The sequence below is a fragment of the Emys orbicularis genome, chromosome 11, assembly GCF_028017835.1.
Source record: "Emys orbicularis isolate rEmyOrb1 chromosome 11, rEmyOrb1.hap1, whole genome shotgun sequence".
Lineage (NCBI taxonomy): Eukaryota > Metazoa > Chordata > Testudines > Emydidae > Emys > Emys orbicularis.
The window spans coordinates 74,562,769-74,686,756 of record NC_088693.1 but is presented as its reverse complement, the minus strand read 5'-3'; the positions used below and the strand labels follow the sequence as shown (position 1 = coordinate 74,686,756).

Below are 123,988 nucleotides of genomic sequence, written 5' to 3'. Positions count from 1 at the left end.
TTTTATGTTGTGTAGGAACTTTTTTAAATGATGACTTCTGAAATTGACCATGAATCATGTAAATATGTATTTAAAACAAAGCACATTGTGAATCTCTCCTTTCCATTCCCTCAACCCCCCGCCCCCCCCACCACCACCACCCCTTACGAGGTTTTCTATAGTGTGAGACTCTGGAATCACTGTTTTATATTCACCATTGCAGTAACTCTGAACCTCCTACAGCCCTGAGAAGATGTTACAAAGAAAAGCAGTTGTACTTTTTTCCCAGTAGCTCTCCATGATCTGGTTTTTTTATATATATACTTTTTCTAATGTCTAGATCTGGAAATACACAATACCTAGTTTTCAAATGTACCACTTAAGTTCTTAACTTGAAGAGTCAGTGCTGCCTTTAGCACTCAGGCATCCCTCCTGCCTGCTGCTACAATGAGCATTCTGGAAGGAGCTGAAAAGATTTCTGGTTCAGTGGCGTTCCCTCCCCTTCTTCCACCTTTTGCTTTTTTAGGGACATTAACTACAAAGGTGCCAGTCTCCTTGAAGGTAACTTTTCTCTCTACTGACTGCTCTGTACTGCAATAAGAGCATCTTGGTGATCTCTGCTGGGGACCTGCATGCTCCAGAAGCGGTCAGGAGAGAAGAGCTGTATTAGACATCATTTAAAAAAATGTCTTTACTAAGTTAGGATCTGATCCAAAGCTCATTGGAGTCTGGGAGTTATTATGTTGACTTAGGTGCCATTTCAGTCAGCCCCTTAAAGTTTAGGGTCTGATCCAAAGCCCATTCAAGTTGGTGGTGAGACTGCCAGTGACTTCCCTGAGCTTTGGATCAGGCCCCTCAAGGCTACTGAGCTCCAGTCTGCCATGTAAATAATCCTCGGTCAGAGAAATGGTTCCACTGAGCTGAAATCTTACCCCTTCTGTGGTTCCTTCACTTGCGACATCAACTACCTTTTTTAACAGCCTTTTGAATGATCCTCTCTCCCTCCACCTTTGAAATACTTCACACAGGGGAAAACATATTTTTGCACAGAAGGAAGATGTTTATTTTGAGTGTGAAATCACATAACACAATAACAATGCCCCGTGCAATGGAAAACTGATGAAAACGTTCCCTATTAAAGCTGTTTCTGCTGGGTTGATCACTGAGATTGGAAGTCTATTTTTATTCCTTGAGCTTTATATCGACGAGCAAGAGGTTGGTGTGACCTTGCTAGAAGCATCATGGTCTTGTATCGACTGATCCATGATCACAGGTTGTCAGGAGATAATGGCACAATTCTTTTTTTTTCTCCATTGTCAAGTTCCTACCAGGCATAGGAGGCAACAGCTGGCGTCAGTCATCCATCCGTCCAGTGGGTTTGCTCTGAACCGTTTGGCTGGCTTGCATCACAGGACCATCTCATCCAGTGTCTAAAATAAAAACTGCTTGATGCAGTCTGCCTGCACCCTGCGACAGGCAGACCTTAGAAGTACTCTTGTGACTTGTATATCTGGGCAGGCACTGCCAGAATCTCCTGAGAGTAGAGCGACAAGTGAGACACGTATGGCTTCTGGGAACTCCGCTCCTCCAAAGAACGGAGACACACTGTAATGGAGATTGTGCCTCTAATTTCCCCTCCAAATGTCACTCTGAAAGAATTTCCCTTAGAAACAAGTCTCCCACTAATGCAGAATAGCACCTTAATATCATGGATATTCTCCTCAGGGGCTTTAAGGTATTTCTTATGCAACTTATAGCACAGGGTTAAAACCTGACAGACAGTAATGCTCACAGGCCGGGTCCTTTTTTTTTTTAAAGGAACAGACCACCTTAAATATTGGGTTTTATTCATGCACCAACCTGAACCCTACGTGGAAATGCTGGAATACCTTATGTAATGGAAGCCGAAGTTCAGTGCATTCCAAAAGCAGAGAGCAGACCTGCCTAAAGGGTTCACTCTGCCAAATGACGCCATGTGCATCAGCAGAGGGCTTGTAAGTATCTGTTCAAAGCACAGACTTGTTGCTTTCCTCACTAAGCTGTTGGCTTTAGCTGTTTAAAAGGCCCTGATCCTGCCAGTGGGTCTGCAGAGGCCTGGGCAGAACTTGCTGAATCGCTTCAATGGGAGCTTTGCACAGGGATCTAGTTGGAGAATTAGGGTCTAACCTACTGCAGATGAAGACAGTGGGGAGGCAGGGTGGCCGTATTGCTCTTACAGCAGCGTTTAATCTACCAGACAGATGCTTTAGCATCCAGGGATTCTTACAAGATGGGAAATTACTGGCTAGTTTTGTTTTCCCAGATTTTCTGACTACCTCAGGTCCTGTACGCCCAGCTGGACATTTCAACGGAAGCCGAAACCCACCATTCTACCCTGGCCTCATCTGTTCTTTCCCCTCCCTGAGAATCATTTGAGCCCAAACAACTGCAATGGTTCGGAATGAGTCAGCGTAATCACTACGTGATTTTTTTCCCCCCTCCTCCTTTAATTTAAAAATCCGCCTCCTTTCACACGTTAAAATCCACGTGCCATTCAAATGCCTTTCACCCACCACTATCAGGCCCTGCTGTGGAGCCTTGGTCTGGATGTTGCATTACTTCGGTATGTACAGCAGTTGCTTATTGTACTTAACAGCTAATGTTTTTTAAAAATCTTCGGGGGGAAATATTACAATTAAAGCCGTTATTTGAACACTCCTGAGAGGTCTTGATATGTTCTGTTTCCTGGGAGGTTGCCTCAGTCATAGGACTGTATTGGTGCATGGAAACTTCTCTCTAGGTTTCCACTGGATGATCTCTTCCTCCAGCAACTGGTTGACCCATCAGCCCCGCTCCCATCCCTGGCATACCTTACAAAAACAAAATCAATATCAAGGAATCTGTCCTTGAAGCTTTGTGCCTTCATCAAGTTCTCAGCCAAGTTCTACTTCCCTCCTCAAAAGCAACTCATCAAAAACAGAGCGGGGCTGCAACTTCACAGTCAAATATCTGCATAGGTTTAATTATTTTCCAAGCTGTAAAATCATTTGCATTCCCCCCTCCCCAGGTTGGTATTTGCATTTAAATACTAGACAAGCCTAAAATATTTTACTTTAAAAAATGAAAGGCAGTTTGGCTGAGAAATGATATATGCTGCAATATTTTGTGGCAGACATTTTTATTACTCAACTGCTTCTCTTGCATTTTTCTGGCTGGAGAAAATGATCAGATAATTCATCACTGGTTGGAAGGTTCCTAAAAAGCCCCTGAGTAAGAGGAATGTGTGTGTAAAAATTCAAACAACGATAGAGCAATTCCCCAAGGTTCACCTTCTTTAGTATTACTGGTCCAGTAGCATTGGGTGTGACATCAACGGTAGAACAGCTTCTGTTTTTTTACCTGAACAGTCAAACACCCCCTGTTTCCCAACTGTGTGTTGTAAGATGGTTAACAACAATATAAGCAAGCTCATGAGCTAAACGTGGCCAAATTTGGGCCTGGTGCAAACATTTGCAGCACCTTTTGGAGGTATGAATTGAGCTTGCACCATGTTCTGAAACTGGCCTGTGTGTTGGATTCAGCCTGCTGACCTAGACTGCATGTGAGTGCCCTGGGTCTGGTGATTTCATTTTACTCCTGGTTCATGCACCTGGGAAAGCCCACCTCGCCCTTTGGCACAACTCTGCATGATGGGCAGTTGTTGCTTAAGAGTCTCAGCACTGCCTAGGCCGCAGCGATATTCAGGAATGCTTTGTGTAGCGCCAGCCCGTTAGACCTACTTCAAGACAGTGTTGCCCAGTCTTGTGACTTTCAGTGTGACCCGAGTGATATTTGATGTTCTGAAAGCCCCAGCTCCTGGAGTCAGAAGATCATCTGAGAATCTCAGTTTACCGCTACTGAAATGAAAATGTCTAGCACTGAGCATTTCAGCTTCTCAGCACAAGGGGGAAGTCTTGAAAATGTGACCACTACAGGCGCAAAAGCCAGCTGGCAAATGAAAAGAACCCACAACTTTTTGTCAATCTCGCAATTTTTAAGCCAATCGTATGATTTTTTTGGGGAGGCAGGGGGTGTACTGGATTCATGAGCTGGAATAGTTGGTATTGGCTTGTGGGTGTTGGCAAGGTAGAGGCAGGTATATTAATCCATCCCCTTCATGAGCATTACATTAATTCCCCAAATCCAAATGCTGCAAATGGAAGGTTTGCAAAGCTGCAGCTCAGGGAAATGTTTGTAAGAAGATCCTGGGTGTTGTGCCCAGCGCTGTTTGGCTGACCCTTCCTTGGCCTTGGCTTTCAGAGGGAACGTGCCTTCGGAGAGCGAGCGGGACCTCAGCAAAACTGAACAGCCCTGGACCACAGGAAAACTCACCCAGGCCATTCAAAAGAGCCGTGGGCTCAGAGTCTGCACAATGCACTAGTACGTTATAAAGCCCAGATTTCCAGTGGTAATCGTGTTCGTACATCTGTCCCACGATCACGGATAGCTGGACTGGGAGGAGGGGTGTGCATTGGGTATATTCACTGTGGCTTGGAAGTCTGGCCCTACAGCACTGGATGACTTAACATGTTGCTTCTTTGGCAGCCCTGCTCCCTGTGAGGGTCACTCGGGAGGTTTTACTGATGTTCCCCCTGCAGAGCCCAGGCAGCTCAGGGAGAGAGTCTGATCCTCTGTGTGTCTCACCAGCTGTTCGCTAAGCTCCACTCCCTCCCTCCGGTGGAGCACTGCAATGCCCGGGGCTTGCACAGATGCAATAGGCATAATCATTATTCCTCCTTTTTTAGGAGGCTCTCTCCTAAGTGGATGTGTCTCGGCACAGGAGAGCATTGTGACAATAGGTATTATCATTATTACTGGGGAGTAGAATGACCATATGTCCCATTTTGGCCAGGACAGTCCGTTTTTTAGGCTCTGTCCCAGCCGTCCCAACTTTTTTGACAAAACTGGGCATTTGTCCCATTTGCTGTTTCCAACTGATGTGGGGTGGGACCCCTAGCGGGGCCCAGAGGGCTGGGGGGCATGGTGAGTGGCAACACTAGCCCTGCGCTGGAGGGAGAGCAGCTTGGGCAAGACAGCCCGCCCAGTGTGCAGCGAGGAAGGGGGGGACTCAGCTGCCCTGTGGGCAGGTGGCAAGGGGGCTCGGACTACCAGCCCCGCTGGCAGGATGAAAGGGGACCGCAGGGACAGGAGGGGGCTCGGAGGACCAGCCCCCCATGTGGTGTGGGGGCTCAGGCCAGCCCCATGTGCCAGTTACGAGGGGGATCTCAGGCTGGCCCTGGGTGGGCTGGAGGGCTCGGGCAGTCTGGGGGCTGAGGCTGGCCCAGGGGGAGGGGGACTTCAACCCAGTCCTGCGTGGGTAGGAGATAGGGAGGGCTTGGGCCAGCCCTGTGCAGGGCGGGGAGGAGCTCAGGCCAGCCCAGGGGTATCCCGTTTTCCCTTTGGGAAAATATGATCACCCTACCAGGGAGGTAAGAGGGAAAGCGGCTAACTAGAGGCTATAGGAGGTCAGATTACATGACAGTGGTCCCTTCTGGCCTTGGAATCTAGGAATAAACGAAAACTTGAGAAAATTGGTACCGTGCCCCGCCTCCAAAATACAAAGCCCCCGCCCCAGAATCATCTCTTCTGTTCTGGCTGTTTTACACCAACAACCGGCCAGCTGAGAATTCCCCTGGGGTAGGAGAGCCCTGAGTTGGCATGAAGTGATGCAGCTGGCTCCTGCACTGAGTGCCCTCCCACACCGTGGCATTGGGGCGTGCTGGGGGGAGGCAATGGCTCGCTACACCCCTTCCCAATGGGAGTCCAGTCCCTGCATACGCAGCCCTGTGTCTGCCCTAACTTGTGCCAGTGAGTGGAAGCTGGCACAGATGCACTGTGGGAATCAGGGAGGCTCTCTCCTAAGTGGCTGTGTCTTGGCACAGGAGAGCATTGTGACATGTTTGATATCAAAGCCAGCCCCATGCTTCAGTCATCTTGCTTATATCGTTGGGCTTTTCCTTCTGTTGTGCCACCATCTGTGAACGCTTTGTGACTGTCTCACCCTGTATTGTTCCACCTCTCCTGAAATTCCTCTCATTATGGAGGAGGCTTGGAAACATTAATGTGGGTTCCTGTTCTGTAGCCTTACATAAAGTTCTCTGTTCCATTTGAGCTGCTTTCCGTTACGAGTTTCTCTGATTGTCTCTTATCGCTTAACTTGAAAGGAATTATTTGCTATTTTTTCCTACCTCTGGACCAATCGTAGGAGCTACACGCTACGGTTAAGGTCATCTTGGAAATGGAGTCTCACAATTTTCTCCTATGCTTTAAGCCGTCAAAATCAAATGATCATCTTGCATCATTATTTTTCAGCATCTTTTCTAAATGACTAAAGAATCCATGTTGGGCCGGGGGAGAGAGAGAGAATTGGTCCCCATTAGGTTATCAGTGTCCCTAGAAAAGCCTACATCTCTGAAAATCTTGCTTTGTCCTCCACAGCTCCTGGCCTCTGAAAGTCCAGATCGCCATGAACATTTGAAATGAAACCCTGGAATTACGGGCGAGGGTCAGAGGTCCCTTTGTGGGCTTCCACCCCGTCAGTAGCTATGGCCATTTGATCTGCAGGTTATCTCATTCTGCTTGTGTAACATCAACAGACCCCGATTGTCAGCGGGTGAGAATGAACCTGGGGCCTCTGGAGCTTAGTGCATGAGACTCTACCACATAAGCTAAAAGCCAACTGGCTCTTAGCTCAGGCTGTAGAGCAGACTCAGTTTGTCTCTCTCTTAAGTGGTCTCGGTGCCACTAGATGGGACAGAACACCACACCCAGAAAGTGTGTGGGTTACACTTGCTCCGGTCCCCTTGATTCAGCTGGCTTTTGTTGTTCACTGTTTGTGATTGAAATGCCCACTAGCCCAGTTAGCGAGATGGAATAGCTAATCTTGCCTTCCCTGTTTGTGCTGGTGGGGAGGGGTCTCTTAGCCTGCACTTGAAGAGAAAATCAGTTCTTGACCTTTTTATTTTTTATTTTTTTAACTCAAATGCTTGAGAAACACGTGGGTGAAAGCTGTCCTTGCGAAGAAGCAGCAGCGTGTCAATCAGGATAACCCTATTGACTTCGGGGGGCTGCTTTACAGCCGCTGGGGTCTGGCCCAGCAGGAAGCACTTGCTCCGGGGGCACAGGAGAGCCGGCTGTCGCAGGTGTCTTGAAAGAACTTATTTCTCCCCTTTGATTATAGTAATGCTGGGGAGTAAGCGTGAAGAGGACGTGAGCAAATTAGAAGGTAGCAAAGGTTAGTTTGCTGGGTGCTGTTTTAATACAAATGTTTGTTTTAACCCGCGCTCCCGTCCTGGTTGAGCGGAAAGGCCCAGTGGCTGCAGCTCCAAGCTGAAGCAGCCTTTGGTCCCACGTGAGTCGTGTCAGTAACGTACTGGAGCTCAGACTGGAAAGGGGCGAGGGGGGTGGAGAATGTTTGGCTGGTGATGATATAAGCGTTTTCCCCAGCCAGCTGGCTTGGCCCTACTTCCAGTTTGCGGTTGGTTCTTGGCTCCAGGGGGGAGCTATAAATAAGTCCAAGCATTGTTCCACAAGGAAGTGGATGGGATTCGCAAACCTGTGTGTGGAGAGGCTTCAGCTGAACTAACCTTGTGCCTAGATAAAGACAATGGAGGTCAAGACTGGTCTTGTGGATTGAGTACAAGTCTTAGTTCAGCTCAGAGAGGTAATGGGGGGGTCTAGGCATTGCGCTTGGAATATCTGCTTGTCCCTGGAACCCCCGGTGAATCAGCCGTTCATCCATCCAGCATAAATACAAGGCAGACTATGCAGCAGCATCTGGGGAGGGGAGGGGAGTGGATTTCACATCCTGGTCCTGCCTACTCTTGAGAAATATTAAAGATCTCCAGGAATCAACTTTTTTGGCTTTTGTATCCTAGTGAGGGGAAGGGAAATGTTTGGCTTTGTGCTGCAATCTGCTTGGATGCCCCCTGTTCTGCCCAGAGGTGGCTGCATTTCACTGGTGCTGTACTTCAGTCTCCCTCAGGCTGAAAAGCAATCCATGAATGTAAGGCACTGCAGGAGAAGCTGCGTCGGTCGGGCTGATTTTCTTTCAAGCGGCTTCTCTCGTGCTACGTTTTTATCCCTCCCTCATCACCGGGGTCTCTTCCGCCACTCCACATTGCTGCTCACTGTAGATGAGAAGTTGCATGAAAACATGAAGCCGGAGAATGCAGTGAATTGCTGTTGGGCCCAATAAAAGAGAACATCCAATTCCTGAGCCATAATGATCCATTTGTCAGGACTAGATGACCTCCTGATGGGTCTCTTCCAACCGTAATTTTCCATGATTCTATGAACTCACTTTTCTGCATTAAAGATGCTGTTTGGCCTAACTACCACAAGGGGCGCTGTCTCCTAGCCGGGAGGACAGCTGATTACCCTGAGTGCTGGTGCTGTCTTCTGGAGCTGAAGACGGGTGGGAGTGGATCCCTCCAGCTCTCCTGGGGGATGGAGGAGGAGGAATAGAGGATTTGTGAGAGGAGGGAGTGCTAAGAGCACAGTCCATATTATGCACTCACATGCTATCATGACTGCATAGAATGCCCCTTGCAAAGCTCTAATTGTTTTTCGTTCCTGATTGCAGCAAGGCACAGATGGCCGATAATAAATAGACCATCCAGCCCCCTGCTTCTTAAACAATCCTGGCATGTCTGGGCCAGGGGCTCCCTTTTTTTTTCCCCCTCATGGGCCCGAATGACCTAAATCAACATAATCGGCCCTGATCCTTCGTAAGATGTGGGTTTTGCTACTGAAAATTAACAGAGCCAGTCCTCCTCTTTTGCACTGCGGCTCCCACTGCAGATTAGTGGCTACCTCCCAGCCACATCTCTGATCATCAGATTCCTCGCTTTGATAACAGGCTTTCCGTAGAGTTCTTTAGGGATGGCATTTTTGCAATGTCTGCCGCCTTGCCTCCTGTGTAATTTGGCTACAAAAATCGTTGCTTTCCGAGCTGTAAATGACCACCTGTTTTTATTGGAAATGTTGCTTGAGTCACAGAAAACCAAACGCCGGAGAAAGTTGCAAAACACAAGGGACAAATGAGCCACAAGTGGTGAACAATACAATAATTACAAGCATTATTCTATAACCATAATAGAGTGTTAAGTGTGTAATGTTATTCATGAAAGCAATGGAGGAAAGGACAAAAAATATTACCTACTTGCATATTAGAATCAGCATGTCTAATGAAAGGAAGGCAAAGAGCGTGATATGGGGAAACATTTTCCCAATGTTTCATATGAGTAAGATTTTCCATAAGGCTATTCACACTTTGCCAAAACAAGGAGTTTGGTTGAATTCAGCAGCAGTAAGTGAATTATCTGTTTTGAGTCTCCAACAAGTCTTTTTTTTTTTTTTTACGCTGCTTTCCCTTATCTAATCTCAGATGTATTTCTAAAGCATCCATGGCAAGGAACCAAGACACTCTCACTTTGACCTCCTCCCCCCCAAGAGTAAGGAAAACTGACCCTTTATGACAAAAGCTGGATATAGTGCAAGAGTAGCTCTGGAGTGTAATTAACTGTGGGTTTGTGCCCCACTTTGGATTCCCCCCTGCTGAACATTAATTAAAGCTTTCAGCAATTGCTTTGTGAAGTCATGTCTGGTACAGACTAAGTCACCCGGACACATTCTGGTCCCCAGCTGAGAGAAATAAATGAACCATAGAAGGTTGCTTAGCAACGGATGCTGCTTGCTTTACCAGTGCCTGTCACTGGGCTTTCCTTAGTTCAGCTCCTCAGCTTAGCGTCTGAGCACTGAAGGGACTAGGATGGATTCAGAGCCCTCGTTTTTGCCAGGGTCATTTCAGTGGCAAAAATGTTATGTAAAATAGCCATCAGTTTCATGGGTCAGTAGTTATTTACCCCCGCTGATTTTGTCTGATAGTTAGAAGTGTGTTTTATACTGGCATCTATAAGGGGGTATTTTGTTGCCCGTTTCCACTCCTTAGTCTGTGTTTTATCTAGTTAAGAGAAGTCTGGAGGTTGAGTTCAGACCAGGCATGTTGCAGACTGGCCAGGTGAGAGTTTCAGGCCCTGCTCTGCTAAGGCCCCTCAGCCCTGACCTCCAGCCATACCATCGCTTTCACAAACACGAGCACTGCTTGTGCCTATTTTGCCACATTGAGGGAGTGATGCATTACCCACGGCCACTAGGACAAACCTACTGCACTTTATTTTCACTGGTGGTTTAAAGCAGGATTTTAATCTGGACTTCCGGAGTTGAAAGGCTTACTCAACTCCTTCATTTCTGGTACAGATTGACCTAGGCAAAGAACTGGGGGGGCGGGGCTTTGCCAGATCCCCTGGATGTGACACAGAGGGGTTGGCTGGCAGGATGTTCTCTGCGAGGATTCCGGAGCTCTGGAATGCCGCCTTGTCCCTGATCCAACAGCCCAGAGAGTTAGTGTGATTGAGGTGCTGGCTGATGGGTGGTGGGATAGGATTTGAACAGGACCTGCCGCCTGGCAGAAGGTGGGAGCTGACCCAGAATTGTGTACCTGGTTCTGGAATTTTAAACCATCAGATCCTGGGTATGCGGCCTTATTATTCTGAGTGGAAAGAAAAGCAATAAAATAACACTTGTTACTGCCAATAAATGAAGGGACAAATGTCTCAGCACCCTTTGCTGGTTATTTCTTGGAGATCTGCCTTTGGCATGCTGTTCTGGATAGCGCAGTGATGAGGGCAATGGAGATATTCCTAGTGAGGTCAGGAGAAGGGGAGGAAAGGGGTTGTAGTTTGCTTTTATTTGTAAAGCACGCTTTCTGTTCCTTCCACAAAACAAACGCTACTGCTGCTAACTGGCACCACGCTGCCGCTAACCCCTAGCTTATATATCACGCTCCTCACCCAGAGATCTCCGAGCATTTACACAGCAGGTCAGTTTCACTATTCCCATTTCACAGGTGCACAGAGAGGTAAAGTGACTCACCCACAGTCACCTGGCAGGCCAGAGGCAAAACCCAGATCTCCTGAGTCCCAGTCCAGTGCTCTAGGCACGACAACCCGAGTCTGCTTTTAGCTGAACAAACCACAGCAGTGCCCACCTCCTTCCCACACTGCCCTGCCAGCACACCTTAGACCTGCCCTACAGAGGTGACCTCTACAGGTAAGAAGTTTCCATATCGAGTCAGCTCTTGGTCTCTCTGAGGTGACTAAGTGTGTGTGTGTGTGTGACAGAGAGAGAGATGAGGCTATATGGGAAGCTACTACAGTAACTCCTCATTTAAAGTTGTCCTGGTTAACGTTGTTTCGTTGTTACGTCACTGATCTAGTAGAGAACATGCTCGTTTAAAGTTGTGCAATGCTCCCTTCTAACGTTGTTTGGGAGCCGCCTGCTTTGTCCACTGCTTGCAGGAAGAGCAGCCCGTTGCAGCTAGCTGGGTGGGGGCTTGGAACCAGGATGGACCGGCAGCCCCCCTATCAGCTCCCCCATCAGCTCCCCGCTCCCCTAAGTTCCCTGTGCGGCAGCCGCCCAGCAGGCTATCAATTGCTGGGCAGTTCAGCTGTCCCTCCTCCCACTGCCATGTGCTGCTCCTGCCCTCTGCCTTGGAGCTGCTCCCGGGCGCCTCCTGCTTGCTGTGCGGGGGGGGGAGGGGCGCGCTAATGTCGGTGTCCCCCTTCCCCCTGCTCCTGCACCCCACTTACCCCATTTCCATAGAGCAGGGGGAGGGGGGGGACACGACAGGCCTCAGAACAGGGGGAGCTTCCTGGCAACAGCTTCTGTCTCAACTTGCTGATCTACTTAAAAAGGCAATATACTTACAGTGGGGTCAGCCTACTTAAAGGGGCAATGCGCATCTCTCTCTCTCACACAGGGTATGTGTCTCTGGCTCTGTCTCCAAGCTGTCTCCCCTCCCTCCATTCATGCTGCCTTGTAGAGTGTGAGGCTACATTAACAACAATGGGTTAACCCTTAAGGGCTCAGCTGATTGCTAGTTCATCATTTAGCTGTAAGGCATTCCCTGGGAAATAGCCCACCCTCTGACTTCACCACCTCAACCAAGCTTCACAACCATCATTGCTGTGTACAGTATTAAATTGTTTGTTTAAAACTTATACTGTGTGTGTGTGTGCATGCGTATGTCTTTTGTCTGGTAAAAAAAAATTCCCTGGAACCTAACCCCCCCCCTATTTACATTAATTCTTATGGGGAAATTGGATTCGCTTAACATCATTTTGCTTAAAGTCGCATTTCTCAGGAACATAACTACAACGTTAAGTGAGAAGTTACTGTACACTAAAAATGATTGGGGTTGGCAGAATTTTTTATTTTATTTTAATTTTGACAGCTAATAGCAATGTTTATTTTTAAGCATTTTCCCCCAGTTTTCATTGGTTTAAATGTTTACAGCTGTGGGAAATTGAAGAGTAAGACAATTGGTGGTCAGACAGTAATTGTTTAATGACATGAGATGTTGAGATTCAAAAAGTTAAAGCTTTATAACTGTTAAATCACACATAGTCAGCATCACATGTCAAAATCTACAAAGTGAATAGCCTTAAATCAAACCCTAATAAGTTCTCCAGCAGCCTGTTTCTTTCTTTGCCTCTCTGTAAATGTTGATTATTATCAATTGAAATACTTTTTTGCTGGTCTGTGCACGGTGAAATCGACACCAACGTTTACTGATAAAAAATTGAATCCTTCCAAGCCTCACAACGACCTCCCTGTTTCCCAGCAATTGTGTGGCTGCAGGAGTGCCAGCGATGATGCAAAGTCTGGCTCAGCCAGTGTTGCCACAGGGTTATAAAACCCTGTTCTGTTGAGCAAAGCAGGGCTTCATGAGCCAGTTGGAAAACCCCCTGAGAATGGTCTACACTTGCTCTTGTCAGAGGGTTTCAAAGTCCATGGAGGTTGGACATCTAACTCCGTAGGTACTTTTGAAAATTGCTCCCAATGCTCTAGCTGGTGCTTGGGCAGCTGGAAAAGGGACACTGGTTTCTAGTGTAGACAAAGCCTTGTGCCCTAGGAACTGCGCTGAGAACTCAGTTCCATTAGGGTAGCAAACAGTTGTGTGATAACTTATCATTGCAGACCTGGGTCACAACCACTCCAGCAGCTTGCCGGCTCCTGCCAGTCCCTGAGCCGGGTCGCCCTTTCCTGCTCCCCATGCTTACTCTGCAGGTTCTCTTGGGATGGTTCTTTTCCTTGGCAGAACTTGACTTTGTGACTGGCCCACTTCAGCCTGTTGCTCTCTCCAGGTCTCCTCCCTTAACTGGAAATAACACTCATATTTATAAATGCATCTGCAGGTGATAATTAATCCCGGCCCTGAGTTCTGCAGCAGACAGTCTGGTTAAGAATACCTCACTCGTTACTGTCAGGCGCACCCTCCCAGACAGTGAGTCATCCAGGCGAACTCGAAGAGCTGTTCTGTTATACAACCAGTGAAGAGACTTGATGCTGCACCTACAGTCCCGGGAACTTTATTTCTGGCTTTGCACTTGCGATAATCCTTTGGGTACCAGGACACGTGCAGGCTTTGCAGGTGGAATGCAAGATCCCGTGTGGAAAGGTGAAATTCTTACCAATGGAAATAGACGTGGCCAACTCTTTCATAGCACTAGCTGGGCCTTCTCACTAGAGTATTGCAGATGTTGGGGCAAGTAGCTGCGAGGTTTTGTTTGTTTTGAGGGGTTAGAAAAAATGCAGCTAATATGATGTTGAGTTGTCTCAAACCAGACTTGGGGCACTGGTTAGGAAAAGGCATTTGTCACAGGTGAGATCAACGGTACACACATTCCCCCTCTGCGATCCACCAAGGGCATCCACCCTGTGATCCCAGCTTCTCAGCCAGCATCTCTCTCCCTCCTGGTAGGGAATCTTCCTGGCTGCACAGCTCCCTGCCTAAACAGGCCAGTATCTGTCCTTGGGTGGCTCTTCGGAGGCTCGGAACAGCTGGAATTCCTGCGGTTAAGTTACCACAGGCAGCTGGAAAAGGGACACAGCTATCTATAAGCAAGTACCTTTATTCTTCAGGTGAAAATATTCCAGAGAAAACATTAAACCCAACAAAAAAAACCTACCAGCGTGATAAAAAGCTTATGAGAGGTCACCCCAACTCCAGCCTCGGGCTCTGGTAGGTGTCAGTCCTTCAAACCACACCTGGGGTTTCCCCTGTGATTCAAGTCGATAACTGTCTCAGATCCCCCCCGCCAGGTTACACACAGTCACGGCCCACAACCATACCAAATTCATTTAATACAACGGACCCCAAAGATTCTCACGCTTCATTCAATGAAGTCTCGCCAGGCCAGGCCAGGCCAGATTAACGCAGGGGCTTTAGGGGCTGCAGTCCAAGGCCCTGGCGCAGCTGGGCTCAGCAGGCTGCCTGCATGCCATGGCTCCACACTGCTCCCAGAAGCAGCCAGCTGCTGGCACCTCGCTGTGGTTCCTCGTGGGGGGGAGGGGAGGCAGCTCCGCACGCTGCCACCAGCACCGTCCCCGCAGCTCCCATTGGCTGGGAACTGGCCAATGGCAGCTGCAGGGGCTGCGCTTGCGGGCGAGGGCAGCGCACATTGACACGCTGTCCCCCTCCCCCAAGGGGTGCCCAGAGACATGCCAGCAGCCAGTCGCTTTCGGGAGTGGTGTGGGACCACGGCATGCAGGCAGCCTGCCTGAACACCCTGCTGCGCTGCTAGCCGGGAGCTGCCTGTGGTAAGCGACTCCCGGCTGGAGCTTACACCTCGCACCCCCTCCTGCACTCCAACCCCCTGTCCCAGGTCAGAATCCCTTCCTGCACCAAACTCCCTCCCTGAGTCCGCCCCCCTCACCCTCTCCTGCACCCCAACACTCTGCCCCAGCCTGGAGCCCCTCCTGCACCCAAACTCCCTCCCAGAAAGAAACTAATATAGCAGCTGTTCTGACGTAAGAAGTAGGCTATTTTGAATTAACTATATTCTACATGTTTTAAGACTGAAATGTAACCACAGAACGACTTTATGTTAATTAAAAGGCAAGTTTAGTATAGAGTTAGTAGCCTAAACTCAATTGTGATCATTTTGTTTTAAATTAGGAGGAAGACTTGCATACAGAGGCCCCACAAAATCTAATAGCCCCGGCCCACAGGAGAGTTAATCTGGCCCTGCTCCAGGCTATGGCAGGAAGTTGCCATCTCTGTCACAGCAACATCTGGAGGGATGAGCACAGGAGCCATGAGGTCTTAAATCCTTATCCTAGCTCTGCCACTGAGTCACTCCATTGACCTGGGCAAGTTGCTTCATCTTTCTGACCATTTCCCAATCAGTAAACCGGGGAGGATAAAGTTTAACCACCAATTTATCTGGCATGTTTTACAGATCAATAATTTAACATCTCAGTGCTCTGTACATATAAAGTGCTATCAAAATGCCAGGTGTTATAGAAGTATTTAAAACCCCAAACAAAGGGGAGCCTTCCACTGTAAATAGCCCTCTTACTGTTAGAATGGTGCAACATAGGCCAGTTTCTTTAGTAGAGAAGAGGCTGTGCCTCCCGGCTGATTTCAGCGGGGCTACTGGCAGTGCGTGAAACTAGCGCGTGTCTAGGTCTGAGTAGGATCAGGCTCTGATTGTAGAGGACCAGTTCACTAGCAGCAATGTGGGTGGACACCATGAAGATAAATTTCACCATTCTAAATCGGAGAGTTGGGAAACCGATGAGAGCCCAACCTTAGCACAGCTGCCTGTGACGTGTGTGTGTGTGTGTGTAGAGTCAAAGCAAACAAACGTCTCTCCACGTTCAAATATTAACTAGTCCAACAGAAACAAACCACCACCTGAGAACAATAGGCAGACCCAGAGTTCATCCCTCGAGTTGCCTGGTGCCTAATTTTGAATAATGAATAAAGCTGACTGAAACTGGAGCTTGTTCATAGGCAACTCTCAAATCAAAAAGGCAAAATTCACTGATTTGCCCAGAGCTAATTATTATGCAGACCTGGCTGTCACATGGGCTCAGATTTTGCGATTGCATAGCCAGAGCCTCAAGCTAGCATCCTTGCATTTTTAAACATTAAATGAATGGTTTTTATTGTGTTTGTGTAGCATGTGGCTGTAGGGATTCTTACAATATATGCAAACACATCGCATTTTAACCTCAGTGATGCTGTCACAGTTGTGGCTTTGATGGGAGAGGGAAATGACATGAGTTTGGAGGAGTTTTTCCCCATAAAAGCCCTTGTATCACCAGAAGGAGCCAGGGTCTGAGCTGTCTTCCGGCCCTGAGGCGCAGTGAAGGATTCCCATCCATTTGGCTCTCTAAAGAAGTTGTGTTCTGAGTACAGTGAAACTGATGCTGGCATGGTCACATGTAAAGGGGCTGCATCACATGCCAGTCATGGGATCTTACTCTTCGTGACGCATCTGCGGCTTTTTCCTCCCCCCAAACGTTTCCCCATGATCTAATCACTGCTCTGCTTTACTCGTTGGCCATGGGCCATTTTTCTGTGCATTCTGGATCTCTACACCCCCTGCAATTACACAGACAACCCATTTCGTGTTTGGTTTTAATCTTTCAGGGCCCGATCCTGCACTGATCTCTTCCCTGGCCCCTGTACAGAGCCCTTTCGACTTCAATTGAAGGATCGGGGCCTTATTTACTTCCAGGGGGAGGGATAGCTCAGTGGTTTGAGCATTGGCCTGCTAAACCCAGGGTTGTGAGTTCAATCCTTGAGGGGGCCATTTAGGGATCTGGGGCAAAAATCTGTCTGGGGATTGGTCCTGCATTGAGGGGGTTGGACTAGATGTCCTCCTGAGGTCCCTTCCAACCCTGATATTCTATGATAATGTCAAAAAAACCCCATGGTTTTTAAGTATTATTTAAAGAACCAAAAGTAGAAATGGGAGGATCCCAATGCCTGAACTAAGCGCTGTTTAAATTGCAGTGGTTTCTAGACTGCATGGCTTTGTGTGGGTGGCTCGGGGTGGGGGGTTTCCTATATAGGGAAAAGGGGAGAGCAGTTTCTCACTTGCCCTCCCCTTACCTTCCCCATCAGATGTTTCTGGGTTTTTGTTGTTGCGAGTTCAGAAATGTGCTAGATCCGTACCATTCTCTCCCCTCCCCCAGAAAGGAGCCACTCCCAAGATACGGAGCTGCACTCAGCCCTCTGCCCTGCTTTCTCCAAGTGGAGGGGATGACATGAGCGTGGGGGGGATCCAGAGCAGCATCACTCCCTCCCCTCTGCCCCCAGCCTGTGGAATGTCCTCCATGCCAGCCAGGAGCTGGGGCTGTGTGGGTTTGTCTGGGGTGTACCAAGGCAGTGTTACTGGGAGCTGGGGACTGGCTTCTGCTTAGACCCATAGGGTTAGAAGGACCTCCAAGGATCATCTTTCTAGTCCAATCCCCTGTCAGGATGCACAATTTGTTGTGTCTAAACCATCCAAGACAGATGGCTCCAGCCTCCTCTTGAAAACCTCCAGTGAAGGAGCTTCCACAACCTCTCTAGGCAGTCTGTTCCATTGTCCTACTGTTCTCACAGGTAGGAAGTTTTTCTGAGATTTAATCTAAATCTGCTCTGCTGTAGTTTGAACCCATCGCCTCTTGTCCTGCCCCGTGTCAAAAGAGAACAACTTTTCTCCATCTTTTTTATGGCAGCCTTTCAAATATCTGAACACTGCTATCCTGTCCCCCCCTTAATCTCCTCCTTTCCAAACTAAACATACTGTGGCAAATTGCTGGCACTATTATGATGGGTTCTGCACTTTCTCCTCTTGTGGGGGGTTTCAGGGCACTGTTTATCACCCCTGATCTGGGGTATCAACTGTCCCACTAGTGTCCCAGAGAAGGGGAGTGGAGAGAGAGGGACCCGGGCCCTCCCTCTACTCCGGGTCACAGCCCAGGGGGCCCTAGGGATAGCAGCAGACCACTTGAACTAGCGATTCCTTCCCCTGGGGCTTACATATCTCCCATCTATCACTCTCCTGCTGCCCTCTGGCCATGCTGTATCACAATACCCAGTTCCTTCAGCCTTTGCTCATATGGCTTGTGTTCCATCCCTTTGATCTTTGTCACTCACCTCTGGATCCTTTCCAGTTTCTCTACATCCTTTCTATGCAGCAGTGATCAAAACTGAACACAGTTCTCCAGGTGAGGCCTAACCAGCGCCAAGTAGAGTGGTACTATCACCTCCCGTGACTTGCATGCTGTGCCTCTCTGTTAATGCACCTAAAAGTGCATTTGTGTGTGTTTGTTTTGGGTTTGTTTGGGGAATTTTTTGGCAACAGCATTGCATTGTTGAATCATGTGGAGGTTGTGATCCACCACAACTCCCAGAGCCTTCTCAGCAGTGCTGCTGCCCAGACAGTTATTCCCCATTCTGTATCTGTGCATTTGGTTTTTCTTCCCTAAGTGTAGCACCTCACATTTGTCTTTGTTGAATTTCATTTTGTTGTCTAGCCCAGTTCTCCAAAGTATCAAGACCCCTCTGAATTTTAGCTCAATCCTCCCCCCGCAAACACCCCCTCCCCCCGCAAGCTTTGTGTCATCTGCAGATTTGATCACTATGCTCTCTACTCCTACATCCAGATCATTTAATAAAGATGTTAAATGACACTGGACCCAGAACAGATCCCTGTGGAACCCCACTTGAGACATGTACATGGAACATGGATCCACACCACCCCCCCACACATTCCAGTGGGATTGAGTGAATGGAGTAGTAGCAACGTGACCTTCCATGCGGGTTGGTGGAAACGGGGGGAGGGGCGTGGACAGGGCACAGGCCCAAGCAAGGGACCTGATCCAAAACCCATTGACCTTGATGGAAAGACTTCCATTGATTTCAATCGGCTTTGGGTCAGGCCACTGGCGAGGAGCACAGGAGATCCCCTGACCACTACACACATGCACTGAGCTCCACCCAGAAGCCAGGGCATCCGCTCATCGAGAGGCTTCCTGTATGCCGGACAGGAAAACCCCTCCATGTGGCAAAGCCGGTATCTCGGGGATTGTGGAAGCGTTGCGGGGGATGGGTTGACCTGGGCCTATGTGAGGAGTTCAAGGTCCAGTCCCCATTTTGGCGGCAGTCGGAACGCTGGGAAGATGACCCAGGGTTTTTTGCAATGGAAGTGTCGGGTCCCGACTTCCTCCTTTTGGCAGGTAAACTCCTGCCAGCGTTTGGCAGAACTGGGCGATATTATCATACTCTGAGCTGCACCCCCCAGAGTAGGGGGAGAGAGATCTCCACACTTATGTCTTATTTTAGATACTGCGCTGTAGTTAAAATATGCTTTAACATGGGCTTTGATTTTAGTTTTGCTCACTACAAAAGCTCCTCCGCTAAAGCCAACCATCTCAGTGGGATTTCTCCCTACGGATTCTCTTCCACCAATCCTGGCCTTTCCTTCATCCTCTCTGATGCGCAGCCGGAAGGATTGATTGGCCACTGGCAGTTCTTTCCTCTGCACTTCAGGCATGAGCATCAGGAAAGGGGGGTTTGATGAGTTGGATCCAAGGCAAATTGTTTCCTTTGGTAAAAGATTCCCCCCCCCAAATGACAGAAGGTGTTTTGTTTCTCCTTCCCCCCCCCCCCCCCCCCCGCAATGTTTTTTTAAGCATCCTGGGACACTTCGGAGACCGCTTTTTTTTCCTGCCAAAGCTGGATGATGGAAAACATTCCATAGCGACCTGTTACAGTACAAGGGTAATGAAATACATGACACGAGTTGCCTACAAAGATGCGTGATGAGTGGAGGACAGAGGGAAGCTTGTCCAAGTGTTTCCACTGTGAAGAGCCTTTTCCTAGCTGCTTATAGCTTTGTCCAGCTTTGGGGCTGAAATTTTCCATGTTTCTTTACAGCTCAGCAGTACATGTTTGGGGAGCATTTCAACAGAAAGGATTCAGCCATTCTGAAGTACAGAATAGGAGGGAAAAACTGTTTTTTGATTACCTCTAGCACCTCAGGCATTTGGGGTAGAAAGTGATCTAGCAATGAGAACCCAGATCCTGCCCTGATCTTCTGCATGGTTGAAATGAGTCATGTGAGAGATGGGATCTGCTGACAAGTAGCTCATTGCAGAATGAGATCTGTATCCCTGACACCATGTGTACATGCAGTACAGTGCATCAGAGCTGGGCCAGGAATGGAGTTTCCGCTTCTCTGGCAGTGTTGGAAAAGTTAGAAGAAAATTTGGTTTCAGGTTGAACCAAACATTATGTTTTCCCAAAATCGCAATGTTTCCTTCTGAGCTCAACCACTTTACAATGATTCTGAATTTTTCAAAGTAAAATTAAAGGAAACTTTTGAAAGGAAAAAAGCAAAAAAATCAAAACATTTCATATTGAAAATGTCGAAATTAAACGTCTTGATTTTTTCCAGAGCTTTTTTTGAAAAAAATTTTTTTTACCATTTCCCCCGCCCCTCCCCCTCGAAACTGACTCAAATTTGCAAAACGTTTTGGTGTCACTGAATCTGCATTTTTTGCAGAAAAAGATTTTGGTAGAAAAATTTCACTCCCCTTACAACACCGCCTTTCATGACATGGTCCTAAACTACTCTTTCTGTAGGACCTGGGACAATGTGTAATCAGTGAGTGCATGTATGTACCGTCCTTAATTAGCTGATCACATACTGTCTGAACCACCAGGCTCCTGCCTCATTCAGCGCAGGGGTTGGACAGTGTGCTGTCTAGGGAGCATGGAGCCCCACAGCAACCTGGGAGGATAAAAATATATATTGGCCAGCTGCTGCATTCTCTGTGCACCAGCCAGCCTCTCACTTGGCATGACATTCCTCCTGGAGCAGAGAGCCTGCACAAGGCACAAAGCACCTCTTTAAACATGGCTTAAATGACCCATAGGGCCTGCTGATTCAGGATGCATGGTACCTGCAGTGAGACAGGGGCCCTGCATTAAAAACGGCATGGGAGGATGTGATGGCTGTGTTATAATGAATACAGATGGGGAAAGCCACCTGGTCATGGAATCCTAGAATTGTAGGACTGGAAGGGACCCCAAGAGGTCATCTAGTTCAGGCCCCTGCACTCATGGCCAAGCTTGAGTGCTTCACTTTGCAATCTTAATAGCTTTTAACACAGTTTTTTGCTGTATGGAATAAAATCTAAGGCTGAGACTTATTTTACATATCGGGGCCTGAGGTTAGGAGCCTAAGTCTGTATTTTGCCAGTGAAGGGAAGATTTTCAAAGCCCTAAGTAGCAGGCAGGTGCCGACCCCCATTGAAATCTGGTTTTCAGTGGGAATTGGGTACCTCTGCCATCTTAATAAATCTTCTCCCTACACTGGATCCTGGGATTTTTGAAACCTCCCTTTGTGCCTCTCTGGCACAATAGCCTGGCAGTGTGACCTGCCTTTCAGAATGGCCAGCCCTCCAGTGAGGAGGGGCCAGTCTGACAGTGACCCTTTTTGAGGCGTTTCTCTGTAATCCGGGAAGGAGCTAAAAGAGCTTGTTTTCTGCTGGTCCCTGGCAAGGCCTAATGGCAGGGAGACAGACACACACACAGCGTTGGTGAGAAATGCCTGGGGCTTCCTGACACGTCCTGAGCAGCGTTAGACTGGGACAGAAGGTGCGAGGATCTGCTCAGCCGCTTCAGTTCAGGTAAATGTCAGCAATTCCTCCCATCTCCTGCGGCCTGTTTGAGGGAATGCGCCTGTTACCTCCCCTCTGCCGGAGCTGAGAACACAGGCAAAGCTGGGGCCTGCTCAGAGAGTCTCTTATTCAGCTGCCACCATCTTCACATGTGAGGGTAACTAGCAATCTGACGTGTCCAAAGCAACCTGTCGCCCTATCCTCCTGCATGGGACACCCTGCTCTACCCATAGTGGGTGTGACGCGATGGGGATCTAGCTGTGTGATTCTCAATCCCCTGGTAACCAACCCCCAGCTCTGCTAGCACACTGCAGAAACTGCTGCCCCCCAGGCTATTGGCAGACGTGGCTCCTACCTGCCCCCATCCATGTTCCGGTCTCAGCAGGTGCCCTAGAAAGGTGTGACGAAAATGATATTTCGCTTCTGCTGTTGTCCAGCAGCAGAGAGGCCATGAGAGAGAGAGGAAGGATGAATGGTTCAGCTCAAATGGAAAGTGTGACACTGGCAGACCAGATGCCAACTCATGCCAAGGCCGTAGGCCTCACTGACGACTGACAAATGCTCAGCTGGAAACCAGTCTGGCTCACCTGTGTGTTAGCACTGTTCAAATAGATGTTAGCGTTATAAGAATCTCTTTAATGTTTGGACTTTATGAAATGCTTGTAGGATGCTGCATGTATTGATCTTATGTATCTCTGTATCCCTTGTTCTAAGGTAATAGTTAAGTATTTGCTAAAACTGGAAACAACCTCTCTCCCCCCTCCCCCCCCCCCCCCCGGAGAGAAGCATTACTGAGTGTGAAAGACTAGTTTAGTTTACCACAAGAGGTGTCATCTCCTCTGTAACCAAAGAAGCCCCATAGACACCAAGCAAACCATGTGGAACATCAGTGAAGAAAAGACATTGTCGATTGCTTCCCCCATGCCCCAAAAGAGGAGACCACGCTGGGGGAAGGGAACACAAATCCCTGTCAAGTAGGAATGATCACTCTGCGGCTTGGAATTTGGAGAGGGCAATTTCTAAGCGTAAGCAAGCGATTCCTGGCTGGTTAGCCCTAAAGAACATATAGAGCTGGCATATTACAGCAGCTTCTATTACCTTTTGAAACCTAAGACTGGAACTCATTTGTGTATGCATGCTTACCTGCTTTACCCTTGGAAATAACTCTCATTTCTTTTTCCTAGGTAATAAATCTGAAGTTTATTGTAAGATTGGCTCCAAGTGTCTTGGATGTAAAGTCTGGGGGGTGTGACTGGTCCTTTGGGAATGGGAGTAACCTGAATATTACTGTGATTTGTGGTGTAAAGGGCCATGTGCCGCAGAGGCAGGCTTAGATAGACTGGACTACTGGACTGCCCCAGGGGACTGTCTGTGACTTCATGGTAAGGCTGTTCTAGGGCTTGAGAAGGTCACGCTTGGTACTTGGTTGGAGAAACCTCAGTACAGAACTCCTAGCCAGTTTGGGGTTTGTGCCCTGGCTCTCAGGCTGGCACTCCCATTTGTGTGCCACTCCAGACAGACTGGCAGAAAGATCATAGAATCATAGAATATCAAGGTTGGAAGGGACCTCAGGAGGTCATCTAGTCCAACCCCCTGCTCAAAGCAGGACCAATCCCCAGACAGATTTTTGCCCCAGATTCCCTAAGTGGCCCCCTCAAGGATTGAACTCACAACCCTGGATTTAGCACGCCAATGCTCAAACCACTGAGCTATCCCTCTCCCCAGCAGCAGCCTGAGGAGTTCCCCGACCGTGATCACTCCATTCTAGACGTGGCCACGTATAACAATGTCTAGTAGGCCTTTGCTCTTCCTAAATCACAGACACCCAAGCCCAGAGGAGTCACCGTTCTGCACAGAACAATGGTCCATCGGGCCCAGAATTCCATCTCTGAGAGTGGCCAGCACCCATTGCGTCAGCCGAAGGAGCAAGAAACCCCACAGTAGGCAGTTATGGGGTAACCTGGCCCAGGGGAAACATTCCTCCTGACCCGCATTAGTTAGGGGTTGGTTTATGAATAATACCGTGCTCTTATCTAGCACTTTGCAACTGGAGAACTCAAAGCATTTTACAGAGGAGATGAGTATTGTTATCCCCATTTTACAGATGGGGAAACTGAGGCACAGAGATTTGCTCAAGGGCATCCAGCAGGCCAGTGGCAGAGCCAGGAATAGACTGTAGGTCTCTTGTGTTCCAGTCCAGTGCTTTAACCACTAGGCAACACTGCATGATGGCTTATAGCCCTACCAAACCTCCTGGGCTTTTCTGTTTTTCTTCCTTACCATTGTGACTCTGGATGTTTCTGTTAAAATAACCCAACAACCTTCTCGATTCTTAAGTGTGTGTGTGGGGAAAACAACTGTGAAGAGGCGTTAAATGTGCAGTGGAAGTGGTGTGAGTTTTGCAAAACGGAGGCCTATTCTGAGTGAATAATATTTGGAAGTGATGCATTTGCTAAGGGCTGTGATGGGATTTTAGCTGCAGAGGGCTTGTTAGGGTGCATAGAAGCCACATAGCTAACAATCCCACCCTACTCTTTGAATACTTCTCTTCTCACCTTAGGAGACTGAGTTTCCAATCTGAAGCTCTGACAGAATTCATTACCAGGGCTGGAGCGTGGCTTACAGCCAAAGCAGATCAAGCATAGAAATCACTTCTGACATGGTGCTTAAGTCCTGCAGCCCAAGATCAGTACCTGGGCCTGATCAAACAGTTAAAGCTGTCCCCACTGCATCGAGCGTGGGATCAATAAGGCATTTGGTGCCTGCTTGTTTCTTTCACACCACTTGTGCATTTGCCTTCAGGGGAGAGCGACGGCAAAACATTTTTTTAGAGGATGAAAATAAAAGGTTCCATTCCTACATAGCTCACAGAAGGCGTTTTCACCCTGCTTCACACAGCGTAAGTCTGAGTTTCTGCAGCTCAGTTTTTCCTTCCTGTTCCTGCCAAGACCTGAACTCAGGGTTCAGTTTCCCCAGTAACAGCTGATGACAGTGATGCCATGAGCGGCAAGTGCCTGGCTTGGACGTTTGTCCTGCCCTTAGCTGTTACCAGGGAACAGGCTGCTGAACAAAGGCGTCGGCAGCTCAGCAAAGGGGCGCTTGGGCTTCAAAGGTTTGGCTTGGCGATGTGTTCGTGGCACTTGAGTCGTCCCCGCAGAGGCCAGCCCTGCTCACCATCACTTTCCGTCTGAGGGAACATAATTACCACCCCGCTCACTCAGAGCTAAGATCCAAGCTTAGGAAGGGCTCACTTGGGAGCTGCCTCCCATACCCACCTCAAAGGGGAGTTAAGGGGGTTGGGGAAACTGTAGGGCACTGCCTCATTCCCCTGCATGGGTTACCTGCCTTGCTGGCCCAAGCATGGGGGATGGTGAGGGCTGTAGCTGCTGCCAGGCAGTGTTGTCTAATGGATCGAGCACAAGACTGGGACTCAGGAGACCTGACTCTGCCACTGATCTGCTGGGTGACCTTGGGCAAGTGCCTTTACCCCTCGGTGCCTCAGTTTCCCCCTCTGTAAAATGGGGCTAGTGATACCATGACCTCCTTTGTAAAGCACTTTTGAGAGCTGTGGATGCAAAGCACTAGCAAAGTATTGTTGTTTATTCATCCTCTTCCCGTGCAGGTGTGTGGGCAGTGTGTTGGCCAGGGTGAGGTGTAGGTCGAGCCTCAGCTCTGTCCCCTCAGCGTGCCAGCCAGCGCAGAGGGGGAGCCCCTGCCCGGCTGCGGGTCCTGTGCAGCTCCATGCTGCAGGCCTGCAAGGTGCCAATCCGGCTCTAACAGAACGGGGCTGATCCCTTTCACACAGCCATGCTGGAAATGTTCCTTACTCCTGGGAAGAGGCTCGCAGTTCAGGCCTCTATTCTGCTAGACCCAGCCACTCAAAGGTATGTAAGCCCCTCACTCTCATTGATTCCAGTGGGCCTTAGGCACCTACCTACGTTTGAGGCTCTGGGCCCCAGTGGCTTAGGATCTTAGCTCCCCGGGCAGGTGGGCTGGGGCGTGTGATGGTGGCAGCAGCGTTTTGCTTTTGACCAGAATCAGAAAACAAGAATGTCACTCAGCTGAGTGTTGGGAGCGTCGCCTGCTTTTAACACCAGAGACCTGAGGGAGGAAAGGGCTGTTGCAGCTGGGAGAATTGCTGTGTGATCCCAGGCACTGATGTTACCAGAGTATGTCAGAAATCTCCTGCAATGCGCCTGAGGAAATGAAAGTAGCTGGTAGCTTTGGAATCCGAGGCTTTTAACATTGGCGTGACTCTCTTGTCTCTTAGCTTCCTTCACAGTCCAAGGTGTTGGCTTCTCTCTCAGCAGCACTGGTGCTGGGTGGCAGGGAGTGTGAAGGAATAAGGAATTGAGGGGTCAGAGGCCCTGATGGATTGCTGCTGAAGCCTCTGCTGAGGGGAACTGCTCCAGAAAACCAAACAGATGAACGGGGAGAGAGGTTGGGAATCTGTATTGCTGAGACAAGAGCCAGGAAATCTGGTTGCTGGAAATACAGGCGTGAGAGACTAACCGGGGGAGAAGACTGCTATGCTTCCCCAGATGTTGAAGTAAGAATTTGATTGGTTTATTAAAAAGACTCAATTAAAGAAACTACCCCTGCTGAAAAATAGCTTGAAAATTCCTTGAGAGAGCCTGGCCAGATTAACATCTGTACCAGTTGATTAACCGTGTATTAAAACATAGTAATCCTGCATTAGCCTGTCACAAACTCTTGAGAAATGGATCCTTAATATAAAACGTGACTGGCTATTTCATAATAGTTAATTTGGTGCCAGCTGAACAAATGGAACAAAGTTTGCCCAGACAGTGTGAACAGGCCCAAGCGGTGTCATCGCTGGGTTCTAGGGTACAGTCCTGATCCTGCAAAGCCACTCCATCCCTAGTTGTGGGGACATACTGATAGACCTAGCTGTGGGCATGTCAACACTGCAATTAGACTCCTGAGGCTGGCCTGTGCCAGCTGGCTCGGGCTGTGGGGCTGTTTAATTGTGGTTTAGACATCCCAGCTCTGGGACTTTCTCACCTTGCAGGGTCCTAGAGCCGGGTCTCAGCCCAAGGCTGGACATCTTCGCTGCAATTAAACAGCCCTGCGAGCCTTCGTCAGCTGGCATGGGCCAGCTGCGGGTTTTTAATGGCACTGTAGACATCCCCCCAGGATCAGCAGACCATCCAGGGAATTGGCCATCAGATCATGCCCCCTACTGGGTTTAGACCAATATTTCCAAACAGGGAAGTGAAGCTCCTAGCAGCCTCCTATTTTGCAAGGGAATGACTTTGCACTGACACCAGTCTGACCCCATTGCTCCTCCATGCTGGTTGTCGGGTTCAGATGCAGGATGATTTCTGGAGGCTTCCTCTCTTGAACCTGAGTTGATTTATATTGTGCAGTTGCCCCCAGGAATGCTTCATCACATTGGAATGTGCATCAACTTCAGACCCAGCCAGATACATGAGTGGCTGAATCAGCAGCAGATACCAGCGCTTACTGCTTCATGTTGCCATGCAGGGAGGAAAGTAGCTCCATGCCAGCAAAGGTCTTTTGTGGTTCATTATGCTCTGAAAAAAGCCACAATGGGGGTTGCTACAAGAGTTAGTGAAAAGTGTCCAAAGGCTTGGATTAGACCCAGGAATGTCAGATTATTAATCACTAGTATTTGTATTTGAGTAGAACACAGCTGCCCCAGCCAGGCATCTGTGCAGCACCTCGGCTTGGGGAAATTCTCATGGCCTGAGGGGGGGGGGGGGTCAGATTAGTTGATCACAGTGGTCCCTTCTGGCCACTGACACTTAGTGAGAGGGAGTCCCAAAGAATTTACAATCGACATAGACAAGGTGTGGGGAGAAGAGGATTCTCATCCCCATTTTACAGATAGGGAAACTAAGGCCCAGAGTGATGGAGTGACAAATGGTTTTGTCCAGTGGTTATTTGGGATCCTCACTAGCTCTACATGAGCGTGGGATGTTCACAGAGGTGAAAGTAAGCCGGTACGGTCTGGTACGGCGTACCAGCAAGAGCCGGTACACGGTGCCGGACCGACTGGCTTCCCCAGGCTGGCGATTTAAAGGGCCTTGGGCTCCCTGCAGCGGCCAGAGCCCAGGGCCCTTTAAATCGCCTCCCAAGCCCCACTGCAGCGGCGGCAGGGCTCCAGCGGTGATTTAAAGGGCCTGGGGCTCCCAGCCGCAGCCCCAGGGCCTTTAAATCTTGATTTAAAGGCCCCGCTTCTTCCAGTTGAGGCCACACCCCTGCCCAGGACTCCGGCGTACCGGTAAGTCCTTTAACTTACTTTCGCCCCTGGATGTTTAGCATATGTTTGTCAGGGCTTTCGGCATGGAGGAAAGGAGATGGCTCGATGGGAGAATTTCTGAATGGCAGATTTCAACATAAATCTATTTCTTTAATACATGTTTGTCTTAACTTTTCCATTGTGATTACCAGTGAGTTAGGTGTTTGCTCCTCCCCCTATCCTCCTCTCTTCCTATATGACCCTGCAATTAAGTTATATCGGGGAATTTTGTTACAACACAGTAACTCATGTGGCTAAAGACTGAAGCCTAAATTTGCCAGAGTTCCTAGTGATTTTGGCTGCCTCAGGTCAGGATGCCTAGCTTGAGACATATTAAAGGGCCTGACTTTCAGAAAGCACAGAGCCACCTTCCTCTACAAATCTGTCTCCAGCTGGACCCCAAAACACTAGTGCTGAACACTTCAGCCTGAGATCATAAGCAGAGGCACAAGTTACCAGAAAGGTTGGGATGGGAGAGAGTGTCTACTAAAGCTCAGAGATGATTAATAGCGACACAAGTAAGGTAGGGGGCAAATATTGTCCTGATAAATCTTTTTCCTATTTCCTTCATTGTGAAAGCTGCCCCCTGAGACAGTCCACACAATATTTCCACTAACCTGGGTGAGTTCTGGAGGATTTCAGGCACTCTGCTGGGTTCGTGGGAGACGGGCAGGAATGGTGGGTCTTCTCTTCCCTCCAGGAAGAGCCCATCTTTACAGATGCAGTGCCCAGCCATGCCACTTGGAGAACTGGTGTCATCTGATCCTGTAGGCTCCTCTGGGCCAAGCCAACTTCGTCAAGTCGAGACCTGGAGGGGAGAACTCCAAGGTAAACCAAAGCTGCTGCCAGCAGCAATGATGGTGAGCCAATAGGCAGCGCTCTTTCTCCTGAGTCAAAACTGGACCAACACCCAGGGGGCACCGTGCTGATGAGGGGGTGTAAAACAAGCACCCTGAGGGTAGCTATCGAGGTGCAAGGTTTGTGTGTGTTGACTTTCCATTTGCCAAGGTATTTGCCCCTTCTTGTCCTCAGAGCATTGCAGCTGCAGAGCGTCTGTGTTGACACTCACTGCAGCCCATCACTGTAGTTAATCTGTCTCCCCGAGAGGAAGAATTCTTCTATCGCCCTGGAGTTGTCCGCACCGGGGCTCAGGTTGGCGTAGCTATGTCCCTGAGGGGTGGGGATTTTTCTCTCCGGGGTGTAGTACGTTTTCAGTGCAGACCAGCCCTTAGAGGCACCAGCTAGATTCCACTCTGTTTCCCCTCTCACCTTTTGTCTGGCTCGCCTGCTAGGATTGTAACTCAAGGCCTGTCTTTTACAATGGGTGAAATCTTGGCCCCATTAATGTCAGTGGGAAAACTCCCATTGACTGGTCTACACTAGGAACTCACATTGGCATAGCTGCGTCTCTCACGCGGGTGAAAAACCCACACCCTTCAGAGACGTTGCTATGCCGACCTAACCACCGGTGCAGCCGGCCCCAGGTTGACAGAGGAATTCTTCCATTGACCTAACTACCGCCTCTCAGGGAGGTGATTATCTATGGCAGCGGGAGAACCCCTCCCATCAGCATAGGCAGTGTCTACACTGAAACACTGCAGTGGCACAGCGGCGCTGTAGCAGTTTAAGTGTAGACGTACCCCCAGTGTCTGTACAGCACCAGCGCAATGGGGCCAGGATTTCACTTGGGCAGCCAGGGACTATTGTAGTAAAGGTCATTACCAGTTGACCACTTTCCTGATGCTTAGGGCAAGTCTACACCACAAAATTATGTTGACCTAAGTTACGGCGACATAAAGCCACTGCAGTAATAATCGCTTTGCATGTCCACACTGCGCTCCTTTGTCAGCGGTGCGCGTCCTCACCAGGAGCGCTTGCACGATTGAACGGTCAGTGTGGGGCACTGTGGGACGGCTTTTGAAAGTCAGTAACAGGCAATGTAAAGCAACACAGCGTCTACCCTGACACTGCGTCGACCTACCTATACCGACCTAAGCGCTCCGCCTCTCCCAGAGGTGGAGTTAAGTCGGGGTAGTGGGCGAGTTACATCAGCAGGAGCGACATTCTAGTGTAGACGCTTACACAGTTAGGACGACGTAAGCTGCCTTACATCTGTAGTGCAGACCAGGTCTTAGTTAATTACGGGTTGCAGTGGCTGGGTGAAAAGTGCAATTGCCTATCTGTTGGCACAGCTGTACATCCAAGAGAAATTCACCCTTTCAAGCATGCTCATGCAGGAAGTCCCAGGGCACCTCCAGAGAGACAGCTGGGCTCATGGCCATTGTGGAGGGTGTTCAGTTACCACCCGGTCGGTTCCAGAGATCTTTCTTGCTTCACCTGCCTGTACTCAGTGTCTGCACTAGGGGCCATGACCACTCCTGTGGGAGGGAGTGTCAGTGTTTCTCCAGTCATCACAGTTGTGCTGTTTGATGCTTGCATCTCCCTTGTTTGGCAAGAGGCACAAGCAGGTATGGGCAGGCTCCTCCAGCATTTGCGCACGGCTCTGTATCAGCCTGCTCCATGTCTGCTCCCCCACATGGCAGGCTCTTGGTGCGTTTGCAATAAATTATCAGGGAGATAAGAATTTGATGTCTCCCAAAGTCCTGGGTATTTGCTGAATCTTCCCACAGACAACAAGGAGTCCGGTGGCACCTTAAAGACTAACAGATTTATTTGGGCATAGCTTTCGTGGGTAAAAAACCTCACTTCTTCAGATGCAACCCACAGACAGAAACCAAATCTCTTTCCATTCCCATTGCTATAATTCTCCTAGCATAGCACGTGACAGGATACGCTCCTTGTCTGCACTAGACTTGGGAGCAGTTGGAACCTATTAATTAACATTTTCTAACACATCTTTTAATCCCAGTCTAGCCAACCCTAAAGACTTATCTACACTTGGAAATTTACAAAATTAACTATTCTGAAATCACTACATTTATTACTTTATGTATGATTATTCTGGAATAGCGATTTCAGTAAATTTCCAAGTGTAGACAACCCCTTACAGATCTTGATTTTTTCACACCCCCAAGTGTCATAAATTATGTTGACTTAAGCGGTTGTGTAGACCAGTCCTAAGAGACTAAGACCACATCCTTGCTCAAAGCTATTGTGAAGATGTTCCCAAAACCCATTCACACCATCTCCATCAAAGCAACCCATCCAGAAACTTTTGCCCAGACCAGTTCCTGACAAACCACAGAATTAGTTTTGATTTCTCATTAAAGACAACATTGAAGAGGAAACTTGCGAAAGCACTCATTGCAACCAATCACTCTCTTCTTATTAAAGACCAGCAGGTGCTATGTACCATTATCCACCATGATCCCCGGTTGAAGCTATGGAAAGGCTTCCACTGATTTGAGTGGGCTTTGGATCAGAACCTGAGTTTCCATAGTGCAAGACTAGTCTGTCTGCAGTAGTGTGGGTGGGTAGGTGAGAGAGAGAGAGAGAGAGAGAGAATTCAGTAGCCCCCAAGTCACACACAATTAAAAAACAAAAGGTATTAGCTAGATGGTTAAACTTGTGGGCAGCCTCTAAACTCAGTTGTTACTGTGAGGGAAACCCAGGGCCATGGGGAATTAGGTCCTGTTCCTCCCAGCAGAGACAAAGCCCCAGGTCACAGCATATGCATCTCTTCCAAAGCAGCATCCAGCTCCCTGCAGTGCACTCCCCTACCTCCAGTCTCCCCTCCCCAAACTGGTGGTAGGAATAGGAGGAAAGAGGCAGAAGACTCTTACCCCCTAACCCCAAATTAGCAGCTGTAGCATTGCCAATCCCCCTTGAGTCAGACCCTAGAATATCCTGAGACTGGCTTAAAAATCATGGGCTTTTACCAAATAGCAGGTTTCAGAGTAGCAGCTGTGTTAGTTTGTATCCGCAAAACGAACAGGAGTACTTGTGGCACCTTATTTGTTAATCTCTAAGGTGCCACAAGTACTCCTGTTCTTTTTACCAAATAACAGACATGGTTCGTTTTCTTTGTCTTCTGGTGTCTGAGCCTTGCAGGGTGACCTTTTTCAGCTTTTCTCCCAGCCACGTGGGCTAAAAACTTCTTTAAAAACAAAAAAAGCATGCTAAGATTCTCCTGCAATAACATGACTGCACAGCTGGGGATTCAGCAAAAGCATCAAATATTGCAATGAGATTGCAACACTGGGACCATGACCATCCCCATACATTCTTCTGCTCATAATTCAGGGCTGACGTCTTCCCAGCCTGCAGCTGTAATGACTGTGCGGAGAATTCCCCAAAGAGCTTAGCCAGAACCTGGGCTGAGCAGGGCTCCTAGCTGCCAGAACAGCCCATAGGAGCTTTGGGCAGCCAGGTGAAGTTAGAGACTTTACTCTTCTCTATTTGGGGTGAATCAGTCTGCATCAGCCCCAATACAGAGGAGATAGTCACCTGTGGGCTTCCCCCTCTGCCCCTGCACAGAGCTCACCAGGGCACAGCAATGAATCTCAAACATCAATGATGAATTCTCATTTTGAGGCAGTGTGCCACAGAGGACAGGGCACTGGACTGGGAACCAGGAGACTGGGGTTCTAGTCCCAGTACTGCCTGTCACTTGGGTCAAGTCATTTCACCTCTCTGTGCTTGTTTCCCCTCCTATGCTTTGCCTGTCTTGTCTATGTGTCTGTGAAGCATCTAGCACAATGGAACCCCTCTCTCAGCTGGTTCCTTGGTGTGACTATAATACAGTACACATAATAATTTAAAGCTATAGTGTATTAGACCTGCATTTCTTAAGGAGGATTTGGACAATGATCAGTGTTTAGATACTACAGCAAAAAGTGCTTCAGGGAAACCTCACCTACGTAGATAGCAACAGTAATAAGCATCACTTGCATTACAAACCATGGATGTTACATTTCAATTGCAAGGCTGGATTATGATGCTCATTGAGTGTCATCATCTTCAGTCTGTCCAGGTAACACTTGATTTCCACCACTCCTGGCTTTATTTTGTGGGGAAGGTCTCACTTCCTCATTGCACATAGGCTTTCCCTACTGGGCGAAATTTATTTGCAATGACATTCTGCTCTCTACTGGACATAAACGAAACACTGCACATTCTTTATAGGCCAGTGGAGCATTGTTCACTCCATTTCTCGTGGCTCTGCATGGGATTCACCTCTTTCATTATAGATTGATTTTTTTTTTTAAATTTCCACACTTCTTTGCCCTTAGTGTGAGAGATGGGCTGTATTATGTCTGTGTATTCAGAATGTCTGTCTGATGAACTCAACCCCTATTAGCTTAAGGGGAAGGGAGGGAATGCAAGCTATGGGAGTTAATTATAGAGGTCTTGAGTCTCCAAATGGATTTGCCCAGGTGGAGCTGTGTGGAGCCCCCTTAATTTCATGTCCGTGTGCACCAGTTTCAGGACCAGAACTTTGGTAGCTAAAACAAACTCATGTCTGTTTTTATATCTACAGTACACACACTCTGGTGTAAAGGCTGGGCTGACACAAGACACAGGGAAGTGGTGAGTCTGGCCGGTCATGTTAAGGTGGGTTTTTGAAGACAACTTATATTTTTGTCTTTAACTTCCTCGTTTAAGCATTGGCAAAATCACGGCCAAGTGCCTTGAGACCATCATTATTTGTTCACTGACATGTGTTCCTACAATGGCTATTGTTTGAGGGGTTTCGTTATTTTAAAGTGACGGCGTTGGATTTTTAAAACTGCTATTTAGAGCCCAGCTGCATTATGCAAACTCTCAAGTGGGTACGTCTGTTGAACATTCCCCCGCATACAGTAAAAGTAGCAGAGGGGCAGTTCGAATCCACAGCATGGGTGTATTAAGCAGGTTGAAGTTATGCTATTAAGGTCAAATCTAAGCTATACTGAAGATGCTGAATCGGGTAATGAGCATCGTAACGCAGCCTTGCCATTGAATGAAACGAAACCGCTGGATTTTGTGATGGGACTGTCGCTGCAAATCAAGCCTACTGCTTTTCAAATGGCATCTGAATCAGACGGCAAAGAGGAATTCATGGCTGCGTGTCATACAGTCACGCATTCAGGTCATGAAGCTTGTAATATCAAATAATGTACGCTCATTCTACCCGCCTTCCTCACTTTGGGTAGTCCCCTACTCTGCAAGTAGTCCCGTTGATTTCAATGAGGCCTTGTGTGTACCCCACACAGGCAAGGGAGAGCTTAAAGTGGACCTGACAGACCACTTAACATACCAGACTGTATTGGGGAGGTGGGAGGGACTGTGAGGGGACTATAAACAGCAGAAGTTTAGAACAGAAGGGGCTGCAGGGACAGGGAGAGGAGCTTTGTTGTCACTCTGGAACTAGAGAGTAGTGAGATCCAGAGGATCAGGCCCGGGGAGAGAGTTGGCCCTGTGACCCTGTCCTGAGTAGAGAAAAAGAACAGGAGTACTTGTGGCACCTTAGAGACTAACAAATTTTGTTAAATTTGTTAGTCTCTAAGGTGCCACAAGTACTCCTGTTCTTTTTGCGGATACAGACTAACACGGCTGCTACTCTGAAACCTGAGTAGAGAAGGAGCCAGACGGGACTCTGAGCAGCCAATGGACGTGGACCAAGCTCCAGTGGTGCACCCTGATAATGGGGCCGGGTCTGGCCTGCCAGGCAGAGAGCCCTGGGAGCGGTTCAGCTGAGGAGCCAGAAAGGGATGAAAAGCCAAGGCCAAGGAGGGCAGAAGGAGGTTTACTTTTGTATTTTTAGTGTGGGATTTGTTGGGGGATTGTGGGAAGAGCCCGGTGTGAATCTTGGCCCCCAGAGAAGGTGAACCTAGACAGGTTGTGGGCAGAAGACCTGGTAAAAGGCTGTGGTAGGAATAGGGTTGCCAACCCTCCAGGATTGTCCTGGAGTCTCAGAGAATTAAAGATTAATATTCAATTAAATATTACATCATGTGATGAAACCTCCAGGAGTATGTCCAACCAGAATTGGTAACCCTAGGTACGAAGAAGCCCAGGGAGGCAGGGGGGGCAGGCTGGAATAGACAGACGTTCCCTGTAGCAAGCAGGCGCCTGGGCTGGGACCTGGCGGAGTGGGAGGGCCCATGTTCCCTACCAGCCACCGGAGAAAGTGGCATAAAGCCTCCTGATATAAGGTAAGGACATTGGAAAGCCCTTAGCCAAGAGGGTGTAGGACCATGGAGCCCAGAGCCGGACTTGTGAGGACCTTTTTGTAAGGATATTTGGACTTTAGACTTGTTACTCTGAAAGGGGTGGGACTGAATCATGGCCTGGCTGGAAGGCCTAGGGTATGTCTACACTACGAAATTAGGTCGAATTTATAGAAGCCGGTTTTATAGATCGGTTTTATACAGTCGATTGTGTGTGTCCCCACATAAAATGCTCTAAGTGCATTAAGTCGGCGGACCGCGTCCACAGTACTGAGGCAAGCGTCGACTTCCGGAGCGTTGCACTGTGGGTAGCTATCCCACAGTTCCCGCAGTCTCTGCTGCCCATTGGAATTCTGGGTTGAGATCCCAATGCCTGATGATGCAAAACAGTGTCGCGGGGGGTTCTGGGTACATGTTGTCAGGCCCCTCCTCCTCCGTCAGAGCAACGGCAGACAATCGATTCGCGCCTTTTTACCTGGGTTACCTGTGCAGACAACATACCACAGCAAGCATGGAGCCCGCTCAGCTCAGCTCACCGTCACCATGTGTCATCTGGGTGCCGGCAGACGTGGTACTGCATTGCTACACAGCAGCAGCTAATTGCCTTTTGGCAGTAGACGGTGCAGTATGACTGGTAGCCGTCATCGGCTATCTGGGTGCTGGCAGACGTGGGGCTGCATTGCTACAGAGCAGCAGCCCCTTGCCTTTTGGCAGTGGACGGTGTATTACGACTGGTATCCATCATCGTCGTATTCCTCAGTGAGTTCAATCAGAGGCACCTGGGCAGACATGTTTTGTCTCCTGGCCTATTGAACCGTCTTGACGATGATGGCTAGCAGTCGTAGTACATCATTTTCTGCCAAGCACCCAGAAGATGCCGATGGCTATCAGTCATGCTGCACCGTCTGCTGCCAGCTTAAGATGTAAAAAATAGATGGACCATTTGCTTCCCCCTCCCTCCGTGAAATCAATGGCCTGCTAAACCCAGGGTTTTGAGTTCAATCTTTGGGGGGGCCATTCTGTGTGACAGTTGTTTGTGTTTCTCCCTGATGCACAGCCACCTTTGTTGATTTTAATTCCCTGTACCTGTACGCCATGTCGTCAGTCGCCTCTCCCTCCCTCCCTCCGTCAGTTTCGCTCCTTTTTTCAGACCAGACGCAATAGCACTGGGATCATGGAGCCCGCTCAGATCACCGTGGCAATTATGAGCACTATGAACACCACGCGCATTGTCCTTGAGTATATGCAGAGCCAGGACATGCCAAAGCAAAACCAGGACCAGCCGAGGAGGCGATTGCAGTGCAGCGATGAGAGTGATGAGGAAATTGACATGGACATAGACCTCTCACAAAGTACGGGCCCCAGTAATGTGCAAATCATGGTGTTACTGGGGCAGGTTCATGCCGTGGAACGCGGATTCTGGGCCCGGGAAACAAGCACAGACTGGTGGGACCGCATCGTGTTGCAGGTGTGGGACGAGTCCCAGTGGCTGCGAAACTTTCGCATGCGTAAGGGCACTTTCATGGAACTTTGTGACTTGCTTTCCCCTGCCTTGAAGCGCCAGAATACCAGGATGAGAGCAGCCCTCACAGTTGAGAAGCGAGTGGCGATAGCCCTGTGGAAGCTTGCAATGCCAGACAGCTACCGGTCAGTCGGGAATCAATTTGGAGTGGGCAAATCTACTGTGGGGGCTGCTGTGATCCAAATTGCCAGGGCAATGAAAGACCTGGTGATATCAAGGGTAGTGACTCTGGGAAACGTGCAGGTCATAGTGGATGGCTTTGCTGCAATGGGATTCCCAAACTGTGGTGGGGCGATAGACGGAACCCATATCCCTATCTTGTCACCGGAGCACCAAGCCATCGAGTACATAAACCGCAAGGGGTACTTTTCAATGCTGCTGCAAGCCCTGGTGGATCACAAGGGACGTTTCACCAACATCAACGTGGGCTGGCCGGAAAAGGTACATGATGCTCGCGTCTTCAGGCACTCTGGTCTGTTTCAAAAGCTGGAGGAAGGGACTTTCTTCCCGGACCAGAAAATAACCATTGGGGATGTTGAAATGCCTATAGTTATCCTTGGGGACCCAGCCTACCCCTTAATGCCATGGCTCATGAAGCCGTACACAGGCAGCCTGGACAGTAGTCAGGACCTGTTCAACTACAGGCTGAGCAAGTGCCGAATGGTGGTGGAATGTGCATTTGGACGTTTAAAAGCGCGCTGGCCCAGCTTACTGACTCGGATAGACCTCAGCGAAACCAATATCCCCATTGTTATTGCTGCTTGCTGTGCGCTCCACAATATCTGTGAGAGTAAGTGGGAGACATTTATGGCGGGGTGGGAGGTTGAGGCAAACCGCCTGGCCGCTGATTACGCGCAGCCAGACACCAGGGCAGTTAGAAGAGTACAGCAGGGCGCGGTGCGCATCAGAGAAGCTTTGAAAACCAGTTTTGTGACTGGCCAGGCTACGGTGTGAAACTTCTGTTTGTTTCTCCTTGATGAACCCTCCGCCCCCCCCACTCCCGGTTCACTCTACTTCCCTGTAAACCAACCACCCCACCCTCCCCTCCCCCCTTCGAGCACCGCTTGCAGAGGCAATAAAGTCATTGTTACTTCTCATTCATGCATTCTTTATTAATTCATCACACAACTAGGGGGATAATTGCCGAGGTAGCCCGGGATGGGTGGGGGAGGAGGGAAGGAAAAGGACACACTGCAGTTTAAAACTTTAACTCTTATTGAAGGCCAGCCTTCTGATGCTAGGGCAATCATCTGGGGTGGAGTGACTGGGTGGCCGGAGGCCCCCCCACCGTGTTCTTGGGCGTCTGGGTGAGGAGGCAATGGAACTTGGGGAGGAGGGCTGTTGGTTACACAGGGGCTGTAGCGGCGGTCTCTGCTCCTGCTGCCTTTCCTGCAGCTCAACCATACGCTGGAGCATATCAGTTTGATGCTCCAGCAGCCGGAGCATCGACTCTTGCCTTCTGTCTGCAAGCTGACACCACCTATCCTCTTCAGCCCGCCACTTGCTCTCTTCAGCCCGCGATTCATCCCGCCACCGCTCCTCTCGTTCATATTGTGCTTTTTTGCACTCTGACACTGACTGCCTCCATGCATTCTGCTGTGCTCTTTCAGCGTGGGAGGACATCTGGAGCTCCGTGAACATATCATCCCGAGTCTGCCGTTTTCTCCTTCTAATCTTCACTAGCCTCTGTGAAGGAGAAACATTTGCAGCTGGTGGAGGAGAAGGGAGAGGTGGTTAAAAAAGACACATTTTAGAGAACAAGGGGTACACTCTTTCACGTTAAATTTTGCTGTTCACATTACACAGCACATGTGCTTTTGTTACAAGGTCGCATTTTTCCTCTTATATTGAGGGCCTGCCGGTTTGGTGCGAGAGATCACTCGCGCAGTGCCAGGCAACAGAATTTGGCTTGCAGGCAGCCATGGTAAGCCACAGTCTTTTGGCTTTTTTAACCTTCATAACATGTGGGAATGGTTTCAAACAGCAGTGCCCTCATTTCCCATACCAAGGACCCATTGGGTTGGCCATTTAAAATGGGTTTGCAATGTAAAAGGAGGGGCTGGGGTTTCCGGGTTAACATGCAGCACAAACCCAACTACCCCCCCCCCCCCCACACACACACCCAATTCTCTTGGATGATCACTTCACCCCTCCCCGCCACCGCGTGGCTAACAGTGGGGAACATTTCTGTTCAGCCGAGCAGGAACGGGCACCTCTGAATGTCCCCTTAATAAAATCACCCCATTTCAACCAGGTGACCGTGAATGATATCACTCTCCTGAGGATAACAAAGAGAGATAAGGAATGGATGTTGTCTGCATGCCAGCAAACACCGGGACCATACGCTGCCATGCTTTGTTATGCAATGATTCCAGACTACGTGCTACTGGCCTGGCGTGGTAAAGTGTCCTACCATGGCGGACGGGATAAGGCAGCCCTCCCCAGAAACCTTTTGCAAAGGCTTTGGGAGTACATGAAGGAGAGCTTTCTGGAGATGTCCCTGGAGGATTTCCGCTCCATCCCCATACACGTTAACAGACTTTTCCAGTAGCTGTACTGGCCACGATTGCCAGGGCAAATTAATCATTAATCATTAAACACGCTTGCTTTTAAACCATGTGTAATATTTACAAAGGTACACTCACCAGAGGTCCCCTGTGTGCCCTCAGGGTCTGGGAGCACGCCTTGGGTGAGTTCGGGGGTTACTGGTTCCAGGTCCAGGGTGATAAACATATCCTGGCTGTTGGGGAAACCGGTTTCTCCGCTTCCTTGCTGTGAGCTATCTTCATTGTCTTCATCATCATCATCATCTTCCGCGTACCCCAAACCCGCTTCCCTGTTGCGTGTTTCTCCATTGACGGAGTCAAAGCACACGGTTGGGGTAGTGGTGGCTGCACCCCCTAGAATGGCATGCAGCTCCGCGTAGAAGCGGCATGTTTGTGGCTCTGCCCCAGACCTTCCGTCTGCCTCTCTGGCTTTGTGGTAGGCTTGCCTTAGCTCCTTAATTTTCACACGGCACTGCTGTGCGTCCCTGTTATGGCCTCTGTCCTTCATGGCCTTGGAGACTTTTTCTAATATTTTGCCATTTCGTTTACTGCTACGGAGTTCAGCTAGCACTGATTTGTCTCCCCATATGGCGAGCAGATCCCGTACCTCCCGTTCTGTCCATGCTGGAGCTCTTTTGCGATCCTGGGACTCCATCATGGTTACCTGTGCTGATGAGCTCTGCGTGGTCACCTGTGCTCTCCACGCTGGGCAAACAGGAAATGAAATTCAAAAGTTCGCGGGGCTTTTCCTGTCTACCTGGTCAGTGCATCTGAGTTGAGAGTGCTGTCCAGAGCGGTCACAATGAAGTACTGTGGGATAGCTCCCGGAGGCCAATAACGTCTAATTCCGTCCACACTACCCCAAACCCGACCCGCAAAGGCCGATTTTAGCACTAATCCCCTCGTCGGAGGTGGAGTAAAGAAACCGGTTTAAAGGGCCCTTTAAGTCGAAAGAAAGGGCTTCATCGTGTGGACGTGTCCAGGCTTAATTCGATTTAACGCTGCTAAAGTCGACCTAAACTCGTAGTGTAGACCAGGCCCTAGTTATAGGGAGAGAGACCCCTGCAGGGCTGGAGCAGCCATCCGTCAGCAGGAGGTGCTAGAGAGGAGAGAGCTGCTACACTGTGCCTGGAGGCGTTGTAGTGGAGTGGTGACTCACCTGCATTAGAAAGAGTTTGCCGGCATAGCTTTTCTGATATAGCTAGACCGGCAAAGTCCCCGAGAGCAGTGGTTCTCAATCTTTTTGGGCTCAGGACCCATTTGTAAATGTTTCTGGCCTGTCACCACCCAGTATGTTGTCTGGGAGTGGAAGCCCTGGGGCAGAGTCGTAACTAGGCATTTTTGGGCCCCGGGGTGAGCAAGCATATTTGCACTCCCTGCCACAGGCGATGCTGGGGGGGAGCACGCAGGGTCACGTGTCCCCCCTAGATTGTTTTGGTTGTGTCCCCCCAGCCCAGAGAGGCTGGGTGGCCTGCTGAGGTGAGTCAGGGTGGAGGTGGCGCTCCCTCCCTGAGCCACTTGGCGTCGCCGGCCCGAGCTGCCCCCATGGCTTTGTGCCCTGGGCAGCTGCCCTGCTCATCCCACCCTGGGTGGTTTGTCGGATCCTGCCCTCCTCCCGGGGTGGGGGGAGGGGTTGGGTCCTGCCTGGCATTCACCCCACAATGGCGGCTCCTGCAGCTAGGGTGACCAGATGTCCCGATTTTATAGGGACAGTCACGATTTTTGGAGCTTTTTCTTACATAAGCACCTATTACTCCCCACCCCCTGTCCCGATTTTTCACACTTGCTGTCTGGTCACCTTACCTGCAGCTCCTGTGCCATGGGGCTGGCTGGGCTTGGCTCTCTGCTCCAGGCATGACCTCTGGGGCTGCAGCACGGCTCAGGTTTGGGCCCGCCCCCCTGACTAGACCCAATGTGTGTGAGTGGAGCTGTGACCTGGCTCATGGGGTTGCAGTGCCACTCATATTTGGCCTACCCGGACTCCTGTCGTCATGGCGACTGGGCCACACCTGGGGGGGTGCTGGGACCCCAGAGGTTGAGGTGCCTGGAGTAGGGAGGTTAGCCCAGCCAGCCCCGTGGGACAGGAGCTGCAGGAGCTGCCACGCCACCCTTTGAAATATTCTAGTGCTTCAGTTTTGGGTCCTGACCCATGGGTTGAGAAATCCTGGTCTAGAGGAGTCTCCTCTTGTACAGGCCAAAGAGGTCTTTTGCCAGTACAGCTTATAGCAGCTCTGTGAATGAGATAAGTGATACTGGCCAAAGGACTGTTTTGATGGTGTAACTGCATCTCCACTAGGGTTTTTGCTGGCATAGCTGTGTTGGCTAGGGAGTGATTTCCCCTTCCCCCCCCCCCCCCCACTCTCCTCACTGACACACCTATGCTGGCAAAACCTTGAAGTGTAATCCAGGCCTGAGATGGCTGTAGAGTAGGGGATTACTTGGCCATGAGCGAGGGCCCCAGTGATTAGCTGAGATGTCAGTAGAGAGGGGAGCTGTCTAATCTTCTTTAGCTTTCACAGGAGCTGATGGGCTGGAAAGTGCCAATGTTCAGAGGCTTCTTACCTTTGATCATCAGCCTCCATGCATCCCCCCGCCCTGGTAAATGTGGGTAAATCTCTTTACTGTGGTGACTAGGAGAGCCCTGCTGGTGCATGGAGCTAGCCTCCTTTTCCTAGGCTTTGCTGCACCTTTGTGCAGACTCTACAGAATCCTGCTGCTCTAAAATGACAGCTCTGATACACGGACTCTCTCTGGGGCCCCGCAAGCCAGCTCCGATCAGGATGTGAGAGAACCCAAGTGGGTTCATTGCAGCAGCGCTCAGAAATCCCAGCTGGTGCCCCTGGAAATTGGCAAAAACAGGGCGTTTTAATGTGATTAGCTAAGGACTAAGTGAGTGAGAGAGAGTGAAGCCACCCCGTACAGAAACAGATGGGAATGTTTAAGGCATGGTCATGTGAGAATTGACTCTGTAGAAAGAAGCTGCTCGTGATGTCTTGGTGGAATGTGCTTCCTGAGCGGGATCTGCTTCCTCGGAAACTGATCTGCACTGAAGCACTCGGCGTTGCGTGACTAATGGCGATGAGCATGACCGTTCAGTGCGAGTCATTCATCTTCAGCCATAGTTCACTCTGGGCTGGGACCCTAGGGCAGAAGTCCACTTAGCCATCTATGAAAGCTCCTTTCTCGGAGCAATGCCACGTGTTAGCTGTGTCATGCACTCCCGATCCAAGAAAGAAGGGAAAAAAAGAAACTGTCTTTGGGTAAATGCTTCGATCCCACCTTTAGGGCTAGAGCGGGGTGAATTTTTTTGGCTGAATAGTTTATTTACCCAAAAATGCAGTTTCAGTCAAGCCAAAACTATTCCCGAATTGGACACACACTTGCCGATAGTTCTGGCAAATATTTTGTTTCAGGATTTAGGTGCTATGCACAAAACGGGCATTGGAGGGGTTGGGGGCAGCACCAGCTCCCTCCTCCCCTTGAGCCCAGTGGTTAGGGCACTCACCTGGGATGTGGGAATGTATGGTTCAATTCCCCCTTCTGCCCGATGGGGAGGAGAGATTTGCACTTGGATCTCCCACATCTAGGAGAGTGTCCTAGCCACTGGGCTGGCATATTCTGGGGCAGAGCTTTCCTAAGCTGTTCTGCTTTGTATAAAATATGTGACTAGTAATTGGACCAAAGCGAGCCAGACTGAGAGTGACTCTATAGCTGGATGATCAGGGCATTCATCTGAGGAGGGGGAGACCTCGTGTTCCTGTCCCTGCTCCAATGCCCAGAGGAACTTAGGCCTGGTCTACACTGGGGGGCGGGGTCGATCTAAGTTATGCAACTTCAGCTACGTGAATAACATAGCTGAAGTCGACGTACTTAGATTTACTCACCGCGGTGTCTTCACTGTAGTGAGTCAACAGCTGACGCTCCCCCGTCAACTCTGCCTGCGCCTCTTGCTCCGGTGGAGTACCAGAGGCGACGGGAGAGCGCTCGGTGGTTGATTTATCGCGTCTAGACTAGACACAATAAATCAACCCCCGCTGGATCGATCGCTGCCTGTCGATCCTGCTGGTAATGTAGACAAGTCCTAGTAAACCATTGCCATTGCACGAGAAGGAACAGAATACAGCCCTGCACGCGCTTTGCCTTGTTGGCTCCTGAGGGGCTCTGTAACATGTATTTCCATCACTAACGTGAGCACCACACAGAGCACTGACTATGCACAGGGAACAGGGGTGATGCGTAAGAAGTGCTGTTTTTACATCATCGCCTTTCAGAGTGCCCTTTGAGGTGATGTGAAGGCTGGAAAGACATTGCACTAAGCTAAGGGGGAAACCTTGTTACCATCACAACGATCTGTGGAAAGGCGGGAAAATCTGAGCAAAGGTTAAACTTCATTTCCTTAAATGTATGAAATTGAGCTGAAAGATCAAACACAGTCTCAACTCTGACCCACATTATCACTGGCCAGTGCTGCTTTCCTGTATAACGGTAGCTGACACTCAGAACACGTACATTGGTGATTCCATGTCTCTTTGAGTCTAGGTTCATCTTTAAGATAAGAAAATGGGAGTTTTGCTATTGACTTCAATGGGACTTAAGCACCTGCTTAACTTAAGCACCTGCTTTGATGAATAGGAATAGACTTAGGCACACACCTAAGTGCTTTGCTGGACACTTGGGCCCATACTTTGGCATTTGTTTCCCTGAGGACTTTAAGAAGTCGTCATGTCTGCTGTGGTGTAACGGCAGGGTTTGTAATACCCTCCTGTCCTCAGATCTGGCAATAACCTCCTAGCAAGTGGTGATTGGAAAGGGTTAAAACTGCTAGGTGTGAAGGAGCAATATGGGAAAGACAGAGTGAGTCTGATAGCCTGGCAGGTGGATGAAGTCTAGAAGGTGATGTGTTGGTGTAGCTCTGCCCTCACAGGGGGGTGAAATGGAGCCAGCGTCCATAATGGAGGTACATATTTACCTGGAGCATAGTGTACACCTTTAACATCAACGACTGCACAACTCAGTGGGTGTAGCTGGTAGACGTTTTCATGGGGAGCATGTAACCCTTGCTTGTTGTAGGTTATCTCATGAATGGGGGTTGAGATGGTTGGAATAGAAGGGGCAGTGTTAAGCTTTTTTGTGTGCATCCTAGCTCACAAATATATATATGTGTGGTGTATTGAAAAATGTTAAAATTGTGATCTATAACTTTAAATTCTCAGAGGTTTCCTGGTCCTGCTTGCAGGCCAGGGGCTCTGTAGGGAAGCGTGCAATAAGAAAGAGCTAGCCTGGGGCAAGGTGGGGAAAGTTGTAACTCTCTGCCTTAGGGAGCAGTCTGTTTTTTCTCTCTCTGTTTTTGGGTTCTTGCGTGTGATTGTTCTAGATTCTAAGAAATAGTCTTATTACATTGCAGCCTTCCAGCAAGATGATTTATGGCTTTATCTAATTTTTCTGTGCATGCTTTGAAACATAACACACAGAGAACTACGTTGTCTTGGTCTTTCCTGCTTTTTCTGTGGTGAGGACTTCAGGAGCTCTAAGAGCTATTCTTTATATGTTAAGATGGTTTTAATTGAGGATGTAGGTCTGTCGTGCTCAACCACATCAAGTTTTTCTGTCCTGCTAGTCCTCAGTGCAAAGATTACTGCATGTGAAGAGGTGATGAGGCCCATATGTCTCGAATCAAAAAAGAGAACTGTTGTTATTGTTCTTATTATTTGGGGTTTATTTGTACAGATTTTTGTTTGGTTTATTTTTAACAGACTATCAAGAACAAAGATCAAATCGGTTGACTACAGTGCTCCAAGTTCAGTACTCCAGCTGGGGTGAAACTTGATTGGGCGGTGGTGGCTCAATAATACTTTCAAATGGAAAATTTGTTCACATTCAGTGTATTTGAAACACAGTTCAGACAATGACAGATTGACCTGGGCAGAACAAATCGCATTCTCTATTTCCAATCAACAGGCTGCATTCTATCCCTCACTTAAAACACCACTTGGCACTTATGTAACAACTTTCATCCAAAGATCTCGAAGTGCTTTATAAATATGATGCATCAGACACTCACACACTAAAGTGATGGGCACCATAGTAGTACCAAGGTAGAAATGTTATCCCCATTGCACAGATGAGAAAACTGAGGCACAGAGAAGAACCTTTCCCCAAGTCAGATAGTGAGTGAGCAACACAGCAGGAAATGGAACCCAGGAGTCTCATTAATATTCTGAGCACTACACCATAGCATTATGGTGTGAATTATCTTTAACAATCAAACAAGCGTTGAACAAAGCTTTCAAAAATATTCTGAATTAATTGGAGACAAAATCAAAACATGCAACAGCAAAACACGGTGCTGCTATTTAAAGGGAATATGCTCTGAATAATTTCTGAGCTCACCACCAGAAATGACTTTACTGGAACTGTGCTCAGGAGAGCTCTACATTCCCTAAGGTCTGGAGCTGCGCCCCATCTCCAACCCCTTCATTACTCTGCCTTTGATTTGCTCACTCTTCCTTTTTTACGGAAACACTTCCGGCAGCAGAATAGGCAGCACTTCAGAGAGATGAAGGTGGCAACGAGCACGACAGCCATGAGAAAAGCAATGACATCCAGAGAGTGGTACTGGATCCAGTTGAGATCGTGGGCCGCAGGCCGCAAATGCTGGGCCCCCTTGTGTCTCATCACAAACTCGACCCAATACACCGCGAGATCAAGGGGATGGATAGGTCTGTCGAGATGAAGGGCTGAGAGACGCATGATATTTTCTTTATAGCTACAAAGAAAAGAAATGAAATGTTTTAAATACTTTTTTTTATTTAGAAAGTTAGAGGATTATTTATATCCACAGAAATAAATTCCACAGAGATCCATCAGTTAACATTCTTCTCATGCCATATGCACTGAGGGTTTTATTCCCCATCTGTGTCTTAAACCCTCTTAAGAAAAGAGAGACATTTTAAGTGGCATCCAGGTTGTGAACTGAGGATGGCAGTATTAACATTGACAAAGAAAGCAGGCAGTACAGAAGGTTTAAGAGGAAAAATCAGGATCTTGGTTTTTGCTATGTTAAGCTTAAACTTCAGCGAGACCTCTGGGAAGAGGTATCTAGAGGGCAGGCTGAAATGTGGGACTTCAGGGGAGGAGACCAGTCATGGCGGAGAAATCTATTTATAAATCATCAGCCGAGAGATGGTAGCTGAAGCTATTCAAGCAGATAAGGGCACCCGGGGACATGGTGTAGAAGAGAAGGTGTCATAAATATAGAGGGAAGGGTAACAACCTTTATGTATGCAGTAGCATAAAATCCCTCCTTGGCAGCTGTACTAAATTGCCTTACCTGTAAGGGGTTAATCAGTTCAAATAACCTAGTTGGCGTCTGACTAGAAGAACCAATGAAGAAAGAAGATACTTTCAAATCTGGGGGGGGGGAGGAGGAGAATTTGTTTGTTGTTCTCTTTGTTGTTCCCCCTCCAGACGGAGGGAGAGACCAAGCAGGTACAACATCTCCTGAAAATATACCTGGAATAATCGCCTAAAATTACAAAAATTGTAAGTAGGGCAAGGAAATGCGTTAGGTTATTTTTTTGTTTTGGCTTGTGAATTTTCCTATGCTACAGAGGTAGTTTTATTCCTGTTTTTGTAACTGTGAAGCTGAGCCAGAGGGGAATCCTCTGTGTTTTAAATCTTTTTATTACCCTGTAAAGTTACCTTCCATCATGATTTTGCAGGTGTGATTCTTTTATTTTTTTCCTTATAAATAAAGTTCTTCTTTTAAGAACCTGATTGATTTTTAGTGTCCTGAAGACAAAGGGTCTGGTCTGTACTCACATTTCTAAGGCAATTGGTTGGTATATAATTCTCAAGCCTCCCTAGGAAAGGGGGTGAATGGGTTTGGGGGGATATTTTGGGGGGATAGGGATTCCAAGTGACCCTTCCCTGAATTTTTGTGTAAATCTTTTGGTGGTGGCAGCAATACCATCCAAGGACAAGGAAAGAAATTTGTGCCTTGGGGAAGTTTTAACTTAAGCTGGTAGAATATAAGCTTAGGGGGTCTTTCATGTGGGTCCCCACATCTGTAACCCAGAGTTCAGAGTGGGGGGGAACCCTGACAGAAGGCCAAGGACCAAGTTCTGTGCATTTTGCGGGAGAGAGGCAGAGGAGACTCCTTAAAACTTCCCTTCATTGGGTTGCCTACCAAATCTTAGAATAGCTAGGTAGTTGGGACACTGCCTATTGCGCTGCCCGGTAATGTCACATTTATTCCTTGTGTGTCCCACATTGCTATCTACCTGCTGTCTCTTGTCTTATATTTGTATTGTAAGCTCATTGGGACAAGACACTGTCTTTCTGTTCTGGGTTTGTACAGCACCTAGCTCAGGGAGGTCCTGGCCCATAACTGGGTCTCGGTGCTACAATAATGTACTAAGATATCCAAGAGAGACCAGTTCCAAGAAAGCCCAAGGAGAGCAGAGTGTCCAGTAGAAGGGAATTGCACTGAAACAGCAGAAGCATCAAGGAGAATAAGGATGGAGTATTGGGCCCAAATCTGGCCAGAAAGGAGTCATCAGTGGCCTGGGGGAGGGTAGTCTTGAGTGGAGCGGAGAGGGTGGAAGCCAGACTGGCGAGGAATTGGAGGAAAGGAAGTCAAGACAGTCGCTATAAATCTCTGTTAGATAAATTTAGAGGTGAAAGGTGAAGAGGCGGAACTTGCAGAAATAGACAGGGTCTCTTGGGGTACGTCTTCACTTACATCCGGGTCCGGATGTAAGCAATCGATTTTCTGAGTTCGATTTATCGCGTCTGGTTAAGACGCGATAAATCGATCCCGGATCGATCCCGGAAGTGCCCCGGATCGATCCCGGAAGTGCTCGCCTTCGACGCTGGTACTCCAGCTCGGCGAGCGGAGTACGCAGCATCGACGGGGGAGCCTTCCTGCCGCGTCTGGACCGCGGTAACTTCGGACTAAGGTACTTCGAATTCAGCTACGTTATTAACGTAGCTGAATTTGCGTACCTTAGTCCGAAGTGGGGGGGTTAGTGTAGACCAGCCCTTGGAAGCCTTGAGAGTCCAGTGTGGGCTGCTTAATTATAGACAAACTATTTAAAAAGGTTAAGTTCTCCTCAAACTGAAGTCAATAGGCTCATTCGCATTTACCCTGGTCTACCAGACAGCTACTCTAAATGTAACCTAATCTTGTGTGAGACAGCCAGCATGGCAGGATGAGTCAACTCCACATGGCCCTTGGCAGTGAGTGGATCAAAATCCTTTCCTGGTTCCTTTCTGTACATGTTCCATCTCAGCTGCTGTGCAAGCCAAGAGACATCGCTGACCTGCATTTCCTTTGTAGTGCCCAGCCAAGCAGCGTTTGATTGTGCCTGATGCTGCTGCTTGCAAACAGATAGAAAGATGAGTTGACTGAGAAAACTCTGGTCTATATAGTAAATTAATGCTATAGTTAATGTCTATAAAACATGACAGGTTGGCCATTATAAGGTAATCCTTTAAGGATGTTCCGCAACAGAACCGTAGCTTTGCTTGATATAAGCCAATGTATGGGAGTGACTATGCAAATGAGATGATGTAATGCTGATATGGGCGGGACAATCATTAATGTTTAGCCATCGTCGACATTCTGCAGCATTTTGCTGACATTCACTGTACATTACAGCAAGTCAGGAAATCAGGTCAACCTCCCTGGAAAAACATTCCAATAAAGCATTTTTGTTTGAAAACATTCAGTGGAACACTTGGGTTTTTTGATGAAAATTTGTGATCTGGAACAAACATTTCTGTTTAAAATTTTCAGTTTGTTTGGATTTTTGACTTTTTCCCTCCCTTTACGTCCATTTCCTGCCTGGAAAAGAAGAGAAAAAAGGGGGAAACCTCCACATTTTTATTGCTGTCTTCACATTCTCCAAGAAGCTGGACACTTTTGGCTTTAATCATGTGACGTACCTTGAAAAATTGTTTTCTTCCACCGTATATATGCCACGCCCACTTGAGCATTGCATCATCTCATTTGCATACTCAAGCCCCTTCTAGATACCTATAATTAGAGACCCTGACGAGGAAAGTCCTGCAGTAATGGGGAAAATACTAGCCCCCTAATGCTAATACATTGGTGTATAAATCCTGATTGCTGAATGATACATAACATCGTAATATGACAAGGGTAGTGCTTAGTGTTCAATTTAACTGGAAACCAATGGGCCAGCATTATATTCAATAGCCCTAAAATGAAGATGACACATTTATATCTGCTGTTACTGACCTTTTATCATTAATCACTGCATTCAATGCATCCGATAGGTCCTTAGAAGTCATTTCAAGTACATTCAGCGTCACTCCCGCACCCCGGGACTCTATCCGCTTAGCATTGTCCATCTGGTCTCCAAATAATGGCATCAGAACCATTGGCACTCCATTGCATATCCCCTCATAGATTCCATGTGAGCCTCCATGGGTGATAAAGGCACGGGCTTTGGGATGAGCTGTGAGGGCGAGGTAGACGTATTACTGTAGCAGACTGCTTGCTCAGACATTACTGGTTAATTCTTTAAGCTGCAGCAGGCACACTATTAGATGTGCTTTCGGTACAACGGCATCGGTGGTTATAAATATAGAACACGACAACACTGGAGTGCAGGTCACATGGGAATTGCTCCTGGACAATCTTCAGGATTTTATCAGTGATGGAGTGGACCTTAAAGGTCTCAGAGGTTCTGCTAGGTTTGGATAATCTTTGCAAAGCTTTTAATCATCTGTAAAACTTTTGAGATCTTGGAGTGAAATCCTGGCCCCACTAAAAACAATGAAAGTTTTGCCATTGACTTCTGTGAGGTCAGGATTTTACCCTTATCCTTCAACTTTAGCTAATCTTTCCATTCTCAGTCAGATCTTTCCTTTCCCTAGATTCCTATCTCTTCCCACAAGCCTGTCATCCTTATTTCTCCCCTCAATCTCTAACAAACTTTGGTAATTTCCCCTTTCTTCTCCCCAGTTCTCAGACCTCTCATGGGACTCCCCATAAGCTCTGACATCAAGCAGACCCCTCCCCATTCTGGATCCTGTTGAGAGGTCTGCAGTCTCTCTCTTGGACCCAGTGCATTATCTGGTTTGAATTTGGCAGGTCTTGGTGATTCACCTGTCAGCCATGTTCTAGCAGAGACTGTGGACATCTGGGTAAGTCCAAGAGAACACGGGAGCTGCATCAACTAGGACACTGGTTCCAGTGACACTGTGGGATTTAATGAGATCACCAGGGAGAAGAGTGTATTTGAGGTGAGGAAGGGGGTGATTTCCCTAACTAAGGTCTGGGAATGGCTCCGACATAAGGGTGAGTTCTTATTTTTACAGAACCAATAAGTGCATCCCTAGAAAAGATCTAATACAGGAGTTCTCAATCTTTTTCTGAGCCTCCCCCCCCCCCCCCCCCCGAACAGGGCCCAGGGGGGAAAGGGACTCGGGGCTCCGGGTCGGGGGTGGGACTTCTATTTTAGGGTGGGGGCAGGAGCTGGCAGGGCTTGGGCCAGCTCTGCACAGCAGGGTCCATGGAGGCAGCACCACCTCCACCCCCGACTCACCTCAGCAGGCCACCCAGCCTATCTGGGTTGTGTGTGTGGTGGGGGTTCAGCTGAAAAAGTTTGAAAACTGCTCAGGGGGCAGGCAGGGGGCAGCTAGTGGCCGTGTGTAGGCAGGGTGTAGCTCAGGGTGCTGGGAGGGGGGTAGCTAGGGGCTGTGTATAGGCAGGGGTTAGCTCAGGGTGCAGGAAGGGGGTAGGTAAGGGCTGTGTGCGGGGGTAGGCAGAGGGATAGCTCAGGGTGCAGGGAAGGGGTAGCCAGGGCTGTGTGTGCGGCCAGAGGGGTAGCTCAGGCTGCAGGCAGGTGGTAGCTAGGGGCTGTGTATAGGCAGGGGGTAGCTCAGGGTGCAGGGAGGGGGGTAGCTAGGGGTTGTGTGTAGGCAAGGGGTAGCTCAGGGTGCAGGGAGGGGGTAGCTAGGGGCTGTGTTCGGGCACGGGGGGTAGCTCAGGCTGCAGGGAGGAGGTAGCTAGTGGCTGTGTGTGGGCAGTGGGGTAGCTCAGGGTGCAGGCAGGGGGTAGCTAGGGGTTGTGTGCAGGCAGGGAGGTAGCTAATGGTGCAGATGGGGTTACTAGGGGCTGTATGGGTATAGGGGGTAGCTCAGGATGTAGGTGGGGGGTAGCTAGGGGCTGTGTGTGGATGGGGGATAGCTCAGGGTACAGGCAGGGGGTAGCTAGGGACTGTGTGCTAGGAGGACTCCCCTGTGGTCGCTGCTCCCCAAGGGCTCTGTCAGCCACAGAGTGGGGTCACCTTACCTGGGCTCTTATCTGCTGCATGAGCTGAGGACAGCCACAACCCTGGGCACCAGCAGCAGCAGCAGATGGGGGAATGCCGTGGCTGCCTGCTCCATGACATCAGCCAGAGCAGCAGCTGCCCACAGTGCCTGACTCCAGCTGCCCACGTCCGACCTGGCCAGGGGATGGGACCTCGGGGGCGAGAAGAGGGGGGATGGAGCTGTCCCCTGGAGTGCCCCGCTCTGGCACTGCAGTGGGGGGATAGGCAGCCAGTGCTTGGGATTTCAGTCGCGGGGTCCCACAGCCCCGCTGAAAGGGCTCATGAACCCCTAGGGGACATGGACCCCCGGTTGAGAACCACTGATCTAATAAACTCTGTGTACAGCAGTTATCATGTGAATTTCATAATCTAGCAGACAAAGGTATAACAAGAGGTAATGGCTGGAAGATGAAGCTAGTCAAATTTAGAATAGAAATAAGGCACACATTTTTAGCAGTGAGGATAATTAACCAGTGGAACCTAACGCTGTGTGCAGACGACCTGTGCCTGCTGAGAGTGGGGGGGCAGAGTGAAGGCAGCCAGCTTCAGCAGTGTTACTGAGCATGCTCAGTCCGTGTGCTCAAGCCAAGCCGCAAATGTGGGGGGGCATATGATCCTGCGTGCCCCCCCACGCATCGCCTCTGTTGTAGGGGATTCTACGTCACTGGCAATTTTAAAATCAAGACTGGAGGTTTTTCTAAAACATTTGCTGTGGTTTCAAACAGGAATTAATCCAAGGAAGTCCTATGTTATACAGGAGGTCAGACTAGTTGATTACAATGGTCCCTTATTCATAGACTTTAAGGACAGAAAGGACCATCATGATCATCTAGTCCAGGCCTGCACAACATGTGGCCCGGGGGCCGCATGCGGCCCATGTTGGCTCACTGTGCGGCCCGCGGGGGGTGAGTAGGCAAGCCGCGGGTGAGGGAGGGGGGCTGAGGAGGCAAGCGAGCCGGCAGTGGGGAGGGGGCAGGTGAGCCAGCGGCGGGGGAGGGGAGCTGAGAAGGTGAGTGGTGAGTCGGTGGTTGACCTGTTCTACTGATCTGGTCTGGCTCCCAGCCCCTCTCCAAGGGTTGCAGCTGTCTGGAGGTGCCTGCCTTCCACGTCTTCCTCATTCACACCTCATTCATTCAACAGGGCAATTGATTAAAAAGTGGGGGGGAAGATCTTATTCTACTTCTAGCAAAAAGACAGTTTTCTTTTACCTTAATTATACTACCTTAGGGGCCCGCTATAACACATTACCAAGGTTCAATACCGCTGTTTCGGTGGGGCGGTGCTGGGGGGGGATTGTTTTGGGGGGGCTGGGAGGTGCTGGGGGGGGTTTCGGCAGCGCTGGAGGTGTTGTTTCCACGAGGCGGGCGGCGCTGGGGGTGTGTGTTGTGTTTCAGGGGGGCTGGGTGGCGCTGGGGGGGGGTGTTCGGCAGGGCCGGGGTGTTTCGGCCCTCAGCTGTTTTCTTTGGAGTAATATGGCCCTCGCCGCTTTACGAGTTGTGCAGGCCTGGTCTAACTGATGGCCATATTTGAGGTCCAGAAGGAATTTCTCCCCAGATCAGATTGGCAGGGAACCTAAGATTTTTTTGCCTTCCTCTGTAGCATGGGGCAAAACTTTAAACTAGAGTTAATGATGGATTCTCTGTAATTTGAATTCTTTACATAATGATTTGAGGACTTCAGTAACTCAGCCAGAAGTTATGGGTGTGTTACAGGAGAGGCCGGGTGAGATTCCGTGGCCTGTGATGTGAAGGAGGTCAAACTAGATCAGGCCTGCACAACTCGTAAAGCGGCGAGGGCCATATTACTCCAAAGAAAACAGCTGAGGGCCAAAACACCCCGGCCCTGCCGAACACCCCCCCCCCCCAGCGCCTCCCAGCCCCCCCAAAACAATCCCCCCCCAGCACCGCCCTCCGAAACAGCGGTATTGAACCTTGGTAATGTGTTATAGCGGGCCCCTAAGGTAGTATAATTAAGGTAAAAGAAAACTGTCTTTTTGCTAGAAGTAGAATAAGATCTTCCCCCCACTTTTTAATCAATTGCCCTGTTGAATGAATGAGGAGTGAATGAGGAAGACGTGGAAGGCAGGCACCTCCACACAGCTGCAACCCTTGGAGAGGGGCTGGGAGCCAGACCAGATCAGTAGAACAGGTCAACCACCGACTCACCACTCGCCTCCTCAGCTCCCCTCCCCCGCCGCTGGCTCACCTGCCCCCTCCCCACTGCTGGCTCGCTTGCCTCCTCAGCCCCCCTCCCTCACCCGCGGCTTGCCCACTCACCCCCCGCGGGCCGCACAGTGAGCCAACGTGGGCCACATGCGGCCCCCGGGCCACATGTTGTGCAGGCCTGAGTTAGACCCTGAGCACGTGGGCAAGACCCACCAGTCAGACACCTGGGAAAAAATTCTCTGTAGTAACTCAGAGTCCTCCCCTTCTAGTGTTCCATCACCGGCCGTTGGGGATATTTGCTAACAGCAGTCGCAGATGGGCCAAATGGCTTTTTAGGCAATCTTATCACACCATCCTCTCCATACACTTATCAAGATCAGTCTTGAAACCAGTTAGGTTTTTGTCTCTCCTGCTCCCTATGGAAGGCTGTTCCAGATTTTCACTTCTCGGATGGTTAGAAAATTTTGTCTAATTTCAAGCCCTAACTTTGTTGATGACCAGTTTATATCCATCTGTTCTTGTGCCAGCAGCATTAGTGCTTAACTTGAATAACTCCACACCCTCCGTGGTATTTATCCCTCTGATGTATTATAGAGAGGCCCTTCTGGCCTTGGAATCTACAAACCTATGGTATTTAGGACTATTCCCTTAGAGCATTATCAAATTAAAAGAAACCTACTTAATTGTTGCCTCTCCTGCCCAGACTTACCAAGTAGATCGTTCTGTGGCAGCCATTTGATTAGCTTTGTGTTGTTTGCAAGGTTGGGGGGTGTTTCTCCAGTGTACCTCCAAAGAACCTTTGGGAAATAATAAATGCAGCATTAATATTAAGCACTTGCCTCTTACAATTCTTCTGCTGTTGCTTCTTCCTGTAAACTGTGCTGTACAGCAGAGCAGATAAGCCCATGATGGACAAAATCTGTTTCGTCAAGGTTTGCGCTGAGCAGCGGAGATGGGGTTTTGTTTTGACATTAGAAGGGATGGAGCAGTTTTTGGTTATTGAAGCTATTTGTTGTGTTTAAGTGTTATACCACACATTTATAAGTAAAAAAAAATAAATCAAATAATACAGAATCGTAACCAGTGACTATATTCCAACACGTTATTCAACAGCTGTGCTAGAAAGATTCTTTTCCTCTTACTGTCTGAGGTATTGTTCCAAAGGCTTCAGCAATCTGCTTGGCTTTCTTCATGGGAATCTCAGAGACCATTGAGCCCAAGGAGAAGACCACAAAGCCGTGTTCCCCAGAGGCATTCACAATGCTTTCAAATTCCTGCAAATACAAAGAAACCTCCAGTCAATGCTTTTCATTCTAATCCATGTCACAGGGCCATAATTCTGGTGCTTTGCAATCAAAGGGATCTCATCTTGACTAGCCTGGAAAGGAAATAATGTTAAAAGGCCAAATAATTCAGTATGGGTCTGATCCTATAAACATGTATGCATGTGAAAAAACATATGCATGTGCTTGTCCTGTTGAATCCTATGGGACAGCTCCCAAGAGTAAAGATTTTGCATTCAAGTGTTTGCAGGATTGGGGCATAAATCAAGACTCTGTATGGAAATAATTAAAGGTGCAGTGTACTAAATAAATAAAATATATGAAAGTAAAGTAAAGGAAGATGCAATGCAAACCAAATAGATCGATTAAACCATGGTCATATATTTCCTGGCACCCAAAAGCAGCTACATGCATTGTTTTCTTTTGACACACCAGAGGTGACAGGAAATTCAGGCTTAGGTCTGATGTTTCTCTTTTCAGATCACACAGTTGTGGAAACATGGTTGGTGTTTTTAAAGCTTAATGATGTAAACAATGGCCTGAAAAAAGAGGCACCTTTAAATTCTTGACTTATCAGTTCTGTCTGGATCTTGAGAATATTGAAAATCCAGTAACTTTCTTTTCTTTTAAATTAAAAAAAAAATCTTTCACAGTTGCCTGCACATGGACAGGTGGAAGATTTTGAGACCCATACCACACAGAAAGGGCTAAATAGGAATTGGCAACTAACTGTGATGATATAAATAAGTGAAAAGCTAACTGAAAGGGCAAGTGAACCAATAAGGAATAAATGTCCTATTTCTTACCAATATGTTTTCCTTAAAGCCTGGGGAAGAGAGAATGCCAGAATATTAATTTAAATTCAGACCCCTTTCAAAAGTTTTCCAGGGGGCACTGATGAATCTTTAAACAACATGGGGTGTGAAAGGCAAACTTGTTAAATAAGCTCATACAACTGTAAGGCTCTTTGTGAGTCGTGCTGTTGACCAATTAATCCCTGGGTTCTAAGGGACCACCAGGATTGGCTGTCTTCATTCTTGTGTGACAGGTTTATTATACGTTTTGTTGACTGGTTAAACCACAGTGACCTTTGTTACAGACTGGATCCTGAACAGGAGGGCAAACGATTTGCTGATGTCAGCAGTCCGGACACTGGGACACAGGCAAACAATTTCAGTGCATGACTTGGCATAAGGGGCCCATCCAAAGCCACATTCTCTATAGCACGTATTTAGTGATCTTCTTAGACATTGCAAACTAAATTCAGTATAATCTCCAGAACTGTTGGAATCAGGCCCGGATACCCACACAAACAAGTGCACTTCTGTGCACAAATAGGCTGGCCAGTGATAGGCTGCTGAGATTCCTTCCTAAGCCCTGATCCAGCAGAACAGCTAAGAATGAATGCTGCTTCAGGCATGCGCATAATTTCATTGACTTCTCGGGGACGGCTTACGCTAAAGTTACTCCTATGTTTAAGTGCTTTGCTAGACCAGGATCTGTTTTCCTGCCAGCAAAGACCACTTTCGTCAGGGGACTTCCCCTCACAAGCAATGGTTCAGAAAAAGCTTTTTTTCTCAGTCCATCAGCAGGACTCAGCAATCAGTAGTTCAGGATGATTTGGCATTAGTGTTAGATACCTAAAGAATGCTGTTTATTGTGAATGCTGTCAGTTACACAGTGCTATAACTAACCACCACAATTTATTGGGCTACACATTTAAATGATGTTGATACATTTTCAGGGCTATATTCAGGTTCTTGTCTACTCTGTGCCATAATGGGACCAAATTTCACAGCAACGATCCCTAAATTCCAAGGCACCAACCTCTAAATTCTGCATCAATGTCATGAAACATCCTTCATTCTCATTCTGGTATCTACACTGCCTCCCCCCCCCCCCCCCCCCAGCACCCTCCCTGTTGATGTAACAATTTGTCTATGATTCCACTATTGCAGTAGCGGTCACTTTTATTTCTGCTGTTTTCTTTCAGTTTGTTGTCTATGATATTCTAACAACAATCTAGCCTTTTTAGGCTACTTTTAGCCTAGTCTCTTGTGTAAATGTGTTGATCTTCCTACATATTCTCAAACAACTTTAAATTCTATTGCCTTATTTTTCTGCTTCATGCCATTCTTCACACGCCAGAATAGACTGTGTGGATAGATTGTCAATATAATCCTGCATTCCTTGTGTACTCAAACTCCCCCCAGTTTCAAGGCCTATACAAAGTATGCTAGATTGGATCATTCATTAGCAAACACTGCAGTATCACATACCAAATTATGTTGTCATGAGAATGTAGTGAACTAAGGCCTTGTCTACACTTAAATATTGTGTATAGTTACAAGTTGCCCTGTCAATCTACTGAGTGAAGCACATTTTTTAACCATCTCATTCTTCGTCCCCCAACAGTATTCTGAGTTCCATGCCTGACTATACAACTACTTTATGTGCGGATGGTTCTTCATCTCTGAATGTCAGGTTGCTAGTCTGTCAAAATGAGGCTAGTACCCACCTACCTTGTATGAGTGCTGTCACTTTTTAATGTCTGTCCTACTCTTAGAAATACCTTCATGAAAGATACCACTCTAATGCAAAGTTTCAATATTATTTGGTACGCTGGGTGACCCCACAAGTCTCATGAAGAAATATATGAAATGAGAATATTCTAAACAGTAAAACTCTAGCCTTCCATGTCTGGTTTTGTGGACAACTGAGGATCTCTCATTATACAAGTGACTACGTATGACTCTGAGAGGAATAGATGTAACATGCTTTTCTAAGCCCTTCCATGCTGTCACTTCCTTACTTTTATTTTGTTTTAACCAATAGAAGCTTTATCTAATAGTGAGTGCTAGTAGGATAGTCCAGTTTTAATTGTAAAAAAAAAAGAACTAACCTGAGATAATGGTTTCTCCTGGCCACAGTTTATGCCTCCAATTAAAACCATGTTGGGCATCACAGGCCTCGGATACTCAAACACAAAGTCATATCTCAAAAGCCAAATAGATGCATGACTTAAAAGCTCTGGCACTGTCACATCTTGTTGAAGGAACTCCCTGATCAGTTCTTCGTGGGATGAATAAAGAAGGGAACAGCTCAAGAACTCTGATGAGCTGACTAAGACGTTCCACATACGCTGGGGAAATGTCATGTGGTCTGTATAGCTGGTGAAGAATTTGGGGATGTAAGAAGCAGGGTTTGGACACTGGGTGGCCTGGAATTCTAGCCCGCACGGAATTCCCCGTGAGAAGTAAACAGAAGGTAGGGACAAATATTCGGCTACTATTTGTCCACATAGAAACATAGGATCCATCAAGACAGCATCAAATGCACTTTCTTTGAGGTAGGTGATCAGCTCTTTGTTGGACAGAAGCTGTTTGCAGGAACTGAATAAGAGTGTCATAATATTTCCTATTCTTGCGAATGTTTTAGTGAACTTTTCCAGGAAAGGTTGAGGTGTAAATATTTGATGGCCCAGTCTTTTAAATTCTGCTTCCAAGTATTCCTTGGTGTATGGCACAGAGTATGTTTCCATTGTATAATGCTCTGATGGCTGTAGCTGAACACTTACTTCTGGCACAACTGCTACTATTTCATGTCCTCTCTGCCGAAGCTGCTGTACTACCGAATGCATGCTGAACCAGTGACTGCCATCTAGGGGAATCACCAAGAGCTTTTCCCCGTCAGAAAGGCTCCAGATGGGCAGAAAAAGTAGAAGCCAGGCAGGTAGGTGACAAACCCCTTGAAACAGAGAAGCCATCTCACTAGATAAAGAAGACTTGTGCTGCAGTCAGTCAGTCAGGTTTTAGATGCATGCTCAACTATTGCAGGCAACACAGGAATTGTTTTACTACTGGCCTTCCAACCCTTATTCCTTCAGTTCTTAAATTAATGTTTGGTTTCCAATGAACTGGATGTTTACAGGAGCATGAGTGAGGCAATTTTTAACTTTTAGCTGGTTAAAGGTCGGTTATGGAATCTGACTGGACAACAAAGGATCAGAAAAAACTGGAACAATGATGGGAAATGTTGGTTTCCTGGGTTTGTGCATAACTTCAACATTAAGATGCTGGTGTGGGATGTTTCATTCCAAGATCTACTAGAATTGAGAATGTAAGAGAATACTTTGCCAACAATTCATGAGGTTATTAACTTATGGTTAATTATGCATAGAACTGAGCACATAATTTATTTTTGTTTTTTGTTTCCAGGTGTTTTTTTACCCTTGTTTGTTTTAAATAAATCTAGCTAAATTTCAAAATGAAGCATTTTGAAATGAAAAATTGAAATGAAAAATTCAACTTTTTTTCTGAATTTCCCCCCCTTTTTTGTTTGTTTTGAAACTATTCGCAGATTTCAATCCAAATTCACCAAATTTCATTTGTCGGTGAATAAACTATTCATCCTAAAACTGTCACCCAACTCTAATTATCCACTCCCTGAGGTGACTGTGCAGTTCAATTGGACAACAGATGCACAAAGAAGCTGTACCGCTGCCCAAGGTGTTGTTTTTGTGCTTTCTGCTTCTGCTTTAAACAAAAAGATATTGAAAATCATTAAGATTGACTTGTTCACTGCTTGCTGTCTACCCCATGCTCTGTCATACTCAGCTCATGGTGGAGTATCTTGGCAATGATCCAACCAATGATAAGGGTGTTCTTTTGGCCCACAAATGCGGCTCACTTTGTTATCTGGTTATTAGTATCATCCTGACTGTTTGTATTACACTCCCTCTTACCGATTCTGTCATTAGGACACAGCTGTGACCCCCCTAGGGAGGAACTCCAGGATTTCAGTTTGAGAGTGGCGCATATTCTCATTATGGAGTGAACCTAGTCTCACCATAGTTATATTCCAGTGTTGATCATGACACACATCCCCAATCATTGCCCAAATGAAATACACTTTAAAATGTCACAAGTGTGAGCCTGTGCTCAGCTGGTTGCTTTTTCAGAAGTCTGAAACAAAATGAGTGTGCTTCAAAAATGAGGTATTTGTGTTTCCTAGAAATGATCTTCATTGCCTCTGGCTCCTATCTCAGAAATGGCTTATTAGGCTATGTCTACACTAGCACTTATTATGGCTGGAACAATCCCCTGGGGGCTATTTTTGCAGCCAAGGGTCAACAGAATGCAGCATGTTCCTCTTACATCCACGACATGTCCATAGCTCCAAGCAGGTGTCATAGAAACAGATATGCTGGTTTTGCAGCACTGGGGGAGTCACTAAATGCCCCTCAGGCAGCTTGAAGTCCCTACAGCCAGTCCCAATGTGGTAATTCCACATAACCTTTGCACAGATACCTAAAGCACCATATACTATGTTTAAAAACCCATAATGCAAATGTCACAAGCTAAGCAAATCCCAGAGGGGTCAGGGGGAGACCAAAAAACCCAAACTGTATTACGACAGAGATGATATTAGGCACCTGAAGCTGGGGGCGCAGAAGACTAGAACGCTGTAGTTATAAACAAAGAGTGGAAAGCCCAGGTATTCTGGGTTAAAGTTACTCTTTTAACTCATCCCATACAACCCTTTGCCTCTTCTGATATGAAGATACGGTGCAGGCAAACTGGACACTGTGACAATCAGTGCCACGGGGACCCAGCTGCTTCCTTGTAAGAGTCTTTTATCAAAATAACCCCACTCTTACTACGCCACCTGAAGCGCACAACTGGAATAGAATGTACAAAGCCCCACCCCAGAAGCTACATAAGATGGAGCAATGCACTGGGAGTAATAGGTTACAGCAAGTGTGTCAGAGAACCATTTTCAATCAAGGCCTCAAAGGACCTTTACTTCCATGCTGTAGAAATTGTCCTGAGGCAATAACAATTGATTTAAGGACACTGACTATCCCTTCTCACTCACGCCTCCACTTTGTCATTACTTGAGTCAATGCTTGTGAGGTCATCAAGACCTTGGCTCATATGTAATAAGTCATAAAAATTATGTTTTTCACTGGGACCCTGTCGGATCTCATGCAGGATAATAATCAAGCCTACAGAAAAACCCATTAAATAATCTTGTAATATTTTCAGCTTTTTAAAAATAACTTACAAACCTTGGATAATGGTTTCTTCTGTTCACAGTTGGTGCCTCCTATGAAGACCATGTTGGGCATCACTGGCCTGGAATACTCAAACACAAAGTCGTATCTCAGCAGCCAAATGGATGCTTTGCTGAACAGTTCCAGGATCGTTACCTCTCTCTGAAGAAACTCAGAAGCCAGGCTCTCATATTGTGAATATAACAGGTAACAAAGTAAATTCTCTGCAGCATTGACTAATAGGTTCTTCACGCGCTGGGTAACTGTCATATGGTCGGAATTGGATGTGAAAATCCTCGGGACATAAGAAAGAGGATTGGGACACTGAGTGGCTTTGAAGTCCAAGCCACATGGAAGTCCACGCATGAAGTACACGGAGGGAACTGAGAGATATTCAGCAATATTCAGATATTGGTCCACATGGCAACACAGGATCCATAAGGACAGCATCAAATTTGCTGTCCTCAAGGTATTTAATCAACTCTTTGTTATATAAGAAATGCCTGCAGGCAGATGAGAACATGGTTGTAAATTGTGATATGTTTTCAAAGACCCTGGTCATTTTCTCTGGAAACGGCAGGTCAACAAAAATGTTCTCTCCTATTGAATGGTAAAATTTATCCAACGATTCCTGTGTGTAAGGCACTCGATATGTTTTTACTGTGTAATAGTCTGATGTTCCCATGAGCAAGGTGACTTCTGGGATTATGACAACAACATTGTGCCCTCTTTTCCCAAGCATTTCCACTACCACATGCATGCTGAGCCAGTGACTCCCATCTTGAGGCACAACCAGCAGTTTCCCACCTTCAGCAAAACTCCACAAAGAGAGAAAAAGAGCCAGCCCAGTGGTTCCCTGCTTTCTTGACATGGCTGCCGTTGTGCTGCTAGGAATAAAAAACCCAACTTTCTCCCCAAGAAACCTTCCAAGCAGCATTTAAAGGCAGAAGTCTCTGGGATTGCAGCTGTGTCTCTGTGACCTTTAAGCCCAATTAATTCTCAACTCTAGAAACCCTTCTCAACAAATATTTTACGTAACACACAATGCTTTAAACTGTGATGAAAGGGGGGATGTTAAACAAGACTGGATAGATGTCAGCAGTGCCGCTGGAGTTTGTTACATGCAAACACAACACCTCCATCAGCATTTCATATTCTAAAATGAGTCAGCATTATTAACAAAGACTCTGGTGGAGAGGTCGCAGGATTTCATAGCAGGGTTGATGTGGGCCAGGGTTGGTTCAAAGACCTCAGGGTAAGTCTACACAGCAGTTAAACACCTACTAGCCTCATTCACCAGAAATAACCTTGAGGAAATTACACTCTTCCTCATCCGCAGCAAGACAGTGGTGACAGATACAACTAAGGCGGGATACAGACGAGAAGAACACACTTCTTGCGCCAATCCTGAATGCTGCTGCCCACATAGTCACTAGGTCTGAAAGGGGCAACATGGGAGGACATTTCCATGCTGGAATTTCGGAACCCCTTGAAAACCTGAGCCTGGAGGGTGTAGCACAGTGGGTTACAGCTTTTAAGGGAGTTAGAGCTAGATCCACAAAGGGTCTGAGCATTACAATGCCTCAATCCTAGGTGCTCAGTGGAATTCACAGCCCTGAGCTAGGTGCCCAGGCATTGTATGGGAAGTGTTAGAGACCAAAGAAAGGGATTCTCAGAAGCCAGCAAGCCGAGCTAAGAGCTACCTAGGCAGTCTACACTATGGACCTTACAGCAGCACAACTGTACCGCTACTGCTGTGCCGCTGTAAGATCCCCCATGTAGCTGCTCTCCTGCCTGTGGAATTAAACCACCCCCAAAGAGCTGCGTTAGCTATCTCAGCAGAATCATAGAATCATAGAATATCAGGGTTGGAAGGGACCTCAGGAGGTCATCTGGTCTAACCTCCTGCTCAAAGCAGGACCAACCGCAACTAAATCATCCCAGCCAGGGCTTTGTCAAGCCGGGCCTTAAAAACCTCTACGGCTGGAGATTCCACCACTTCCCTAGGTAAGAGAAGAGTATCCCCTGCCCACATAGCGCTAGCCACACCAGCACTTTTGTCAGTGAAATTTCTGTCGGTCGGGGTGTGTTTTTTACACCTCTGACCAACAAAATTTTACCAACAAAAGTGCTGGTGTGGACAAAGCCCTAAGCTAGCCGGAAATGCTGAGAAGAGGCATAAGCCCTACCAATCAAACTCAAGGCTGGGGCAAGGTGCCTTTCCACCTCTGAGGATTCACAACCATGAACCCTGTCCCAGAGCTAGCGCCTAACCCGGCCCATTCTCACAAAAAGCCACTGTGAGAGAGTGACTGACTCTGTGGCCCATGGAGAGGCCCTCATACCAGATTGGAAGAGTCAGATTCAAGATCCTGAACTAAGAAATCTGTAATTGTTTATACAAAGTGGAACAGCTCTAACAGGAGCGAGAGACACCTGAGAATACCCAATAGCCTGGCAGTCGGGGCACCTACCTAGAATGTGGTTAGACCTAGACCTGATTCACATTTCTGCACCAGAGAGGGTGGGGGATTCAAACCCAGGTCTCTCACATCCCAAGTAAGTGCCCTAACCATTGGTATAATGGGACTGGGACACACACCTGCCCACTCTTGCATTGGCTGTCTTTTGTGCAGGTTAAGCATATTCTGAGTACACTTACTGGATGGGCCCCGCAGGCAAGGTGGGGGTTGGGGGGGGGTGGATGCCTCATCTGAGAATCCTACTGGGGTTTAAGTATGAGCCACGGGCCGAATAGTTCAGTGGGATCAGGAGTTAGCACATGCCCACCAGTGGAGACTATTATTGTATCTACTTCAATCAGTGCACCTAATCAAACTGTGATTTGTGGACATGCTGATGTACCTCACTCACCCTGATATGATGATAAACTTCACACTGAGCACAGATTTCAAAGACATGACTTGGGAGAGATGCAGGAAATAAGTAATAAGTAACCAAGGCAAAAGTACCACGGCATGATTAGCTTATTGAAAGGATAATACGAGATATGATATGTAAACAATCTCTTTTGCTATGATTTGCTCTCTGCTTTTAAGATACCTTGTGCTAATAAGATCAAGAATCTTAGACTGTAGCTTGGATATCTTCTCACAGGTCACCCCACAGACAGCAAAAGCTCTCAGTGCCAAAGGAGCAGTGGTGAAGAAGGAAAGGGTCTTCAGACTTCACCTCCCTTGGGTTCTCAGCAAGGCTGACGAGAGGGAGGGGAAGCCGGTACAAATTACCGGGTCCCGGCGGTCCGGAAAGGGGCCCGGGGCTCGGCTTCCCCCCCTCTCGTCGGCCCTGTTTAGCTGGTCTGCCCTTGCTGGGGGGCCCCCAAAATTTTTTTCACCGGGGCCCGAACCCACTCTCGGCGGCCCTGGTTCTCAGTCAGCAAGGCCTGGGCTAAAGGAGCCTTCTCCCAGAAGGGGCCAAGCAGGACTGCATCTCTTGTGGTTACAGGGGAGAGATGCTGAAGGATCAGAAAGGCCCCGTACCTTTATGGAGGAGAAGGAAGCCATTGTGTTTTTGATCAGAACTCACTAAGGCCCAGACCCGTAAAGGGAGTTAAGCACCTAAAGACCCTTGAGGATCTGGGTCTAGGACTCTGGTTGTCTCTCTTTGAACTCTAAGCCCTATTGACATTCAAGTTAAGTTTTTATTTTGAGAGACAACGTGGGTGAGGTAATATCTTTTATTGGACCAGCTTCTGTTGGAGAGAGAGACAAGCTTTCAAGCTACACAGAGCACTCCAATATCCTGGGACCAACACGGCTCCAACACTGCAAACATACTTAGAAAGATTCATATAGTTAACATATGTTCTAAACTAGGAAAAAACCGAGAATGGTAAGCAATGATTAACTGATAACAGGAGTGTCAGTGGAGTTTAAGTAATATATTAACAAACCACCTCCAGTCATTTCACTTGGGTACAATGATTCAGCACAACTAGCAGAATCTTTACACAACAGAGGCTGCTGAAGTTCATAGAAGGGACAAAGTGGGTCAGAGTTGTTTGAAGAAGCTCACACCAGCAGTTGCCTGCATTACACCTAGCTCAAGCCTGTACTACTTCCGTGTATGGGGAAAGCCATTTCCCTAGTTTCTACATAGAAATTTCATTTACTCTCTGTATGTCTCCCTGAAGCCTCAACTGTCTGCTGACTCAGTGGTTGAGAGCTCTTTTTTTTGTTGAGAATATCACCAGGTGGAATCATCACAGGGTTCTGTGGTGTTACCTTCTAATTTTTAAGTTCTCAGCCATTTTTTGGCTATTTTTACACACACGATTTTGAAAGTGATGCAAGTGTGCCAGCATGGGCTTTCAGCTCCTAGTAGTTGCAATCTGACATCCCCTGTAGGGCACTTCCAGATACACTTCTAAGTGCAACATTGACATGCGTTCTGCACTGTCCTCTGCCCAGGGAGCAGGTGGGATGAGCCCCCTCCCCCCCCCCCCCCCCCCATAGCAGCATGGCTCATGAGAGAGCCATGCTGCCAGGATGAAGTGCTACATAGAATCATAGAATATCAGGGTTGGAAGGGACCTCAGGAGGTCATCTAGTCCAACCCCCTGCTCAAAGCAGGACCAATCCCCAGACAGATTTTTGCCCCAGATCCCTAAATGGCCCCCTCAAGGATTGAACTCACAGAGCATCATGAAGGGGACTCACCTATTTAACATCTCAACACAGGAAACTTGTAATTAGTCTCAGTCTAATAGAGCCCGGTGGTTTTGGCCAAAGTGAAATAACACAAAAAACAACCTCTCCTACAAAATAAAACTAAAAACTCCCCCTGCAATGGGGACTCCTGCAGCTCTTTTGCCACAGGGGGTGGGGCCTGTTCTCTGCTCCAGGAGCTGGGACCTGACTTCTCATCATGACAGAAGGGTGGCCGGGCCGAACCAGAGTGGCGCTGTAACCCCATGCATCAGGCTGGAGTGCCCAGAACAGGGAGCCAGGCCCCATGGGACAGGTGCCACTGCTGTGGGGTGAGGGCAGGACGGGCTTACTCTGATTCCTCCACCCAGAGGTTTTCCACTCCCACCCGCCCCATACGTCCGGCCAGGGTCAGAACCCAGCCCTCCCCCCGCCCCCCGGGCCTCCCATGATAACACAAAATAAAATGAAATGCCCAAAAAACACGATGACAAATTATAAAAAATAAAAAGAATTTCCTGGGTCTCTGACACTAGCTGCATGGATTTCATTTTGAAAAATGGCTAGTGATTTAGATGCCTTAATTTTGAAGTGGCTAACTTGAGCCCTCTTAAAAAGGCCTGGTTGTCAGCACTTTCTGAAAATCAGGCCTCTTTGAGGTGTCACAAATTGGGCATCCAAAAATGGAGGTCCCCAAAGTAAGTTGCTTTTGAAAAATATAGGCCATGTGTTTTTCTCTAAACAGCATAAAGCGTACATTAATAGATGTAATGCAGAAAACATACCTGAGTAATTTGTAATGATTCCAGCAACATTTTGATCTAAAAAGAAATTACCTGAGATTTTTTTTTTCTTCTGACCACAATTGATGCCTCCAATGAAGACTATGTTCATAGAATCATAGAATATCAGGGTTGGAAGGGACCTCAGGAGGTCATCTAGTCCAACCCCCTGCTCAAAGCAAAATGTTGGGGCATCACCAACCTGGGATACTCAAACACAAAATCACATCTCATCAGCCAAACAGAGGACTGACTTAAAAGCTCTAGGACAGTCAAATCTCTTTGAAGAAACTCAGACACTAGACTGTCAAACTGAGAATACATAAGCTTGCAAATCAAGGACTCCAGTGACCTAAATAATAAGTTTATCACATGCTGGGTAAACGACATATGGTCTGTGTAGGAAATAAAAAATTGGGGGATATAAGAAGGAGAGTCTGGACACTGAGTAGCCTTATCCAAACTACAGGGAATTCCACGCAAAAAGTTGACAGAAGGGATGGAAAGATATTCAGCAACTATTGATCCACAAGGTAACACAGGATCTGTAAAGATGTCATCAAAATGAACCTCCTCAATGTATTTCACCAATTCTTTGTTTAGCAAAAAGTGCTTACAGATGGTGAACATCATAGTACTAAAGTTGGTGAACCTTTCATGTGCTGTGAAAACTCTCTTCAGAATAGGTCCATCATCAAAAATATGATAACCAAAGGACTGGAAGTAGACATCCAAATCTTCCTGTGTGTGGGGCACTGGGTATGTTTTCACTGTGTAATAAGGGGATGTTCTCATGAGTAAATTGGCTTCTGACACAAAAACTACTATTTCATGTCCCTTCAGGCTGAGTTTCTCTAGCACCTGACTCATGATTTCCGTCCATAGGCATCACCAATAGCTTTCCACCTTCAGCAAGACTGCAGAAGGCCAGAAAAAGAAGTAACCTAGAAACAACTGGACACCGCGACTGGGAGGAAGGAGCCATGTTCTTAGTAGTGGGGGGGGGGGGGGAAACTTCCATCACACAGGTACTGAACACTGATTTATACAAGAGAACTCTGGTCACCAAAGCTTACTCCTTGCAAAGTAAATGTTTACCTAGGTTCAGACAAAGATCAGATTAACTAGGAGTTTGGCATCATAAAAATTAAGCAATGCTAACAGCTTCTGCAAAGGTAGAACTACTAAATTATTTTGGTGGAATGCTACCACAGGACTTGCTATTTGGTCCTAAGAAATAAATTTAAAATAATAAGTGTTCGCACAAAGTAGAAAAAGAGGATTGGGAACATTACTGGTGGCAGGGTGGGGAGGGAAGAGGGGAAGATTTATAGATACAGAGAACATAGAAGTTGCAGAGGATTCTTGTTGTCGTTTCTTTTCTTGACACTCTGACATCTGTGAGTAGGATCCTCTTCGTTCCAGCAGCGAGTAAGGGCTTTATGCTTATGAAACTTATACTAGCAAACAGCAGATGTGAAAGAGGGAGCTGCCAGAGTCCATGGACAACATGCTAACGGAAATGCCAGCACCTTTCTCCAGCATGTGTGTGCTGCCCAGGGGACCAGTCTCTGTCATCTTTTGTGTCTACCTCTAGCTAGTAGGTTTAGTTTTTTTTGGCCAGTAACTGGTGTCCTCCTGGACATTTTCAAAGTGAAGTTATTGGACCAGATCCTCTCCAGGTGTAAACTGACTTCAGCAGAGCTACACTGATTTATGGCAGCTCAGGATCTCGTCCTTGTTTGTAAAAATAACAGGAGTACTTGTGGCACCTTAGAGACTAACAAATTTATTAGAGCATAAGCTTTCGTGGGCTACAACCCACTTCTTCGGATGCATATAGAGTGAACCATATATTGAGGAGATATATATACACACACATACAGAGAGCATGAACAGGTGGGAGTTGTCTTACCAACTCTGAGAGGCCAATTAAGTAAGAGAGAGAAAAAAAAGAAAAAAAAACACTTTTGAAGTGATAATCAAGATGGCTCAGTACAGACAGTTTGATAAGAAGTAAGTGTGAAAATACTTACAAGGGGAGATAGATTCAATGTTTGTAATACTTGTTTGTGATACCAGCTAATATTAAGGTGTCTTAGTTGAAATGAGAACCAGCAGTGCTTAGTGCTTAAAAGGAAAGGTGGTTTGAATCACTCTATAATCACTTATTTAAAAGTACATTTAAGAAGAAAGAAAAATAGCTGCTGAAAAGCTATGGAAGTGTGTAATGAAGTGAAAGCAAAATCACTTTCTTCTTAACAAGATGCTTAATCCTTGCCAAACTGAAATCGTTGGTATAATAATCCTATCTAGGATACAAAATTTCTAGTGAATTCAGGATCCTACCATGAGTACAACAAAAATAAAAGCTTTACCAACCTGAGATAATTCCTTCTGAGCGCAGTTGATGCCTCCGATTATAACAATGTTAGGCATCAGTGGTCTGGGATAGTCAATCACAAAGTCAAATCTCATCAGCCAAACAGATCCATGACTTAAAAGCTCAGTCACTGTTATCTCTCTCTGAAGAAATTCAGAGGCCAGTTTTGTATATGGCGCGTAAACAAAATCACAAAGGAGAATCTCCGATAAGCTGAATAACAGATTCTTCACACGCTGTGGAAATGTCATGTGGTCTGTATTGGTTGTCAATAGCCTTGGGACATAAGAAGGTGGGTTTGGACACTGAATAGCCTTATAGTCTAAACCACATGGAATTCCACGCAAGAAAAACACAGAGGGGATAGAAAGATACTCAGCTATGATCTGTCCACAGGGCATCATGGGATCTGTAAAGACAGCATCAAATTTGCTCCCTTCTAGATATCGGATCAACTCTTTGTTGTACAGTAAATGTGTACAAGTGGATAAAAACAGAGTGGAGGTGTTCTTCAGCCTTTCACGTAATCGAACAAATCTTTCCAGAAAAGGTCGTTCCTCAAAAACCTCTTCAGTAAAAGCCAGAAAATGTCCCTCCAGCTCTGCCTTTGTGAAAGGTACCGGATACGTTTTCATGACATAATTCTCGGATGCTTTTACATGTACGTTTATTTCAGGGGCAACAATGACTATCTCATGCCCTTTGTGCCTCAGCTCGTCCAGCACGGCACGCATGCTGAGCCAGTGACTTCCATCCATCGGCACCACAAGCAGCCTCCCACCATCAGCAAAGCTCAACAAGGCCAGGAAAACAAGCAGCGCTGCACTGATCTGGGGGCTAGAGTGAAACCCAGGAGCCATCTCTGCAGCAGTGCGGTGGGTACTACAGAAACTAGCAAATTGCCAGTCAGACTCCATTTAGTAACCCCTGACAACTCTATCTTCTGACCTTTATTCCTACGTGCTATTCAAGTCAATGTTTAATTGCATAATGTATGTACATAACGAGATCAAACACAAAGGTCTGAAACCTGATCTGCACTTTGGCAGTAACAGCTTCATGATAAACTTGATTAACCGAGGCCTTTTTCAACTGAAGTTACTCTCTGACTCTTGTCACGCTAACCTCTGAGTTAAATCACGACCCTGGGGTGCATAACCTCTACACAGTTGCACAAACCATCTCTGCACTGGCCAGATGAACGGGTGCATAGTTAATTTGGTAGGTAAGGGGGATGGTGCAGAAGAGAGGGATGAAGGAATCAGCTGTTGCTTTGGATAGGATTTTCAAAAGCAGTCAGCATGGGCTGACAATGGTAAAACTTCCCCCTGGCTTCACTGGAGATGGAGTTAGGCCAGCGCTGAGTGGCTAGGAAAATCTCCCCCTATATATTCAAGAGCTGTAGCACTTATTCACAGGAATTCCTCAGGCTGCAAGCAGCTCCCTCTAGAACTTAGCTTTCTCTCTCCCCGATGATGGGCCTCCCGAAGGCCTCTGTAACAACCTGCCCCGCTGCTCCTGAGAGGTGGAGAGAAAAGGTAGGGAAGGAGTGAGTTTCCATCTGTCCATGAGAGGAGTTGCAAGGTATGGGTGTCTGATACTCTGCGGTTGGCCTCTGATCCCCAGAGGGAGGGGTTCTTAATGGACCCGTTTGCTGCACCTCAGCTTAGGGCTCTCTTTCAGAGCCCTCAATCAGGGACACTGCATTGTACTGCATAGGCTATTCCATCCCCCTGGCTAGAGGCTCAAACTCAGACTAGACTTTGTACAAACACATATACAAACATGGGGCTAGGAATCAAAATGGTCTCTTACTTATGGCAAGGAAGCGAACTAAACACTGAACATGGCCTGGTCACCTCTTCTGACACAGAAGATGAATGCAGCAGTTTAAAACAAGAATTTGCATTTACTCTTCCGGAACAAAGCAGTGAGACCTCTGTGGTTATTCCCCACTATCAGCGCTACAATGCAGATCCCAAAGCTGCAGAATCAGACACACAGCTGTTGTAGTGACTAGTAATAAGACTCTCAGAATCCGAGTATAAGGCATTTTTCATTTCCATTTTTCTTGACTGAGGTTAGTTCCTTAGGTCAAATATTGGAGATTATTGAAATCTATTGTTTTAAAAATAACAGATGCAGTAAGTGTGTTTTTGAGATACAAGGAGACTTAGAGCTGTGTGTAATCAGCATGTTGATGACACCATAATGCACCCCACCCCACTATTTCCCCAAGCAGCCTCACATATTGAACTGAAGGGCCAATGGAAAGGACCACTGCAGTGTCACCTAGGAGAGAGCCTCTTGAACAGATGAACCCAACACTACACTCTGGTCCTCTCATCGGAAGAAGAATGATGCTACTCAACTGGAATTCTATATACCACAACCTTGTCAACAATATATCATGGTCAAAAGTATCCAAGGCAGATGGCAGATCTGAAAGAATTGGCATAAATACTGGGGCTTTGTCCATCACCAAGAGGAAATGATTGGTCAATGTAGCCTGTGCAATACATGTGCCTATTCCAGTCTAAAACCAGAATGAAAGGAGCTCCGAAAAGCTGAGCACTCCAGAGAATGCTTGAGCTGTCTCAAAATGACTTTCTCAATACTATCCCCCCCACCCCACCCCCTGCCTACAAAAATGTGTATAAGTGAATAAAACCAAAACGGAGAAAAGAAAAACTCAGAATGGATGGAAAGATACTCAGCTATTACTTGTCTACAGCATAAGCAGGGGACCATAAAGGCAGCATAACATTTACTCCTGTAAAGGTATTTCATTGTTTTTGCTGTGCACTAATATGTACAAGTGGATAAAAGCAGAGCAGAGGGGGGTTCTTCATTCTTTCATATGTTCTAACAAAGCTTTCTAAAAAAGGTTGTTCCTCAAAAACCCCTGAGTCAGTGAGTGATATTGTCCAACCAGCTCTTCCTTTATGAAAGGCACCGGAAACTTTTTCATGGTAATATTCTCTGATGCTTTTATGTGCATATTTATTTCAGGTGCAACAATGACTACTTCATGTTCTTTCTTCCTCCATGCTTGTTGAGACTGCACAACTCTGCAAGGAGGCCAGGAACAGAAGAAGCACTTCAGCAGCTGTGCAACAAGATTTAAACATTTCTCCATAAATATCCCTCATGTACAACAAAGTCAAGTTTTATACCTAATCCCATGCCCTTTGGTACAACTCCTGCCTGCTCACTGTATATCCTGTTACAATTTCCAGTCAGTATGTAAGCTTATAACATGCCCACATTTGACAATAAACCAAAGTTGGAGGAACATGTGATCGGGTAGCTGGCCCGTGCGGCCAGGTACCCAGCCTACCTGTGACAGGCTCTGCTAAGGAGAATGAGCCAACCTAGATCCACCTGTGAGTTATTTACCTAGGTGACTGGGTGGCCATTCATTAGTTAAGGAACACGTGGGTCAATAAAGGCTATGAGGGCTCCATCAGAAAGCCCCAGAACAGAGGAAGCTCCTGGTGGGGAGCGACATCTCAGGGGAGCTACTGGCAGTGGTGTCTCCCTGCAGAGCACAGGCCCAGAGAGAGAGTGCTCCCAGGCAAGCGACCAGTGCAGCCCAGGAAACAAACTGGGCATGGGACCTTGTGAGGAACTACTAGGGGCTCAGCAAAGAGTGACACACCATCAGGGGAAGAGTGGCATCTGGCCAAAGGCCCAGCAGAGGCCCAAGTTCCAGGCAGCGAGCTCAGCCTGCAAGTGCCCCGTGGCTACAGGGGAGAGACGCAAGACTGATTAACCCAGAGGTGGAGAGTTTCTGGTGGAGCAGCTGCCTGAAGCTGTTGGTTGTTTTTGCATTGTCCTTTTCTGATCAATAAATGAGACCCTCTGAAAAGTGCACGCTTTAATACTAGGAAGCCCTGCTTGTTGATACCCCAGATGAGGGGAAACTGAGGCAGGGGCTCATCTGTGGAGCCACATCTGGCCGCAAGGGAACATGCAGGGTGTGACCTCCAGGTCAGTACAGAACACTTAACCGCTTTCCCAGTCTGTGTACACTCCGGCCTACTGCCTTCTCCATATCACTGAGGTAGATCCTCCCACCTTCTAAATGCCTCCCCAGATCCTACAAAGGAGTCCCAAGGAATTAAGTCTCACTGTGTTGGCTGCCCTCCCTGACTCGTGCAGGTTCCCATCTTCCAGTCCCCATGCAGGGGACTAGGAAGTGAAGTTGAGGGCTGCCCTGACCCCTTCTCCAGGCTTCAATTGCTTCCCAGCCTCTTGCAAGAGTCTGGGGATAGAAGAATGGGTTTTTCTGTACTTATGTAGGCTCCATGGAGTGAAGAGGAATCTTGTTTGGAAGTTGCTCCCCCAATCCCACGCCGGGGCTTCAGGAAAGGAGGAGGAAGGACCCTTGTTTTGGTCCCAACTCAAAACTGGAGCTGGTTGGCAAATTACTTTTCCACCAGAAAATTTCAATGACAACACAATTGTTCAGATTTTCATTGAAAAAAGGAAAGACGTGAAACCCAAACATTTTTGCTTTAAAGCCAAAACAAATTCATTTTTCAGTTGCAGAAAATGGAACATTTTTTCAGTTTTTAGTTTTACAAAAATCTGAGAATTTTCAACAACAAATGGAAACATTTTTGCAAAAACGTTCCTTTTGTTGAAGAGTCTCTGCAGCTGGCAAACACCGTCCTGTAGAGCCGAGGGAAGAGAATGCTGTGGGGATGCCGCAGAGCAGTGACTGAGGATGAGGTAATCATGCTAGTGAACAAGACTGGAAGTGAAACTGATCATACACAAAGTGTTGTCAAACACAGCTACAGCAGTCCTTTACTACTAATGAAATGATACTGATTTATACCAGTGGCAGAATCTCTCATTCCCACCTAGTGACCCAACTTTTCAAGTGACCCATTCACGGGATCAACAAAAACTTGCTCCTTAACCCAGGTGGTAATTTAAAAAGGGTGAAGCAGAATTGTACTCAGTACGTTTGGGACAGGTGCCAGTCTAATAGGAGGTTCTCCTGTTACAGGTTTCACTATGCTCATTGGATTCAAAATAAGACTAGACTTTGCAAAAGCCTTGAAGCGTGTGAACTGTGCTGGATCTTCAAATTCCATTAGCTTGCTGTAATAAGGTACTTAAACACATAGCATGTCTGTTACAATTTATAAACCCATTCTCCTAGTACAAACAGTAGTTCAAGCACTGGGCTAAATCCTGTTTCCACTCAGCGGAAAATCTCCTACTGAGTTCAAGGTGGACCAGGATTTGACCATTATTTTCAAAGATAGCTTTTATAATGTGTACTATCTTGGTGATAACAGGCCACAATTGTTCCCACTCAACATGTTAGTTGCAGTGACGTTGCACACACACATACACCCCCATGAAATTGGGCCCCAGGCACATGCCTTATTTGCCTTTGCATTCATAGAATCATAGAATATCAGGGTTGGAAGGGACCTCAGGAGGTCATCTAGTCCAACCCCCTGCTCAAAGCAGGACCAATTCCCAACTAAATCATCCCAGCCAGGGCTTTGTCAAGCCTGACCTTAAAAACATCTAAGAAAGGAGATTCCACCACCTCCCTAGGTAACCCATTCCAGTGCTTCACCACCCTCCTAGTGAAAAAGTTTTTCCTAATATCCAACCTAAACCTCCCCAACTGCAACTTGAGACCATTACGCCTTGTTCTGTCATCAGGTACCACTGAGAACAGTCTAGATCCATCCTCTTTGGAACCCTTTCAGGTAGTTGAAAGCAGCTATCAAATCCCCCCTCATTCTTCTCTTCTGCAGACTAAACAATCCCAGTTCCCTCAGCCTCTCCTCATAAGTCATGTGCTCCAGCCCCCTAATCAGTTTTGTTGCCCTCGGCTGGACTCTTTCCAATTTTTCCACATCCTTCTTGTAGTGTGGGGCCCAAAACTGGACACAGTACTCCAGATAAGGCCTCACCAATGTCGAGCCAGCCCTGGTCACCACATGCTGCTGTTGCACATAGTCTTAGAAGTTCTTTTTCTTAGTGAATGGGCAGTAGCCACTGTTTGAAGAATTTGTGTATTATTGCTAGTTTTGTTATGGAGTTTCATTTTGGAGAAGCTGTTGCAAACAGCAAGAAACTTTGCACTCTGCCTTAATGTCTCTAAGTAGAGGCTGTTTTTGAGGTAAGAGTTGCTCCCTGGGAACCAGGCATTAGTGTTTTGGTGGAGATTACTAAAAGAGGGATTTGTCTGCTGGATGTTTATGACAACTTCGGTTCCAGGACTGGTGAATATACTATGAATAAACCAATTACACTAAGAAAATACCCGGACTCGACATCACTAATTTCTCATCCAATGAGAAATCAGCACGCAAGACCTCAACATCTGATACCACTGAGCAGAGGGTGACAATATAAAATACAGTGTGCTTGCCTTGTTAAAGTTGTAGAAGAGGTTTCCTCTCCGTTTTTTTGGTATGAAGTCATCTAGACTGAGTAATAATGCTGTTGACAATGCTGCTCTACTGTCTACTGGTTTTACAGTTTTGAAATAATCTTTGTTGTATGTTGAAAATAGTTATAAAATGTGCCATTCTCAGGGAGAGGAGTGGAAAGTTGGATAAAATGTATTTTTCTTTACACTGTGAAGTTTCCGGATTTGACAAACTGATAAACAATGTGCAGGTAGCTCTAAATATGAGGGACTCCTATGTAGCTATAACTGCTGGACAAATGCTTAACAAATTGTTGGACTCTGTGATTTACACATATTGTTATGGGCTGGTGAAGTCTGGGAGGGATTGTATTTCAAGAAGCATAACCCCAGCTGGAGCTCCCAGGCACTAGGGAAAGTATAGACTCTGCCCCTGAATTCTAAAAAACTACCTACTAGAGGTGATGAAGCAGATCCATTTGTTGTTTGCAATCTGATCAAAGCAAGGAGATTAGTTACGTGCTCAACAACGCCAGGAGAGGGGTATCAAAAAGCCACACTGATCTGGGGTCCTGCTTCCAATTGCTTTTAATTTGGCAGAAAAGTTGCTGGAATGTTAGCTGTAGTTGGATTTGTAACAAAAGCTATTAAGTGACCTTTCTTAGGGCTACCCCATCCGAGCTTGTTGCTGGGGTATTGGTTTGAGCGTCTGAGTGTCTGTGATTACTCTGCTGATTCTGTGAAACTAGAAGTGCAGAGCCATTAAATTTACTTCAAAGTAAGTCCCCTGAGCAGAGATTTTTAGCCACAATGCTCATCTCACCATGACTCTAAGTAGTGCATAAAGACTAAATAAATAACATTTTTTCCCTTTTATCTTTGGTACTTACAAAGAGCCTATCCACATGGTGTGTGAGGCTGTATTAGCAGTTGTGGGATGAGCCAACCTTGCTAGTCTAGCACTTCAAAACCCCCAAAGGTAGCAGGAGAAAAGTGGGGAGGGTTGAAGGCTACCACCCACACTGTCAAAAGGAGCAAAAGGTAACGGTGGGACACGGGGCCAGTTGGCACAGGGGGATGCTAGATGTAAGGAGGAGGGGTCATGGATTATGCTGCAACCCCAAACCAAGTGATACTTGGCAGTTTCTGTTGCATTTGCTTTGAAAGTGGGGTGCATGAGCCCAGACACACCAAAATTGAAGACGTTGTGTGTATGAACTCTTACAAACCAAAACTCTTATGTTTTGCAAAGCTATATGGGCAGTCCCAGGAGAAAGCAGATGGAAGAGGGAGCAGACATAATTTGTTAATTATGCCCCTTATCTTTTAAAATTACATGAAACAATGTGACTTTTTCAGCCAAGTCTACATTAGATATACAGTTATAGATGGTACAGAGCACATAATAAAGTGATTGCCAACAGCATTTCCCTTGCAACTTCAGTATTTTTGTTGTTGTTTGTTTATATGGAGGTATACCTATCTCATAGAACTGGAAGGGACCCTGAAAGGTCATTGAGTCCAGCCCCCTGCCTTCACTAGCAGGACCAAGTACTGATTTTGCCCCAGATCCCTAAGTGGCCCCCTCAAGGGTTGAGCTTACAACCCTGGGATTAGGGGGCCAATGCTCAAACCACCAATCTATCCCTTCCCCCACCAAACAAATCACTAACCTGAGACAATGGCTTCTTCTGTCCACAATTGATCCCTCCAATAAAGACCATATTGGGCATCACAGGCATGGGATACTCAAACACAAAATCAACTCTCTTCAGCCAAATGGATCCATGACTTAAAAGTTCCTTCATGGTCATCGGTCTTTGCAGAAAATCAGAGGCCAGACTTTCAAATTGTGAATAAGCAATATCACAGAGAAGGGATTCTGATGAGCTGATTAATAGGTTCTTCACACGCTGGGTAAATGTCATACGGTCTGTGTTAGATGAAAGCATTCTTGGGACATAAGAAGGTGGGTTTGGACATTGAGCAGCCTCAGAGTCGACACCACATGGGATTCCCCGTAAGAAGAAAATAGAAGGGATAGAAAGATGCAAAGCTATGATCTGTCCACAAGGCAACATGGGATCTGTAAAGACCGCATCAAAGTTACTCCCTTCAATGTATCCCATCAGCTTTCTGTTGTATAGTAAGTGTGTGCAAGTGGCTAAGAGCAGAGCAGAGGAGTTTTTAACATTTTCAAATATTTTAATAATCCTTAACGGAAAAGGTTGTTCCTTAAAATTGGTCTCGGCAAACGTGAGAAAATGTCCATCCAGCTCTTCCTTTGTGAAAGGCACAGGATACGTTTTCATCATGTACGACTCTGATGCTCCTATGAACAGATTTATTTCTGGTGCAACAACAATTATTTCATGTCCTCTCTTCCTTAGTTCGTTGAGCACTGCTCTCATGCTGAGCCAGTGACTTCCATCCATAGGCATCACAAGCAGCTTCCCAGCAGCAGCAAAACTTAACGAGGACATGAAAAGAAGCAGCACAGTGGTAAGTGCGCGCCAACGATGAACCCCAGGATACATTTCTCCTTTGAAAGCCCAGTGCGTAGGCACAGACATGTATGGCCAAGTGTTATACCAATAACCACACCCTGTGGCAACACTTCAAAATTCCAACCATGTACCTTGTCAGTTTGTCAAGTGTTTATTGTTAGATGGCTGCACCCTATGAAACTGGGGAGGGGATTAGGGATTGTAAAAGCCTGACATTAGAATTGCAAATTGACAATGGGTGTGCTTGCTCCTACAAGATACCTTCAAGGAAATCTTTGCTATTGAACATGCTCCAAGAACAAGTCATTCTTTAACCATTATAGCCTATTATTCTTTTACAATGACACCTATTCCTGGGATAAAAGAGCACAGCTGTTTCATCTTAACATATTGCTATGTTGCAGGGGACTCTTACAGTCACTGTTTTAGGGCTAGTCTACACCAGAAGCGCTACAGAGGGGCAGCTGCATTGTAGCCACGGCCGGATTAACTTTTTGTGGGCCTGGTGCTAAACATATTTCTGGGCCCCCATTGGGGAAATAGGGCATGTGATGGGGGGCGGTCCGCAGAGCAAGGGGCCGGTTGGGGGCAATGAAGCGCAGCGCAGCAGGAGTGGCCTCACTGAGCCCAGCACAAGGTACTGTTTACAAACCCACAACTGCTAGACACACACTAGTCCGCCCAGCCCTGCGCTGCCAGCGTGCCCATTCCACAGCGCCCCCTGCCCAGCGCCGCCTCACCCAGAGCCTTCCCCCACAGATCCCTATGCCCAGCACCCCCTGCCCAGAGACCCTTCTCCCTGACCTCCCACCACAACTGCACAGCACCCTGCACACCAGTCCGTACCCCCTGCCCAGCTCCCCCACCCACAGATCCCCTAATGTCCAGCACCCCCTTCACAGTCCCACCATCACAGCTGTACAGCGCCCCATATTCCTGAGGGAATTCTGCATCAAATTCTGTGCATAATATTTTAAAATTCTGCATTTTTATTTTTTTTACAATAAATAAATGTGGAAGCTCCACCATGGCAGTGGGGGGCACAGGCCACTGGCTGCATGGAGGTGGGAGAATACCCTGCAGCCTTCCCCGGCCCCCTGGGACAGGGACTTGGCAGTGACGCTGAACCTGACCCTGACACAGCACAAGGGCCATGCCTGCCACAGAAACACCCTGGGGCCCTGTCCCTTTTGCACCAGGCACACCAGATGTGGGCAGGGAGGCTCAGTCTGGCAGCAGGATCCAAGTCCAGAGGGACTTAGTGTGGGGGGATCCAGATGGGAGTAGAGGGTTCTGTGTGGGGCAGTCTGGATGCAGACAGTTCAGTGGGGGATCTGGATGCACAGGGAGGTTCCAGGTGCAGGGGCAATGGGGGTCTGCAGGGGGGACCAAGTGAAAGTGGTTGGAGCTCAGAGGGGAGTGGCGGGGGTGGGTCTGGGTGCAGGGGAGGTGGGGTTCATTTGGGTGGGGGGCTAGGTGTAGGTGGCTGGGGCTTAGTGGGGAGGGCATCTGGGGGGCTCATTGGGGTGGTACAGATGCAGGGGAGATGGGTCTTGTCAGGGTGAAGGTTTGATGGGCCTGCTTAACAGGGGAGCCCCAGCTCCTGCCAAGGGGATCCGCACGCTGGGCCCCCGCATTCCCATCCCCTTCTCTTCCCCATCCCATGCCCCTCCCCCACTGCTCCATCTCCTCCCCATCCCACCCCCTTCCTTCCCCCCTGCCTCTTCCCCCGTCCCCGATTCCGCCATCCCCTTCTCTTCCCCATCCCAAGCCCCTTCCCCACTGCTCCATCTCCTCCCTATCCCACCCCCTTCCTTCCCCGCTGCCTCTTTCCCCCTGCCCTGCCCTGCCCTGCCCCACCGCGGGCACTCACTGTTGTACAAAATGAAGGATGGGTCCCAGCACACAGAAGGGAGCTTAACCAGCACTAGGACCCAGACGGTGGCGTCCAGCTGCAAAGTCCAGGGAGCTGAGCAGCACCTTCTTTTTTCAGCTGGGCTGCGCAGCTCTGCGTTCACAGAAGGGGGGGGAAGGGGGCGGGCAGTGGCATGTGACCTTGCACCCCATATGGCCCCCACCCCTTGCCTCTATTTGGGGGGCAATGGCCCCAAACTATGCTATGAACATTCCCAATCCCACCCCCTGTTCCTCCTTCACTTTCTGCAAGGAAGCAAAGAACGCTGCAGGAGGGGGACCTGGGCTGTTTTCATTCCCCCTGGGGCCCAGGAGTACCCGACACAGACCCCCCACTGCCCAGCACCATCTCCAGAGACCCACTCCCCCTGCCCTCTCTGCCCCCCAGCCACACTCACTGGCCCGCTGGGTGGGGGCTATTTGCATTGCCTGGGCTGAGCCAGCATCACAGCTGGGGCCGGTCAGGGATCAGAGTGGAAGGGGCCTGCCCAGGCCGGCCTCCCTCAGAACCCCCTTGCCTGGTGCCCAGACGAGCGCCCCCCCACCCCCTCCAATGCCGGCCCCTGCACAGGTCCCAGGCAGCTCAGCCCCAGGAGGTGGCAGACAGAGCAAGACCATCTGGAGCCGGAGCCGCGCTGGGGAGCAGGGCAGGCAGACCTCTGTGGGACGTGACCCCCGAGACCTCCCTAGCCCAGCCGGCGGAGGAGCGAGTGGGCAGAGGAGGCGGGGCGGGGATATCTGGGCTGGCTGGACAGCTGAGAGGAGCACGGGGGAGGGGCTGGAGAGAAGAGGAGCCACCCTGCGGTGGCCCCTCGGCTGGCAGCGCAAGTGAAGTGCAGCGCCCGGCGGGCTGACGGGCCCCTGTTGAGCATGGGCCCGGTGCCAGGGTGCCTCTGGTGCCATTGTAAACCCAGTACTGGCTGTAGCGTGTCTGGTGAAGACGCTTTATGCTGACGGGAGAGAGTTCTCCTGTCTGTGTAATAAATCCACCTCCGTGAGAGTCGGTAGCCATGTCGGTGGGAGAAGCTCTTAGGTTGGTGTAACTTACGTCATGGGGGGGGCTTTTTCACACCCCAGAGCAACATAAGTTCTGCCGAGATAACCCGTAGTGTAGACAAGCCCTATACTATGATGCCATATAGAGTAATAATGCTGATGTCACTGCTGCTCAAGTGCCTACAGATTCCCCCCCCCCCCCCCCAGCTGCATTGGAATAATCAATGAGGTCCCAGGGCCTTCACAGCCTGCTCCACAGTTCTCATAACAATGTTAAACCACCTACATTTCACTTGTTGTCTATACATCGCTTCACAGATGCATCTATTTTAAGAACAGAAGGAACTATTAGATCATCTTAGTCTGACCTTCTGTATAACCCAGGCCATAGAATTTCACTGTTACCCCTCTACTCAGCCCGATAACTTGTATTTGACTACAGCATATCATAAAATGTGTCTACTATATATACACACTCAGGGCCGGCTTTAAGCCGATTCGGCCGATTCCCCGGAATGGGGCCCTGTGCCTCAGAGGGCCCCGCAATGTCCTGGGCTGCCGGCGGAGCAGGGAAAAAAAAAGCCGCGTCCTGCTTCTCCTCCCTCCCTCCAGCGCTTGCGCCACCATACAGCTGATCAGCGCAAGTCTGGGAGGGAGGGGTGAGGACTGAGGAGGAGGAATGCGGCGTGCTTAGGGAAGACGCGGGGCCAGGGCAGGGATTTGGGGAGGGACCCAATGGGGCAGGGAGGGGGTGGGGCTGGGACAGAGTTGGGGGGGCGCGAGACAATTCGCGTCCCGGCGTGGGACCCCACACCTGCTAAAGCCGGCCCTGTACACACTACAGCATATATCTAAGATGGTACATACTGTACACCAGGGGTGGGCAAACCTTTTGGCCAGAGGGCCACATCTGGGTGGGGAAATTGCTTGCAGGGCCGGGGCAGGGGGTTGGGGTGCAGGAGGGAGTGCGGGGTGTGGGAGGGGTGCAGTGTGCAGGAAGGGGATCAGGGCAAGGGGTTAGGGCAGAGGAGGGGTGCGGAGTGTATGAGGGGGCTCAGGGAAAGGGGTTGGAGTGCAGGAGGGGTGCGAGGTGCAGCAGGGGGCTCAGGGCAGGGGGCTCAGGGCAGGGAGTTGGGGTGCGGCAGGGGGCTCAGGGCAGGGGGTTGGGGTGCAGGAGGGATGCAGGGTATGGCAGGGGACTCAGGGCAGGGAGTTGGGGTGCGGGGTGCAGGAGAGGTTCGGGCTCTGGGGTGGCAGTGGCGTGCACTGGGGTCAGGGCAGGGAACAGGGAACCGCGGCCAATGGGAGCTTCGTGGGAGGTACCCACAGGCAAGAACAGAGCACGGAGCCCTCTGCCCCCCTCCCCGAGGGGCTGCAGGGACGCGGTGCCGGCCGCTTCTGGGAGCAGCATGGGGCCTGCAACGCCATGGGGGTGGCAATCCCGCGGCTGGATCCAAAGCCCTGAGGGGCCGGATCCGGCCCGCGGGCTGTAGTTTGCCCACCCCGCTGTACGCTATGTGGAAAAGTTAATGTTGGTGCCTTATCTTGTCTATGCTTTCTTCCTGAGCATATATGTTTTCTTCTATAATCCGTGAAACTCTGCCACGTACCTGAGATAGGTTCTTCCTCTCCTCACAGTTTATACCTCCTATGAAGACCATGTTGGGCATCACTGGTTTGGGATACTCAAACACGAAATCGTATCTCAGGAGCCATATGGAGCCATTTCTGTAAAGTGTTGGTAAATGCACATCTCTCTGGAGAAGCTTTGAGGCAATGTCTTGGTATTTGGTATACAAATCCTTAAACAGTGGTGTCTCTAAAGAGCTAGCAAATAGATTCAGCACTCGCTGGGTAAATGTCATGTGGTCGGTGTAGCTGGTATAGCATCTTGGGACATAAGAAACAGGGTCTGGACATTTAGTCACTGCATGCTCTAAATTGCAGGGAAATCCACGAAAGAAGTACACGGAAGGGATGGCTAGATACTCTGCCAGGATCACTCCACATGGCAAGGCTGGGTCTATGAAGAGCACATCAAATTTACTCTCTTCCAAGTATCGTATGATTTCTCTGTTCTGCAGGAGGCTGGCACAGTTGTAGAAGAACAAGTCCAGTACAAACATGGCGCTGCTGTATGCTTCTATGATCATAGTAGGGAAGGAGACTTCATCAAAGGGCTGGTTAGCAAACAAATGAAGACGACGGTCTAGCTCTTCCTGGGTGTAAGGCACAGCATACGTTTTCCTTGTGTAATGCTCTGATTCTTTCAAGTGCAAATTGACTTCTGGAGCAAGCACTACTATTTCATGCCCTTTCTCACTGAGCTTCTCCACCACTGCACGCATGCTGAGCCAGTGACTTCCATCCTGAGGGATCACCAGCAGCTGCCCACCTTCCACAAACCCCAAAGCCACTAAGAAAAGAAAAAATCCTGCAGCAAACTGGTAAAGTCTGGCAATGACTGGAGCCAGCTGGAAGTAGATGCTTTGACTCTGCAGATGTTAGAAACCACTTTTTATAGCTGAACTAACACTGCCCAGACTTTAGCACTGCTTGCAACCTTTTTGAACTTACTGTCTCATTTATTTTTAAACTCTGTGGAGTTGGCAAAAGAAAACCTTTCCAGCTCTAATGGACAAATTCTACCTTTGGATCTGCAGGCACCATTTTCATTCAAGAAGAATGTCTTTGATTTACTCATTAACTTAACGTCCATTTCTCTGCTGAGTCCCTGGCCCAGTGCTGTGTTTTGAGGAGCACTCAATGGAATAGAGGGGATGGGCTTCGTCCCATAGTGATCCAGCATTTTAAATTTACCAGCACAAACCTGAAACAGATCAGACAAGAGGGAAAGCCTAATGAACACTTCTGTATCTCTTTAGACAGTAGACAAGTGTTAGAACCTTTCAAGGCTGGATGATGACACATTTCATCAGTCAGTAGAGAAATGCAGTACTTAACACACACAAAATGACCCTACACAATTGACCTTTCCATCAATAAATATATTGCATCAATTGTTTGCTGGATATGGAATACAAGGAAGAGTGACTTTGCAATTCAAAGTAAGCCAGGCATATGCTTCATATGTAGTTTCCCCCTTAACACTCAGTCTTGGTTGGTTTTCCTAGTGCAAAGCTTATAAGGTCATCTCCTGACATTGCTTTTAGATACTGCATTTTTAAATTAGGAGTCCGGTACATGAAATGGTGACAAGATATGATGCAAATATCTTTTTTTATACTGTTCAGAGGTCTGTCTATTAAGAGAGATTTCCCATCACATACAGATTCTCAGTGCAAAAATTTCCAAGATAGACAAGTGAACACAACAGGAGTTAACTCAGATTAAAAAGGTACAGTAAAGAGATTACCAGAATCAGAGAAATAAAGTGAGCTGGGAAGAGGGCTCCAGAAAGAACAGAGCAATGCAGAGATGGCCCCAAATTTGAATGTTGCTCTCCCAGAAATCTGAGAAAGTTGTGATTCAGATGCAAGTCCACCCTGCAACGCTTAGCCACCTCTGGAAAAAATATCACCTATTTATGCAGAAAATGTTCAAGAGGGACAGAGAAGGAGCTATTTGAAATTATGGGCAATTATTCAGCAGTCCTAATAAAGAGGAGACAGAACTGAGTGCACTGGGAAGAGGCTGCTTTCCCCCTCTTTTGACGGAAATGGATCTATATTTTTAGATTGGATAAGAAATAGGGGATCTTTGCTCTTTGCCTTGAATTAAAAGGCTAAGGTACGAAGTACTCATTGTGACACTGCACCCCATATTCTTCATAGTGATATTATTATGCTATCGTTATAGTATAATTATGATGCATTTTATGCAAGATAAGTCATGTGAGGTGTCATTGGGAAAGTTATGATTTTCTGAATATGATTATCCTATTTGTGTGCATGTATCATTTCTGTATCTGAAGTCATGAATATTGCCTATGTATCTGTATTTCAAATGTAGTTACACCTGGGTAACGCCCACTAGGCAAGATGCTTTCAGTCTAGATAGCCGGGTGGGAAGGGCCTATTCAGAGCAATGGGCCATTAGGAAAAAGCAATAGGCCTTAGAAGAAGCTTATCTCGCACCTGGGGAGCCTTCCTGAGAACACTATAGACAGCCGCCGAGTAATGGCTGCTATGACTCTACAAGGCCATGTGATCAGACCACATGAGGCTGGACTCCATCTTGGGATGTCAGTATTTTTCCACAAACTGGTCTGGGAACCAGTCTTTGAAACAAAGAGTTATATAGCAAAAGCTATATACGGTGGGGAGTGGCATCATGTGGTGTACTTTGCTCCCCACAGAAGGAATCTTCTGGAAACACCTGAGGAACAAAGACTGAACTGGGGGAAGTGCTGGACCCAGGCTAAAGGGATTTCTAGCCTGTAAATGGAACACCTGGGGATTCCAAACTGTAAGGCAAGTGCAGCTTGCCTCTTAAGAATCTGCAGCCTGCTTGTATCATCTTTTAGGGTGAGAATCTGCTAATTCATAACCAATCTCTTTAGTATATTAAGCTTAGTTTGCGTTTTTGTTTATTTGCTAGATAATCTGCTTTGATCTGTTTGCTATCCCTTATAATCACTTAAAATCTATCTTTTGTAGTTAATAAACTTGTTTTTGCTTTATCTAAACCAGTGAATTGGAGTGAAATGTGTGGGAATCATAACTCAGGGGCAAAGGCTGCTGCATATTCCTCTCCACATTGAGGGAGGGGGCAAATTTTATGAGCTTACGCTGTACAGTTCCCTGTGCAGTGCAAGACGGTACAATTTTTGGTTTATACTCAAGAGAGGCTGCGTGCCTGCAAAGCTGGGAAATTGGCTGCTGTCTGCTGCATGTATTTGTGTAGCTTGGGTGAAGCTGCTCTCTCAGGTAGGTCAGTTTGGGTATGTGGCGCCACCTGCTGTCGTGCTGGGTGATAACAGGGCCTGGCTGTGTCCCCAAACAGCGTGAGCAGGGCCAACCTAACTGAGTGGTTAGAGGGGCCCAGCGGTTCCCACAGCTCCCAGACTGCACCCCAGGGGTGACAACCCATCCCACTCATGTCAACACTTTGTAGAATGAAAAGAATAAACAGGCTACCAAATGCAGGTTATCCTTTCAACTTTCCCTTTGCATTTGAAAGGCCACAGTTGGCCTGAGATTCTCAAATGCAAAGTGCTATCTCTACAACCACACAAAGCAGAGCTTTGTTTAAATCACTTCAGAAGGAGCCATTTGTTCAAACTTTATCTAAGTCCTTAAAAAGGAACTGTTCTTCGGCGCAGACTAATAAATTCAGCACGTAGGTTCAGTAGGTAGATACCATGTTGGATGTATGGCTAGTATGATACCTCAGCACATTAGAGGCACACAGGGTTTCTGTTTAGTGCAAGAGAGAGAGGAGGGCTGTCAGGGAGACTGGTTAAGACCCTGGTATAGACTAAATGAGTCTAGATGCTGAAAGGCAAAAGAGGCCCAGGATTTGTATATTGTTACAGGGTCAGGCCAGATGGCTACAGGAGAGTGATAGAAAGCAGATATATTAGCCCCAGATTAAGCAGGTCCCTTTTCCCTGGGTAAGGTAACAGGGGCAGTTCCAGAACAATCAGGAACTTGCTGGAACCAATTAAGGCAGGCAAGCTAATTAGGACACCTGGAGCCAATTAAGAAGCTGCTAGAATCAATTAAGGCAGGCTAATCAGGGCACCTGGTTTAAAAAGCACCTCACTTCAGTCAGTGAGGGGCGCGCAAGGAGCTGAGAGTGAGAGGGTGTGCTGCTGGAGGACTGAGAAGTACAAACACTATTTGGCATCAGGAGGAAGGTCCTGTGGTGAGGATAAAGAAGGTGTTGGGAGGAGGCCATGGGGAAGTAGCCCAGGGAGTTGTAGCTGTCACACAGCTGTTACAAGAAACACTGTAGACAGCTGTGATCCACAGGGCCCTGGCCTGGAACCTGGAGTAGAGGGTGGGCCCGGGTTCCCCCCTTCCCCCTATTGGATATAAGAGGAGTTGACCTGGACTATAGGTCCCACCAGAGGGGAAGGTCCCTGGCCTTTCCCCCGACCCACCAGGTGGATCAGCAGAGACCGCGGGGATTGTTCTCCTCCCTTTCCCCATGCTGGCCAGTGATGAGGTTAGCTGAGTGAACGGCAGGTTTGAGCAACTCACAAAAGTGGCCAAACTGAGGGCTGCCGTGAATCTCTGAGGCGAGCAAATCCGCCAATAAGTGCAGAACCCACCAAGGCAGAGGAAGAACTTTGTCACAATATGCACTGCCTATGCTTTAAACCGAAGGGAAATCTAGAAATAGAGTGTGCTGAAGAAACGGGACACTGCAAAAATCACCCTACAGAGCAATGCTACAGCTATATGAAGCTCTTCAAAGTTACTCTCTGCAAAGTGAGGAGCAATTTCTGTTGCAGTTGTCGAAAATAATAATGGGCAAGATCCTCTCCTGCAGACAAGCTGTGCTGGGTGCCAGCTGAGGAGCTACTGTGAGGGTATGACCGGACTGCAATGACTGGGTGACTGCCTCGAGCTGACAGACCTGAGCTAGCTTAAACCTAGCCAGCTTGGGTTCCGGAGAAGTGCAGTTGCAGCAGCATGAGACACGGTAACGCCAGGGTACAAAATATAGAGGAATAACAGAGTAGGTCGTGCTGGTGGGGAAGAGGCACTGTATGTTTTAAAAAACCCAAAACATTGTCAGATAAGTGAAAAAACTTGAATGAATCAAACTGTATCACAGAATCTCTATGTCTAGAAATTCCATGCATGAATAACAAGAATATAGCAGTAGAAACATACACCTCTACCCCGATATAACGCAGTCGTGGGGAGCCAAAATCCCTACCGCATTATAGGTGAAACGCCGTTATATCAGGGTAGTGGTGGCAGGGCTCCAGCGGTGATTTAAAGAGCCCACGGCTCTGGCTGCGGGGAGCCCCAGGCCCTTTAAATCACCGGCGGAGCCCCGCTGCCGCAGCCCCGGGGTAGCAGCGGCAGGGCTCCGGTGGTGATTTAAAGGGCCTGGGGCTCCCCACAGCGGCCGGAGCCCAGAGGTCTTTAAATCACCGCCGGAGCCCTGGACCCTTTAAAGCGCCGCCGGAGCCCTGCTGCTACCGCGCTATATGCGAACCCGTGTTATATCAGGTTGCGTTATAGTGGGGTAGAGGTGTACAACCGACCACTTGACCAGGATAGTGACAGTGTTTGTGAAATACAAAGGGAAGTTAGAAGAGCTACAAAATCAGCAAATGCAATAATAATGGGTCACTTCAACTACGGTCATGTTGACTGGATAAATGTCACGTCAGGGCAGGGGTCTCAAACACGCGGCCCATGGGCCGCGAGCTCTTCCCTGCGGCCCGTGGAGCTCCCCACGCGCCCCCCCCCCCGTTACTTCCTGTCGCCGCCAAACTCCCCTCACCCCCGCCCCCCTGAGTTATTTTCTGTGCCTGTTAAGCTCCCCGTGCGCTGCTCCCCAATGTTTGGGGCACCTGCCACCCCCACGCGCCCCCCCCGGAGTGTCTCCCGGCACCCACTTGCTGCCTCCTCACTGCCCTGGAGCCTGCAGCACACGTTGAATCCGCTCCGCTCTGCAGGCTGCCGGCTTCCGGCAGGTCCTAGTGTCCCTCTTCACTAGGGCCAGGGCAGGCTGCCCTTCCCCTGCTCTTCTGCCCTAGTCCTGAGCCTCTCTTTTCAGTGAGGTGCTGCCACCCTGGAGTCGCTCTAGGTAAGCGGCACCAGGCCGGAGCCCGCACCCCAACCCCCTGTCCGGATACCCCTGCCACATCCCACACCCTCCCGCACCCCAACTCCCTGTCCTGAGCCCCCTGCCACACCCTGCACCCCAACCCTCTGCTGCACCTCTCACCTCTCCTGCACCCCAACTCCCTGTCCTGAGCCCCCTGCCACACCCTGCACCCCAACCCTCTGCTGCACCTCTCACCTCTCCTGCACCCCAACTCCCTGTCCTGAGCCCCCTGCCGCACCCTTCACCCCGACCCCCTGCTGCACCCCGCACCCCTCCTGCACCCCACACCCCAATTCCCTGCCCTGAGCCCCCTGCTGCACACCTCCTGCACCTCAACTCCTTGCCCTGAGCCCCCATCACACCCCGCACCCCTCCTGCACCCTAACCCCGTCTGGAGCCCCTGCCACATCCCACACCCTCCCGCACCCCAACTCCCTGCTGCACCCCTCACCCCTCCTGCACCCCACACCCCAATTCCCTGCCCTGACCCCCCGCCGTACCCTACACACCTCCTGCACCTCAACTCCCTGCCCTGAGCCCCCATCACACCCCACACCCCTCCTGCACCCTAACCCCGTCTGGAGCCCCTGCCACATCCCACACCCTCCCACACCCCAACTCCCTGCTGTACCCCTCACCCCTCCTGCACCCCACACCCCAATTCCCTGCCCTGACCCCCCGCCGTACCCTACACACCTCCTGCACCTCAACTCCCTGCCCTGAGCCCCCATCACACCCCGCACCCCTCCTGCACCGCGTGGGGACAGAGAGGGGGCAGAGTTGGGGTGAGGACTTTGGGGAAGGGGTTGGAATGGGGGCAGGGAAGAGGTGGGGCAGGGGCGGGGCCTCATGGAAGGGGTGGAGTGGGGGCAGGGCCGGGGGCAGCAAGAGGTGGGTGTCAGTGATGCGGCCCTCGGGCCAATGCAGTAGTCCTCATGCGGCCCTCGTGGTCATTTGAGTTTGCGTCAGGGTGTGACGCAGGGATAAAATTTCTAGACACCATTAATAACTGTTTCTGGGAGAGCTAGTCCAGGAACCCACAAGGGGGAGGCAATTCTTGAGTTAGTCATAGGCGGAGTGCAGGATCTGCTCCAAGAGGCAACTATAGTTGCATTGCTTGAAAATAGTGACCCTAATGCAATTAAATTTAACAACCTTGTAGCGGGGAAAATACCAACAAACCCCACCAGAGTACCATTTAATTTTAAAAAGGAGAACCACATGCGAATGAGGATGCTAGTTACGTGGAAATTAAAAAGAGCAGACCCCAGGGTAAATACCTGCAAGCAATATGGAGACTACTTAAAAAACACCAAAATAGAGGCTCTGACTAAATGCAGACCCCAAATCAAAAGAGACAGTAGGAGGACCAAAAGAGTGCCACCGTGGCTAAACAGGAGACTAATGGAGGCCATTAATGGAAAAAACGCATCCTTTAAATTTTGGAAGTTGAATCCTAATAAGGAAAATAGGAAGGCGCATACATTCTGGCAAGTCCAATGTAAAAGTATATGAAGGCAGGCCTTCTGAACTTCTTTCTTGGAACTTGCAAAAGATCCAAAAACTAACAGTAAAAATATCTTTTAAGACTGTCAGAGTTAGGAAAGCCTGCCAAACAGGTAGTGGGGCCACTAGAGGGTAAAGGTGTTAAAGGAGCACTCAAGGAAAACAAGGCCATTGTGGAATAGCTAAATGAATTCTTTGCATCAATCTTTACTGCAGATGATGTGGACGAGATACTCATATCAGAGCTACTCTTTCTGGATGACAGATCCTGCAGTACTGTCCTCAACTGATGTGTCAGTAGAAGAGGTTTTAGAATAAACATGTCAAGGGTGATCCAGTTGATACAGTGTTGATACAGCGTTGATACAGAAAGCCTTTGACAAAGTCCCTCGCCAAGGGCTCTTAAGGAAACTACGTAGACATAGGATAAAGGGAAGGTCCTCTCATGGATCAGTGACTGGTTGAAAGATAGAAAACAAAGCATAGGAATAAATGGTCAGTTTTCACAATGGAGAGAGGTGCGGGGGGGTCCCTTAAGGAACTGTACAGGGTCCGGTGCTGTTCAACCTATTCATTAATGATGTGGAACAAGGGGTGAACAGTGAAATGGCAAAGTTTGCAGGAGACACAAAGCAGACTGGGGAATTAGAGTGCGTGACGCTGGCAGACCAGATGCCAACTCATACAAAGGCCCCTAGGCCTCACTGAACACTTACAAATGCATAGCTGGAAACCAGTCTGACTCACCTGTGTGCCAATACCAGGGGTCCCCAATGCGGTGCCCGTGGGCGCCATGGTGCCCGCGGGGGCATCTAAGTGCGCCCGCATACTGGCTGGTGGACGAGCATCCACCGAAATACCGCCGACAAGCAGCGACGTCAATAGGCGTCGCCGCCGAAATGCCACCAATTTTCGGCAGCATTTCGGCTGCGACGTCTCTGGATGACACTGCTTGTCGGCAAGCAGCATCAGCCAGAGGCGTCGCTGCCAAAAATCGGTGGCATTTCGGTGGCAACGCCTATTTAACGTCGCCACTTGTCGGTGGCATTTCGGCGGATGCTCGTCCGCTGCCACGGTCCTCCGTGGCTCGTCATCTGGCGCCCGCCAGATGAAGAAGGTTGGGGACCACTGGTCAATACTATTAAAATAGATGTTAGAGTTATAAGAATGTGTTTAGAGTTTGAACTTTATGAAATGCTAGTGAGTTGCTGCCTTCATTAATCTCACTTATAATATCTGTATCCTATGTTATAAGGTATTAGTTAAGTGTTTTGCTCTGTAACTATGAAAGAGTTTGCTATGAAACTGTAAACCCGCCCAGTCAGGAGAGAAGCATTACTGAGTGTGAAATGCTAGTTTACCACAAGAGGTGTCATCTCCTTCCCAACAAAAGAAGGCTTATAGACACCAGACAAACCATTGTGGCACATCAATGAACAAAAGACTTTGTTGATTGTTTCCCCCACACCCATAAAGAGGGGAATGCACAAACTCTCATTCCATCACACCTTGAACTCTGGGGGAAGGGGAACTGAATATTATAACTTTTGGTGTAAGGGGCCATCTATCACAAAGGCAGGTTGGTGGCAAGATAGACTGGAGTGCCCAAGGGGACTGTCTGTGACTCCATGGTTAGACTGTCCTAGCACTTGAGGAGTTTACACTTGATACTTGGTTGGTGAAACCTAAGTACAGAACTCACAATCAGCTTGGGGTTTGTGTCCTGGTGTGTAACAAACTGCATCTGGTACTCATGTTTGTGAGCCACAGTCTAGACAGTCTGAGAGTGACCTCACAAAATTGGGTGACTGGGCAAAAAAAAAAAAAAAGGCAAATGAAAGTCAACACAGATAATTGCAAAGAAGTACACATTTGGGAAAAAAATCTAAATTATACATATACAATTATGGTTTGTAAGCTAGCTGTTACCACCCAAGAAAGAGATCTTGGGGTCTCTGTAGATAGCTCTCTGAAAATTTCCACTCAATGCACAGCATCGGTCAAAAAGGCTAATAGTGTGCTAGAAACTATTAGGAAAAGGTTAGAAAACAGGACAGAAAATATATATAAATCCATGGTGCGTCCAAACCTTGAATACTGCGTGCAGTTCTGATTGCCCCATCTCAAAAAGGATTTAATGGAACTAGAAAAGGTTCAGAGAGGGGCAACAAAGATGATCAAGGGTATGAAACGGCTTTCATTAGCGGAGATATTAAAAAGATTAGGGTTGTTCAGCTTAGGAAAGAGATGACTAAGGGGAGATAAGACAGAGGTCTATAAAATCATGACTGGTGTAGAAAAAGTGAATAGAGAAATGTTATTTACCCATTTCCCACAATACAAAAACCAGGGGTCGTGCAATCAAGTTAATAGGCAGCAGGTTTAATGCAAAGAGGAGGAGGTACTTTTCGACACAACACACAAGTAAGCTGTGGAGCTCATTCCCATGGAATGTTGTGAAGGCCAAAAGTATAACTGGGTTCACAAAGGAACTAGTTAAGTTCATGGAGAATAGGTCCATCAATGACTTTTAGCCAAGATGGTCAGATTCAACCCCATGCTAAGGGCAACCCTAGCCCTCTGACTATGAGAAGCCGAGAGTGGAAGATGGGTGGATCACTCAATATTTGCCCTATTCTGTTCACTCTCCCTGAAGCTCAAGAATGGCCCAATGTCAGAGACAGACTACTGGGCAAGGTGGACCATTGGGCTGATGCTGTATGGTAGCTCTTATGTGCTTATATGTGTTCTTTAGGTAGCAAATGCATAAGGATGCAGAAGAACCTCTTCCTGTGTTTAAGGCATTGTATACATTTCCCTACTATGATGCTTAGATTTCTCCAAGAGAAATACCTAGTATAACAAGAACTATTTCCAATTGAGTTCATTCTGTTCGTGCTGAGCTGGGACATCCATTCTGAAGTGTCAACAGTACACAGAAGGAAGGAAGGAGAAACCCTGTCCCACACAGGAAAGTAGGCTAAAACCCGGAGACTATGCATTTATCTTTCTAAATATTTATCCTGTGTCGCTTACCTTTCTGCCAAAGAGACGCTTGAAACCAACATTTGATTGCCAAAAGCTGAAACACAACTGGCTTTTCACATGTGAGATTTAAAGCTTTTTCAGTCCTCTGACTTGTGCCCAAAATAAAGCTGCTCCACTCTGCAGCGTTATCTGTATTTCCCCTCTGCTTGTTTTTTGTCCCTATCCACAGTGCTTTGTCTGAATTGCATAACCCCACTGACCTTTCCCCTGCTCTGACTTTATCTGAGTCATTCCAAATCAGCATATGTACCATCACCTGCCTGGGTGATTCCTCCACCAGGTCACTGCCTCTACTATTTGTATTTGCTTCATCACTTTAAGGGCTCCAGCCATGAGGGGCAGCAATGGTGAAAGCATGAACATGCTTGTGAAAGAAGTGCACAAAGGCATGATGGAGACTGGCACTGCTGATGGAAAGGAGACACCGTAAATACAAATGCCGAGACCTAGGAAGAGGATAAGTTGTGAAGGCCCTTAAAGGTGAAGGCAAGGTGCTTGTATCTGATATGGTGAAGAGGGAGTCAGTGAAAGGACTCCTTGAGTGAGGTGACCTGGTCAAAAATGATGGGCAGCAGCTTTTTGTGTGGACCTGCATGGGGTGACTTAGGTTTCAGGAAGAGCAGAGGAGGAGGAGAATCCAGTAGCCAGACGGGAGGTAATGAGGCCCTGGATGTAATTTTTAGTGGTGTGGGTAGAGAGAAAGGGCTGAATCTCAGAGATGCTGTGGAAGAAGCAGCAACAGCATGATTTAGCATGACCTGGATGTGTGGTTCTAGAGAGGGGACTAATCTGAGATGGCACCAGGTTATAGGCCTGAGTAACAGAGAGGATTGTGATGTTGCTACCAGTGAGAGTGGAAGAGGGGAATGCTTCAAGGGGTGGAACAGAGCAGTTTGGTTTTAACCATGCTAAGGTTAAGCTGATGGTGAGACCTCACTGAGACGCAGAGAGACAGGCCGAGATGTGGGATTGGATGGAGGGGGACAGGTCAGGAGTAGACAGACAGATTTTTAATTAACGATGTATAACTGTTAATTAAAGCCAAGTAAGTAGATACAGTCACCCAAAGAAAGGGTATAGAGCAGGGGTGGGCAAACTACAGCCCATGGGCTGGATCTGGCCCGCCAGCTGTTTTAATCCAGCCCTTGAGCTCCTGCTGGGTAGTGGGATCTGGGGCTTGCCCTGCTCCGGTGCTCCAGCCGAGGAGCAGGTTCAGGGGCTGCTCCACACGGCTCCCAGAAGCTGCACCATGGCCCCCCTCCAACGCTTCAACTGGGGAGTAGGGTCGGGGGCTGTTCCATGCAGCTCCCAGAAGCCACGCCATGGCCCCCCTTGGGCTCCTACATGTAGGGGCAGCCAGGGGGCTCCGCTCTGCACACTGCCCCCACCCTAAGCACCGCCCCCACAGCTCCCATTGGCAGGGAACCTTGGCCAATGGGAGCTGCAGGGGAGGTGCCTGCAGACGGGGCAGCGTGCAGAGCTGCCTGGCCGTGCCTCCGCGTAGGAGCCAGAGAAGAGACATGCCGCTGCTTCCGGGAGCTGCTTGAGGTAAGCGCCGCCCAGAGCCTGCACCCCTGAGCCTCACCCCACACCCCAACCTCCTGCCCCAGCCCTGATCCCCCTCCCGCCCTCCAAACCCCTCAATCCCAGCCTGCAGCACCCTCCTGCAGCACCAAACCCCTCATCCTGAGCCCGACCCCAGAGTCTGCACCCCCTCCCTGCACCCCACCCCCCAGCCCGGAGCCCCCTCCTGCACCCTGAACTCCTCATTTCTGGCCCCACCCTGGAGCCCGCACCCCCAACCAGAGCCCTCACCCCCTCCCATACTCCCAACCCCAATTTTGTGAGCTTTCATGGCCCACCATACAATTGCTATTCCCAGATGTGGCCCTTGGGCCAAAAAAGTTTGCCCATCCCTGGTGTACAGGACAGGAGAAGAGGAGGTGGCCAGTGATCAAGCTCATTGAGACTCACAGGTGACTGATATGCAGTATCCCCTCAGGAGGGTGGAACTAGGGTGACCAGATGTCCCGATTTTATAAGGACAGTCCCGATATTTGGGGCTTTGTCTTATATAAGTGGCTATTACACACACATACACTCCATCCCGATTTTTCACCCTTGCTATCTGGTCACCCTAGGTGGAACTGAGGCATTTCAGCTGCATCAGTCGAACAGTGATTGTAGTACTGCTCTCCTGAGCTTGGCTTCTGACCTAGCAGCTAAGTCTAAGGCACAGTGCTTGACAAAGGCCCATGGGTTACTCCATGTTGCTACCTTGCAGATCTCTGATATTGGCACATTTCTGAAGCAGGCAGAGGATGGTGCTTGTGCTTTGGTGGAAGGAGCCTTGATGTTCGGTAGGAGAGGTATGCCAGGCAGCTGATACTGCAGCGAGATACACTGTGTTCTCAATGTTCTCTGGGAGGAGATGGCCTGTCTGTGGCTATATACAGACAGGGTCACATTGTGAATGTCTTCATCTTGTTAATAAAATAAAGCAAAGTCCTGGATACATTCAATGTGTGCAACTCCTTTTCTCCCAGTGTTGAGTGTGGCTTTGAGAAGAAGACAGTCAGGTTGCATGATTGTGTTAGATGAAATTCTGAGACCACCGTGTCCCTACGAATGACTTATGTGGGGTACAGCCATAAGTGCCAAGTGCTCACTCGCTCTTCAGGATGACATCATAGCCGCTAGGATGACTGTCATCCCAGGGAGGTGGTGTAAGGAGCATTCTGAGAGAGGTTCTAATGGATGTTCTTTGAGCCTCAGGAGAAGGATGCTGAGGTCCCAGGCAGGAGTATGTTCTCTGGCTCTCTGCCTTGGCACTCAGTTGGTGTCTTCTTCCTTTGGTGAGGCAGTAGTGTACTATTTTCTGTCAGGACCTGGTGTGTAAATTGCCAGGGACTGTAGTGTGGAAGGTCCTGAGGAAGGCAGTCTGAAGAAGGCCACAGGGCTGGAATTAATCCCAGTGGTGAGCCCTGGAGAGGGGTGAAGCACAGGGAGGCAGTCCTGAGCGGTCAGCATTCCCGCTGAGAAAGGAGGAGCTGGGAGGAGCTCGGGAGAAGCCAGAGGCCTGGGAACCAGAGGAGAGGCTGTGTTAAGCACAGGCTAGAGGGAAGCAGCACAAGGGGCTTGGCAGTAGGAAGTGGCCCCCCCACTTTTACACAGGTTCTGGAGCTTCTGCCCGGGGATTTTGAGATCTTGTGCACCACAGACTTCATGACTGTTCAGGTGGTCAGAGTCGAAGTCCCCAGTCACAACTCTGTCATGTCCTCTGCCTCTTTCTTTGCCTGATCCTTGGGTGGGATGTGTTGGCTGATGCTGATCTCTCCAGCTCTGCTCTGGTCATAATGGTCACCTCTAGGTCTGAAGTGAACTGCATGGATTACTGTAGAGGATGCAGCTTAAGCCAGGTGTCCCTGGACTTGCAGATCCTGGAAGAAAAGGCTTGGGCACAAAGCACTTAGCCAGGATGTGGCTCTCCCCTAGGCAGAGAAAAAAGTGTCTCTGTATGTTCCTGATGGGGATCGGTCCATCACAAGATGGGTAGTGTTTGAATCCTGAGGGTTTGGATTCTGCCACAAGGCTTGGTGGTTGGCGTGATGCACCTCACCCCTAGAAGAGGAAGCCGATCAGGTCTTGGAAGAAAGCAGCAGGTCAGACACTGTCTGGATTCCGTCTCACTGCCCTGGCAGTAAGAGGGAACTCAGGGAGGGACAGGACTGTCCGTTATGTCCTTGCTTGGGAGCATGAGCCTGATCAGCTCCAACAGACCCTGCTGTTCTAACACCCTACAATCTCACACTGGGATACACACGGACACCTTCTCACACAAGAACAAGGAGACAGAGTTGCAGAGAAAAAAGCTTCAAGAAAGAAAGTGTGATCAACAGAGACAGAAAGCAGCTGAGAGCTCAAGGAGGATAAGGATGAGGTGAAAGCCCAGGGATCTGGCTTGGAAGAGGCCACTAGCGACTTTAGAGAGAGCAGTTTCAGTGGAGTGGTTGGAGAGTGTTTAAGTTAAACTGGAAGAAAGGAACTTCACCCTGTGAAAGAAAGAAAGGCGGTGGAGTAACAGCTGAGAATGGAGCTGGATTCAAGGGGAGTTTCTTATGATGGGGCGGACCAAAGCAGACCTGCATTATGAGGGAAAGGAACTGGAGCAGAGTGAGAGGTTGAGGAGGAGGAGAAGGGATGACAATGGTACAAGTTCGATCAGGAGGTGGAGGAAATGGTCTCACTGGGGCAGGTGGAAGGGCTGACCCACCACTTCTGCCGACACAACATTCCAGACAGCTGTGGACTTTCACTTTCTTTGAGCACATTCCTTTTTGAAAATTACAAATGTCAGTTACAAAGTCTGGTTTAATTTACAACAGAGAAAAGCTCTGGCCAGTTAATGTCCAGATTTACACTTCTGCACAACAGCGAACTTTAGCTCACCTACTTTTTAATAAAGCTTGAATTATGGATCTTTGTTTGGTAATATTGCTTAGACTTTTAATTTATGTTAAGGCAATACAGTTTGTCACTAGCAAGAGAAAATCATTTGGAGTCTGATTCACATTCAATGCAGGCAGCATCCTATTTTGTATTTTGTGTGGAGAGCCAGGGAGGAGGGTGTGTAAATTAGGCACATTACAATGAGGTATTATACTCATTGCTCATCTACAGCTTTTTCCACAGAAAAAATATCAAAATGAAAGTGCAAACACAAAACAGAATCACTGGACAAACCTGGGATAGGTTCTTCCCTCCTCACAGTTGGTGCCTCCGATGAAGACCATGTTGGGCATCACTGGTCTGGGTTACTCAAATACAAAGTCGTATCTCAGTAGCCATATGGAGCCATTTCTGTAAAATGTTGGTAAGTGCACATCTCTCTGGAGAAACTTTGAAGCAATGTCTTGGTATTTGGTATACAAATCCTTAAACAATGGTGTCTCTAAAGAGCTAACCAGTAGGTTTACCACTCACTGGGAACAAGTCATGTGGTCTGTGTAGCTGGTATAACATCTTGGGACATAGGAAACAGGGTTTGGAGATTTACAGATTGCATGCTCTAAACTGCATAGAAATCCACGAAAGAAGTACACGGAAAGGATGGACAGATATTCTGCCAGGATCACCCCACATGGCAATGCTGGGTCTGTGAAGAGTGCATCAAATTTACTCTCTTCCAAGTATCCTATGATTTCTCTATTCTGCAGCAGACTGGCACAGTTGTAGAAGAATAAATCCAGTACAAACATGCCGCTGCTGTATGCTTCTATGATCATAGTAGGGAAAGAGACCTCATCAAACGGCTGGTTAGTAAACAAATGAAGATGACAGCCTATCTCTTCCTGGGTGTAAGGCACAGCATACATTTTCCTTTTGACTTCTGGAGCAAGCACTACTACTTCATGCCCTTTCTCACTGAGCTTCTCCACTATGCACGCATGCTGAGCCAGTGACTTCCTTCTTGAGGTATCACCAACAGCCGCCCACCTTCCACAAACCCCAAGGAGAGTAAGAAAAGAAAAATCCCTGCAGCAAATGAGTAAAAAGTGGGAAACAATGGAGCCATCTCAAAGCTGGAAGAGGATGCTTTGTCTCTACAGATGTTGCAAACTTCTTTTTATAGCTGAACTAACACAACTCAGAGTTTACACTGCTTGCAACCTTATTTGAATTTACTCACATATTTTTAATCTCTACTAAGGTAGCACAACAAAAACTTGCCACCTCTAGTGGAATTATTCTACCTGTGGATTTACCAGTACCAGTCCCACTCAAGGAACTTATCTTTGTTTTACTCATTAACTTAATGTCCATTTCTCTACACTGAATTGCATAGGCGACTTCTGACTTCTGGTCCCAATCTGTGCCAGTCAGTGTGAGTCAGCACATTTTATCACCCAGAGGTGTCTTTGTGGTTGTTGGTCATTCATAGACTAGATCAGCAAAAGTAGTGATCTGGGTTTGTGCCAGTGTGATGCAAAAAAACCCTAATGACCCTGTGTTGGCAGCAATTGCTGTCTTCAAACAGTGGAGATTTTAAATTGGGTTGGATTGCTAGGTTCTTCTGTCCTTCATAGAGAATTGTCCACTTTGTAACAGGAATTGTGTAGGCCATCAGCATCCTCTGTTGTGTTACTAAGCTCCTTTTCTGATTGTCTGTTGGCCAGGGCAAATACTAATACAGCCACAAGGCTACACACAACACAATTGCATTCGCCTTGTACTATGCCTCAGGTATTAGAGGCCAGGCCAGTCTTCATGCCCTTTCATTCCTTGGCATCTCTGCTGGGAGTGACAGACTATTAATGAGACTAATAGAGTGCCAATCATATTCAGGATGTGGACACCGTAGGAACCATACTGCCCACACATGACATTTAATAGCCACATCAAGGTAAAATCTTTCCTGCCCAGGCTGTGATCTCATCAGCTTGCAAAAGCTGATCATGTCAATATTAGAAAAGGGAAGCTCCAAAGAATGCCCAGGTTACTGAAGGAAGAGATGTTGGTAATTCAGTATGTGCCACTGTGACGGGGTACACAGACCCCATGCTGATGGAGAGGGGCTTACTGAGATCCTGTGGGCCTGATCAGCCCCACCCCTAACACCTGTACAAGGTGACAAGCCAGGAGGGAGGAGACAGTAGAGGAAAACCCCAGCTCAGCGGTGGCTGACTGGGAGAGGGAGAGGCCCTCTTGAGCTACTCCCGGGAAGGAAGGCCTTGCTGGGGCCAGGGCCTAACCAGAGGTTGCCTTGAAGCTGCCTGGAAGGAAGGCCCAGCTGGGGCTGGAACCTAACAGGAGACTCCTAAGGGCTGGGGCCACCTTGGGAAGGTCAGCCTGGTGAGGGAACTTTTGTGTCTTTGGTTCCTCATAACTAGTTTCCTAACTTCCTCACACTGTGAGGAAGGCCTAGCTGCAGGTCAAGGTAGGCAGCAGCCGGGGATGCAGCAGAGATTCTGAACAAACAGACCTCACTTGCTTCATACAGGGCCCCTGGGCTGCAACCCAGAGCAGAGAGCAGGCCTGCCTTCCCCTACTGCCCCACCTAGGATGGGGACATGAGGAACCCAGAGCCGAGGGCTGGTAGGCCCACAAAGCCTGATGTTCAGCTGAACCTCCGGTGTGACGCTGCCACTCTAGTGCCATGCTGGACTCAAGTTTCCCCAGATGGGGCAAGACTAAAAGTGGCCTGGCCAAAGGACCAAGTCACAGGAAGGGGCAGAGCCAGAGCTGCTGTCAGGAGGGCATACCAGAGGAGGAGAGCAGCTACAGCATGCCCTGCCACAGGGGGGGTGCACCTGCACTGAGTAGACTCTTCCACAGCTACTTATCTTTGCGAGCCTGCACCAGTGTCCTAGCATGCGACCGCTGTGCTGCTATTAGTGCCATCGTTTCATTGTGATGGATAGCCAAGGGCCTGGCCAGCCCTAGCCATTAAAGTCTGTATTTTTGCAAACCTATTCAAATCCCATTTGGGCTTATTATGTTCGCTCACTTTAAATTCCCCTTTGTGGTAACAATAGTCTAACAACAGACTTTCATTTTCTGCCCCAAACTGGTTTGTGATGTTCTTGTATGCTGTTAAATCGCTTCCATGCTCCATCACAGAGGTGGCTGCACTGAACTGGTAGGCAAAGTGAATCTTGCACATATATTGCTAGGGAGTTTGCAAAGCACTTAGAGATCCTTTGTATGAAGGGCGTTATGATGTAAAATACTGTATTATTCATGTCTGGAATTTCAATTTCTTGGACTCCAATTCAGACAACACATGGATCTGTGAAACTTCTAATAAGCTCTGCCTGACCTTTAGAATGCCTGGCTGTGGCTGTAAACAGACAGGGTCGCAGTCCGAACATCTTGGTCTGGCTAATACAATAAAGCAAAGCCCTGGATACCTCCAGTGTGTTCAACCTCTGTTCTGCTGGTGCTGAGTGTGGCTTCAAAAAGAAAACAGGTTGATTGAATGTGTTAGATGAAGGTCTGAGACCACCTTAGGAATGAACTTCAGGTGTCCCTCTGTATGTCATATAGGGGAGTTCAGCCATAAGTGCCTGGCGCTCACTCACGTTCATGGATGACGTGATAGCTGCTACGATGACTGTCTGCAGAGTGAAGTGAGGTATGGAGCATTCTGAGCGAGGTGCCAATGCAAGCTCCGCAAGCCCCAGGTGAGGAGGAGGTCCCAGGCAGGAGTAGGTTCTCTAGCTCTCAGCTTTGGACCTAAGATAGTGCCCTCTGCCTTTGGTGAGACTGATACTTGTACCATTTTCTGTCAGGACCTGGTGTGTAAATTCTCAGGGACTGCTTGAGTCCTTGGGGGCAGGGGGAGCACTTTGTCTGTCCTCTGTCTCAAGAGCTCCATTCTCTTGAAAGGTGGACCCTACTGCGGTCTGTACTTCCCAAGTTGTGAGCAATGCCCAGAACCATAAGGCCCATCTTATTGTGATGCCTGAGGCAATCACTGCTGCAGATGTTTCAATGCCCGCCTTCAGCAGTGTTCTCGCACCTCTCTGTCTCTCCTTAATGATCACCTTCATTTAATCCCTGCTGTCCTGTGGGACTCCTAAAAGGGAGAGATCCTCTCCCATGCAAGGTAACTGTATTTCCTAGAGTCATAGATATGTAGAGAAGCCAGGGACCTTGAGAAGTCCATCAAGTCCAGCCCCCTGTTGAACCATGCCTGCTAGCTTGCCACTCAAAGCTGCAGCAAAGCTGATGAATATGTCATGAATATGTCATGCAGCCACAAGGCCCTTTTGATTTTTCTAGTATTGCAGAAACAACCACAAACATGGTTTGGGTGGGTGTAGAAGTACTGAAAGCCCTTTGGGAACATTTAATGCCTCTTCTCCACTCACTTGGAGGTGAGAAGAAGAGTGGCTGGCACCAGTTCCAGGATCCCTTCATTAAGGAGGAGGAAGATCCTAGACAGCACCATCACACTCAGAATGTTAAAAAGCTTTAGGAAATTTTCCCATATGAACGTAGTCACAATGCCAGGGTCCCCGTGATTCGGGACAGAATGTCTGGCTTTAAATCATTGGCGTGAGGCTGGGGTCAATGCCTCATCCAGCAATGAGGAGAATTCTTTGGATCAAGATAGGGGTGCTTGTTGTCACCCCTCTGTGTTGTCACCCTTCTCCCATGGGCCCACATCCAATTCTGGTTTGAGTGGCTTAGCCAGCGATGTCACAGAGTTTGGAATCTCCTTCTCTTCCTAGCAGCACTGGTGGGACAGGGGAGGAAAGTCCCTGTAAGGGCAGTATGGCCTAGACAGATTGCCATATGTGTACTAGTCTAGCTGAGATTGCATGGTCCAGTGTCACCTCATGGCATTTGGGGTGGCACTTTAAACAGGGGCTCCCCAATACCCTCCTTGGGGTCATTCTCTGATGGCAGGGAAGAGGTATCTCTGATGCCACTCAGAAGGAATACATTGGCAACAGGGAAGATTATATGTAGTGTAAGTGTCGTGGGGTGGGGTGGAGCCCATTCCAGGGCTGGTCACATCTTTGGTACAGGGAATGTCCAAGCCATCTCATGGGCCCTGGTGCGGCTCCATCACAGGTATCAGCATGGAGATGAGCTGTGGATCTCCAGCTTTGTTTGATTGCTTAGGGGTTTTGTACTTGGCAGAGTGAGGTCTCCAGTCCTCTGGGACTTCCCTTCAGTCTAAGAGCGATTTTTAAGCTCGATCCAAATTCACCAATCGCTGTACCTGTCACAAGCTGGCTGGCCCATTGAGGGGAGTCAGCTGGCCTTACCATTGACCAAGCACCTGGCCTTCAGCTGGTTCTGATCTGGCAACTTAATTATAATGTAGTGCCTCCAGCTATGAAAGGGTCAGGAAAGACAATACAAAGAGGGAGGAAAATCCAGTTAGAAAAGACCCAGAGGAGAGGAGGTAGGGAGTGCTCCAGGAAAGGCCCGAGTGAGGGAGGCAGTCTGAAGAAGGCCACAGGGCTGGAATTAATCCCAGTGGTGAGCCCTGAAGAGGGGTGAAGCACAGGGAGGCAGTCCTGAGTGGTCGGTGTTCCCGCTGAGAAAGGAGGAGCTCAGGAGAAGCCAGAGGCCTGGGAACCAGCGGAGAGGCTGTGTTAAGCACAGGCTAGAGGGAGTATCATGTCTGAAGGAGCAGATCCTAGCTGTTAAACATATGGTCCCTGGCAGAAGCAACGTGTGAGGACGGCATGTGGGGTTGTGTGCCTCTCCCCCCAGATTTGCTGCTTGGCTAGTACTGAGCATGCTCAGTAACACTGCTGAAGCCAGCTGCCCTTACTCTACCCCCCCACTATCGGCAGGCACGGGTCATCTCTGGTCCCTGGGTTGGAATCCAGAGCAGATGGTGGGCCTGGGTTCCCCTACCAGGAAGGGGTGAACATGCCTGATGTAAGCACTACTGAGTCCAGGGTGAGGCTAAGACTGAGCCCAACGGACAGGCCGAGGAATAGCCCACGAGGAGACAGAAGGATCTTTTGTGCTGTAACATTTATGGACATTTAGTTTTACTTCTGTCGCCCCAGATGGGGCCTGGACTGGATGGCACTTAGCTGGAGGGCTGAGTCAAACAGAATCAGGTCACTGTAGGGCCAAAGAGGTAACCAAGAGAGGGCACTAGAGGTGAAAACTCCTGCAACCCCCTGACCTGATGCCAGCAGACACTACGGTAATGAGTGCAATTCCTCACAGTCCCCTTTGTGCATTGCCATAGGTGTGGCTTTACTGGGTGGGGCGCTGGTGTCAGGAAAGCTGGTACAAGCCTGGGGCTGTCGATGCCAAGACCTACTGCACCAAGGACTTTACAGCTGCTATGAATGTCCTCAGTGCACTAGGACTTGGCATCGACCAGCATCAAAGTCCCTGGTGTCAATTCTTTCATGTCCTTTTCACCTTCTTTCCGCTGCCTGGTCCCGGGGTGTGATGTATGCTTGAGGGAGTGCTGGCCGATGCTGGTCTATTGGGCCTTACTCTGATCATAATGGCCACCTCTGGGTCTAAAGTAAAATGACTGGATTGCTCAAGCAGATATAGTTGAGCCAAGCATCACTGACTGGCAGATCCTGGAAGAAAAGGCTTTGGCACAGAGCACTTAGCCAGGATGTGGCTCTCCCCGGGGCAGAGAAGATAGCATCTCTGTCTGTTCTCGATGGGGATCGGCCCGTCACAGGACGGGCAGCGTTGGAATCCTGAGGGTTTGGGTTGCGCCATGAGGCTTGGTGGTTGGCGTGCAGCGCCTCACCCCACCGTACAAAGGGTCGCTATCGTCTTTTTCTTTTCTGGGCGTGGGGTGGGAGAATCACCCTGAGATGAGAGGGAGAAGATAGTATTTCTTCACCACGTTTGTTGGACAAGAGCTAGATCAAAGTCCCTAAAGAGAGCAGCGGTCAGAGGCTCCCTGGAATCCCTTTCACTGCCATGGGCAGTAAGAGGGAATTGATGGAGGGACGGGACTGTTCTTTATGTCCTTCCGTGGCAGTGTAAGGAGCCTTTGTGGCCTCAACAGACCCTGCTATTCCAACACCCTCTGTCACCGGGTGGGCTGCCGCTGCTCCCCGGCTCAAAGCATGCGCTGGCATGCCCAGTCTCAGTTATGGAGATTTTATAACACAGGTTAATCAAACAAACTAACAGAAGGCAGTCTTAAGTCAATACCTGGGCCCCAAGTTTCAGGGCCAAGGGTCTCTGGCATTCTAGCTCCTGGAAGCTTCTTTGCCTCCACCAGCTCTGCACCACTCTTACAGCTGCAGCTGTGTGGTTCCTTCCTTGAGCCCCTTGCTCCAAGTACCCACCACAGGAGTTAACTCCACTCCAGCGTGGCTTTGCTCCCCCAGGCTCAGCCTGTCTCTGTCCTTTCTCCCAAGCTGCCCACAAGCAGCCCTTTATAGATCCAGATGTAGTCCTATTTAATTAGTTAGATTAGGCTCACCTGCTCCAGTCCAGGGGAGCTTGGCTCAGTCTACCCACAGAGACCAACTATCCTGTGACACCCTCCACTCTCACACTGGGATACACACGGACACCTTCTCACACAAGAACAAGGAGACAGTGTTGCAGAGAACAAAGCTTCAAAAAAGAAAGTGTGATCAGCAGAGACGAAAAGCAGCTGAGAGCTCAAGGAGGATAAGGATGAGCTAAAATCCAGGGATCTGGCCAGGAAGAGGTCACTAGAGACTTTGGAGAGAGCAGTTTCATTGGAGTGGTTGGAGAGTGTTTAAGTTAAACTGGAAGAAAGGAACTTGAGCTTGTCAATGGCTTTTCTCCAGATTTACACTGCTGCACAACAGCGGAGTTTGCTCACCTACTTTTTCATAAAGCCTGAATTATGGATCTTTGTTTGGTAATATTACTTAGACTTTTAATTTATGTTAAGGCAATACAGTTTGTCACTAGCAAGAGAAAATCATTTGGAGTTTGATTCACATTCAACGCAGGCAGCATCCTATTATGTATTTTGTGTGGAGAGCCATGGAGGAGGGTGTGTAAATTAGGCACATTACAATGAGCTATAATGCCCATTGCTCATCTACAGCTTTTTCCACAGAAAAAATATCAAAATGAAAGTGCAAACACAAAACAGAATCACTGGACATACCTGAGATAGGTTCTTCCCCTCCTCACAGTTTATGCCTCCGATGAAGACCATGTTGGGCATCACTGGTCTGGGATACTCAAATACAAAGTCGTATCTCAGTAGCCAAATGGAGCCATTTCTGTAAAGTGTTGGTAAGTGCACATCTCTCTGGAGAAACTTTGAAGCAATGTCTTGGTATTTGGTATACAAATCCTTAAACAGTGATGTCTCTAAAGAGCTAACCAGTAGGTTTACCACTCGCTGGGAAAAAGTCATGTGGTCTGTGTGACTAGTATAGCATCTTGGGACATAGGAAACAGGGTTTGGAGTTTTACAGATTGCATGCTCTAAACTGCATGGAAATCCACGAAAGAAGTACACGGAAGGGATGGACAGATATTCTGCCAGGATCACCCCACACGGCAACGCTGGGTCTGTGAAGAGTGCATCAAATTTACTCTCTTACAAGTATCGTATGATTTCTCTGTTCTGCAGCAGGCTGTCACAGTTGTGAAAAAACATGTTAATGACGTACATCAGGCCTGCACAACTTGTAAAGCGGCGAGGGCCATATTACTCCAAAGAAAACAGCTGAGGGCCGAAACACCCCGGCCCTGCCTAACACCCCCCCCCCAGCGCCACCCAGCCCCCCTGAAACACAACACACACCCCCAGCGCCGCCCGCCTCGTGGAAACAACACCTCCAGCGCTGCCGAAACCCCCCCCAGCGCCTCCCAGCCCCCCCAAAACAATCCCCCCCCAGCACCGCCCTCCGAAACAGCGGTATTGAACCTTGGTAATGTGTTATAGCGGGCCCCTAAGGTAGTATAATTAAGGTAAAAGAAAACTGTCTTTTTGCTAGAAGTAGAATAAGATCTTCCCCCCACTTTTTAATCAATTGCCCTGTTGAATGAATGAGGAGTGAATGAGGAAGACGTGGAAGGAAGGCACCTCCACACAGCTGCAACCCTTGGAGAGGGGATGGGAGCCAGACCAGATCAGTAGAACAGGTCAACCACCGACTCACCACTCGCCTCCTCAGCTCCCCTCCCCCGCCGCTGGCTCACCTGCCCCCTCCCCACTGCCGGCTCGCTTGCCTCCTCAGCCCCCCTCCCTCACCCGCGGCTTGCCTACTCACCCCCCGCGGGCCGCACAGTGAGCCAACGTGGGCCGCATGCGGCCCCCGGGCCACATGTTGTGCAGGCCTGGTATAAGTGATACTAGAATCAGGCTTTCTGAAATTATTAAATACCTGGAGGGGTTCACATAAACTTTGATCACCTTTTTAAAGGGAAAACATTACCCACTTGCCAGCACACAGGTATACAGGGAGACTTACAAGTAAAAGAGAGCCATCTGCAGACGATTGTCCTGGTTAATGGGAGTCATCAAGATTCCAAACCACCATTAATGGCCCACACTTTGCATAATTACAATAGGCCCTCAGAGTTATATTTCATATTTCTAGTTTCAGATACATGAATGGTACATGTATACAACTAGGATGACCACACTCAGTAGATTATAAGCTTTGTGATGATACCTTACAAGAGACCTTTTGCATGAAGCATATTCCAGTTACATTATATTTAACTCATTAGCATATTTTCATAAAATCATATAGAGTGCAACATCACACAATGGATTTGGCCTGATGTGAGGGGTTCTCTCCAGATGCTGTTTTTAAACCGGTCTCAGAAAATAGCTCACGAACAAGAGAAGCGGCTAATCAAACCTGAGAGTGACACATGGTGAACACTTGGGTTTCTGGAATGGCAAAGAACCCTTCCCATGGGCTTGGGTGCCATGAGGGTTCTCTAAGAGACGGGAAGCATCACCAAGTTAAGGGCTCCAGAGAAACTGGCCAATATTTTCAAACTTTAGGATGCCTGAATTTCAGCCCCTAAACCCACTTTTAAGCAACTAACTAAAAGTGACCTGATTTCCATAGGTGCTGAGCACTCAAAACTCCTAGTGAAATCAACAGGAGCTGTGGGTGCTCAGCTCCTCTTCAAATCAGGCCACTTATAAGTTATTTAGGTGCCTAATTTAAGGCATCTAATTTTCAAAATGTAACCAAAGCCTATTTCATGCCGTTACAGGATGAGTTTTGCTAATAGCAGATATCACTGACTAAAACTCCAACACCAACGGTGAATCAATGGGAATGATGTCATAAAAGGATGACATATCCCCTCTGGCTTGGGTAACAAATGAAGTAGCTGCCCATTGGTTCTCAGACAACCAATCAGAAAGTATGTTTTCTCTGTCTGCACTGAGGTTATAAAAGGCTGCAGGCTCAGACAGGGTCAGCATACTACTGTGGTGATTTCAAGAGGTGGCTTAGCCAAGCCACACTTTGTCAGGCCAGTCATAATCAGGCCAGACCAGGAAGAAATCAAAGAAGGCAAAATAAGAGCGAGAAAACCAAGTGAACAGAGCCAGGAACAGAAGGAAAGAGAGTCAGGCAAGCCAAGCAAAGAAAGACACAGGCAAGTGGAGCCAAGCAAGGAAACATCCACTGAAGCCAAGCAAGTCAAGAAAAAAGCTAGGCAGGCCAATTCCTGAGGAAAGACTCAGGTAAACCAAGCAGAGAAAACAAAAGAAAGCCAAGAAAGTCAAGCCAAGTGTTGCTGGAACACTAGAAGTCTGCAACATGTCTGAGACTGAGTCGGAGTCTGAGCACTCTGGGGAGACCTCAACCGCAAAAGACCCTAAGGCCAAAATCACCCGTTCTTCCCGGGCTGGGCTGCAGTTCTCTGTCAGTCGCATAGACAGATTGCTCCGCAAAGGACAATTTGCAGACCGTATTGGAGCTGGAGCCCCAGTATAGATGGCCGCAGTGCTTCAATAAGTGACTCATGAGATTGTGGATATTGCTGGGGAAGTCGCTGCACGCAGCAAGAAGCGTCGGATTTCCCCACGGCACTTGCAGCTGGCCATTCACAGCGACTCAGAGCTCAAGAAACTGCTGGGAGGTGTCACCATCTCTCAGGGCGGAGTCCTGCACTTAAATCAGCCTGTGGTTTTACCTTCCAAGAAGAGGAATGGCAGGAGAGCCATCAAGAGAAGGATTGCCCCTGCTCCTGTCCCTGTTAAGTGAGAACAGAGCAAAGGGGAGACTGCCACCCCAGATTTGGGAGAAATGACATTGACTTGATTGCAAGGCTCTTTTCAAATGCATCAGTATGGTCTAATAAAAGCAGTTAAAATGCCTGGTCTTCTTTTGTGAATTAATTTCCTCTTTTACTATCCTACAATTTTAAGGGATCATTCAGTTGGTCAGGTAGCTGCATTGATAATATGGTATAAAAGCCTAGAAAGATAGAACTCAATCATTTCATTAAGAAATTTACATCAGAAATTGTCTAAATGGTGTCAAGTATCAGAGGGGTAGCCGTGTTAGTCTGGATCTGTAAAAAGCGACAAAGAGTCCTGTGGCACCTTATAGACCAACAGACGTATTGGAGCATAAATGTCTAAATCGTGTAGATTCTGGGAGGTGATTTCTGTGTTTTTTACAGGCATTTCCCCAATAGATTGAAGATTAGGAACATTTTTCCCATAGTGAAGTTGATGTGTATTGAATGTTTTGTGAAAACAGAAAAAAGAACAAACTCATGACAGAAAAATTTAATCCATTACACAGGAAGGATAAAGCCTATGGGACTGGTTTTTCTTTTTGTTTTGTTCTTTTTCTTTTGTTTTGTTTTGTTATTTTTTAGTTACGCCATTATAAAACCATTGACTCGTTTAGAGTAATATGAGATTTATACAGTATAAGTGATACTAGAATCAGGCTTTCTGAAATTATTAAATACCTGGAGGGGTTCACATAAACTTTGATCACCTTTTTAAAGGGAAAACATTACCCACTTGCCAGCACACAGGTATACAGGGAGACTTACAAGTAAAAGAGAGCCATCTGCAGACGATTGTCCTGGTTAATGGGAGTCATCAAGATTCCAAACCACCATTAATGGCCCACACTTTGCATAATTACAATAGGCCCTCAGAGTTATATTTCATATTTCTAGTTTCAGATACATGAATGGTACATTTATACAACTAGGATGACCACACTCAGTAGATTATAAGCTTTGTGATGATACCTTACAAGAGACCTTTTGCATGAAGCATATTCCAGTTACATTATATTTGACTCATTAGCATATTTTCATAAAATCATATAGAGTGCAACATCACACAATGGATTTGGCCTGATGTGAGGGGTTCTCTCCAGATGCTGTTTTTAAACCGGTCTCAGAAAATAGCTCACGAACAAGAGAAGCGGCTAATCAAACCTGAGAGTGACACATGGTGAACACTTGGGTTTCTGGAATGGCAAAGAACCCTTCCCATGGGCTTGGGTGCCATGAGGGTTCTCTAAGAGACGGGAAGCATCACCAAGTTAAGGGCTCCAGAGAAACTGGCCAATATTTTCAGCCCCTAAACCCACTTTTAAGCAACTAACTAAAAGTGACCTGATTTCCATAGATGCTGAGCACTCAAAACTCCTAGTGAAATCAACAGGAGCTGTGGGTGCTCAGCTCCTCTTCAAATCAGGCCACTTATAAGTTATTTAGGTGCCTAATTTAAGGCATCTAATTTTCAAAATGTAACCAAAGCCTATTTCATGCCGTTACAGGATGAGTTTTGCTAATAGCAGATATCACTGACTAAAACGCCAACACCAACGGTGAATCAATGGGAATGATGTCATAAAAGGATGACATATCCCCTCTGGCTTGGGTAACAAATGAAGTAGCTGCCCATTGGTTCTCAGACAACCAATCAGAAAGTATGTTTTCTCTGTCTGCACTGAGGTTATAAAAGGCTGCAGGCTCAGACAGGGTCAGCATACTACTGTGGTGATTTCAAGAGGTGGCTTAGCCAAGCCACACTTTGTCAGGCCAGTCATAATCAGGCCAGACCAGGAAGAAATCAAAGAAGGCAAAATAAGAGCGAGAAAACCAAGTGAACAGAGCCTGGAACAGAAGGAAAGAGAGTCAGGCAAGCCAAGCAAAGAAAGACACAGGCAAGTGGAGCCAAGCAAGGAAACATCCACTGAAGCCAAGCAAGTCAAGAAAAAAGCTAGGCAGGCCAATTCCTGAGGAAAGACTCAGGTAAACCAAGCAGAGAAAACAAAGGAAAGCCAAGAAAGTCAAGCCAAGTGTTGCTGGAACACTAGAAGTCTGCAACATGTCTGAGACTGAGTCGGAGTCTGAGCACTCTGGGGAGACCTCAACCGCAAAAGACCCTAAGGCCAAAATCACCCGTTCTTCCCGGGCTGGGCTGCAGTTCTCTGTCAGTCGCATAGACAGATTGCTCCGCAAAGGACAATTTGCAGACCGTATTGGAGCTGGAGCCCCAGTATAGATGGCCGCGGTGCTTCAATAAGTGACTCATGAGATTGTGGATATTGCTGGGGAAGTCGCTGCACGCAGCAAGAAGCGTCGGATTTCCCCACGGCACTTGCAGCTGGCCATTCACAGCGACTCAGAGCTCAAGAAACTGCTGGGAGGTGTCACCATCTCTCAGGGCGGAGTCCTGCACTTAAATCAGCCTGTGGTTTTACCTTCCAAGAAGAGGAATGGCAGGAGAGCCATCAAGAGAAGGATTGCCCCTGCTCCTGTCCCTGTTAAGTGAGAACAGAGCAAAGGGGAGACTGCCACCCCAGATTTGGGAGAAATGACATTGACTTGATTGCAAGGCTCTTTTCAAATGCATCAGTATGGTCTAATAAAAGCAGTTAAAATGCCTGGTCTTCTTTTGTGAATTAATTTCCTCTTTTACTATCCTACAATTTTAAGGGATCATTCAGTTGGTCAGGTAGCTGCATTGATAATATGGTATAAAAGCCTAGAAAGATAGAACTCAATCATTTCATTAAGAAATTTACATCAGAAATTGTCTAAATGGTGTCAAGTATCAGAGGGGTAGCCGTGTTAGTCTGGATCTGTAAAAAGCGACAAAGAGTCCTGTGGCACCTTATAGACCAACAGACGTATTGGAGCATAAATGTCTAAATCGTGTAGATTCTGGGAGGTGATTTCTGTGTTTTTTACAGGCATTTCCCCAATAGATTGAAGATTAGGAACATTTTTCCCATAGTGAAGTTGATGTGTATTGAATGTTTTGTGAAAACAGAAAAAAGAACAAACTCATGACAGAAAAATTTAATCCATTACACAGGAAGGATAAAGCCTATGGGCCTGGTTTTTCTTTTTGTTTTGTTTTGTTTTGTTATTTTTTACTTACCCCATTATAAAACCATTGACTTGTTTAGAGTAATATCAGATTTATACAGTATAAGTGATACTAGAATCAGGCTTTCTGAAATTATTAAATACCTGGAGGGGTTCACATAAACTTTGATCACCTTTTTAAAGGGAAAACATTACCCACTTGCCAGCACACAGGTATACAGGGAGACTTACAAGTAAAAGAGAGCCATCTGCAGACGATTGTCCTGGTTAATGGGAGTCATCAAGATTCCAAACCACCATTAATGGCCCACACTTTGCATAATTACAATAGGCCCTCAGAGTTATATTTCATATTTCTAGTTTCAGATACATGAATGGTACATTTATACAACTAGGATGACCACACTCAGTAGATTATAAGCTTTGTGATGATACCTTACAAGAGACCTTTTGCATGAAGCATATTCCAGTTATATTATATTTAACTCATTAGCATATTTTCATAAAATCATATAGAGTGCAACATCACACAATGGATTTGGCCTGATGTGAGGGGTTTTCTCCAGATGCTGTTTTTAAACCGGTCTCAGAAAATAGCTCACGAACAAGAGAAGCGGCTAATCAAACCTGAGAGTGACACATGGTGAACACTTGGGTTTCTGGAATGGCAAAGAACCCTTCCCATGGGCTTGGGTGCCATGAGGGTTCTCTAAGAGACGGGAAGCATCACCAAGTTAAGGGCTCCAGAGAAACTGGCCAATATTTTCAAACTTTAGGATGCCTGAATTTCAGCCCCTAAACCCACTTTTAAGCAACTAACTAAAAGTGACCTGATTTCCATAGGTGCTGAGCACTCAAAACTCCTAGTGAAATCAACAGGAGCTGTGGGTGCTCAGCTCCTCTTCAAATCAGGCCACTTATAAGTTATTTAGGTGCCTAATTTAAGGCATCTAATTTTCAAAATGTAACCAAAGCCTATTTCATGCCGTTACAGGATGAGTTTTGCTAATAGCAGATATCACTGACTAAAACTCCAACACCAACGGTGAATCAATGGGAATGATGTCATAAAAGGATGACATATCCCCTCTGGCTTGGGTAACAAATGAAGTAGCTGCCCATTGGTTCTCAGACAACCAATCAGAAAGTATGTTTTCTCTGTCTGCACTGAGGTTATAAAAGGCTGCAGGCTCAGACAGGGTCAGCATACTACTGTGGTGATTTCAAGAGGTGGCTTAGCCAAGCCACACTTTGTCAGGCCAGTCATAATCAGGCCAGACCAGGAAGAAATCAAAGAAGGCAAAATAAGAGCGAGAAAACCAAGTGAACAGAGCCAGGAACAGAAGGAAAGAGAGTCAGGCAAGCCAAGCAAAGAAAGACACAGGCAAGTGGAGCCAAGCAAGGAAACATCCACTGAAGCCAAGCAAGTCAAGAAAAAAGCTAGGCAGGCCAATTCCTGAGGAAAGACTCAGGTAAACCAAGCAGAGAAAACAAAAGAAAGTCAAGCCAAGTGTTGCTGGAACACTAGAAGTCTGCAACATGTCTGAGACTGAGTCGGAGTCTGAGCACTCTGGGGAGACCTCAACCGCAAAAGACCCTAAGGCCAAAATCACCCGTTCTTCCCGGGCTGGGCTGCAGTTCTCTGTCAGTCGCATAGACAGATTGCTCCGCAAAGGACAATTTGCAGACCGTATTGGAGCTGGAGCCCCAGTATAGATGGCCGCAGTGCTTCAATAAGTGACTCATGAGATTGTGGATATTGCTGGGGAAGTCGCTGCACGCAGCAAGAAGCGTCGGATTTCCCCACGGCACTTGCAGCTGGCCATTCACAGCGACTCAGAGCTCAAGAAACTGCTGGGAGGTGTCACCATCTCTCAGGGCGGAGTCCTGCACTTAAATCAGCCTGTGGTTTTACCTTCCAAGAAGAGGAATGGCAGGAGAGCCATCAAGAGAAGGATTGCCCCTGCTCCTGTCCCTGTTAAGTGAGAACAGAGCAAAGGGGAGACTGCCACCCCAGATTTGGGAGAAATGACATTGACTTGATTGCAAGGCTCTTTTCAAATGCATCAGTATGGTCTAATAAAAGCAGTTAAAATGCCTGGTCTTCTTTTGTGAATTAATTTCCTCTTTTACTATCCTACAATTTTAAGGGATCATTCAGTTGGTCAGGTAGCTGCATTGATAATATGGTATAAAAGCCTAGAAAGATAGAACTCAATCATTTCATTAAGAAATTTACATCAGAAATTGTCTAAATGGTGTCAAGTATCAGAGGGGTAGCCGTGTTAGTCTGGATCTGTAAAAAGCGACAAAGAGTCCTGTGGCACCTTATAGACCAACAGACGTATTGGAGCATAAATGTCTAAATCGTGTAGATTCTGGGAGGTGATTTCTGTGTTTTTTACAGGCATTTCCCCAATAGATTGAAGATTAGGAACATTTTTCCCATAGTGAAGTTGATGTGTATTGAATGTTTTGTGAAAACAGAAAAAAGAACAAACTCATGACAGAAAAATTTAATCCATTACACAGGAAGGATAAAGCCTATGGGCCTGGTTTTTCTTTTTGTTTTGTTCTTTTTCTTTTGTTTTGTTTTGTTATTTTTTAGTTACGCCATTATAAAACCATTGACTCATTTAGAGTAATATCAGATTTATACAGTATAAGTGATACTAGAATCAGGCTTTCTGAAATTATTAAATACCTGGAGGGGTTCACATAAACTTTGATCACCTTTTTAAAGGGAAAACATTACCCACTTGCCAGCACACAGGTATACAGGGAGACTTACAAGTAAAAGAGAGCCATCTGCAGACGATTGTCCTGGTTAATGGGAGTCATCAAGATTCCAAACCACCATTAATGGCCCACACTTTGCATAATTACAATAGGCCCTCAGAGTTATATTTCATATTTCTAGTTTCAGATACATGAATGGTACATTTATACAACTAGGATGACCACACTCAGTAGATTATAAGCTTTGTGATGATACCTTACAAGAGACCTTTTGCATGAAGCATATTCCAGTTATATTATATTTAACTCATTAGCATATTTTCATAAAATCATATAGAGTGCAACATCACACAATGGATTTGGCCTGATGTGAGGGGTTCTCTCCAGATGCTGTTTTTAAACCGGTCTCAGAAAATAGCTCACGAACAAGAGAAGCGGCTAATCAAACCTGAGAGTGACACATGGTGAACACTTGGGTTTCTGGAATGGCAAAGAACCCTTCCCATGGGCTTGGGTGCCATGAGGGTTCTCTAAGAGACGGGAAGCATCACCAAGTTAAGGGCTCCAGAGAAACTGGCCAATATTTTCAAACTTTAGGATGCCTGAATTTCAGCCCCTAAACCCACTTTTAAGCAACTAACTAAAAGTGACCTGATTTCCATAGGTGCTGAGCACTCAAAACTCCTAGTGAAATCAACAGGAGCTGTGGGTGCTCAGCTCCTCTTCAAATCAGGCCACTTATAAGTTATTTAGGTGCCTTATTTAAGGCATCTAATTTTCAAAATGTAACCAAAGCCTATTTCATGCCGTTACAGGATGAGTTTTGCTAATAGCAGATATCACTGACTAAAACTCCAACACCAACGGCGAATCAATGGGAATGATGTCATAAAAGGATGACATATCCCCTCTGGCTTGGGTAACAAATGAAGTAGCTGCCCATTGGTTCTCAGACAACCAATCAGAAAGTATGTTTTCTCTGTCTGCACTGAGGTTGAATGAATGAGGTGTGAATGAGGAAGACGTGGAAGGCAGGCACCTCCAGACAGCTGCAACCCTTGGAGAGGGGATGGGAGCCAGACCAGATCAGTAGAACAGGTCAACCACCGACTCACCACTCGCCTCCTCAGCTCCCCTCCCCCGCCGCTGGCTCACCTGCCCCCTCCCCACTGCCGGCTCGCTTGCCTCCTCAGCCCCCCTCCCTCACCCGCGGCTTGCCTACTCACCCCCCGCGGGCCGCACAGTGAGCCAACGTGGGCCGCATGCGGCCCCCGGGCCACATGTTGTGCAGGCCTGACGTACATGTTGTTCCGGTATTCCGCAAGGATAGTGTAAGGAAAAGAGACCTCACGAAAGAGACTGTTGGCAAATTTTCTAAAACTCTGGTCAAGATCTTCTTGGGTGTAAGGCACAGCATATATTTTCCTTGTGTAATGCTCTGTTTCTTTCAAGAGTAAATTGACTTCGGGAGCAAGCACTACTATTTCATGCCCTTTCTCACCGAGTTTCTCCACTACTGCACGCATGCTGAGCCAGTGACTTCCATCCTGAGGGATCACCAACAGCCGCGCACCTTCCACAAACCCCAGGGAGAGTAAGAAAAGAAAAATCCCTGCAGCAAACGAGTAAAAAGTGGGAAACAATGGAGCCATCTCAAAGCTGGAAGATGCTTTGACTCTACAGATGTTGCAAACTACTTTTTATAGCTGAACTAACACTGCCTGGAGTTTACACTGCTTGCAACCTTATTTGAATTTACTGTCTCATTTGTTTTTACTGCCTCATTGACTTGGCACAATAAAACCTTTCCTGCTCTAATGAACAAATTCTACCTTTGGATTTGCAAGCACCATTCCCATTCAAGGAACATATCTTTGTTTTACTCATTAACTTAATGTTAATATCTGCACGTTGAATTGCAATAGCCACCTCTCCCCTACTCCAAGTCTATGCCAGTCAATCTGAGTCAGCACATTTCATCTCCCAGAGGCCTCTTTGTTGTTATAGGTCATTCACATCCTAAATCAACAAAAGTAGTGAATATAAAAACATAAGAATGGCCATAACTGGGTCTGACCACTGGTCCATCTAGGCCAGTATCCTGTCTTCCGACAGTGGCCAATGGTAGATGCTTCAAAGGAAATAAAGAGAACAGGGCAATCATCAAGTGACCCATCCCCTGTCATCCAGTCCCAGCTTCTGGCAGTCAGAGGCTAGGGACACTTCACAGCATGGTTTTGCATCCCTGCCCATCCTGGCTAGCAGCCATTAATGGACCTATCCTCCATCAATTTATCAAATTCTTTTTTGAACCCAGTTATAATTTTGGCCTACACAACATCCTCTGGCAACAAGTTCCAGAGGTTGACTGTGTGCTGTATGAAGAAGCACTTCCTTTTCTTTGTTTTCAACCTGCTGCCTATTAATTTCATTGGGTGACCCCTGGTTCTTGTGGTATGTCAAGGGCTAAATAATATTTCTTTACAGTATTCATTTTCTCCACACCATTCATGATTTTAAAGACCTCTATCATATCCCCCATTAGCTGTCTATTTTCCTAGCTGAAAAGTCCCAGTCTTTTTAATCTCTCCTCATATGGCAGCCTTTCCATACCCTTAATCATTTTGTTGTCCTTCTCTGTACCTTTTCCATTTCTAATGTATCTTTTTTGAGAAATGGCAACCAGATCTGCACAGAGTATTCAAGGTGTGGACGTACGATGGATTTATATAGTGGCATTATGATATTTACTTTTATTATATATCCCTTTCCTAATGGTTCCTAACATTTCTTTAGCTTTTTTGACTGCTGCTGCACATTGAGTGAATGTTTTTGGAGAACTATCCACAATGACTCCAAGAGCTCTTTCTTGAGTGGTAACAGCTAATTTAGACCCCATCATCTTGTATGTATAGTTGGGATTATATTTTCCAATGTGCATTACTTTGCACTTATCAACATTGAATTTCATCTGCCATTTTATTGCCCAGTCACCCAGTTTTGTGAGATCCCTTTGTAACTCTTCACAGTGTGCTTTGGACTAAACTGTCTTGAATAATTTTGTGTCATCTGCAAATTTTGCCACCTCACTGTTTACCCCCTTTTCCAGATCATTTAGGAATAGGTTTAACAGCACTGGTCCCAGTACAAATCTATGGGGGACACCACTATTTATCTCTCTCCATTCTGAAAACTGACCATTTATTCCTACCTTTTGTTTCCTGTCTTTTAACCAGTTATCGATCCATGAGAAGACCTTCCCTGTTAGTCCATGACTGCTTACTTTCCTTAAGAGTCTTTGGTGAGGGAGCTTGTCAAAAGCTTTCTGAATGTCCAGGTACACTGGATCACCCTTGTCCATATGTTTGTTGACCCCTTCAAAGAACTGTAATAGATTGGTGAGGCATAATATCCCTTTACAAAAGCCATGTTGACTCTTCCCCAACATATTTTGTTCAGTTATGTGCCTGAGAATTCTGTTCTTTACTATAATTTTAACTAATTTGCTTGGAACTGAATTTAAGTTTACCAGCCTGTAATTGCTGGGGGTCACCTTTGGAGCCTTTTTTAAAAATTGGCATCACATTAGCTATCCTCCAGTCATCTGGTACAGAAGCTGATTTGAGCTACATACTAGTTAGTAGTTCTTCAGTTTCATATTTGAGTTTCTTCAGAATTCTTGGGTGAATACCATCTAGTCCTGGTGACTTATTACTGTTTAATTTATCAATTTGTTCCAAAACCTCCTCTGTTGACACCTCAGTCTGGGACAGTTCCTCAGATGTGTCACCTAACAAGAATGGCTCAGGTGTGGGAATCTCCCTCACATCCTCTGCAGTGAAGACCGATGCAAAGAATTAATTTAGCTTCTCTTGAATGGCCTTGTCTTCCTTGAGTGCTCTCAATCGTCCAGTGGCTCGACTGATTGTTTGGCAGACTTCCTGCTTCTGATATACTTAATTTATTATTAATTATTATTATTATTATTATTATTTGTTGCTGTTTAGTTTTTGAGTCTTGTGCTAGTTGCTCTTCAAATTCTTTTTTGGCCTGGCTAATTATACTTTTACACTTGACTTTCCAGAGTTTATGCTTCTTTCTATTTTCCTCAGTAGGATTTGACTTCCAATTTTTAAAGGATGCTTTTTTGCCTCTAACTGTCCCTTTTACTCTGTTTATCCATGGTGGCATTTTTTTGGTGCTCTTACAATTCTTTTTAATGTTGGGGTATACATATAATTTGAGCCTTTATTATGGTGTTTTTAAAAAGTTTCCATGCAGCACCCAGGCATTTCACTCTTGTAACTGTTTCTTTTAATTTTCATTTAACTAGCTTTCTCATTTTTGTGTAGTTCCCCTTTCTGAAATTAAATGTTACTGTGGTGGGCTCCTTTGGTAATCCCCCCTCCCCACACACACACAAACACAAAGATGTTGAATTTAATTATATTATGGTTGCTATTACCAAGCCATTCAGCTATATTCATCTCTTTGTCCAGATGCTGTGCTCCATTTAAGATTAAATCAAAAATTGCCTCTCCCCTTTTGGGTTCCAGGACTAGCTGCTCCAAGAAGCAGTCATTCGTGGTGTCTAGAAACTTTGTCTGCATTCCATCCTGAGGTGACATGTACCCAGTCAATGTGGGGATAGTTGAAATTCCCCATTATTATTGAGTTGTTTCATTTTAATAGCCTCTCTAATCTCCCTGAGCATTTCACAATCACCATCAGAATTGGTCAGTAGTATATTCCTACTGCTATATTCTTATTACTCAAGCACGGAATTTCTATCCATAGAGATTCTATGGCACAGTTTGATTCATTAAAGATTTGTTACTGTATTTGTCTCTATGCTTTCTTTCACACATAGTGCCACTTCCTCAGCAGTACGACCTACTCCGTCATTCCTGTATATTTTGTACAGACGCTCCTCGACTTATGCAAGCGTTCTGTTCTGGAACGCCTTGCGTAACTCGAATTTTGCGTAAGTCAGAAATGTATACCCGACCATTACGCAGAAAAAAAATAAAAGAAAAGAAAAAACCTCCTATTTCTAGCTTAGGGAACTTTTTCTGTAAGTGCGGATTTGCGTAAGTCGCATTTGCATAACGCGGGGGGCGTCTGTACCCTGATATTACAGTCTCCCATTGATAGTCATTATTTCACCAAGTTTCTTTGATGCCTATTATATCACTGTCCTCATTTAATACCAGACACTCAAGTTCTAGCATTGGTATACAAGCAATTATAAAATCTGTCACTTTTTAGTTGTCTGCCTTCATGTGCTGTAATTGAATGGGATTCTTTTTCATTTGACTCTTTCTCTTCAATTCCTGCCTGTATTTTATCAACTTCTATCCTCTCCTCTTTACTAGGACACGGAGAATCTCCATTAATAGATCCTCGGCATAGGATGTCTCTGTCTGAACCGTGTGCTCCTTCAACACCTGCCAGCTTTCCCCAGCCCTTAGTTTAAAAACTCCTCGATGACCTTCATTTTTCATGCCCGCAGTCTGGGTCCATTTTGGTTTAGGTGGAGCCCATCCTTCCTATATAGACTTCTCCTTTCCCAAAGGTTCTCCAGTTCCTAATAAACCTAAAACCTTACACCATTGTCTTACCCAGGCATTGAGTGATCTGGGTTTGTACCAGCGCAAGAGGGAAAAAAACCTAATAGAAACCCTGTGCTGGCAGCAATTGCTGTTTTCAAAAACTGAAGATTTAGATTTGGATTGTATTGATAGATCCTTCGGTCCTTCATAAATAACTGTCTGCTTTGTAATAAGAATTGTGTAGGAAATCAGAATCCACTGTTAGAGTACTAAACTCCTTTTCTGATTGTGGATAAGTGGGTGGCCAGGACAAATACTAATATAGCCACAAGACAGTTCCATTCGGCTTGTACTGTGCCTCCAGGTAACAGTGGCTAGTTCAGTGATCATGATCTTTCATTCCTTGGCTTATCTGCTGAGAGTAACAGACTATTAATGAGAGTAACAGAGTGCCAATTATATTCAGTAGGTAGATACAGTAGGAACTGTACTGACCACGTATGTCATTTAATAGTTACATTAAGGTGAAAAATTTCTTACTCAGGCTGTGATTTCATCAGATCTCCTAAGCTGGTTAGGTTGGCCCATATCAATATTTGAAAAGAGAACCTCCAAAGAACACCCAGGTTACTGAAGGAAGAGAAACACGAACTGGTGACATGAAGTAATAAGATGAAATAATTTATTCCAGTCCCATTAAACATCTAGTTCACCACAAGCTCACCTATGCGCATTTTTCCTTAGTATTTTTATTGGTAAAAGATTTTTGTTTTTTGTTTAGTAGACTACATTCCAACCAAATGATTAAACACATAACAGATTCTAACTATGTTTTGGCCTATCTTTCTGCCCCAATTAACTTGTTTTTCTTTGCATTTATGTTAGAGGGTCTCTTCAAGATGATTTTTCCTTGCTTTCTTATAACACCAAAGGTTGTTGGGTTTTTTAGTTCTTAAAATCTATATATTTTTAAAAAGCATTTAAAGACCTCCAATTGCATATTCATATCCAGTCACTGGTCTTTAGGGCAAATGCATAATAAAAATGCTTTCATAGGGTGTAACTGATCAGAGTGAAGAAATACCATATATAATTCATAATTACAGTACTATTAATATGGACTGCGATGTTACTGTGCAACAGACTGCAATGTTACTGTGTAATAGAGTAAGTTCTGCCTGACAATGAGTATCCACTTAGCTGAAGTCTGTGACGAGATACTGCAGAACATGGGTATGATAGAATAATTCTGGTCTCTTGGGCCCCAGCACTGCAATGGAATCTGCTAGCATGGACCATTGTGCCCTTGAAGCATCCCATTGATTTAATGGGACTTCCCACAGGTTGATGGGTCTCTGCTTGTAATTCACATTACCGGGCCTTGCTCAGTACAGCTTATGTCTGGGACACAGATCCAACTCTTACAAACTTATATGGAATTTGTGAAGCTGTTTAATGGTCCATGGACATTCAGTAAGTTTTTTTAAACTGAAGGAACATGGTTGTTTCAGTCCAGGGCTTCAGGCAAGAGCCATTCCTCTACCTGTGATGTCAAGCACATTCCTAGCTCTGTATTATAAAGAGTGGGCAAGGTATTGCCTGGACTATAACCCTTTTGCACTGGCAGAGCAGTACATTAGGGATGTGAAGTTGTCCTGTCTGAGCAGCTGGGGATTCCCTTTACATATGTATAAAATACAATAGGAAAGTGAGGGGAGGAAGCTACTTTTGATAGCTTTTTTTATTATGGAAGCAAAATCCCATGTGATGTAAAACCAGGCTCATGTCACACCATTGCTGGGGCATGCTGGAAGCATAGCCTTTGTCCCAACCCCTCTCCAAAAGTGCACTGAGAAGAGCTCTAGCACATCTGAGTCCCTGGCCCAGTGCTGTGTTTTGAGGAGCACTCAATGGAATAGAGGGGACGCGCTTCGTCCCATAGTGATCCAGCATTTTAAATTTACCAGCACAAACCTGAAACAGATCAGACAAGAAGGAAAGCCTAACGAACACTTCTGTATCTCTTCAGACAATAGACAAGTGTTAGAACCTTTCAAGGCTGGATGATGACATGTTTCATCAGTCAGTAGAGAAATGCAGTGTTCAGCACACACAAAGTGACCCTACACAATTGACCTTTCCATGAGTAAATAGATTGCACCAGTTGTTCCCTGGATGTGGAATACAAGGAAGAGTGACTTTGCAATTCAAAGAAAGCCAGGCATATGCTTCATATATAGTTCCCCCTTAACACTCAGTCTTGGTTGGTTTTCCTAGTGCAAAGCTTATAAGGTCATCTCCTGACATTGCTTTTAGATACTGCAGTTGTAAATGAGGAGTTCTGTACATGAAATGGTGGCAAGATATGATGCAAAGGTAAATATATGTAACCCCCAAGGAGATTACATAGATTCCTGGAGCTCTGTCTGCTGGCAGCTCAGGGAGGAGGAGCCAAGGCAAACTCAGAGTCTGCCCAGCAACCAATAGGGAGTGAGATGCCCCTCCCAGGGAGTTCAGGAGAGGGGAGAAGCCATTTTGGGAGAGGCTGGAGCCAGCCAGGGCAAGGGCAGGACTGGTTGTGTGGGGAGCTGGAGAGTCCCAGGCCTGCAAGCAGGGTTCCCCCTGAGAACTGGCCTCTAGGGACCTGACAGCCGATCCCTCACCTGGGTTTTCTTTCCCCACGGATGAGTCCCAATTGGTAGCGTTTGCTGAGAAATTTCCCCAGCCAGGCTGGGTTCACCCCCACCTCCCTAGGTGAGACTAGTCACCACATGGTCCGCTCTGCTAGTCCAGGGAAGCTGCCTGCTGAGTGTGTGACTGGAGGCTGGGCTAGGAGGCTACAGTTTGGATGTTAGGGTAGTTGTATAATCTGCACCTTGAGCCCTGCACCCCTTTGTGGTGAGGGGAAATCCTGGGACCAACGCAGCCTGATTCCTGCTTGAGGAGGATCCCTGACAGCAGACAGCAGCCCCTCTGCAGTGACTTAAGAGTCCAGCGTCATCTTCAAACCTGAAGATCATTCATGGAGTTCGTGAGTGCACCGTCTTTTAGTTAGTTAGTCAGGGAATTTGTTTTGGGGACCCCCTACTCCTGAACTGTGTCCTCAAGCCAGGGAGTGAGGGTTTGCGGATTTTATAACCTGCTGCTTATTATACCTGTGGAGGGATTCACCACCTCCTTCCACTTGTGGGTCCTTTGGGCTGTACTGAACCCAGTCAGCCACACTGCTAAACCACTGCAGATAATTTTATAGGTCATCAAGGGCCCCAGCAAAGTACGTGTACCAACAGGACACTAATTTTACACTTGGCAATATACAAAAACCTGTAGGAGAACACTTCAACCTCCCTGGCCACACAATAGCAGATGTTAAGGTAGCCATCTTACAGCAAAAAAACTTCAGGATCAGACTCCAAAGAGAAACTGCTGAGCTCCAGTTCATTTGCAAATTTGACACCATCAGATCAGGATTAAACAAAGACTGTGAATGGCTATCCAACTACAGAAGCAGTTTCTCCTCCCTTGGTGTTCACACCTCTACTGCTAGCAGAGCACCTCACCCTCCCTGATTGAACTAAACTCGTTATCTCCATACTGATTTATACCTGCCTCTGGAGATTTCCATTACTTGCATCTGAAGAAGTGAGGTTCTTACCCACGAAAGCTTATGCTCCCAATACTTCTGTTAGTCTTAAAGGTGCCACAGGACCCTCTGTTGCTTTTTACAGATTCAGACTAACACGGCTACCCCTCTGATACTTAATTTTACACTTGTTACATCAAGTCACGGGTATTTTCAGTGTGGGCACAGGTGACCCTAAAAATCTGTTTTACCCTGTTATGTTGTATTTGTTGCCTGTTTAATATAATTATTGTGTTTGAATATATTTTTATGTGTTGTGTTATTTCTTGGAAGTCTCCAACTATCTGGCAAGTAAGTGGGGATTACTCTGTAGTTAGAATTTTCCGCCCAAGCTGCCCTGGTGACCCTGCCAGGAAGGAGCGAGGGGAGTGGAGGCACCGCCAAATAATTTCATAGAAAAAAAAAAAGAAAAAAGATTCACCCTGCTGAGTGGGTGGCGGGATCCAAAAGA

The 123,988-nt window shown here is 47.5% G+C and overlaps 3 protein-coding genes and 2 pseudogenes across 3 annotated transcripts; all 5 read right to left on the bottom strand.

Annotated features, from left to right (window-relative positions):
* Window positions 1–44,469: 44,469 nt before the first annotated feature.
* On the bottom strand, window positions 44,470–95,545 carry LOC135885346 (UDP-glucuronosyltransferase 1-6-like). Its single transcript, XM_065413018.1, has 8 exons — window positions 95,478–95,545; window positions 90,508–90,898; window positions 82,110–82,994; window positions 54,646–54,777; window positions 54,213–54,300; window positions 49,259–49,478; window positions 45,492–45,760; window positions 44,470–44,498 (listed from the first exon to the last, which is right to left on the bottom strand). The coding sequence occupies exons 1-8, from the start codon at window positions 95,543–95,545 to the stop codon at window positions 44,470–44,472; spliced, it is 2,082 nt and encodes a 693-aa protein (XP_065269090.1).
* LOC135885743 (UDP-glucuronosyltransferase 1A1-like) lies at window positions 68,628–70,408 on the bottom strand. The gene is made up of 2 exons (XM_065413649.1): window positions 70,389–70,408; window positions 68,628–69,510 (listed from the first exon to the last, which is right to left on the bottom strand). The coding sequence occupies exon 2, from the start codon at window positions 69,429–69,431 to the stop codon at window positions 68,628–68,630; it is 804 nt and encodes a 267-aa protein (XP_065269721.1). The 5' UTR covers window positions 69,432–69,510; window positions 70,389–70,408.
* Window positions 76,093–77,565, bottom strand: LOC135885742 (UDP-glucuronosyltransferase 1A1-like). The gene is made up of 2 exons (XM_065413648.1): window positions 76,756–77,565; window positions 76,093–76,104 (listed from the first exon to the last, which is right to left on the bottom strand). The coding sequence occupies exons 1-2, from the start codon at window positions 77,563–77,565 to the stop codon at window positions 76,093–76,095; spliced, it is 822 nt and encodes a 273-aa protein (XP_065269720.1).
* A 1,993-nt stretch (window positions 95,546–97,538) lies between the features above and the next one.
* LOC135885345 (UDP-glucuronosyltransferase 1-6-like) lies at window positions 97,539–98,383 on the bottom strand (annotated as a pseudogene).
* A 6,436-nt stretch (window positions 98,384–104,819) lies between these two features.
* Window positions 104,820–115,994, bottom strand: LOC135885344 (UDP-glucuronosyltransferase 1-6-like; annotated as a pseudogene).
* Between the last annotated feature and the right edge of the window lie 7,994 nt (window positions 115,995–123,988).

Bases quoted from the DNA above. Each gene is read 5' to 3' on its own strand.
- LOC135885743 (XM_065413649.1), bottom strand. From the start codon at position 69,431: ATGGATGGAAGTCACTGGCTCAGCATGCGTGCCGTGCTGGACGAGCTG.
- LOC135885742 (XM_065413648.1), bottom strand. From the start codon at position 77,565: ATGTCCTCGTTAAGTTTTGCTGCTGCTGGGAAGCTGCTTGTGATGCCT.
- LOC135885346 (XM_065413018.1), bottom strand. From the start codon at position 95,545: ATGCTCCTTACACCACCTCCCTGGGATGACAGTCATCCTAGCGGCTAT. The intron at 54,778-82,109 runs GTACGTGGCAGA...TTGTATTTGCAG, and splicing joins AGAGGAAGAACCTATCTCAG to GAATTTGAAAGCATTGTGAA. The intron at 49,479-54,212 runs GTAAGTCTGGGC...TCGCCCTCACAG, and splicing joins GCCACAGAACGATCTACTTG to CTCATCCCAAAGCCCGTGCC.